The 123389-nt window shown below is 36.1% G+C and overlaps 2 protein-coding genes across 2 annotated transcripts; one reads left to right on the forward strand and one right to left on the reverse strand.

Moving 5' to 3' along the window:
- The first annotated feature begins 772 nt into the window (after positions 1 to 772).
- Positions 773 to 83410, forward strand: LOC138703251 (uncharacterized). Its single transcript, XM_069830979.1, has 4 exons — positions 773 to 1015; positions 50930 to 51488; positions 70622 to 70787; positions 83172 to 83410. Exons 2-4 carry the CDS (start codon positions 50945 to 50947, stop codon positions 83233 to 83235), a joined length of 774 nt encoding a protein of 257 aa, XP_069687080.1. The 5' UTR covers positions 773 to 1015; positions 50930 to 50944; the 3' UTR covers positions 83236 to 83410.
- Positions 83411 to 96645: 13235 nt separating this feature from the next.
- On the reverse strand, positions 96646 to 102860 carry LOC138702776 (uncharacterized). Its single transcript, XM_069830075.1, has 3 exons — positions 102640 to 102860; positions 100497 to 102414; positions 96646 to 96744 (listed from the first exon to the last, which is right to left on the reverse strand). Exons 2-3 carry the CDS (start codon positions 102411 to 102413, stop codon positions 96646 to 96648), a joined length of 2016 nt encoding a protein of 671 aa, XP_069686176.1. The 5' UTR covers position 102414; positions 102640 to 102860.
- Between the last annotated feature and the right edge of the window lie 20529 nt (positions 102861 to 123389).

Below are 123389 nucleotides of genomic sequence, written 5' to 3' on the forward strand. Positions count from 1 at the left end.
GCCAGTAACCTAGTCGATATTAGGCAACAATAAAATTGCAATACAAAATATGTTGGTTCCCATTTGAAATTGTGAATTTGATCTTCATAATAAGATGTAGAACTTACCTCTGATTGAGGTTCTGACTGATAATGTACATCTATTTCTTAAGTCTGCTTAGTGTAATAATGTAGCTAATCGGGGAGTATGCAATGGAGGAGGAAAGGAACTGGCTATTCTACCCCATTATCTCCTGGCATAGTTGCCTCATAAGTGGTACCTTGTTGATATAATTTGAGAGGCTCACACCTGTCTTCGGACAATTGACTAAGCAACAACAACAACAACAACAATATGTCGAACAATATTTACGTAAGGTATACTTTTCATTATGTGCATTAGATGTCCCCTTCGATATAATAATTTCTACTTGTATTGTTTATAGAATCAACAGTTAAAACGTTATCGGAAGAGAAAAAGATAAGTGATCCACCGATATGACAGGTTGTGCTTATTAATAAAACAGAAACATTTCATTTCATCATAAAAAATATGCAATGACGAGCGAGTATATCATTAAGGTATGGTGCCTATGGTGATGCATAACAATGTAAAAAATACCACAGCAATCAGGATATTATTTGTTTCACTTCGTTTCGTCGGGTGTTTTTGTTGTGTAAATAAGGCTTAATGAACAAAGTACCTGATTAAAGCGAAGTGTAGAATTTTGTGGACTTCCGGATGTGAGAAGACGGATAGCTTTTATCGAGTGCGTGCTTAGTAAGCCACATGCATCGCATATGCGATCTCAATACGTAATTAAAGACTTTGTGATGGACGGATGAATAAATGATAAGGCTTTGTCCGAGGGACGACAATTTATTATGCTGGTCACTGTAGTCGGAAGAGAATGGGAACGTAATTTTGGCACAGTAACCAGGTGTAATGTATAACGGTTACACTACCGTACGTCAAACAGTCGTGATCCAATCCTCTTGACATTAACATTACTTGTAATTTGTTGGAGATACCCGCAGTAAGTAGTATTTATACTATATTAATAAGTCTACAATCCTACTTTATCTTTATTCGAAAGAGTAATTCATTGGATTAAGTACATTTAGCATAAAACACTAGATTTAGAGGTTAGTTTTAATTATTATTATAGGCTATATTCAGTTCGGTATATCATAGCTGAAAGAACTGTGGGCCTATCTTCCGTCCACGGGTCTGGATGTTTGTCTGTTGTCTTGTGACTATCCTGTCATGTCTCGGCGATGGGCCTGTGTCATGCTGATTCCATAATCAGGGAGGCCAACATTTGTGAGATGTCTTGTGTACGATCAAATTAATCGTCTTTTCCTGTCGGAGTGGTGTGTAAAGACACGCTCCCATTTAGCGGAATCAAATTCAACAGAATTTCTCTTCACTAGGCTACGCATTTGAATGGAAGATAGCAGAAAGCGGCGCGGCGAGTCGAATCGAATAGAATTCATGAGCTAGAATATATTCCACTGCTGGAAAAGAATATCTTGTTTCGGATCACAGTATAAAGATTATACTGTGTTCGGATATGATCTGTGTTCTCGTGAAGCCTTCGTGAAAAAAATAAATGAACCATATCCATTTTTGGTAGCGTAATTTGTTTATTGAAAGTTATGCTGAACTAGTACGTATATAGAAAATTATAATTCAATAATATGAACGAAGAAAAATTAATATATTTTATTGAGAATTATCCGCTATTGTGTGACAAAACACAAAAGTATTCTCTAATAATCATTTTTGCACGATTGTGTTTTTTGCTGTATTTAACAGAAACTTGTTGCTAGGGAAACCATTCTTCATAACATAAAACTATACTGAAAAATACCCATTATAGTGCACTTATTGTTACTAGTTACCATTACACTGCAGTTTTGCGAATGCTTTGGAATAATATTGCTCTAAATATATTGTAGGCTTATTTTCAATTTTAAAAAATGTTGTACAATACAGGTTTGTGAAGTGAATTACAAAATCTCGGAAATTGAGAAACTCCTTCTGCTCGTTTTTCAAACTTTTCCTCGATTAAAAAAAAAAACTGTTCCCAACCTTTTATCGTAACAGTCTAGTATATACAGTCACGAAGCTTGAGTTGTGAGGGTGCTAGGAACAATAGACTGTGCCGGTACTATTTCGCATTGTCTGTAATGAGGCGATATTAGCGATCCTAATGATTAGCAACTATCTATGGATGCATATTTACTACGTATTGAGCTTCGTGACTATATATACTAGACTGTGGTAATATACTACTGTATTCCGTGATAATGATTGAAGCGAAATAACTAAATAAATGGAAACGTCAGGTAAAAATTAAAATCCAAAGCAGGGCTAAATAACGAAATGTTGCTTCACCTCTCAGGATATAGTCAAATAAAGTGAAAATTATCCATATATCTAGTATTTCCTTTTCTTGCTTTGTATTATTTATTTCTTCTCTTCCCGCCTCTTCACATAACTGTGCTAAAGTCGTTATGCGATCTATTTTAATGTGTACACGCTTCGGTTCGGCTCTATTCCACTAGATGTGAGCGCCGGCCGACGTTTCGGTTCGATTCCATTCGGTTCCACTAAGTGAGAGCAGGCCTTTAAATTGGTACAAAGAAAGAACTTCTTGGCAGCTATGATACAGACCATTTTTAATATTGAAGCTGACTGAGGTATCTCAATGGCTAAGGTGCGTATTTTAACGGTGCGTGAAAGTCACTGTCGAAACATATGTAATCCATAGATGTTTGTCGTTTGTCAGTGTGATGTGCTGGGTTAACTTTGAGGCAGACTAGACGTCTTTATGAGTTTATGACCCCGCATTACGGAAACTTCGCCATGTGTCTTATTTAATATCAGACCTTAAAAAGATAATGGCGGTGATAAAAATAAGAAGACAATAGTCTAAGTAAGCGGTCATCAGCACAGTGCATCCTCGGGCTAGTGTCTGTTACGCGCGGATAAGAGATGCACTGGTGTGCATCCGTGGCTGCTGGCGGGTATGCTTTCTGCCTCTCCCTCCTGCAGTTCGACGATGCATATTACGATACACTCCTTACCCTTTACCCATTTCAGCGAGTGCTGACGACCACTGGTCTAAGTTCTGAGAGGAGTATGTAAGATTCTCAATTCATGCATGCAGTTAAATAAATCCAGTCTATGGAGGTCCGTGGCCTACCAGTCAATTGCTAGAGCATACTGGCCGCAAAAGAGATGATAGCACGATAAGTTCCCCATCCATTGCAGCTGGCTTACGAAACCGGATTTCGCTCTCCAAATTCATCGCGCTGCTGGGTGGGCACCGGTTCCATTCGCTGGCCGAAATTTAATGAGAAAATTTCTTCTCCCAAGAAGACGCGAACAAGTGCTCATTCCGTAATGCTAGGCCAAGACATGACGCCTTACGGCCAGACGAGCTGTAAATGTCGCAGGTTTTCTGCGACAGATGTAGGTGCCGTAATTGTCGCAAAATGGATGGTCAGACGACGCTAAAAATACTGCTTAATTTCTGCGTTAACTGTAGCTACGTGTGGCCACAAGATATGCCATACTAGCGACATTTGTAGCCTAGTTCTTTAGCGATTTGCAGCAGTCAGCAGACGGTTACAAGTTGATTCTGTTATACTGACTATATGTATGTATTATACATACTGAGAAATTCAGTAATTAGAAAAACGGGGTTTCCTTCAAATTTGAGAATGCCTTTCTCCCATTGTACATTTCATCCAATAGAAAACAGAGTTTATTTTCTGACACTGGGTGGCTACACGTGCAGCTACAAATGTCGTTGCGATGTGCGGTGTGTCAGTATGTTTGTCATTTCTTTTACATATTGTAGCCAGGTCATCATTTCTTGTAAACTGGAAGTATTTGACTTCTCTGCCTTTGGTTTTCTTCGCATAATTGTTGCATCCGAGTACGGCACAATCTGGCACTTTGTAGTTTTTAGATCACACGTATAAACTTTTTATATACATTTCTTAATTTTACAATAATGACAATAACAATAATAATAATAATAATAATAATTATTATTATTATTATTATTATTATTATTACTATTATTATTATTTATTATTATTATTTATTATTATTATTATTATTATTATTATTATTATTATTATTATTATTATTATTATTATAGCAAGCAATGATCAGTTTCTCAGATTATTAAATTTCGAGGAGGCCTAAATAAAATGCCAAGGTGTTGAATACCTGGCTGCAAATTCAATTACCAAAAGGGAACTTAGTGCCGATATTTATTTTTCCTTCTAATGCAGTAACAAAAAACAAGAGTAAGGTTACGAAAAGAGTATTTAAAATTAGCTTACTCTCAGTAGACTACCCGCACGTAATAATAATCCTTTATTAAGGAAATTGAATTTTAGAAACAATAAATAATTATAATAATATAATAAAACTTAGGGGCAAGCGTCTGACATGTTGGGCCTATTCGTGACCAAATAATTTTCCTCCTTAAACGAATTAACATTATTGTTTTTTTAGTCGGTTATTTAACGACGCTGTATCAACTACTGGGTTATTTAGCATCGATGAGATTGGTGATAGCGAGATGATTTTTGGCGAGATAAGGCCGAGAATTCGCCATAGATTACCTGACATTCACCTTAACGTTGGGGAAAACCTCGGAAAAAATCCAACCAGGTAATCAGCCCAAGCGGGGATCGAACCCACGCCCGAGCGCAACTTCAGACCGGCAGGCAAGCGCCTTAATCGACTGAGCCACGCCGGTGGCTAACATTATTGTTAGTTACTGGGAATTCCTTATTATGAAATCCATTAAACTTTAAATTTATATTAATATATATATTTCCGCTTTAGTAGATCCCAAAGAAGACTCAGAGAGTCAAAGAATATACAAATCAAAGACTTTCATCTCCTGACAATAAATAAAGAATAAATATCATGCAAAAAAAATTGTAATATAAGTACAAACAACCATGTAAAATGAATGGCCATGCTTTAATTTTTTAGCAATGAGAAAGAAAGAGAAAATCAAATGTCATGTAAAGGACACACAGATTAAGACTTTGAAAGCAGTGAAATAAATCATTTACAATAATTTAGTGTAATGTCAATTTACAAATACGTATGGACACATGCGTAAGTTAATTTTAAATACTATTTTCTTAACCTTACTCCTGTTTTTTATTACTTCACCAGAAGGAAATGTAAATATCGCCAATAAGTTCCCTTCTGTTAATTGAATTTGCAGCCAGGTATACAACACCTTGGCATTTTATTTACGCCTACTGTATTAAAAAATAAAACAAGTGACATTGATGAGTGCAGTGAAATTTGTCTCTCGAATTACTTATAAGATATCGCAATTTGTACCACCCCGCTTATCTTATAGCGTTAGAATATCTTTTGTTTGTCAAAAACTTTATGAGACACTGAGACTGTAACATGTCCTAAGATTCACCTTTCAGGTTTCCCCCTCCCCCGAAATTTAATAATCTAAGAAACGTGATCTATCATATTTAAGAGAACGTAAACTCTGTTTTGTATTGCATAAAATGTACATGGGAGAAAGGCATTCTCAAATTTGAAGGAAAACCCTTTTTCTAATGGTTGAAATTCTCAGTATGTACATATAGTCGTAACAACAGAATCTACTTGTGTTTATGAGGAAGTGAAGTAGAGAGAGAGATTGACTTTTAGATGAGAAATTATTATTATCATGACAGATTTATAACAATACGGTGCCAATAAATATGACATATTTGTTACTAATAATACGGTGCCAATAAATATTGTCTCGCTTTTGTATAATCCGGGCTAAATTTCTCCGTATTTTAACTCTTTTCAAAACATCTTTGTTTAAAAGTACGTACATTTTTCTCCTTTCAATTTAGACCTAAAGAATTCTTCAATAATAAAATGTATACAAAAGCGTTCTAGCAAACCCTTCACAGCGATTTTGTTTGGTAAAAAGACGTACAATTCTTTTGCAGGACAGACCTCATAAATCAGTATTGTTTATAAATATTATTGCGTTATAAATACATTTCCACTTTGAGTTGTATTTGGGACATAAGAATCAAGTTTAATTTGTCGCAACGTCCAATAAGCATTCTGCAAAACCAAGAAAAAAGAGAACTTTTACAATAGATGTGTTTACTTGTCCTGTTTTCAAAATATCGAAAATGAAGTAAAAAAAAAGTGTGTACTCTCAAAGATCATGTTCCTTGGATTATTAAGTTTCGGGGGAAGGGGAAACTGACAGGTGAATCTTAGGGTATGTTACACTCTCAGTGTCACAAAATATATTCTATCGCTATAAGATAAGCGGGGTAGGACAAATTTACGATATCTTATAGCTAATTCGAGAGACAAATTTCATTGCACTCATCAATGTCACTTGTTTTATTTTAGAATACATTAGGCCTAGATAAAAATGCCAAGGTGTTGTTTACCTGGCTGCAAATTCAATTACCAGAAGGGAACTTAGTAGGGATATTTACTTTGCCTTCTGGTGAAGTAACAAAAACAGGAGTAAGGTTTAAAAAAATAATAAATAAATAAATTAATTAATTAAAATTAGCTTACGCATGTATCCATACGCATTTTTAAATTGAATTGCACTAAATTATTGTAATTATGTGCTGTAAAATGAATGACTTTGATTTGATATTTCAGTGTTTTTAAAGTCTTAATCTATGTATCCTTTACATAACATTTGATCTTCGCTTTCTATCTCATTGCTAAAAAAATTAAAGCATGGCCCATTCATTTTACATGATTGTTTGTACTTTCATTAGGCCTACAATTTTTTTTGTTATTTTCATGATATTTATCCTTTATTTATTGTCAGTTAGGGGGTAAAAGTATTTTGCCTTGTATATTCTTTGACTCTCTTTTGGAATCTACTAAAGCGGAAATAAATATATTAATATAAATTTCAATTGTAAAAATATTGATTTCATTGTTAATTCGTTTATTAAGGGGGAAAATTAATTGGTCACGAATAGGCCTAACATGTCAGACGCTTGCCCCTAACTTTTATTTTAGTTTTATTTGATTAGTATTATTATTATTATTATTATTATTATTATTATTATTGTTATTGTTGTTGTAAAATTACGAAATGCATATAAAACGTTTATACAGGTTTTCCTACGTGTGATTTAAAGACTACAAAATTCCATATTATGCTATGTTCGGATGCAACAATTATGCGAAGAAAATCAAAGGCAGAGAAGTCAATTACTTCCAGTTTACAAGAAATGATGACCTGGCTACAATAATGTAAACGAAATGACAATATACTGACACACTCTTCGAACATGGCACCAAAATAACAGCTCTCTCAGCTCTACCGATCAGCTGATCTCGGGCAAAACATTACACAGTATGCTGTACATACATGCAATATATTACAAAAATTACAAATATGACGGTCTATCCTAGAATGTATTAAGATAAAAAAAAATTGGTAGATCTTAATTTTACAAGTGTCTTGTTTTAATGGCTTGTTTTATAGTACAACATGAAATAACTTAAAGATAAGCCTGATATAAATGTGTCATGAAAATATGGGATACTTTTACTGCCGACGTTTTTGTAAGGAAATTGAAGTTAGAACTTACTGAAAAATGTGTTAAGTAAGACTGAAAGTAGTTGACACAAGAAAGGACACTTGTTTTTAAAAAATGTTTATTCATGGCAATTTATTTATGTCACTTGACAGTACTTTGCACATTGTTTGACAATACCCTTCATTTTAATGGAGTGAAAACATGAGTTATGTAACTTTTATTGATTTGAAAACAGTAATAGTGTGAGAAAGCTGTGTCTTACAGAAACATTAAAATTAGCTTTGATTTTGTGATTAACATCTTGACGGCTGTACCGAGCTTTATATTTTAGAAATTCTTCTTAAGTTCGTTAAGTTTATTTATTAGTAAAACAAGAACATAGGCCTACCGTGTCTTTATATAATACTTTAATTTACATATTAATAAAGAATACAATTATGTAATCCCATACAAAAAAAAAAGTCACAAAAATAATCACAAACTGACAGTTATTTATACAAAGAGGTAAGAGGAAAGAATATGGTTTCTCGCTTTTTCGCAAAAAATGAATGTTTGAAAAAATGCAACGAAAAATGTTAATGTTTCAAAGTTTTAAAATTTCATCGGTAATTATACGTAGGTAACAATGAAACATGGATGTCTTGTAAATTATAATTAAATTCTCACAATAGGCCTTATAACTAAATATAAAATTATAATAATACTGTTAAAATGAAAACTTATAAATGAAGTCACGACACAATAATTATGTACCGTATATAAAAATTAGAGGAAAATAATATTTCTACGTTATTTCACATAAATTGGATACATGTACTACAAATTTATCATCTAACATAATTCCTCCTGAACTTCGTACCATTCTAACGTATGTTCTTATGAACAATCGTTTAAATCACTGTTTCAGCACATAAAAAGTGAGTCCATTAAACATATTACGATTTAAAATATACTTATGTAGTATACAGCATAAACAGTTTTAATTGCTGTGCGTGGTGCAATTAAGAATTTTTTCTTTCATCACTTCATTAACAGTTCACAATAATCTGTTTATGTTCAGTGGGACTGTAGTTTCTATATACAACCGGAAGGGGTGGAAGGACAGAATATGAGGGATAAAGAAGGTATAGGAACGGTTCTAAAAAAGACGAACCTGTGTCAGTGGGCTTTATATTGTATTTGTGTAGGCCTACTTATTGTTAAATATACTGTTATACAGAGTGCTCTAAAATTCCCCTTACAAACTTCTAGGACTTGTTAAGGGGACTGAGTAGATAATATTTTGAATTGGAGCTACAGCCGTTTGAAAGCAAGCACTGCCTGAACGTACGTCACGTGTCTCAACAAGTAATAGCTTCGCGATTCGTCCGCCTGCAGCGTTACATGATGAGGGGTGCTTACGTCAGATCATGTGATGTCAATTGACGTTTATCCTATCTCTCGGAGCTAGTTCGAGCCTCATTCACGTGTCTTTCAGTGTTAGAGCAGCATGGTTCAGTACATTTTTGCAGAATACGCCGACATGATCCTTCTGTATGGCGAAGCTCGAGGTAATGGAAGACCTGCTCGTCGCCTTTATCGAGATCGTTATCCACAACGTCCGACTCCATTGCATACCCTTTTCGCCATAATTACGTAACGGCTTCGAGAAAGGGGTACCTTCACCACCAGCAGGAATGACTGTGGTGCTCCAAAGAGACTCCGCACTCCCGAATTGGAAGAGGCCGTACTGCATCAACTTGAAGGGAACCCGTCAACGAGTACACGAGCAATTGCGCGTGTAATGGATGTTGCGCTCAGCAACGTCTGGAATGTTCTGCATGAACAACAACTACATGCATACCACCTCCAAAGGATACATTCACTACTGCCAGCCGATTTTGCTCCACGCGTTCAGTTCTGTACGTGGTTTCTGCACCGCTGCATCAACGAGCCACGGTGCATTCTCTTCACAGATGAATGTACATTTACTAGGGATTGTGTACTCAATTCACGAAACAGCCATGTCTGGGCAGACGATAACCCTCATGCCACGCATGTCCAGGAATTCCAACACCGATTTTCTATCAATGTGTGGGCAGGTATTCTGGATGGTCATGTGATTGGACCGTACATTCTTCCATCCCCGCTAACAGGTCCCATCTACTTGATCTTCCTACAACACGTATTGGGTGTGTTGTTGGATGCTGTGGCATTGAACGTCCGTCAAGACATGTGGTTTCAGCATGACGGCGCACCTCCTCACTTTTCACTCGCTGTTCGGGAACATCTGGACCGACGATTCGAACAAAGATGGATAGGCCGAGTTGGTCCAATTGCATGGCCTCCACGATCACCGGATTTGACTCCATTGGACTTTTTCCTCTGGGGTTTTATGAAGAGTTTGGTTTATGAGACTCTTGTAGAGACAGCAGAAGATCTGGTGGCACGAGTTGTGGTCGCTGCAGGAGAGATTGCAGATACACCAGGTGTGATAGAGCACGTTTACCAAAACATCATTTGTAGGTACAATGCGTGGAACGAAGTTAGTGGTCGCCACACCTAACCGCATTTGTAGTGGATTTGAATGTTAACCATAATTTGAAAAGGACAAAAATAGTTTAAGTTGAACTGTAAACAAAAGTGTTTGTGACAAATGATTCAGTTTCCATTTTGTTTCTTTGGTTATTAATGAGTTGAATTGTAAAACAAGTGTTGTACTAGGTCACGCCTCGTAATAAAATAAATTACTTGTAAAAGTGGTCGCGTTAAAAACATGTTTTCAAACGGCAGTAGCATGGCAACGATACGTTTCCGGACATGGGTTCCAATTCAAAATATTATCTACTCAGTCCCCTTAACAAGTCATAGAAGTTTGTAAGGGGAATTTTAGAGCACCCTGTAGGTTTAATTTGTGAGATAATTAAACATACCGTACCAATTTAATGTATTATGAGTTTGTTTAATTCCATGAAATAAGTTATTATTTTGTTCCTAATGATAGTCTCTATTTAAGTCCGCTGTTCACAAAGGTTGAGTTGCAGCCATGGGTTCTCCCTTATCTCTGCCAGACGCTACACTCAAAAGGTTCCGCAACTACTACATTCCCACAGATTCACAGCGATATTCGGAACATCGTTTTAATATCATGCATATTATTTTCGCAACTTTTCTTTTTGGCACATCTTATAATAATAACACGTACAGTAGCGTGCAAATTAATCCGAACACGACATATTTTTACATTTTGTGTCATTGTTGGCCTCACAGCTGCTCATACCGCTTTAATTGACATCTGTAGCACGTGTAATTCCATTGTTGAAGGTCTGTCATTATTTTTTTATAATATGTGACATTTTGCCTGTCGTTTTGTACTTATAAGCATTTCAGTTGCGTTGAAAACTTAATACTGCAATCCTGTGTACATTCTGTCGTCTTCACAAATGGATACAACTCCACGAAAACGGTCTAAAATTATAACATTAGTAGAGCATTCTTCTATGACACAGAGGCAAATTGCTGCAGAATGTCACATCGGTTTGGCTACTGTTAATTCGATCATAAAACGATACAGGGAGACTGGATCCATCACACTCCAGAAAAAAGGAAACTGTGGCCGGAAAAGGAAGACTTCACCTGCAGATGATCGTTTAATTGTCAGGAAAAGTAAATTAAATCCTAGACTAACTGCTGTCGACTTAACCCGCGAGTTAATGGCTACCACTGGGGCGAATATTCACGTCACAACAGTGTGGCATAGGCTTTTGGAAGCTGGACGAAGGGCTCGTAAGCCTATTAAGAAGCAACTGCTAACCCCTGTTATGTGCAAAAAACGCTTAATGTGGGCAAAATTACATCAACACTGGACAGTGAATGACTGGAAGAATGTACTTTTTCCGATGAGTCTCATTTCGAGGTCCACGGCCACCGTGTTTCTTACGTACGGAAAGGATCTGAAAAATTAACAGCAGCTCATCTCCAACAAGCACCCAAATACCCCCCTAAAGTAATGTTTTGGGGGTAGTTTTACACATGAAGGGCCTGGAGCATTAATACCTATCAAGGGAATGATGAATTCTGACAAATATATTCACTTATTGGAAACCAGAATCGTACCCCAGCTGCAAAAATCATTTCCGGATGGCAGAGGTGTGTTCCAACAAGATCTGGCACCATGCCATACGTCTCGAAAAACTACAGAATTCTTCAACAAGAAGAATATTCAGGTACTCCCCTGGCCAGGCAACTCACCCGACATCAACCCCATTGAGAAATTGTGGTCAATTTGCAAAATAAGAATGCAAAAAATGGATTGTTCTACAAAGGAGAAGATGATTTCTGCCCTCATTGGTGTATGGTTTCGCGATGAAGAAATGAAGAATATTTGTGGGAAATTAGTGGAATCCATGCCAAATCGTCTCAGAGCTGTTATTAGGAACAAGGGAGGCCACATAGATTACTGAGGTATGTCTTAGATCTTTTTTTTTTATCCCGTTTGAGTGTTTTTGCATAAGTAATTACGTTGTTCTGATTAATTTGCACGCTACTGTATCAGTGTGCAAAATTTGAAGATCTTACGCAACCGTTGCCTTGTAAGTTCTCTTTTTCAGTTGCCTTCTACTCGGGTTGTCGACCAGGCACAAAGAATGAGTGACAATATGTTAGTCTAGCGTTATCATATGGTAATATAAACACTGTATTATGTTGTTGTGGATTAAGAACTTGTGCTATAGTCGCGACGGTGTTATTCCCGGCGTGACTCCTGCTCTTTGCTTACATCTTGGGAAGTGAAGGCTCTATAAAGTCTAGGTAGGTAGTATCGTTCGCCATTTTTGTTCTTTCATTGCCGAGCTACCAGATGAGGAATCTATTTGCCACACCGTTAAGCATTATCATGTCGTAGCTCCTATGATAATAAATCAAACGCACTGTATTTGAGCAAATAATTGAGCGGCAAATAACGTCCTCGTGTGCTTTCTGCGAACGCCAACGAAAGAGCCAAAATGGCGGGCGATTATATTAAGTATTTATCGAGCCTTAGGAAATGCATAACGTCATCATCAGCGAATCACAAGACGCTAACGTTTAAATGTAGCCGACCTGCAACGTGATTGGCTGCCGGAAATAAGAGCGACGGGACTATAGATGTACACGAAATTCAATCAGCAATAAGTAAAATACCACAACAATCATTACAGCCACGTTAATCAAACTAACAAAATAACAATAAATTATTACTTTACTTCTTGTTGCACTTTATAATTGTTGCTGAAAAATCAACGTCTAAATCGCGCAGCTACTCACGCCCAACCGGTAGGCCTCTAAAAATTAATGATTTCACATTATATGCCCTAATAAGAAAGAACCAGTCATGTAGTTTGAATTGTCAGAGGAAATTTCCAGTTTTATTAATTAAGGGTAGATGTGAAACAAACTGAAGGACTGATAGCAAAAATCGGACAAGACCAAAATTTTAATTTTTGCGAAAAAAAAAACTGTCTCTCGCGTTTCTCATACAATAAAATAATCTGACAGATTGTATATAGGTATCTCATATGTCTACCAACTTTGGTAAAAAGTTTCACTGTTCTCTTTTATATAATTTCTTGGGGAAAAAAAAAAAAAAAAAAACATTTGGACATATCCACTTTTTACAGAAAATGTTACTGTATAGGTACACACATTAATTGAGAAAAAATATATGAAATCATGTTTCATTCCTATTTTAAAAATGTATCAACATACAAATAAGTACTTTATCATACAAATAAGTACTTTATAAGTGTTTTATTAAATTAAAAACTTAATGGTTGAATGATTTCCTGACCAAGAAAAACAAAATTGTTATGTTTATATTTTTCTCTTTCTAATTTGCGTCGTTCAGTCTTTGAAGTCTTGGCACGTAAGGTAGACCTATATCAAATACCGGAAATAATTATTCTAATAACAACACAATAAACTATGCTAAATCAAAAATATTATTATTATTATTATTATTATTATTATTATTATTATTATTATTATTATTATTACTACTACTTCTACTACTACTACTACTACTACTACTACTACTACTACTACTACTACTACTACTACTACTATAGCTGTTTTCACTCATCACACCTATCGCTATTGTCATCTTCTGCCACCTTAACATTCTCCTCATTCTTATGTCTTGCTTTTTATGGATCTGGTTAATTTTGATGATCATTCTATTTGTAAAACGAAATACGAGTATTTAGCCATAACACCGACAATAACAGCTAATATGGCGATGAAACAAAAGAAGACAACATTAATGCCATCTTCATGATATTTTCTAACAAGAACCGGATAAGTTTGTGACTTTTCCGTCTTTTGCTAGAAAGACGCTGGACTAACCCGTTTTTGCAGAAACGCTACATTTTCAAACGTTATTTCATTTGCACAAATCTAGTTTTTTTAGAAACTTGTTATGTTATATAGATGCCGCTTGAAATGAAGTGAAAAGAACTGTACTATGCTCAAAATTGGAATTTTTGGACTTGACCGGTTTTTGCTGTCAATCCTTCAATTATCGTCAGTTTACAAGCAAAACACATTAAGTCAAAAATATAACTACTAAGAAAAAGACATCTACGTAATGTATGTGTATAAACTTAGAATTGGAAAATAAAATACACATAAAGGGAAACAATTTATTAAAAAATAATATTCTGAGGATTATGTTTTGTCTTTTGCCTTTTTCTCAGAGATAATATTTTTTTACTTAATGTGTTTTGCTTGTAAACCGACGATATTGTTTGTTAATCTGCGTCACCATATGGTAGCGAAAGATTAGAACGGGTACTGTCGTACATCATACTGGCCCAATTATAATTGTGCATAATAAATAGAGAAATATTTTGATTAATGTTTTCCTATTTATGTTTTTTATACAGTAGGGCTATAGAGCTCTGAGTGATTAAGATAGTAGGATATTTTAGTTTGTTATTTAACGACGCTGTATCAACTACTAGGTTATTTAGCGTCGATGAGATTGGTGATAGCGAGATGATAGTTGGCGAGATGAGGCCGAGGATTCGCCATAGATTATCTTGCATTCACATTACGGTTGGGGAAAACCTCGGAAAAAACCCAACCAGATAATCAGCCCAAGCGGGGATCGAACCCGCGCCCGAACGCAACTTCAGACCGGCAGGCAAGTGCTTTAACCGACTGAGCCACGCCGGTGGCTAAGATAGTAGGATTTATTAGTACTAATGACTTTTGCAAAAAAGAAAGAACTAATCATTGAAGTGCATGATGTTTGCTTACTGTGAATGTGGCGATATTGCTCTTCGCTGTCAATGTCTGTAATGTGTGGGTAGGTTACATTATTTGTATTCAAGCCTGTCGTTTCATTGGCATGCCTTCTAAGAACATAATAATACGGTTGCGCGACATAACCTGAATCGTCATTACATCACACGTCAAAGAATCAGTGTCACCAACTCATCAAGATGGTACACAAGGTCCCGGGTTGAATGAATTACGAGAAGTGACGACATGTTTCTTGTTCCGGGACATGGACTCTGCCTTCTGTCAAATTGGGTATCATGTCTTTCACGGAGATAAAAGAGTTGTCTGAGCGTGATGTTGACCATACCACCTCGTTTTAGTGCCGAGTTTACGAAAGCATAGAGCTACACATACGCCTTTATGGAGTGTATGTTTTTATATCTATATAAATTTATTCATACATGATATTTCTCGGCCTGGGTAGGGGTATAGTGCTGGTTTTCTGTGCTCGAGGTTGCGGGTTCGATCCCGAACCAAGTTGATGGCATTTAAGTGTCCTTAAATGCGACATGCTCATGTCAGTAGATTTACTAGCATATAAAAGAACTCTTGCGGGACAAAATTCCGGCACTCCGGCGACGCTGGTATAACCTCAGCAGTTGCGAGCGTCGTTAAATAAACCATAATTTTTTATGATATTATGTACTATGCTTCTAAATAAAAGACAAATTTTCGTACTGTTAAAAATTGTGATGAATCAACCCATATTCAGGGAAGAGAGTTGATGTTTCAATATAGTTTTCCAGAATATGATGAGAAAATTAAAAATATTTATTAACATGAGAACCTTGTGATATTGTTCTGCAAAAGAATCTGATATGTCTGATGATGGTAAATAGGAAATAAAAAATAAAAGTTGTTTAACCACATTCGAATTTCATATGTTCTGTTCGGTCCTCCTGGTTTGATATACTGGTATTGTTTCCTTTAATTTTTGTAAGCCAAGTCTGTCCTAAGTGAAATTTACACTCTGTACAGTGGGAAAATTAATTTTTGCAGCATTGTGAGATGCTATTCATAATGTAACAAAAGCTTTGAAATGATTCATTGCTTTCCACATATTTGGAAACATAATTTTTTCAGGAAGAACCATATGTCGTTATATGTTTGAGTATTAGCATTTGGTACAAAAAACAAGTAACACAGTAATATTGAATGCATTAACACACGAATGAATGATGTACATTCATTAGAAATAGTTGGGAGCATAATCAAAAGTACTGTCAGCCAAAACTATGATGCATTCTTTATTCATGAGAAAAGTTACATTTGTTTTACAAGTTATTGAAACAATATTGGCCCTACTGTTGCCGACCACGTAAGAACTGTTCTCCAATGTGTGTAGCTACATTTTCGGCAGAAGCGTATTATAAGGCTTCTTCGATGAAAGAAGGAACAGGAAGAAGCATTTTACAAAGTTTCCTGTAAATTGTTTGCCTGAACGGATCAACTTCAGGAAAATAATCTCAAAATTAGGGATATATATATTTTTTAATTTAGGCCCTAATCATGTTTAAGGATTTGAATATAAATCACAGTTTCCCGTAAATTGTTTGCCTGAACGGATCAACTTCAGGAAAATAATCCCAAAATTAGGGATATATATTTGTTTTAATTTAGGCCCTAATCATCTTTAAGAATTTGAATTTAAATCACCTGTTGCATTTCTTTTCAATGTTATAAATAAATAAATTATGGTTTATTTAACGACCCTCGCCGGTGTGCCGGAATTTTTGTCCTGCAGGAGTTCTTTTACAATCCAGTAAATCTACTGACATGAGCCTGTCGCATTTAGCCTAAACACACTTAAATGCCATCGACCTCGGCCGGGATCGAACCCGCAACCTCGAGCATAGAAGGCCAGCGCTATACCAACTACGCTACCGAGGGCGATCTTTTCAATGATTTTTTTTAATGTATTAGATGAAATGGTTTGTGGTCATGATACCCTGTTTTATCAACATTAAAATTTTTATATTTCTCATGGCGTGTGTCACTGTAAACTTTCATGTCTGGTACTCTGCTACTTTTGATTATTTTAAAGTCCATGTTTATAAAATCATAACATTTAAAATACGTACACTTATGTAACACTCTAGAAGAACATTTGTTTATAAAAATGTTAATACGTTAAAATACACAATTAGATCCCTGAAAGAGCATTTGTTTAAAATAAATTCGCCAAAATGCTTTGGGCCTATACTGAAGCTAGATTAATTCCCTAACTGCTATACAAAAAAACAAATGCGCTACTATATATTACCACTAAGACTAAACAAAGGCACTCTTCCCCAACGAGGTAGGATATAGTAGAGTACACCGTACAGCGTTGCCAAACCAATTGTTGGATTTTGAAAGTGCCTAAATTAAAAGAAGAAATGTGATGAAATTAAACCTAGTATGTCCTAAGAAAATACAACAAAATGAACTGTAGCGAGAAAAATTTGCATCTCACATTTACGCACCAGCACAATAACCAATACGTGGTGTGAAAGATAAACTCAATTTTTTTTCTTTGCGGTACTGGAATGTCGTGATAATGCATTGCGTAGGCCTATATATGCATAATTGCATTGTTGCCGAGAAAGCATAGGCTGCATTTGTGTTCATGTGGTCTCAGCAGCAAATGGATTTCTATTTGCTTTACTTGGGGTCTATTTAGTTCAATGAGAAGTTCTGTTTCATTCAAACTGTAATTTTATTATAAATAATGACGCATTGAAATATTTTTACTGCATATATTATAGTCAGTTTTTTTTATTTCAAATCCCCTCAGAACCAAATTCTGGCTGCGCCACTGCATAGGCCTACATAATATCATTTATGATTTTGCGTCATGTAACGTTACAAATTTCGTAATTTTTACTCAAATCACATCGTCAATGTGCGATGCTTCTGTTTCCCACAATCTTCAAAGTTATTTATTACTGGAGCTAGCGTTTTTAGAGATCCTCTTCGCATCAACTGTAATAGCATTTTTATAGTTCTTCAGACGCATGTGGATACTCTGTCGTTCAGGAAATCCCAAAGATAATTATCACAGCCACTGGCGGAGCGAGGGGTGTGTTTGGGGTTTAAAACTAAAACCCACAAAAATAAAATGAAACGCTGTTGAAGCTCTGCAACATTATAATTAGAGACGAGAATTTTATGCAAATGCATGTTTTTATAGGAACACAGGACATAGCTCAAACTTAGTACTTAACCATATCATTACTTTCCGGTTCCAAATATGTGGACTTTCCGTGCATATTTGCATGTTTTGGTATTTTTGGGGATGAAAACCTCAGTTTCTCGATTTTTATATCACCTGTTTTAGCTTCAGGAATCAGGATTGAAGAAGGAAAAGAAAAAAAAAATCTAAATAACAGAAAAATGAAATAAAATGTTAAGATTTTCACTATAAGATGTTAGAGTACCTTTCCTTGGACGGAAGTTCATTTTTACAACACTTTACCCACGACTCTCACTAGGCTGCGTGTCATAAATGGATTTGTTTTAATTTTTAGTAGGTTATTTTACGACGCTTTATGAACAGCTTAGGTTATTTAGCGTCTGAATGAGATGAAGGTGATAATGCCGGTGAAATGAGTCCGGGGACCAGCACCGATAGTTACCCAGCATTTGCTCATACTGGGTTGAGGGAAAACCTCAGAAAAACCTCAACCAGGTAACTTCGACAGGAAATCGAACCCGGGCCACCTGGTTTTGCGGCCAGACACGCTAACCGTTACTCCACAGGTGTGGACTGGATTTATTACGTTGGATACTTTGAGAATAGTAGAGAGGAAATTCAGAGGATTCAAGGAAACTGGCGACAAATAATTTAGGTCAAAAGCACCCTCTTTCAAGGAGGTTGTATATTCTCTCCCTTTTCCAGCTGTAGTAGAAATTTAGATTCAAAAATTGGAATCATTCGCTATACTATATTTGTAGTGCGTGAATCTCGTAAGTGGTTAATGACTGTGTTTGTTTATTCTGTTTAATTGTGTTAATGTGGTTCTAATATGCTTCAATTAAAGGTTACAAAAGTGTATACTCCTTGCACAGTGGATTAAAGGATAGGATTTTATTAGATCAGATAGGGATGTCGTATTCTGCGATTGTTTCACTAAAGATGTAAGCACTGCTACTCTGTTTCCGAATATTTTCTATGGCAGTTGTTCTTTGCAAAAAATTACGAAACTTCTTTAAAATAATTAATTAAATTACGATGTCCGTTTTTAAATCGTATCTAGGTAACCGTAAGCTCTATTATAATGTCAGATAAAATGTAATGTCGCATCTACTTCACATTTTGCAAGAATGCAAAGAAGGAAAGAATCTGCAAAAAATTCCATAGATCCCTGAGTTATTCCCGTGGGAGAGTGGGTGTAGCAGCGAAAAACAAACTGGGCAGGGTCATAAATGCTAACCCGGACAACGGATTCTTTTGTTCAGTGAAGGTTATTTGTGGCGAAAGCTTGAATGAAAAATTTGACCTGACACTGTCACAAATAAGTTCATTCAAGTTTGCACCCATAACTTCTAGAGAGGTCATTCTTTGCCTACAAAAACATATTGACTGACAAGTGCAGGAACCTCACAGAGACCAATTTAGGAATGATGTTAGGTTGCAAAAAAAAAAAAAAAAAAAAAAAAAAAAAAAAAAAAAAAAAAAAAAAAAAAAAAGTTAAGTGAAATAAGACATTTGGAACAAAAATGAAAGTGCATATTTTAATGTATTTTTCGCTTGATCGTACATGTTTCATAGTTTAATAGTGCATGGATTCAAGCAAATTTTGGGATTTTATAGTGCATGAGATTCTCGTCTCTAATTATAATTTATAACAGTGACTTACTTTGAGGATGTAAAGGTTTCTCAATTACTGAATCTGGATTCTAAGAGCCCTACATACGCAAATTCTGTTTATTAACATAGTCATTCAGATGGAAACTAGCTTCATCAAAGAACCAAATGTGACTGACTGCTGTAGGATTCTCATTCATGGTTCACACATGGTTCTCATTCATGGTTTGTTACCTCCAGTTACTGCCTGCCTCAAGTGAACTTAGTACGGTAACATTTGAAGGGTTCAGAGCCATAGTGGGCCAAGCGCCATTTATTAAAAACGGAGAAACCAAAGGTTAAAGTTAAGTGAATACCATAGTTAAATGAAGATTGATATGTCATTTAGTTTTAATATATATATATATATATATATATATATATATATATATATATATATTACTTGCTATATGTTTCCATTGAATTATGGTAATAACTTCTTTTTAACCCTTGTTTTCTACGGTTTTAGTAAATGGCGCTTGGTCCACTATGGTTCTGAACCCTTCATTTATAAGTATTTTCATATTATTGTTTGTGATTGTTTTATAAAGAGTTGTTGCGACAGACGTTTGACATATATTTCCCTGGGCTGCGCTTGCTGTACGCGTGCAATATTTTCAGGTGTTTTCATAAATTTCGATCTGTCAATAGCACCACCCTTTACGTTTACCAAAACGGAACCTGCTTCTCCGAATTTCTTCACCAATTTTTCAATTGCCGATCGTCGTGCAACTTCTCTTCACTGAAATTTTACTCTAAACTCCTGTCGCACCAAATTATAGCCAGTGATTATAAAAACTTTTCTCACAAAACACCTTTTTTCGACAGTGTATGCCATTTTCTTTACTAGCAATTGTTGAAGAACGTATCGCTAGGTTCAAGTTACACAAAAAATGTCTATACCCGTGATTTTGCATAACACCAAAATCATTCAGCATAGTAGGCCTATACAAAAATATTTGCATTTTAAAACACCCCGTCTTTTTGTAATGTCCCTATAGATGCAATGATATTTAATTACTTTTCAGAAGTTAAAATGAAATTAGTATTTGTATATTGTAATCACATTTAATATTATTTTCCTATTTAAAAGTGGTATTTTTGTGTATTATGTATAAATAAATAAATAAATAAATAAATAAATAAATAAATAAATAAATAAATAAATAAATAAATAAATGAGTGAATGAATGAATGAGTAAATGAAAGAATGAATGAATGAATGAACGAACGAATGAATGAATGAATGAATATCAGAGAGCGTGTTAAGCGTTTTTGGGAAATATGTAGTTTTCGCCTGAAGTAGAATTTGGACAAATTAAATAGGAAATTTTATATAGGGCTAGACTATTTTTACAATATTAGCTGCATAGGCAATCACAAGAAACAAATGTTAATTCTCAAAGCAACAATTTCATTCGATTTAGATCTTTCTTTTTCAATGGCCAAGTTTACCTCAGTTTACGGTATGGTAAATAATTCATTTCAGAGGAAATAGGGAAGGGATAAGCCTTCCGATATAACTTATCCTACCCTATAAGGTCTTCCTTAAAAAATCTCGCCCTCCTCCGAAGCAAAAAACTGAAATGACGCTCCTGATTTAGAAGAAATCACGGTATGCTCAAAATATTTTTTTCGATATCAATTATGCTGATAAAGAGTATTTCCAGGACTTCTCGAAACCGATTTTTGCAGCATCATAGCTAGTTATTTAACAACGTTGTATCAACTACGAGATTATTTAGCGTCGATGATATTGATGATAGCGAAATGGTAGGTATTTGAGATGAGGCCGAGAATTCACCATAGACACCATAGATTACCTGACATTCGTCTTACTATTGGGGAAAACCTCGGATAAAAACGGGAATCGAATCCATGCCCAAGCGCAATTCTGGATCGGCAGGCAAGCGCCTTAGCCGACTGAGCTACGTCGGTGGCCTGCAGTGTTACAATAGAGTACTTTCATACTTTGTAGAGGACATAAAAGAAAATAATGATAATAATAATAATAATAATAATGTAGATCGTCTATAATTCGAACTAATTAATGTTCAGTCCCGTTCGGAGTTTCGCTCGGATTTGCGAACATAGAGCAAAAACAACAAAAAAAGTAATTTTAACTATATATTGTATTAACTTTAAATATTTCAATAGGTCTACTACATACTGTACTACAAACAACACTAGACAAATTTTAAAAAAAGCATTTGCTCTCTCTCTCTTTTTTTAATTTTTTACTGAGCTTCGTTTCTTTGCAGCCAAGTCTCTAACTTGTAGACAGGTAAGCTATGTTACCGTACACTCAGACAGATTATCCAGCCAATTTGTAGCTGTCTCTAGGCGACCAGAGTCGAGAAGGCCGAGAGTGAACCATGCCTGCACATTTTCAAACGCACGTAAAAAAATTGAGGATTCGGATTCAGATTGTCGATGGTTCAGATTATTGGCGTTCCGATTATGACGCCGTACTGTAATAATAATAATAATAATAATAATAATAATAATAATAATAATAATAATAAATAAAAATAAAAATGAGAGCGTGTTATGCGTATTTGGTTACTTCTAAATCTCGTCTCTTAAAATAATTAAATTATGCATAGCAGTCATAGCTTCCAGTAAAGCACTGGTTTATTCCCAATATTCTTCCGAATTCTTTTGCTGGTCAACAGGCATTGGCTCGAATGTTAAAGCGTATTCTCTTTCAAGTGCGTGAAGTAATGTGACCCTCAGAATTAACGGTTGTTTCTGAAGTCTGTTCCAATATAGTAGCCTATCATCAACTCGATCAGTGCATTCTTATAAAAGCAGTTGACTCTTGAATTTTTTTATACGAGGTTCTACGTAAGTCGGTTAGTTCTGCAATAAAACTTTAATTAATTAACTCGATAACATGTTCCAGCACCTTCGAATTCTAAAAATCTGGGTAACATTACATATCGCCTGGAAAATTCTCCTAGAACACATCTCCGTTGTTTTTCGCAGATAACGAATATATCTTATGGTTTTGTGCGAAGTATGGCAAGTTATTAAAATTAATACTACGCAAAATTACCAAGTTGCAAGAACTACGATCTAGTAATCCTGTACTGAGGCGTTCATTTTGTGAGTATGCTTTAAGCAGAGGGCAACAAATGGAGAAATTGACTTTAGTATCTCTGTTTTTGTAGCATCTCAATGTGTATGTTGAAGCTCCAACGAAATTGACTTTTTTCCAAATTGTATTTGCAGGGCCGGGTTTAGGTAACCTATAGTACCGCCCCTACGCAGTGCTAAAATTTGCCGCCCCTCAACTCCCACAAACAATTTATAAGCAGCTATTATATAGGACATGTTTAGTTTAAATTAGTTTTAAATGAAATGTTACAATTCAGAAAACAATAAATTACTGGAATCAAAATACTTGTGAATTATCAAGATTTCCTTCGCACTTTCTTCACAGGGAAAGGATTGATGATGTCATCAAAGTCGATCTGACGAAGCACATCAGACTCGATGCAAAGAATAGACAAATACGTTGGGAATAGACATAGTATTCAGCCACAGTCTAGTATATAGTATAGAGACCTGCAAAACCGCGCACACAACCGCTTTAGATTCGACTGGTCGGAGCTCAACCTGCTGCGATGAACATCGGGCCGAATAACTCGGTTGTCGAGCGATTACGCCTCATGTATTGCAGAGTAGACAGAACATCAGGCGCATTTACATGAAAATGACGTTTTTCGAGTACACAACCGGAGTAACAAGGAAATTTACGTTGTCTTATTGAAAAAAAAAATTTTTTGCAAGTATTCTTGCAGTTCAGTCGACACTATAACACATACTATATTTTCTTCATTATTCTGTACTTGCAGTTACTTTATAAGTATCGTTTATATTTTAAACTTTTAGAGTTTTACTAATGAAAGTTGCTTATAGATATGTTAAACAATGTTATAGTTTTTCACAGAACAAGACGTGCACAAGCCATGCATATTTTTCTTACCAATAAACGCTATATAGCTGGCGTTTTTCTATACCAGTGTTAAACAGTATACGTCATAACTTCATCATTTGATTACGTCGTAACTCTTTCTCGTCACATATTGACTGAATCTTGTTCGATTTGTATAACCCAAAGATCGATATTACATAAGTTCATGTAAGATCGCGAATTATTTAGAACACAAATCTCACACAGAAAGAAATGGTAAGGAGGAAGAAAATACAATCTCCAAATAACACCAGGTACATTTCATCATACAATAACTCTTTAACATTTTCTCAGTAGGCTATACAAACAGAGTAATAATATTGAAGGATATTTATTTTGTTTAATTACAAAAATATGTTTGCTTAAAATAGGAATACAAATAATATGACACTTTAATATATTTATTTTTGTATTTCGAACTTGCAGTAATTTGACTAGTAACAAATAAATGAACAATGGACACAGTGACATCGAAGGAAATAGACGTAATGTATAATGTAAAATATCATAATGTAAACATATTCAAAAATATAATTACAATTCATTATAAAACAAAATAGGAAATAAGTACATAAGTCCATTATGACGTTTGTACTTTAAACTAAAAAAAATGTATAGGCCTACCTCTAAAACAATAGTTGCATGCTTTTTAATTATTCTAATCAGTTGCAATATTATTTATTAAGAAATCAATTTAAAAAGATAAACAGTAATGTTATTTTCAACAATACGATTACTTTGGCTCCCAATGGTTGTTGTTCTGTACAAAATAAGTATAATTTACACATTTCTAAACTACGAATAACAAAAGAATAGCAAGGTTTAGAAACAAATCATTCTGTATAGAAAAGATCTACTTCAGTGAAAACAAAGAACTATTTTATTACACACGTGCTAATATCAACTATTTGATGTTCACAATTATTATTAGGGCCTATTATCATAGACTACATGATCAGAGTTGACTTCTTGTGTTTATGTATTAATAAATCTCTTTTACTAGTCTAAAGTTACGCTCGGTGGAAACACTTATTCATGGAATGGCCAATATTCGTTTCACAAGTGTTGCTATACTATAGTCGTCCACAAGCATTTGTGGTTGCCAAGGTCACACACTTTCCCTTCTTCTTACTGCAAACTTACTCACCCTCCTACCACCCTAATGGGCTGGGGACCGGTTCTACTGTAAAAATCTGAACTTCCTACACTGCAAAGACAAAACCGAAATTCAGTATCCTGTCTAAGCTTGTGCTGTGCTGTTCTGTGTTATGTGTATAGCTGAGAATTGTCTAAACTTAAGCTCTGTTATTCTATTTTATATATGTAGATACTTTTTCAAGCATTCAATAACTTGTGGCCGAGTGATTAGTCTCTCTGCCTTGCACCGTGGCGACCCGAGTTCGATCCCCGTCTGGATGGTGAACAAAGTGGGCGCGAGGGTTTTTTTATCGGAGTTCTCCCATTTCCCCTCATCATTGTCATTCCACCAATGTTCCATTATCACAGTCACTCTGCGAGATCCTAAGCCAGGTGTCCAGAACAAATAAAAAGAAGTCTGAAGTTGTATAACTTGTGTTTAATAAATACTATTATTATTCGAGTATGCTTCACAGTCTAAATAAGCGTAGCCAGACTAAATAGATCATTTTTTGTTTACAAATATTTTTAATATCTTTCTAGCAGTGAGTCATCAGCTATTTCTTCCAATAAAACTCAGAGTTATGGCAAAATCTTTTGTTGTTAGTTTAAACATTTTAAGAAATGTTTGTATTGACGCGATTGAGTCCCTACAAAATGATCCATGCCCACCTTTCCGTTCTCCTAACCATCTCATGATTCATTTTCCGTTTCATAGTCTCGTCCATCATCTAATTTTCCTCTTGATCGTCCCTTCAATCAGTTTACTAGGCCTATTATTAATCTCGTCAATCTTTTTTTTCCTTCCCTTCATTTCACTTACAGTTGTTTCTTCAGTAATTTTTTTTCTGATCAAATTAATTCAGTTCTGATTGTCCTTTCAGCTACGTCCCTATTAAAATGTTCTCAGCTATCTGTTATTTCACGCCGTCTCGTCAGTCGTTCTACCCTAATAGTTCCGGATTTTATTTTCCTTCCCATTGTCTTAAATCTTTTTTTTTCATCTCTTGTCACTTTCGCCCCAATCATTTAATCACTCCTGATCGTCTTATCAGTTACTTTCTCCTGATTATCTCGTGTTACTACAACACTATTTCATAAGCCTTCTTTCACAATTGACGAGACGCTCACTAGTAAATTATAAACGACCTATAGGCCTAAAAGGAACTGAGACGATCAAGAATGAATGGACGAGATGAACACAAGGAGACTGACGAGATTATTTTTTGCAGTGTAACTTGCAAAGGGAAAAGTTCGTGAGGAGGGTGGGTAAGCGACCGAAACTACGTACGACCTTGAACACTTCAGAAGTCTGTGTTCCACTATAAAAGCCAGGTTATGAACCAACTAAACAGGAAGTAGTTGGCAGGGCGAGAGGATAGTGCGGGTTAGAGGGGTAGCCTGTGCAGCGATGACACTTGAGTATGACGGGGCGGAGGGGGGAAGGAGAACAGAGCTTTTCATTGGACCTCACGTGAAAATGTCGTCTGCTAACGAAAATCTGGCAACGGAATCACGAAGACAGTGTAGCCAAACTTCCCGTTCCTTTGGAGTACCACGTGCATTACGAGTCGCATTTCGTACCAGCGTCATTAGCTCGTGCTTTCTTAAAAGCAGTAATTTTAATGACTAATATTGTTGATAGTGTTATCGAGAACTATATATAGTAGTTATTTTAAACATATCGGTGACAAACGCTGAACATGCTTTGAATCTCGCGCCACTATGTGGCAATAGAGCTCAGAAAGCGAGGAACAGAACGTTGCTTCCGGTTTAGTCGGTTCATAACCTGGCTTTTAGTATAGAGAGGCTAGAGTTGTTTGGTGATCTTTCCATCAATTTAGTATGTAGAAAATGAAATGAGCATAATGTATAATGTGAGATATAAGTAAATAAATCCAAAATAGAATTACAATTAATCACAAAACATAAAATTAAATAATTATTAACTCTAAATGCGTTCCTCCAAAACAGTAGCTATTCATATACAGGGTAGAAGTGAAATAACCCTGCAGAGTGTACGGGGCGATAAGGTTCACTTAAATGAATGGAAAACCTATATTAAGCTTACGTTTAATTCTCTAGTCATAGTAAACATACTAAAAGCATTGGTTGTAGTAGGTTTCAGAAGATATAAAGTTATTTTTGTTTTAGTTTTACTATTGATCGAGTTTACTGTTTTTTAAGTGTGTCATTATTGTAATATTATAATTCAGTTTTCTAGTGTAAGCAAAAATTACAACCTTGGTAATTTCTGGATACCGACATTTTTTCTGCAATTTACGCTTTACAACGTCTGTAGTTTCACGCTGCATGCTGTTTGTTCCTCTTGATGATCCGCAGCTATAATGTCTGGATGGTTCACTGTGATCTTAATTTTATACGCCAGAGCCGTCCACCCACAGAGAGATCGGACCAACTCGAATACACGTTAAACCGAATACTCAGGCAGTACGCAAGCAGCTGTACTTCGCATACTGCCTATAAAGCCAGGCGTTCAGTAGCGCTCTGCAAGTTTGTTCGGCTTTCAACCGGTTTTGCAGGACTCTAATATAGTAACTGTGACTCAGCCTCTCCTGCCGTGTTGTCGAATGAAGATAATTTTTAAGTCTCTTGGGCATTGATAATGATCTCTCTGCCGAACAATTTGCTATAGGTGCACACAGAAATATACTCGTACGTAACACAATACCAGTATTAGGAGAAACATCCAAGAGCCCTTTCTTATGGAGTGTTTTGTATAGACACAGCAATGACATTTTTTTAAATCTAAATTGATCCCGCTCATATAGCATCGAAGTGAAGACATTCATTTTCGAATTCATCCTCTATGTCAGTCTATTCGTCCGAGTAAGTCGCGCTTAGAGTTTGCTCCCACTCGAAAATTTGTTTTGTGCCTAATTCACAGAGTTTAGTAAGAAAATCAAACTTAGCAAATATTCCTTCATACGCATTACATCTATGTTTCAGTTCTTGACACAGCCTGTCAATAAAAACATTGTCAATAAGGACAGGCAAACAGTCATGGTATTAGTTGCCATAGTTACCCCTAGCAGAAGACTTAGACCTAGGGTACCTCACCTCTGAAGATGTCTGCCGCAGTAGTAGACGAAACGTCTGGGAATAGCTACACCAGTAGACCACGGCATCTTAGCCAGGAAGCTCCATATCAATTAGACACCGGCCGTGAAAGCCTACATGCTAAGAGTTTGATAACTTTGTCACTGTCAGGCCATCCTTTGATTTGAAGTTGAATGAGTTACCATAACTCAGAGCAATTCTTGGGAAAGGAGGGTAGGAACGTTTTAATAAGAAAAAGTTACGATAAAAACAGAATCTGGCACGTTTTTATTTGTGTAAAGTGTTGACAGCCATCACCAGGCTTCGGCCTAGGGACACAGAGTAACCAGTATGAGGTTTAGAGTACACGGAGTATAAATGACGTCATGACCCGTGTGGGGTGACTGCAACAGCACAGGTGAGTCCGTAATGTGCATTACCGTTGTGTGTATTGCTGCTTGGCTGCGGGACGTGTAACAGGCTTCGGCGTAGGGACACCTGATTGAAGGTTACAACTCACGTTAATACGAGTACTTTAATGGTAGATATTTATTGCCTACACTAGGAATGTACTGTATATACTGCATCTGTACAGGGTGAAATATATTTTGTGTCGTATACTGTGACGGACTATTTATATGTTGAGACATAATGTAACGGCGCGCTTCATCTCCCACTCCACTCGACCAACACAACACTATAGACAGTGCGTTCTGAACTTCATGCGTTTCTGTGCCCAGGACCGAAGCCTGGTCATCACTAATCACTAGAGTCCTGCGTTTTGTTACTTTGAGTACAAGTCAGATGCACATGGATCATACTAGTTTCGCTTGCAAAGGAGAGCTCTGACTCGTCTCCCCGCTCCATTTCGTGTGTTTACACGTGCTTATTCGTATAGGATAGTAGAGGCAGTGAACAATGAGAATGCTACTCACGTGCAAAATACAGTATACTGGCATGTGTATTTAGTAACAAACAAAATATTTATTTAAAGCCATCTTATGGCCAACAGAAGATTATTCTCACAATAAGTAAAACGCATCTAGATTCTAGATAGACCTAATTTTTTGTTTCACAATATGTTTTTCACCCAAAAAGCAAAAGCCAATGCTCATTATCTTTCGCTTATTTACAGAGTTTTGAATATTTAAATTACACTTTTTTAAATAAATAAATATATTTTATCAAAGCTAAATGAGTTTGGAAGTAAGTAATATGATAATTTATTGAAAGAATTGAAATTTGAATATTCACAATTAAAAATGAGTTTCTATTGAAATATATAATATATTTCGGCTCTGTTGTTTCGACTTCTGTTGTAACTGGACACAGCCTACGTATGTATAAATAAATAAATAAATGGTGAAAATTATAATAATACAATAAATCACAATAAAAACAAAATTATTTACACTGACTACTTGATTTACGAGTCTCTATGCATTACAAGTAGTGACTAAACTTGTTAAGTGTTTCAAAAGAAAAAATTCTCCTTCTTTCTGATAAAATACGTTTTGTTCTTGCCTAATGAAGTGCTCGCTACCAAATTTTCTTATTGGAACACGTTCACTGAACAGCAGACCTGAAGTGTGTACGCTGCTCTATACTCCGTACATAACTACTGTACTTACACTGTTGCACTTTGCTCGGAGGCTTTAGGTACCGGTAACCAAACGTAGAACTCTACTCATCACTGACCGTGGAGAATCTCCCTCCACGTCACTAATAAGCACCCACTAAGCAAACTTGTTATTATGTTTGCTTGAACATGTTGCTTCTGTTGTGTAATTTGTATTATTAGCTCAAATTCGGTGTATGAAAATAATATTAAATGTAATTTCAATATTGTTTTTTCGAGCAACACTTAAACGTTAGAGATCGGCAAATCACACAAGACTCACGCCCGTACCCGGTTGCCGTCAGGCTTGGGTTCCGGTGACGCTACAAAGCAAGTTAACTTTTAGCCTGAACCCATTGAGCCCGGGTTTTATACGTTCAGACCAGGCGGGACCCAAGAAAGCCTGCCTGTTTGCTCGTATTATAAGGTAGAGTGACTTGCATTCACGGAAGCCATTCTGCGCTGGTTAAGATGAAACAGTACTAGTTTGAAATCTAAGTTCGTTGGCTATTTAGTCACTTAAAAAAATCTTTATCTTATGGTCCAACACAGCAGATATTTCTTGATTAAAGAAACACAGTTTTACGATTTATTGCGCTACAGAATTCATAAAGTAATAAAACAATATTATACATTTTATATTTCTGCAAAGTGCATCTGACTCAACAAAATAGTAACATTTTGTAACTTGTGACTAGTTGAGAAGGGAAGGTAAGGGAGAAGAGAAGAGAAGAGAAGAGAAGAGAAGAGAAGAGAAGAGAAGAGAAGAGAAGAGAAGAGAAGAGAAGAGAAGAGAAGAGAAGAGAAGAGAAGAGAAGAGAAGAGGGGCCGGGAGGAGAGGAGAGGAGAGGAGAGGAGAGGAGAGGAGAGGAGAGGAGAGGAGAGGAGAGGAGAGGAGAGGAGAGGAGAGGAGAGGAGAGGAGAGAATATTTCATTTTAACTTTTTCCTTATCAACAATTAAAAACCTCATGAATACCTGTAAAATGTATAAAAGTTTTTCGTTCTTCAGAATATTGATTTGCTATTTAACTTCTGAGGGACAGATTTCTTTTTATTTATGAAGCTGAAAGTTTGAATGGTTTGCATTAAATTTATATTACTATGATGAAAAGGAAAGTACAAGTAATTTATAATAACTGTTAGCATTTAATGGATATTATGTTGACGAGAAAGAGAAGAGAAGAGAAGAGAAGAGAAGAGAAGAGAAGAGAAGAGAAGAGAAGAGAAGAGAAGAGAAGAGAAGAGAAGAGAAGAGAAGAGAAGAGAAGAGAAGAGGAGAGGAGAGGAGAGGAGAGGAGAGAAGAGAAGAGAAGAGAAGAGAAGAGAAGAGAAGAGAAGAGAAGAGAAGAGAAGAGAAGAGAAGAGAAGAGAAGAGAAGAGAAGAGAAGAGAAGAGAAATATGTTGAAAAGATATTGGTAACAATTATTATGAATATCAACAACTATTATAGACAAATATTTCATTTTAACTTTTTCCTTATCAACAATTAAAAGCCTCATGAATACCTGTAAACTGTATAAAAGTTTTTCGTTCTTCAGAATATTGATTTGCTATTTAAATTCTGAGGGACAGATTTCTTTTTATTTATGAAACTGAAAGTTTGAATGGTTTGCATTAAATTTATATTACTAGGATGAAAAGGAAAGTGTAAGTAATTTATAATAACTGTTGGCATTTAATGGATATTATGTTGACGAGAAATAGTTTTCTTTGTCTTTATTAACGGTACGTTTCAGAAGACAACAAATTAAGTTTTCAGTAGTTTATATCTATAGGCTTCATGGAAGCTGCGTGTGTCTACTGTGCAAGAAATCCTGTGAAAGATACCATATCCTATGGTGCACCGAAAGAGCGAAATCATTGATTTCATACAGTGAAGACAGCGCCCGTAGGGAAAAGCCCTAAAACTCTTTCTCTTTGCACGAATGTGCGCTTTCTCTTCTTTATTATATCTATAGGCTTCTTGTCAGGTTTGAATGACTTGGTTCATATTTATCATGCATCTGAAAGCAGCAGTCTGGCGCCGGTCGGCGGAACCCAACAGGCCTTTCGGGTCACTCTTAGGACTGTTTGGGAGTCACGTGCAACCACACTGACTGCCTGCTTGAGAGGGAAGGTTGCAGGCGGGCGAACGATACGAAGCGTAAGCCCGCTCACGGACGTAAACAGTCATGGGCAAGCCTGATCGACAGTTTGCCGGCCTCTATTAAACGTATATTTTTTTAGACATATTGCAGTTAATATCAATTAGACCATATCTTATAATATTTTGTTACGCTTTCACTTGTACTTATGCCATATTGAAACCGCGTAGCCTATGTATCTCTGGTCTTTCAAACGGCCCAGGTTCAATCAATGAAATTTTTGGTGGATAAAGTATTATTTTTCTCGTGGTATTCCCATTACCCTCTTTTACCCCACCAATACTCTCCACTTTTTCCTTATTTCATCTCTCATTGGTAGTAGTCAAAATAGGCTGAGGTGAAGTCTTGGGGGTAGTAGTTTAAGGATCTCGGATCCTGTCATAAGATTTGATGGCTTTTGGGCTCTGGCACTGGGGTTTATTAGGTAGGCCTACTCGTCTAAGAGTAAGACCTGGCTCAAGGCAGGATGAGTCCATCTGTTTCACGAGTATCACCCAGGCCATCTGTCAGTATACGCGGAGGTAGAACGATTTTCTTGAGAGGGGAGTACAGTTGGATGATCAAATAAGCTAATTCACAAATACGTACTCCTATCATGAGCATACGAATGCGCCCACATGCCTAAGAAAATAAAATACATACATATACAATGAAAAAATAAACGTTCATTATATCCTCTAAAAGCCATTCCATGCCTTGCTGAGTACAGCAAAATGTGAATTATATCAAATAAGAATAGTCTATTTTTGTTAACAAGATCTATTTTGTCCATTTTGCCATTTGTTATCACTTGTATGGCGACTAGTTGTAGATTGAATGTCATCACCTCATCACCCATAATCAGGGATATAGTGGAGGTGGAGCGGAGCTCCGGCACTGATTTGGAATTTTAAAATCTGTTTTGACATCACAATACTTTCCCAGCTAACGATATCTTAGTTAATGTCAGGATATTTTCTCTGCTTCCTTTAGAATATCGGAACAAGTTCGGAAGTAGAGGGTCGCGAGACCACTAGGATCGTAGACGGGGTGTGTGGTGAGAAATGGGGGAAGAATCGGTGACAGGATAATCACTAAACTAAACTTTAGTGCGCCTGCGCGAAATGATCACATCCTGAATTCATTTTCGTTTCGTATCGTATTTCGTTAGTTTTCGCGTCTTTGTACGATACAGGAGATTGTCTATAGTGTTACTTACCGAAATGTGTTGTGTTTGTTTCTCGGTTATTTTACTAAGTGAATATTAACCAGTTAATTTACTGTCTATAGCGTGACTAAAAGACTTCTTGAAACTGTTGTTTTTATCTATTGTCCTTCAGTCAATATGAAACAAAATAAACTTAGACAAAAAACATTAACTTCTTTCTTTTCTCGAGCCATTGCTGTTACTAGTGCAGTTACAAAAGCTTCCTCTCCTGATATTGTTGATATCTCAAGCTCATCGCTTCTATTTGATGAACCTAGTAATTCAACCAGAGACACTGTTATAAAAGATACAGTTCTAGTATGACTGCGAAGAATATTCAACGTCATAATGTTCAAAATAGTTAAAACCAAAAGTCAGCCTGCAAAGTGAGTGGCCGAATGTATGGAATGAAGAAAATATGTGGCCAAGAAAAAAAAAAGAAGAAGAAGCTTACCCGTGGATTGATTGTAAGCAATGTAAGCTAGGCTGTAAAGTGTGCCATGAAGTAACTACATTAGGTGCATTAAAAAAAGAGCGTATTTCTGTATCTAAAGAATGGCGCTCATATCAGTAAATTACTACGGATCGAACAGGTCAGATTAGATCAGCTTAAGTCACTACGAAAAAAAATCGTTGAACACAAGAAGTCCAATGCTCATAATACAGCACAAAAAATTATTAATACGTCTGAAAATCAATCAGTTAAAAACGTTGGCGAATAAACGAGTATAGCCCACCGTGAAGCAACAAAAGCGATTTATATCAGCTTATTATATTGCGCAGAATGATCACTCTAAAGCCGCGTTTCCACTATTGCAATTGCGCAGGAATAATGAGAGGCAAACAACAGTTTCCACTTAAAACGTCGTTTCCACTTTTGCAACTGTGCAGGAATAACGAGAGGCAAACAACAGTTGCCAGTTAGGCAGATATGCGCAAGGCGAGATGCAGGAATAAACTGTGTGCGCCCAATCCTTGGACAAGTATGAGCGAGTCTCCCGCCCTGGGACCGGGAGACATTGGTAACTGTCTGCTTCTTCACCAGCTGATTTCAGGTCTTCCGTAGGAGCTGCTGTTTTCATTCCAAACATTTGTATAGGTTCGGTGCATTCGACTAGTTTGTCAAGTATTTTTTCATAGGCTATCTGTATGTGAGAGTGCGATGAACTGGTCTAATGGGAAAAGCGTAGAGTTTACTGAAGAATACAGAAATTATCCTGGTTTTGACGAGCCTCAGAACCGAATTATAAGGACCGTCAGAAAAGGGGGGGGGGATGCCCATCAATTTTTAGCTGAAATGTATGAGCTGGGATTTACAAAAGCATTCAACTATAAAATTACAAGTTTCAAATGCCACTTCCATAGGCTTCACGCAGGAGCGAAGAAAACCGAATTAATTAATTTATACATCTTGATCACAAAACTTTTAACACTATATCACTTGGAATATAAAATATATATGCCTCCACGTGTCAAATAACTAACTTACGTTGTTGAACTAGTTTCAGCCTGTGAATTATACTCAGAACTAGGTGGTCTTTGCGCTTTCTGATTGCGTTTCCTGTGGGGTTGTGTTTGTGTAGTGTAATGTGGAGTCAAAAAGTGTGTGTGTTCTGAAATTGAGTTATGTGTTGAGAATTTGATGCGGGTGTGCTTTTGTGTGTCTGTATATTTCGTATTGTTCTACTGTGTGTCTGGTTTTTCGATTGGAGATGTAGTATTTCCATGTCTGTGTTTGTTGCTGTAGGTGTGGTTGGCGTTTGTCATGTATTCAGCGTGTGGAAGTGTTTTGTTATTTTATTATGGCTGTGATGTGTTCTTTGTAACGTGTTTGAAATGATCTGCCTGTCTGTCTGTATACACCTGTCTGATTGTTAATTTATTTACTTATTTAGGTATTTATTTATTTAGTATTCACTTAAATATTTATTTATTTATTTATTTATTCAAGTATTTATTTTTTAATATAATATATATATATATTCCCTTATGTATTTATTAGATCACTTATTTATTTATTTATTCATTTATTTAATCACTTAATTATTCACTTATTTACTTACTCATGTATTTATTCACTTATTCATTAGCTTGTCTACTTAGTCATTTATTTATTTATTTATTTATTTATTTATTTATTTATTTATTTATTTATTCAAGTATTTATTTTTTCATATAATATATATACATATATATATATTCCCTTATGTATTTATTAGATCACTTATTTATTTATTCATTTATTTAATCACTTAATTATTCACTTATTTACTTACTCATGAATTTATTCATTAGCTTGTCTACTTAGTCATTTATTTATTTATTTATTTATTTATTTATTTATTTATTCAATCAGTTATTCACTCGATTACTTATTCACTCACTTATTCATTCACTTACATATTCACTCACTTATTCATTCATTCATTCATTCATTAGTTCATTCATTCATTAATTCATGCATTCATTCATTCATTCATTCATTCATTCATTTATTCATTTTTAATTTCACTTGAAGCAAGTACAGAGTTAGGTGTGGAAGTAAATCTCGAAAAGACAATGTATAAAAATTATGTCTCGTTATGTCCACTATTGCAACTGCGCAGGAATAATGAGAGGCAAACACCAGTTGCCAGTTAAAACTGCAGATTCTCTTGCGCACATCTTGTTTCTATCTGCGCACATATTCATTTTGGATAAGTAAATACCACAAAGGAGGGCATGAAACTAGAATCATGATTGAGAAAGTGAGTCAATATTGAATCATATTCTCGCACAGGTACTGTCGTCCGTTTGCCTATGTCGCATCACGGTTTCCCCCACCCGCTTCTGCTCGCCCCTCTGTAAAGGCTAGTGGCTGGGCTGTCTTAGCTCTTTTCTGAAAACAATAATTTCTGTTATAAATTTGACGTCTACGTAATATTATACAACTGTTTAAAATAACTTAAATAAAATGGCCTCGTTAATTAATTAACTGTCACGTGATTTCCCTCCTCTCTACGACCCTGCGACAAAACCATTTGGACGGACAGTAAATAATATGTCTGAGTAATTTTATCTTTTCTGATCGGGCAGAAGTGAAGATTGAATTTACAGTATGTAAGATACTCTTTTATAGAGTAGATACAGAATTATTTCAACATGAGTTACTAGTACGAAGGACGAAACTGCTAATTGAAATTAGGTACAATAGTCTATAGTGCGATAATATGTAAAAAAGATAACTGAAGCCTGTATCGAAATGAACGGCCACCATTTTCAGAATTGTGTTTAAATATCGATATTATGATTATTTTTCAATTAACTTCGTTCTCTATATTGTACGCTAATGTGCTTTAGACAGTGTAATGTACACTGCATAATGAATACGTACGCATGGATAGCTCAGTTCGTGTGTGAAAACACTTATTGTTAATACAGTACTGTATTTTGATTAAGAAAAACCTAATGAAAAGTATCAAACTCAAAATCGCGATATTTCCTACTTTACGTAAATGAATGAACTACTTTTCTTCCCTCCTATACCTAGTAAAGTCATTTCTTTGTATTTTACGCCTGTATAATCGAACTTCAGCAGTGGAAGGGGGTACCAAACGGTGTTTCCGGTTCTCAATCGTTAATCCAATGGTATAGAGCCAGGTTAATATTAGAAATGTTAGTAAAAATAAAATGATGTCCCTGTATATATTAGACTATAGCATTTCATTCTTTGTCTTACTATTTTTTTGCATCCAAACCTTCCCTCTTTCTCAAAGGTTAAAACACATAAAGAGCTCCGGCACTGTGAAGTTTGGGACTACAACCCTACCCATAATAATAGCAGATATACCAACACTTGCACTACTATATTATCCGCAGAATTACCAGGTTCTCTATTATTACTGTATTACGTTTACTTCCACTTTGTTCTATACTTAAAAAAAAAAAAAAAGAAAGAAACGGATATCTCGCAAACTCAGTATCACGTGAAGTAAATTGAATGAACCCTCTCTTGAAAATGTTCCAGGCTTGTCCCAAATCTTGTTATCCATACACTAAAAAGTTAAATAGAATAATAGATTCCTATATTTAGAAACATAAAGTTAACTTAAACGTTGATTTCTATATTAATTTACGAATGAACCTGTTATAAGTGCTATAGCTCCTCAAAATTATACTTTATTCATATCTAATGCTAGAGCAGGGCTGGGCACTGGGAAAGAATTTAGACTCTAAACGGGGATGCTTAATAGTCATCCGTTATGGCATCAACGCTGCGCTGTGTTCCGTGGGGAAGAAAGGGGTTGAAGAGAAGTCATATGGCTCCCCGTGAGAGAGTAGAATTCGCTCTTGGTGTCCAGCCCTGTGCTAGAGAGAGACAGTAGCCTATATCACGTTGACCTGGAGGCATTTTCACCCCCATATCCCTCGTATCTCCGCCTATGCCTGTCAGACTGTAACAATCATCGTATATAGGGCGAACAATGGACCAAGGTAAGCAAGTGCATGGATCCATCCTGAGTCCAGTCCTCGAAAAACCAGCCGTACGCGGATATCATCAATAGAACGGAATATCGGTAGGGGGCACTTTGGTCCAGCACTGCGACCTTTCACGTTCTAATGCGTTAACCCTCAATCTAGGCTCATTCGCAAACCCACACCGGCTGACTACACTAAGATTCGCTGCATACCCAGGTTTCGAACAGGCAACCCCCTCGTCCCTAGGCCATCCCCCTCTGTGCGTCGTCAGCCGGTGTCCGAGGAATGCTATGGAATGATGGCGGACTGAGAAATGTTGGCGAAATGATGTAGATGCCTAATATGGGGAAGCGGAAAAACCCCGAGAAAAACTCCAACTCCGACCGTGTCCGCCACAAGTGTCACTATGGATTTTTCAATAAAAATCCCAGATCTTGCCGGGACTCAAACCCGGGACGTCTGCATGACAGGCTGGAGGTCTGGAGGTGATACCAGCAACATTACCATTTTTATGATGAGTAATATTTTATTGACTCAGAACATTCATACTGTTTGTCTGATTCAAGAGAAATAATGGATAAATATTGTCTGCAGGTGGCCGTCTAATTTTCTTTAGTTTATGGACGCTTTTCACTAAGAGACGACTCTGGTTATTGTCATGCTACATACGCAACTGATTACGTGTCCATAATGAAAGTGCTACATAATTATTCTTCTACAGGGTGTCTCAAAAACAGACCGACAAATTAATTGTGATAGTAATAATAATAATAATAATAATAATGATTTATTTTAGCTGGCAGAGTTAAGGCCGTAAGGCCTTCTCTTCCACTCAACCAGCAAAAAGTGTATATACATATGCATGAACTTACAAAGAATCCAACAATTTGATTTAGATGAGAGTTACATGTATACAAAAGTTATTTACAAATTAAACAACAAAATACTATGAACTATTAATTAAACACTGAAATAAACTGTGTAGCAGAATTAAACTAAAATACATAGAATGTTAATATATTTCAAATAATATTAGATAATAGAAAGAGATTATTACGAGACAATTAAAATACAGCACAATCAGGATGATGTCTAAAGAAAAAAGTAACAATGTAGTCAGTGATAGTTTAAATCAGCATGATTGGAGTGAAATGCTAATAAGGTTATATTTTAAGCTGTTCTTAAAGGTGTTTATTGTCTTGCAGCCCCTAATACTATGTGACAAGGAATTCCATTGACGCGAGGTGGATATTATAAAAGATTATGAATAACAAGATGTTCTATGAAGAGGTATACTTAGCGTGCCACAGATAAGTGATCTGGTATTTACGTCGTGGTTAGAGTATAGATAAGAGAAACGAGACGAAAGGTAATTTGGTGTTGAAGTGTGCAGAATTCGAAAGAGTAAAGACAAAGAGTGTAAAGTTCTACGTTCTTTAAGTCGGAGCCACGAGAGACTTGCGAAGGACGGTGATATGTGATCATACCGTCGGATGTTGCACACGTATCTGACGCACATATTCTGAGCTCGCTGTAACTTGACTGACAATTCAGAACTTAGGTCACTTAACAAAACGTCACAATAATCGAAGTGCGGCATTACTAGGGTTTGCACTAGGGTAAGTTTTAGTTGCTGGGGCAAGAAGTTTCTCAAGCGACTCAAACAGTGAATGGAGGAACAGATTTTTTTTATCGTTTCTTTAACTTGAAAATTCCAACTTAGATTATTATCAAAAAAGAAGCCGAGATTTTTTACGACAGATGAATAAGGGATTAGCGTGTTGTTAAGGGTAACAACTGAAAGATTACTGTTATTAAGGGAGTTAACTAAACGCTTATGTCCAATAATTATGGCTTGAGTCTTACTTGGATTAAGTGCGAGTCCGAAATTGGCCGCCCAAGTGGAGACAGTGGCTAGGTCACAATTTAACTTGTCAATCGATTCATTGATCGTATTGGGTCTGGAATGTATGTAAAGTTGTAGGTCGTCGGCATAGAGGTGATATCGGCAATACTGTAAGTTCTTTGATACGTCATTAATGTAGATAGAGAAAAGTAGTGGTCCTAATACGGAGCCCTGCGGCACTCCCGCCTTTGTGCATCTCCATTGGGAGAATTGATTATCAAGTGAAACACACTGTTGGCGGTCACGTAGGTAGGAGTCCATCCAGCTCAAGGTATTGTCTGACAGGTGCAAAGCCTTCATCTTTGCAAGAAGCAAGTCGATATCAACAGAACCAAAGGCATTGGTGAAATCGAGAAGAGTTAGTGCCGTTACTTCACCCCTATCCATAGCTTCACGGATGTCCTCAGTCACTTTAAGTAGGGCTGTAGAAGTGCTGTGTCCATGTCTAAAACCCGATTGATAGTCATCAAGGAGTTTGTGTTCGTCGAGATAGTTCATAAGTTGTCCATGTACAATATGTTCTAATGCTTTTGAAAGAGTGGGAAGAATTGATATCGGTCTGTATTGGTTTACTGTAGAAGGTGTGTTAGATTTAGGTAAAGGTTTCACTAATGCCATTTTCCAGAGTGAGGGGTAGGACCCAGTCATAATAGATGCATTGAATATATGTGTGACGGTCGGCAGGATCACATCTATTATTTTATACAGGAGAGTGATATTTATATTGTCTATACCTTGGGCTTTAGATTTCATACGTCGCAGCGTCTTCATTACGTCAGTCGGGTTAATGTATTTAAAGAAGAATTTATCCCACACAGGTTGGGGGTAAGATCTGAGAAATTCAAGAGTCTCTTGCTTATGTAATGGTTCAGGTGGAGCAGTGACAAAATGTTCATTTAGACTATTGAGTGACAAGTTGATATTATCTACCCGAGGCTTTGCTTTTGTTAGACCCAGGTTATTAAGGTTACGCCACAATTCTTTCGCACTGACCGAAGGTAGAATAAGGGAATGTGCATGGCGTAATTTAGCATTTCTTACTGCTTGATTACATTTACTTCTTAAAACTTTGTAAGTATTAAAATCTAATTTGTCCTTGCTCCGTCTGTATTTACGATAAGCAGTGTCTCTGTCTGTCATGAGTAATTTTATGGCATCGCACATCCAAGGCGCAGGGTGTCTACCAACTCGTCTGGTTTTCAAGGGTGCGTGTTTATCGTATAACTGAATTACTAGGTCGTTAAATTTTTCGATTTTGTCGTCAATGTCTGGTAAATTCCACACTTCAGTCCAAGGCAGGCTAAGTGCGTCATTGATTAATTCCTCATGCTCAATATGCTTTAAGTCCCGGTATGATGTGATGCGAGGTTTATATTTTGGACAATACAAGGAATATTCTAAAAAGATTATGTCGTGTGCTGAGATACCCGGCGCTGGTAGTTGTCCATTCGTTAATACTAGCTGAGGATTAGTCGTGGCAATAATGTCAAGAAGTGTCTCCGATTCCTGGGTGTGGTGGGTAGCTGCGGAAGGAAGGATGGATATATTGTAAGACTCAAACATGTTCTTAAGTTGAACTGTAGCGTAATTACTTGAATTTAATAAGTTTGTATTGAAATCGCCTAAAATAACAGTATGGTCATAGTGAGGCACAAGATTAAGCAAAGGTGTTTCAAGGTCACTTAAGAATCCTGATTTAGGGGGTTTGTATACAACTCCAAGGAGGCACTTTTTGTTGCTTGCACCGACTTCGATGAATAGATATTCAGGATGTTCTAAGACTTCATTAGAAGACTGGTAGACAATTTTAAACGGTAAGTCCGATCGCACATACATCGCAACACCACCTCCGCGTTTACCGATTCGGTCATTTCTACAGAGGGTGTAATTATCTAAACTTACAAGAGAAGATGATAGGGAAGGCTTCAACCACGTTTCAGAGATAAGAATAGCGTGAAGAGACAAAGGAGAGAAAATAGATTGAACTTCATTGAAATGACAGAGAAGGCTTTGAGAATTTATGTGGGCTACTTTTAAAGTGTTAGGATGCGAGCTGAAAGACGATTTTAACAGGGCACTGGTCGAAGGAGCAGGTAGTGGGTTAGGGGTGGCTGGGGTGGGTGGGGGTGAGGCTGTGGAAGGGAATTCAGAAAAGTGAAAGTCGTTTGTGTGAGGGGCTGCAGACAGCAAGTCATTCACCTCGATGCAGTGGATACTGACAACTTACAGAAACTAAATTAGTATAAACTAATAGTAATGCAATAATAACAGAGATTAATAATAATATTGATATGATAACAGTAATAGTGAATATTGCAAGCCTACCACTAAAAATTTTGAAGTAGTCACAGAGTAAAGAAATATGTCAGTGAAAACTCCACAGTCCTATTTAAAATATTTTCCAAGTTATATTTTTGGGAATTTGTTAAAGCCCAGTTCCAATAATGAACGTCATACAGTGTCTGAAAGGTCGAAAGAAGGTAAAGTGTATCAAGCGAATAGGGATTACATAGAATGGACACTGAGCGAATTTTCCTGTTCTGAATTTATGTGCGCGTACGCTCCGTCATCGTTTAGTTCCACTTTCAAGAGCTAGAGCTTAATGTAATCGAGCACACGCTAGAGTTCCTGATAATAATTGGATATGAGAATAAGAGACATGAGTCTCGCTTCAACCAGACAAAGTACGGTCGAGGTTACGGGAGCGTTTATCAAGTGAGGTTGTGTACGCGGAGTGTGAGTATACTATAGACTAGTGTTGCATTACACCGGAGTATTTTCGTGCAGTGTTTACATTCTACGAATACTTTCGCGTATTTTTAGGTTTTTTTTCTTCTTCGTAGAAAAGAAAAGTGACAACAGGAAAACAAAACATGTCTACAATTCGACGTCTAAATACAATTAAAGTACAATTTGACGGTAGTGCTACTCGTCCTATGGCAATGGATGTACATCTTTGAATACAACAAACTCTCAACTTAAACACAGAACAGGTAGAAATGTTGCAATTAAATACACAAGAAAAATCATTATATATAAAAGTGATATCGCCCACAATATACGAAAAACTGATACACAAACATGAAGGTACAACGGTTTTCAAATATAATAATGGTGAACAAACACAAGTGAAAATAAGCAAGGCAGATGTTCCTTCTGTAACTGTCCGAGCGTTTAACCTGCCCCCGGAGGTGCCGAGTTCATTAGTTCAAACATCGTTAAACACGTATGGTGTAGTTCATTCAGTGCGACAAGAACAGTGGAGCACAGCTTATCCTTTCCCAGTTAACAATGGCGTTTGTGCGGTAAAAATGGAAATCAAGAAGCATATTCCAGGATCGATAGCCATTGCTGGATATAACGTACACATCACGTATGTAGGACAACCAATTTTATGCTATGTGTGCCATGAGCCCAATCATAAAAAAGAAGACTGCTCTCAGAGGAAAACTACATTTAATGTTAATGTTAAACCACGACAACTGTTATTAAGTGACATTGTTTCGGGAACAGTCGTACAGCAACGCGAGGAGCAAACGACGGAACATCCCACGGAACGTGACGCACCTGTAGAAGAGGAAACTGACACCGCATCAGAGACTGAGACAACAAAAACAGTGACTACCGAAGATGAACAAAATATCATGGACACCACAGAGTATACAGCAAATGATGCAGCCGATCTTGCACAGGATAGGGAACAGCTTGCAGTTATCGCCGATGACGTGGAAATAACGAATATTTCATATGGAATAAAAACACCTCTGCATCTTGGGGAATCCACATTCGATCTCGAAGAAAACAAAATAGGGCAACCTACCGAAACATCATCTAAGAAACTTAAACCTATGGCGCAAAATGAGTTTACACGGGACCCACGTCTGAGAAGTCGCGAAGATGGGCGGCGTCTGGCAGCAGTGCCAGCGAAAAGAATACATCAACCACGTATCCTATACTTGTTTTTTTGAAAGATGGGACATGACAGCTAAGCGGCCGAGCTTGGAACTGCAGTGTCATGTTGCCAATGTGGACTACCACTCCAGCTGATGGAAGCTAGCAATTGTCGTGAAGATGGCTGACCTTAAAAGATTAATTGACAATTGACGCGAAGGTAAGAAAACAATATAAAAATCGACAGAGAATCAAAGACGAAACGTACAAATGCTCACATTATGTCCATAACAAATGTCGCCAAGAGAGCTATATACCACTCGCCACGCGGGAACTGTAAGTTTGGCAACTCAATCGTTGTTACCATAGCAACAGGCCTACCACGCTATGTGACATTCAGTTGTTTTTCCGATCGCAACGCTCCTGTCATGTCCCATTTTTCAAAAAAACAATTATAGCAATAAGGTCAAGAACAGTCCACGACCTCACCCCTACGCAATCTACGGTCGCACCAAAGATGGCAGTAAGAAGGACGGTCCTGATGGAAAATCTCTTCCGAAGGAGGATAAAAACAATAGGGCTGGAGAATCTTTTACCGACGGTTAGCCATAAATAATTTTGGGACGTAGAATATGCAGACGGGGATATCCATATCTTACTGCAAGTCAGTACTTGCACTACTTTATTTAATTCAATATATGGTGCTACTACGAAATTATGCAACATTAAACATAAATTGTTTACAAAGTAAACATAAACAGTCGTTACTCAATGCATTCATAAGACAAAATAGCAGTTATTTATCGTTGTGGACTTACGGTTGATGCCATCGAAAAACATCCAAGCGGACGAGTGATAGGTCTATCCATGAAGGTTAATAACATTCAGATACTAAATGTATATCTCCCTTCTGGAACCAATCATCGCCAACAGTGAGAAAGTTTTTTTAAGTAAGGAACTCCCTTTTTTCCTTCTTCACAGATATGACTGTCTATTGAAAGGCGGGGACTGGAACTGCGTGCTTCACGCGAAAGATTAAACTGGGCAGTATAATCCATCTCCGGTCTTAGCCAATCTAATACAAGACTTACATTTAGTAGATACGTGGGAGCTTCTCCATGGTAATAGAGTCGAATATACTTTTCGCCGACAAAATGGAGCATCGCGATTAGATCGTTCCTATATCACTCGAACACACAGTAAATATATTTACCGTATACAAGTTTTTCCCACTCCATTTTCTGACCATGACCGTGTCCTCCTCTCACTTCAGACTGATATTACTCTTCCCATATATGGTAAGGGCTCTTGGAAACTGAACAACACTTTACTACACATTCCTGAAATTAGTGAACAATTTTCTCAACATTTTGGAAAATTAATAAGCAGAGCCAACAAGTCCAAACTCAACATCCTGCAAAAGTGGGTAAGCATTATAAAACCTGGAATAAAACTTATTTTCAACAAGCAGGTATCATTCGAGCCGAAGCAAATAGAGAAACACTGAATTTTTATTATCAGCTGTTAAATGAATTGTATGTTGCACAACAGGCGGACGGTGTAAAGATAGTGCGAGAACGTCAACAGTAAGCGAAGATGAAAGATGTGCCCTATACCATCTTGTAAAGGAAAAACGCAACTCTAGGACTAAATATATATCCCACCTCCAAACAACGGAAGGAACACAATTAACATCTAACTCAGATTGTATTAAATAGATTGAAACTTTCTTCAGAGTCCTTTATTCTGCATCACCCACATCTGCAACGAAAACAGACACTTTACTTAAGCACGTGAATAGACACTTGAATCTGCAGCAGCAACACGATCTTCAGTTACCAATTACAGAAGAAGAAATTCTTATGGCAATAGAAACTGCACCCAAGAATTCTGCACCTGGACCTGATGGACTTACATATCAACTGTACAAAATACAGTGGAATTTAATTAAAGACACATTAGTGGACTTGTTCAATTACATTTTTGATAGAGGGATTGTAGTCGAGGGGTTCAGTGATGGGATTGTAATACTTCTTCCGAAGGTTATAAATCCACGTACAGTGTCGGAATATCGTCCAATTACATTCTTGAACACAGATTATAAGTTATTTATGAAGATACTAGCGTGCAGAGTGAAAACAACTTTTCGGGATATTATTGAAATAGACCAAACTTGCAGTGTACCGGATAAATCAATAATTCACAACCTTGCCACCATTCGTGATTCAATTTTATATTATGAAGAATCCCCGGATGAAAAAGCAGCACTGTTATCAATAGATTTTAATAAGGCCTTTGATAGAATGAACCATCTCTATCTACAATGAGTTATGAAACACTTCTGTATACCAGAAACATTTGTTAATGCTATAAGTAGCTTGTATGATAGTGCATACTCCAAAATTCAAGTGAACGGTTTCTTTAAGAAACGTATCCCAATTGCATCATCGCTACGACAAGGATGCCCTCTGTCAATGTGCCTGTTCTCTATTGGTATAGAACCACTTATTCGAATGTCACATAACATCTTACAATCTGGACGAGCGACGTGCAACATGTTCACGATCCGGGCCTATGCAGACGATGTTGTAATCCTCCTCCGAGATGAAGACGAGTGTACAAAAGTACCACAGATTTTACAAACGTATAGTATGGCATCCTGTGCACAAATAAACGTACAAAAGTCATCATTAGTACCATTAGGCAATTGGCCTGTTACACACACTGTAAATCATATCCCTATAAAAAGAAAAGCAAAGATTTTAGGATTGATAGTATGTGCATCCTTCAAAGAAATGGTTGACATCAATTGGTCCATTACGTCTGCAAGAACTAGAGCAACAATGTTTCAGCATATACATAGAAACCTCAATCTCCTTGAGAGGATATGGCACATAAACGTATTTTGCCTGTCCAAATACTCCACAGTGCTAGACAGAGGAATCAGCTTCTATGTCTGGAAAGCATATTTTTACAAGCTTCCGAAAACACAGTTACATCTACCAATAACGAAAGGAGGTTTACAGCTGACGGCAACAAAAGAGAAAAGTCAGGCCCTTTTGACACGGAATATTCTTCGCGCGAAACACGATGAAAGCGATCCCATGGACAACAAATTCCGGCAAAACCACATTCCACTACTTTGCAGTAAAACTACCACCTTACCGCACTCGCTGAAAATGATTTGGGAAATAATAGAGTCATATCCACCAACAACAGTCACGAATGAAAAGAATCAAAACACGAAGATTATCTACACTTACCTCATGAAGAAAGCCGTGCAAACTCCAGGTATCGTGGAAAAGTTGCCAAACCAAAGATGGGGAAATATATGGCGCAATTTACATATGGCGAACATCCCTACTGCACGGAAGACAACAGTATATTGCTATCTCAACCATATTATACCAACTGAAGAAAAGAGACATCGCCATAATTTAACAGACTCCCCTGCATGCAAAAAGTGTGGGTGGTTAGACACACTGAAACATCGTGTCACAAATTGTGGTGCTGCGAAAACCATATGGGAAGGAGCAAAAGCTTTACTAGTAAAAGTATGGCCAGATTCGCAACTACATGATTGGTTCCAAACATTATTGGTATTAGACCCACCAACAAAACAAATTTGTAACTGTATGGCTTGCTTCAGGATTCCTGCACTATCAGTTGACAAAGTCCTTGCACAAAATGGAAGAATTCTTACATACAGTATGTTGAAAGAAGAGGCAGCCAAGTTGGAAACGAAGGACGACAAGTCATCCCAAATTTTAAAAGAACTCAAACTATTACAACTGAATAGCTCACTCAATTTAGTTTAACTCAGGAATCACAAACATGTTCCCCTTGTTGCATTGTTCTCTAACCATAGCATGCTCGCTCATTGGTAATATTAAACCAACACTGAACATTATTTAGTGTACATTTTACTTCAAATTATATTTAGTATTTAAATGTATGTAAATATGTTGTTATTAGTGAAATAAGGGGAATTTTGAGGTAACAGATTAACTTAATTTCAGTTATTCTCAGTTTAAAAAATGATGTAAGTTTATTATTTATTCATTCAACATCACGTTTTCTCGTAATGTAGCTATAATGATGAGCCAGGAATTACTGTATGATTTTTATGTAATTCTAATTTTACAGTTATTCGCATAGAACTTTAATTCTGTAAACTATTGAAACTATATGGTATATTTTGACTCTGAAGATGAATTAGATTGAAAAGTCCAAGCCATGAAGTTAACTGAGGTTATTGACAATAAGTTTCGAAATAAGTATACTTTCGGATTGCGTTGATCATCTAGGATAGCAATGTAGTTTTCTCTTGCAACAGAGTTTAAGAATGTAAAAAATAATTCTGAACTTGTAGGAACTAAGTTTCACATAATGTGTTGCTTATTGTTTTATATAAAAAAAAAGACACAGGATCTAAACATCGCCTACCTTGTTGCATAATTCAGTACGGTAACGGCTTTGCTCCCAATAAATTCAAGTTAACAGCTTTTTCATATTTCTCAGTGATAAACTAGTTGTAATAATAATTTTCATGTTTTATATATAATAAATTATATTAGAATTATATATATTAAATTATATATAAAATTCGTTAAATATTTGTATGCAATATATAGGCCAGTGATGACCAAACTGGATATCGTGATTACATCGTGTAATCAAAGACATCATACTGGTAAGGGGAGTTTCCTGTAAATTGCGCTCTGTCTCGCTCACGTACTGAAGGTAAGCAGTGTCGGTACCATGTCTCTCTACAAACCCTCTGTCTCTAGCAGGAACAGAAGGTTTCGTACAGAATGGAAAGAGGAATTTATTCTCTGTTCTGTCGGTGTAATATGTTGCTTAGCTCAACGGTTCAATTAGTAGTAGTATATAGATGCGACATTACGCTGAATACACAGGCATAACAGATATTATTATTACTTACTTGCAAATTGCTTTTAAGGAACCCGCAGGTTCATTGCTGCCCTCACATAAGCCTGCCATCGGTTCCTATCCTGTGCAAGATGAACACTCTCTATCATCACATCCCATCTCCCTCAAATCTATTTTAATATTATCCTCCCATCTACGTCTCGGCCTCCCCAAAGGTCTTTTTCCCTCCGGTCTCCCAAATAACACTCTATATGCATTTCTGGATTCGCCCATACGTACTACATGCCCTGCTCATCTCAAACGTCTGGATTTAATGTTCCTAATTATGTCAGGTGAAAAATACAATGCGTGTAGTTTTGTATTGTGTAACTTTCTCCATTCTCCTGTAACGTCATCCCTCTTAGCCCCAAATATTTTCCTAAGAACCTTATTCTCACACACCCTTAATCTCTGTTCCTCTCTCAACCGAGAGTTCCAATGAAAGTTGTTAATTAATTTTGAAAAACTGCGCTTTCTCGATTAAATATCCAGAACAGAATTCAGGAGATTTCTGATTGTGTTAATGAGGAATATTAAAAAACAAAAGCAAGAAAATTTATATATACAGTATATATTTTATTGGCTCTTGATGACAATAGTGACGTTACTGATACAGCAAAGCTTGGGATTTTTATTAGTGAGTTGATGAAGAACTCAATGTTAGTGCATGAACCACCGCTGGTTGTAGTTTTCATGCCATGTACCTCTCCCCCGTCTCTTTACTGCATAGACTGTCTCTCGCGTGTAATCACTGCCGTTCGAGTTTTGATTACCGGTGATAGAGGCGTATGATTTTACTTCTCATAGGAGTGTTGTTTTTCCATTGTCAGTGGCATCAAATCATTACATACTCGTACTGTAATTGTTGATGGGATCAACGTCTCAACTCTCATTATAAAGGAACTCTAGAGTCTAGACATTACAGATAATGACGGATTTATTATTTCATCGGTCCAGTTTATTTTGAGTACATAATGTACCTAGATGTATTAATTGTATGTGTTATATTTCCGCTGTGTCGACTGCTAGCTGGTGTGATGGCAGTGCCAACTCTAGGCAGAAAGCAGAATCTCACGCTCAAGCTGGTTTGAAGGTAACTGAAAACAATCCTGCTACATCAAAGATACCGACGCGAAGTGTCCATACTTATAATTACCTATACGCTGGTGTACCTATGTGTTATTTGTAGGAAAAACATTCGCGATGTTTTGTTTCTTTACCTTCAAACAATTTCCACTTTTTAATAGGTAAAATAATTATGCCTCAAGAATAATTAGGCAGTGAATGGAGAGCTGTCCTCTGATTCCGCGGCAAGAAGTTAACAGTTCGATGCCAGGTATAATTCAGGAGACGAGATCTGATATGTGAGTTCCGAGAGAAGGGGAAGGTTAGGCGATCAGGAAAAGAGTTTCGCGTGTGAGGGGTGATGATCGTTAATATTACACGAATCTACAAAAACGGAAGTTCAGCTCAGACTAAAACCTTACCTTTCCCCTCCATACCCACTAAGTTACTCAGCGCATTTCGAATTGGCGGATGATGGTCAAAAATGACCTGCATTTGTCACGTGTGCTTACCCCCAATCCTGGACCATTCTCCTCAATTAAAGTCAGCTGGGACAGACGGGATTACCAGTGCTTCAGTTCACAGTTCAGTTCAGCGACCCCTGCATTTTATGTAGCCTACGTTTGTACGTGACTTTGATCCGCCAGTTCGAAATGCGCTGAGTATAGTGATATAGACATGGTGCATGTTAGGGTCACAGGACAGATCTTGTCTCGTGCGCACCTAGTGTATTATTGTATGTGGAATCTATTGTATTGTAGACGAAATATTGAAAAATTGCTTAATGAATGACAGTATTATACGGATTATAAATTCAGCAGATGGACTTTTGGAGAAGATAGTAAACAAATGAAATTTGATTTTTGTTTAAAGGAGGCAAATGCACACTCTTAGCCGCACTGACGGGTAAAGAGTTTGCAGTGATTAAGTTATGAAACAAACATTTGAATTCACGTCAAAACAATTCATTTTATATGAGAAGAGTATTGAGGCAGACATAGAAATTTTCAGGGTTTTTAATACACTTACAACTGAGTCTTCTTACACTATTCTAGAGCACAATGCCCACAACGGAAATACCTATGAGATTTAGTAATAAATTTCACTACAACTGTAGAAACGATAAATAATAGACAATGATTCCAAAAAAGGGCCCAAGAACAATAGTCGCATACAAATGCTCCAAATCCTTCGTAACTTGAACATAACTCGTGCACTCTTACCCGCTCATTCTGTGCAGTGTGCATACTCTTAGCAGACAGCAAGTCAGTTTAAGGATGTGTTACTAAGGAGCAGCACAATACGGTCACAGGACATTAGTTCATGCCACTTCATTGCTACAAATAGGACTTTTTTTAATGTCAACATGTTCCTTCTGACTGACTTATAACTCTGTAGAAAGCTCAAGTTTTCTTTTGAAAAAATTACATGTGATTTCAAAGAAAACACCTTTCTAAATAGAGATTCTTTTGCGCCTTGACCAACGTATGTCTCAACCTTGTTAATAACCCATATTCAACGGAGTAATGCAAGCAAATTTTGCAGTAGGCATTCTAACTATGAAAAATTCACGAGAACACTTTTACTCGACCGCGCAACTTACCCTCTGTTATCTTAGTATACTTATGATGTACACCAATACACTGCCTAATCACAAATCATGTTTTTTTTTAATATTTTAACAACTACGGTATTTGAGTTAGAAGATTGAGATTTTAGTTTTATATTTGTTTGAATTGAAGAACATTCCAGAAAATGTTTATTTTTAAGCACTCTGTAGCATAGCTCTGTAGTGTGCATTAATAACAGTGAACTTTATGACATATAAATGTATTATTTTAATATTACAGCAAGCGGTGAGCAGAATGTCACGAAGAGTGCCATCTTTAATAAAGAAGTGCGAAGTAATATTTTGGACAGCTTTTCTTTTGTGTAATTTTTCACATTCATCGTCTGCAGAGAAATATCTCCGCACTAAACGTGATACATACCTGGATGCCTATACCGATTCACATGGATCTCCACCAGAATTCCAGAACGTTTATCACGAACCTCCAAAAGTTGTGTACACACACTTTCCACATCATGAGCCTCCTATTCCTCACTTTTACGATTCTTCCTCTGATCCGTCTGGTTCCTCTGGACCTTCTGGACCCTCTGCTCCCTCAACATATGGCACTCCTTTGCCACCTGTGTACGGTGCACCCTATTCTGCACCTGATTCTGGATTAAAAGGTCTACCTTTGGCTCTTAATTTTGCGACATTGTGCAAAATCCTTCTCAAGATACTCATTTTTAAGATGATTGTCAAGTTCATTGCTGTAATCTGTGTCCTGCTCTTCCTACCCAAGCTGGATTCTGGAAGTTCATCTTCAGAAGGTGATGGAAAACTTCTCTTCTCAAACAGAGGTGAGCGAATATCAAAATAGGGTTTGAATTTTTAATTTTCTTCGGAATAGGTATTATATGTCTTTCTCGTGTTAAATATTTGAATTTTCATTTTCATTTTAATACAGGGAGATCCAACGAAAGATGGAGTCTGCCGTCAGCCGTCCGGTTTTGTTACTGCTAGTCCTATTATAATAGAGAAAGTGTTACAAATATTAAATAGGGGTACAACTATGAAATAGTGTGATATACGATCTGAGACGTGTTGTATTCTAGCGGAAGCCTTCGAAATTACTACACACCGATACTCTTTTTCGCGGGAATGTGTTAGTTTTCACGTAGAAGCTGAAATGTTGACACGTTTATCATTTCTGCATTTTCGACGAAAATGACAATTTCTTGAATATACATTGTTATTCTTCAATGTTAGAAATATTAATGATATTATTATCCTTAAAGAGAAATAATCTACGTTTATAGCAATGTATTTTATTTGATTTCCTTTTTAAATTATTATATGTTTTGAGGTTATGACTTACAAAATCAGTGTGTCACAAATATGAAATACTAGTATTATTATTTTATATGTATACCCTGATGTTCTGTTTCGTTAGGAGGAGGGAAAACTTCACCTTCAACAAGAGTACAAAATAGTGGAATGAAAAGACAATGAAAGAAGCCATAAAACAAGTTCGAAAAAAATACGTGAGAGATGATTCATCTGGATTCAGTAATATGGTTGGGAAAACACCTAATGAAGATGCTGAATGCTTGTTCTGTACTTTTCTTAGTAGAGGTCTCTGACTTTGCAATTTTGTTAATCTTGTAACTTGTTAATAGTATTCCATAGTTGTACCACCATTTTTATGGAGAAAATATGTTAGATTTTGAGGATTTTTTTTTTCAAATATTTCATATTGTCTTACGAACTTCTAAGTCCGTGTACTATTCACAGGGACATTCAGCAATAAACAGGGCGATGCTTTACGTTCAGTATTAAAACATGTAGGTTCCAAAACGGAAAAACAAACTGGTCTTCCATATTTGTAACACTTACTCTAGGCTATATGAAATATTCTATAAATGAAATAATTGATAATAAATTAAAGTAATGAATAATAAAGGAAATAAATAAATAAATTAATTAATTAATTAATTAAACATGACATTAGGCCCCTTACGAAATTTAAATGTATTGCCCAAAATGAGTACCATCTGTGTCCAAAGATTTCTTGGAACTCAATTTCAAGCACACTGGAATGTCATTAGACATTTTGTCTGTAAGTTATTTTTATTTACAGTACAACAGTATTTTTTATTACCCACAGATCCCATAGACCTCCGCTTATGAAGAAGTTTATAAGCGTAGCTACATTGTGAAGGAACTCGTGTTTCCGGACACTCTCGTCTAAAGCGTTACTTCAATTTATTGTAACCTTTCTTTCTGACTAAATCTTCTACATTAGAAATTCTTTGAACTGCAATCAATTCCTTTATATGCCGAACACTAAAAATCACAAATAATGTCACAAGTGAATACAACACGCGTACATCCCGACTCCATCCAACTAGGCTGTGGACTTCTGTTGAGATTCCCCGTCATAGCTTTCCACAACATTTGTGACCTTGCTTACGCGGTTGGCAACTCCACTGCTCGTTGCATCTCACGGTATCATGAGATACATTTATAAAAATGTATCTACACGGTTCAACTTTTCTTTCAACTTTAAGCATTCAAGCAATGCATGCAAGAGTGAACGAAACGCATTCAATTGTGCATGCTTTTTTTTTACTATAAAATGAGAGCGCATGAAGCAATTGAAAGTTAGGTCTACCCATAGCCAGAGGGTATCTTGTGCGTATTTCGTTCAACAGTAGCATGTAGCGAACAGCTGATTGTTTTAGGTGGCCGTGAAAAAACTGAAAATTGTTTGGTGATGGTGGACTTTTTAAGCTGAAAATGGCTGCAAGTACGATTAGCTTTGTTGAAGATTATTGCAAATACTAGTTCCTATGGAGTGCTCAACCATAAATTTGCGAATCAAGTAGGCCTAAGTATTGGATTGACATTTGTGTAGACACAAAATCTGCATGCATCTTAATTGAACGTTCACTTTCAACTCGATTCTTTGAATATTCTCCCCAGATTGGATGCGTAAATGCATGGAAAATTTAACCGTGTAGATACACCTTAAGAGTGAAACTTTCAATATTGACATAAGAGTCTGCCTGGTTTGGCGCAGTTGGTATAGCTCTGACTTTCTATGCCCGACGTTGCGGGTTCGATCCCGGGCTAGGTCGATGGTATTGAAGTGTGCTTAAATGCGACAGGCTATTGTCAGTAGATTTACGGCCACGTAAAAGAACTCCTGCGGGACAAAATTCCGGCACACCGGCGACGCTGATATAATCTCGGCAGTTGCGAGCGTCGTTATATAAAACATAACGTAACATTTGACACAAGAAATACCTTCAAGATTTCCTTTATTTGTTTTCCTGCAATTGAAACCTTATATTAAAATATTGTTCATAAAACAACTCTTTTAAGTAGGGAAAGGGAAAGCAATTTTGCGAAGTGAGCAATTTCATGTACGGTACCGGTAGTCTATTATTTCAGTTTCATGCATGTAACTGCACAATATATGTTATCAAATTTTGTATAAAATAATGAAGCCAATATTAATTTTCTTTTGTGAAAGTAGTTCAGTGTGTTTTCATTTCGTCTTTCTTTGTTGTAAGTTTAGACTACTTGCTGAAAGTAGTGAAGATAGTATGCTACATTCAATTCTAAATTTTGTTTCTAAAGTTTGAGCATTAACTAGTTGTGTGTGTGTGTGTGTGTGTGTGTGTGTGTGTGTGTGTGTGTGTGTGTGTGTGTGTGTGTGTGTGTGTGTGTGTGTGTGTGTGTGTGTGTAGGGTAGATTAATTTTCTGCAATAAATACGATTGGGAAATTCTTCGCACAAGGTAGGTAGGCGTAGTATTATTTTTTTGATCAGCGTGTTCAGTGGTTATTCGGCGTCGCAATTCAAAGTGTATCGGAAATGGCCGGCAGATTTAATATGGAGTAGGCCTACTCTGTCAGGGAGAGGGTTTTCACATGCCGTAAATAAAAAACTCGGAACATACTTATAGTGTCATAATTATATTTCATTAACAGAATTACACAAAAATATTGTATAAATAGGTCTAATTAAAAATTTAACATAGATCCAAATTATAAAAAATTCTTCGGATTCTTGAGAAACGAGAGGAAATAAAAACAGAAGAAAATAAATAATAGTAGAGTAAGGAAATTTGTAAAAAAAAAAAAAAGAACCAAAACCAAAAAGGATATTTAAAATACTATTTCAGAAGACTGGATTCTGAAAGTCTATGTGCTATAGTTGTGTGTAGTATGTGGGGAAATGAAAAGGAATTGTAGTGTGTGTAAGTTTAAAAAAATTGTAAGAATTATAATAAGTGGGATTCTACTGTAAATGTAGTAGCTACTCTTCAATATAATATAGAAGCTCATAGTATCATTAAGCCATTTTGTGTAAACATTACTCTTTATGTCCTTACTCGTCCTTAATAAATATACAGTGTGATCCGTTTGGGTATGGATAATATTAATTTATTATTATAAAGCTATTTTGATAATAGGAAAAATCTCTTGCCAGTTATATTATGATTAAAAGATGGGAGTTTCCATACATGACATCAACAGTGCATAATCTGAAAGGGCAATTGAAAATCGTAGATGATTAAAATGGCTACTACAAATCAACAACGGGCACAATGTGTTCTTTAGTATGCTAAATTTGAGATGTTAAAAGAGTTCAAAGGGAATTTCGACGTGAGTATGGTGTGCGTAATGTACCTAAATACGATTCCATAATGTTGTGGTATCGAACATTTGTAGAAACAGGTTCAGTATTAAAAAAACATGCAGGAGGTCGCAGGCGAAACCCAGTACGAGAAGCAGCTATCTCTAGGCTTGGTCCCCAAACTGACTTCTTTCATGTAGGGTTTTGTTAAAGACATTGTCTACTCACAGAAACCCAGGAACATTGATGATCTGAGAGTAAAAGTTATTTAATCTTTTCAATAAATCACTCCTCTTATGTTACAACGGACATGGGCTGAATTTCATCACCGTTATGAGTTGTGCAGGGTGCGTAATGGAGGTCATGTTGAGCTCTGAGGAATCTCCCATCTTTCAGTGTTGTATACACAAAGTTTCAACAAATAAAGTTCAGTAGTAAATGTTTTACGGTGTTTTTATTTTATCGATACCCAAACGGATCACTCTGTATAGCATGATATTTTTTTACTATTTATGAGAAGTAATATGACGTGTCCGCTCACAGTTCGGAATAAGTAAATGATTCTTTATTATTATTATTATTATTATTATTATTATTATTATTATTATTAGTGTTATTTTTGTTATTATTATTGTTACTGTTATTATTCTTATTATTATTGTTATTGTTGTTATAGTTATTAATTTTATTATTATTATTATTATTATTATTATTATTATTACTACTACTACTACTACTACTACTATTATTACTACTACTACTACTACTACTACTACTACAAAAACTATTTCAGAGCAAAGAATTTATTACATTTCATTTCTACATTCCTAATATATTGTAACAGAATATCCATACACAAACAGACAAAATGTCAGTACAATACACATACAATAATAAGGCCTATATTAATATAATATTGTAATTTATTCTTCAATGCGCAATATCTATTAACTCTCTTATAACGGTAATAAAATATGGCATAACGAGAACATGAATGTCACATAAGGACATAAGGACTTTAAGGAAAATGTTGTAGATTCTCATTTTAGTGTCATTGACACGAAAAACTGGCCCGCCTCATGTCACTAAGACGTGCACAGTAATGTTTGGATGCTCTTCCTAGATCACTATCGGAAGCTTTTACTACCCTCAAGATTTCGCTCTAGCCCAGCCTATTTTTAAACATTGCAGATAATAGATTAAATGAGGGAAATGTTGTTGATGGAATAATAGAGGGTAATGGGAATATCCTGAGAAAAACGTCTGCATTTACATTGAGCGTTACACGGTATAAACCAGGCTTGCAAAACTGGGCGACAATTGTGGCGTTACGTCTCTCACCGGAATACGTCACTCACCCCTTCCTTCCACCCCCGCGTCATTGACTTGGTAGTCAGTGTCTGTCTTAAGTTATGTGATTGCGTACGGGCCACAGATACGTCATTCAACGCCGGCGGACTGTGGACGACGAACCAACGCTTTCCCCATGCTTTCCATCCCTCTCTCTCCAGTTCTGTATCCCTGGTATAAAGTCTCTCTTATACACAGTAAGTCTGGATTCCTATAGTACTGACTGTATGTATGATTTCAATCATTCACAAACACAAACATACCTCGCCTTATCTTTGCTCCTTCTTCTTCTTCTTCTTCTTCTTCTTCTCTTTTTCTCCTTGTTCTTCTTCCTTATCAAGGATTGGTTAAATCCCGTTCCGAAGCCAAAGAGAATCATAATAAACTGTCTCCATCTTTTTCTCAGCCGTCCTATATCATGTCTGCCTGAAAGTTTATAAAAATAAGCTTGCAGCGGTAACCTATTAGGGGACTTCTTTACATACGAAAACTCTGCGGAGATGGAAGCTATGGGAAAATGTAGTAAAGCGTCGTGCAGTTGTTAGTTATGTCTCTATAGAAAATCTTTCGATTTAGAGAGGGTAACCAAATATGAATTTCTTATAGTATTTATTTGTTCTGAATTAAGCCAGTTTTTATTAGTACTTCAGAAATATATATTTCATTATGTTCCTATGCCTAATTATGTCGCCTTACGGCGATCGCGGTTCCGAGTTTAAATTTCGGCGATGTCGGAGTTGTATTTATGGTGAACAAAGCCAAGATTGTGAGGGATTTTCTCGAGATTCTTCCGTTTTTCCTCCGTCATTCCACTAATATTCTCTACAGTTCCCATTCCTTTTCCGTTTTGAAAAAATGGCATCTTCTGTGTTTGTGTGACGTCAAAGCTCCTTCCGCCGCAATAGGCCTATATATTTTCCTCGTTTATTCAGGGATTGGTAGATGCCAGTGGTGGTGAGTTCTAGACAATTCATAGTTGTGTATAACTGGTACTGAAGCCCCCACAGGTTCCTGCTTGCCTGACGGGAATATGACTCGTACATATATAGATCTATGATGAACGGTGGATCGTCACCGGAGATATGATATGAGGATTAGAAGGCTGGAAAAAATGCGTAGTATGGCGGATGGTGGGGCCGGCTTAGCCTCGCAGCACAATTGACATGCAACTCATTGCATCACGAGTGCACAAAAACTTCTTTAGGCTGCAGTGAATAGGGAAGCTCCACGTCTCGCTCATTAAGCACATCTATTTCCCTATACATTTAGGCTCGGCTATTAGGGATCCTAGATTTTAAATTCCAAATAGCGGGACACTTTAAACAAAAATAACTAAGATAATTAGACCTATTTAAGCTTTAAATGGCATTTCCAGCTGTACTATTGCTGGAAGGCAAGGATGCCGCCTCTTCTGGGTCCTGCGAACTATAGCTATTTTGTAAATCCGTTTATCTGAGTCAGTAGTTTGCAGACCCAAGTATCCGAATCAAAATCTTACGATTTTTCGAAAAAAAGTAAAAAAATCTCCACACTGGTGAAACTAGCGCTGAGGTAGTTCCGATGATTTCGAAAGTGAAAATCTTTGAATTTATAAGCTATTTTTTGTGGAGATGCAGTTGATCGTATATGCAAGGTATAACAAAAGCCTAAACTAACCAAGATGCAAGGTGTAGGTTAATAAACAGAGTACGAAGGGAACTACTTCAGCGCTAGTTTAGTCCCCATACTATAATTACAACTTTCAGCGTGACAATGTCCATCCAATTTTTTTTTTTTTTTTTTTTTTTTTTTTGCCAGAACCATTTCACTGTCATTCATATATTTGTTGGGGAAATACGAATTGATTTGTTCTGCTTGTCTCTCCCGCAGAATCTGCTTCTTTGTATTTATTGGTTTTAACATGTTTTTGAATATCATTTCTATCACCATGGCCGATTGAAACAAGTAAACTTGTAAATAATATAAAACACTTTATCTATGTCATTTTCAACGAAGGAAATTCGCGTTTTAAAACACTCGAAAACCTACTGTAGACCTACATATTTATGTTATAATATACCAGTGGCGGTTCCTCGGGGGAGAGAAGGGAGGAACATCCTCCTCACATTTTCTTCTTTTGAAAGTAAATACCAAATAAAATATGTGCCTTGAAATTCGAGGAAGATTCGATAATTTTTAAGTTCACAGCTATAAGAAAAACTCGGTTGATCGAGTTTTAAACGACGCGCGCTCATGTGCTATAGAAAACTGTGAGAAAGATGCGAGATTGTCTGTGTGGAGGAAAGGCACTCCATTCCTCCTCTACTGCAATTGTCTGTGTGGAGGAAAGGCACTCCATTCCTCCTCTATTGCAGTTAACACACAGACAACAGAGCACTAGCGGCCAGAGAAAGAAGCAGAGTTTTAAAGTAAGTAAATGAACGGAGAGGGAGGAGATCCTCCTCTGAATCAGCGCATGGGCGGGAAATAGAAACCGACTGGTTGTGCAGCAAGCTCGCTACCGCTGCCATCTAACGATGCTGCATTCAACCGGACTAGCTATAACACATCTAGGAGGAGACACAACAAAAACAGTTTTAACGCAACGTTATGAAAGACACCATATAAACTTTTTTTAAATTATAAATCAAAAATATTATTCATTGCACTTTATATAGGCTACTATTCATGGTTTGAATCTTTCGTGGATATTTGAAAGTTAAAGTCGGGTTTATGTAAAACAAAGAGGAAGTAGTTCTACGTAGTTGGCCCCTGAAATTCACTTCTAGTCATTGTTTACTAGACAGGGCAACAGCCAAGTTGTCAGTTTTGTACAAATATATTTGAAACAGAAAGTAGGTACTGCAAACTACATTATTTTTAACATAAACAATTAATCGGCCACCGGCAGCTTTGAACAATAATGGTAGTATGACTTTACAAGAACTGACATTGTTCAAAAGCCGATTCCCGGTTACCTGATTGAGGTTTTTTCCGGGGTTTTCCCTCAACCCAATATGAGCAAATGCTCGGTAACTTTCGGTGCTGGACCCCGGACTCACTTCACCGGCATTATCACCTTCATCACATTCAGACGCTAAATAACCTTAGATGTTGATAAAGCGTCGTAAAATAACCTACTGATTGACTCAAAAGCATGTGATACTGAACTTGTAAAATGTAGCATCAAGACCACGTGGGTAGGTGCAGTGTTCTCGCTTTCCTAACAGATTATTTCCCATTCCGATTTCCGTAAAAAGTTCCGGTTACATGTTAGTAGCTAGTCTCTTCCAATACGTGTGATGCTGTAGTGTGCTCGAAAAATGCTACGAGGTTGTAATTGTTAATTTGCGCAATTATTCAACAATGAATGGAAGTGAAACCATAATATATTTTGGACAATTTAGGAAACTCAGTTTACAAGAACAGATTATTGCTATACAGAAGGGAAGGCCAACCCCAACACTACCTGGTCTTACATGTATGCATGTAGGCTAATTTGTAGCATGTTTTATTCAAGAAGGTGTCATTTCGTGCTGATAACTTCTTTCCTCCTCTTAAGAATAATGCAGGAGCCGCCACTGTAATATACGTACCTTAAGTCTAGTCGAAAACACACACATTCGCTGGCATGTCACTGTTACTAAACAAAGAATCCAACAGCATGTACTGACTTGCCTTCCTTGAGCCAGCTTTGTCAACTCGATTCTTAAAAAGCCGCTATGAAACAGTGCAGAAACTGCTAAATTGCTATATTTGCAATGTAAAGAGAAATTATTTTCCCGCTGTGAGTGCTGGAAACCACGCTAAATTCCTATATTATCAATATAAATTTCGTAAATTTTACCCGTTAAACTAACACACTAATGGCCGGTTTCACCAACCTTCGTTATCATTATAACGTCTCGTTAAATAATTTAATGACACGTTAGTCAGTTTTTGTGTTTCACCAAGTATCATTATTGCTAACGCATCTTTAAATTCATCGTTAATTTATTAGGACCTATTCGTCGCGTTAAAACAGTAACGATGCGTTAAGAAGTCAACAACATGGCGGACGTAATTATTCGATGATGAAGTTCTTTATTTAGAACTTCAACATAACGACGAACTTATATGTTGTAATAACACTCGGAATAATCATTTTGAAGATTTAAGTGATAAAGAATTCCACGAAAGCTACACATTAAGGAAATAAGTAGTAAGAATGATTCTAGAAGAAACTGAATACCGGTATACTGTTTAGGTTAGAATACGACAGATAGAAATCACCCACTTAACGCCTCTTCAACAGATTCTTCTCGTTTTAAAATAATGTTGCGGGAAGTTTTGAAATAGTAATTGATGATATGAACGGGGTATCAAAAGCTGTATTGTCTAGATATGTGAATAAATTATCAGACGTATTACCAACATTACAATAGTCATTATTTCTATAGGCCTAATAAGCTTATAGCTAAATTTTATGTTGTCATAGATAACATAGATTGTGTACATGTTCCAATCGTATATCCTAGCAGTAATATAGCCAAAAGATTCTGCAATAGAAGATCCTATTTTTCCTTCAATATTCAAACAATTTCATAGGCTTATGTAACGCTCCGCATAGAAAAAGTGTGGTTAAACTAGCGCTGAGGTAGTTTCCTTCGTACTCTGCTTATACACCTTGCACATACGAATCTGTGACAGGTTATGTTTGATTAGTTTAATTTTTTGTTATGCCTTGCATATACGATCAACTGATTACCACAAAAAAAAATCCCTTATAAGTTCAACGATTTTCACTTTTACCTCAGAACTACCTCAGCGCTAGTTTATTGAAATTGTAATAGGTTAGAATACGACAGATAGGAATCACCCACTTAACGCCTCTCCAACAGATTCTTCTCGGTTTAAGATAATGTTACGGTCTACACGGATAGCACGACATTCCAAAGGAGGATGCCTTTTAAATGAAAAGGGTGCAAAGAGATTTTCTTTTAGGAGACAATGGATACCCCTTAAAATCCAATTTAATGACATCTCTCCTGAATCCTGTCACACAAGCATGGCAAAATTGTTACAGGGTACTAATAAATCTGCATGAAATACAGTGGAAAAGTAGTATGCAATTTATGGAAGAGGCGATTTCCCGTCCTAAATTTAGGCCTAATATAACTGCTTAGAATGCTTTGTATATAATAAATTGTGGCATCAATTTTTAAGCTGTCGACCTTGTAGTCCGCTAAATTTTCTCAGATTTCCTTTAGAAGCTACAATTTAACTGCTCTACATTCCTATTATTTACATTTGGAAGCAGCTGTCTTTTTTTTTTAATTGCTGTATGACAACATACTGTATTTAGGAAGATGTTCTTAAAATTACTGCCTCTTACCCGTTTGCCTATGATTGTTTCTTCATGCCAAACAAAGTCAGCCATGATCATATGTAACCAATGAAATTCGCGATTTCGAAGCCATGGTTGTATGAAAAACAAAACATGCAAGATACAAGTACAAAATCCCCTCGTTAGTAAACGCCTGTTAATTTTAAAGATACGAGGCTTGGTGAAATAGTCAACTTTTAAAGATTCCGTTAAAATTAAACGATCCATTTGTTGACAAGTCGTTTGTGCTGATTTAAAGAAGCTTAGTAAAACCGGCCATTATCATATAGGGTAAACATTGGTAATTTCGTGGCAGTGGTTATTTCGTGATACTTTTTCTTTGCTCTTTCGTGAAACAACCAATGGTGTTACGAGATTCAAATTTCCGCCAAGGGATTGCATATGTTGTCCGGTTTCCAGAAACATACAGCTATGCTTTGTGTGACTATTGTATTAGCTGCTTCAGTGAGCTTTTATGTTTGGAGAGAGCAAGTTAGAGTCGATTTCTCAGGCGTATAAATTTTGTGGATGTTTGTAATTACATTACAGGCTTATCACTAAAGATAAGCATATGCTATTTGGTACAATGATTTATTATATCTTAATGCAATTTTAGAAAATGTTTTTGTAATTTTAGATACAGCTGTAGTCGCATATAGGCTTTAGCTTTACTGTTAGAAATCTTAGTTGTTTGAGGCGAAATTTTGTTGAGCATTAAGCGTTACATTTTGTACTATTTTAAAAATTGTATTACAATACGAATGTTAGAAATCTGAAGATAAGATGTGATAACAAAAAAGAAAAGGGAGACGCAATGGGTTCAGTGTAGCTGCTGTTTGATTTGTTATAATGCTAAGTGCCAATGATAAGTGCTAGATGACCTACTTGCAAGAATTGTGACAGAAGATGAAACATGGCTCCATCATTTTGGACCAGAGACAGAGGCAGACAATGGAGTGGCATCGTACAAATTCACCAAAGAAATAGAAATTCAAAAGTGCAACTTCGGCAGGAAAAGTTATGGCTACTGTGTTTTCGATTCAGAAGGACTCTTGCTTGTGGACATCATGCCACAAGGAACCACCATTAATTCTGACGCGTATGTGGCAACTCTCAAGAAACTTCAAGCTCGACTGAATCATGTTCGACGACATCGGGAGAAGCAGGATGTTCTGCTATTGCACGACAACGCACAGCCATAATATGTCAATCACAAGACCACAGACCAGATCAGAAAATTCGGATAGACAACACTGAAACATCCCCCTTACAGTCCTGAACTGGCACCATGCGATTACCATCTCTTTGGTAAACTGATGGATCCCTTCGCGGAACGAGGTTAGATGACTCCCTTGTGTACGCTGCTAAAGAGTGGCTCAGACGTGTTGGTCCAGACTTTTACCGTGCTGGTCTACAGGCCCTCGTTCCTAGGTTACATAAGGCAGTTGAAAGGGACGGAGATTATGTGGAAAGGTGACATTTTGTTCCTAAAGGATGTATCTACATTCTGTGAAAATAGCAAAGCTGTAAGATAAAAATATAATTTTTAAACAAATGTTATGCATTACTTTTGGAGTTACCCTAGCAGTATAGGCTATAGTAAAGTCCGTAATAAAAGTGTTCAATCTTTCAGGGCAAAGAAGATCCCTTTTCAATTTCAATTTTTATTTTGATTTCACTTTATTATGTGTTGATATGTATTTCTATGTTTTCTTGCTATGAATATTAGACGGAATTACTATGTTTGAAGTTTTGTAACAATAATTGTGAATTTCATTTGACTTTAATGAATTTTTCCACAATTCTTCTACCTCTCACGAAATTATCAATGTAATATCACGAAATTACCAAGGTTATCACGAAATAACCAACCTTTTAGCTTAAGTTGTAAAAGTGGTTTTTGGCACTTGTTCAAGAACGTGTCCAGTCTTTTATGTCTCCAGATTTGTACAGCAAATTATCGTCTTTTAGGTGAAAAAATCGGAATATGGATATATTTACACATTTGCATTTTAAATTAATTTTCATGAAATTATCACGAAATTACCAGTGTTTACCCTACTGCTTAACAATTAAAATTTGATTCGCGAAGTGCAGGTGGCTGGTGAAGTGTCAGTCACGTGATCACGAGGCAGACTTATTGTTATGAATAAGTAGGACATTTATTTAAATGTATTGTGTTTTCTACAGCTATGTACTGTACATTACAAATATAAATATAATATTAAAATATTATATACACATACCTATTTCCATTGTTGTATGTTTTTACATAATTTATTACCTTCCCTGCCCACTCCCTGTTCATGGACTCACATCGTTAAACAGATGCGACAGAATATAACAATAACAATAACAACAACAACAACAATAATAATAATAATAATAATAATAATAATAATAATAATAATGATAATGAACTGGGTTTCAAGTCAGCTCATGAAATCATTAATCAAAACAAGATATGATTTATTATTTCATTTATTTATTTACTTATTTATTTATTTATTTATTTATTTATTTATTTATTTATTTATTTATTTATTTATTTATTTATTTATTTATTTATTAAAAGACCCTTGAGCAGCGCTCATAATTAGGGCAGTATATGTAATTTATAGCGACTACACAATTTGAGCATATTACATAGGTATACAAAAATCTATAAACTACTGTAATGTCATAAACAATTTAATTGCTACTAATTTACCATGCATAAACAATATAACATTAAATAAAACATTTAACTAAATAAATTATCATCTGTATCAATTATTTTGATTATATTGCTTCCAGCAATACTTAACAAGTTGTTCGTTAAATTTATCATTTTTGTTAATCAGTCTCATGCAATTTGGTAATAAATTATATTTTTTTATGCTACATAAAAATTATTTAATTCCAAATTTTGTTGTATTTGGTATTTTCAACCTCAAATTATTGTCTGTTGCTCTTGTTTCATATCGATGAATTTCTGCATTCATTTTGAATTTACAATTGAATCCTCTAGATTCAAAATCCTCTAGAGACCGTTTTGTTCACAATTGATTTATGCTCACATATTGTTTGCTAATAATTAATACGAATTATTTATATAGTTTGAATTCAAAAAGTCACTAAATTTAAAGCAAAGGGTTTGTTAAAAAGTCACTGTTAGGTTGAAAATTCCCTCTATTTGCCACCAGTTACTGTTAAAATTCTTCAATTTGTGAAAGTGGTTATAGGGAATTTTGAATCTATGGGATTCAATTATAGTGTATTTTTCTCTTTAGTAGGCTACTTCAAACATAAAAAGAAACATGGATTTTTATATTATATTTTTAAATTATTTAACACTCTCGCAACTGCCAAGGTTATATCAGCGTCGCCGGTGTGACGAATTTTGTCCCGCAGGAGTTCTTTTACATGCCAGTAAATCTGCTGACAATAGCCTGTCGCGTTTAAGCATACTTAAATGCCATCGACCTGGGTCGGGATCGAACCCGTAACCTCGAGCACAGAAGGCCAGCGCTACACCGACATGCTATCCAGGCCGACTATATTATATTTCAATGGCAGAATTTTTGTAATATTATGCACTTCAGTTGATGTTGTTAAATATGGTAGCTCATATAATTAAATATGGTAGCTCATATAACAATTTGATTCTTCTTCTTTGAATGACTTCCCATTTTTTTACAGTTTCTTTTTTACATGTTTCCCATATGCAATCCATATAAATGTGAATTGTGAATGTATTAGTGCGTAATATATACTTTTTATTTGATTAATTCAAAAAATACACTTCAGTCTATGCATGACACTCAATATTGATGTGATTTTCTGAACTATACTATTTATGTGATCTTGCCATAACAATAATTTATCTATAATTAACCCTAGATATTTGCACTTATCTACATATTCAATATTATAATATTATTTAACTCCTCTTTATCCTGTTTCTTATTAAATAGTATAAACTTAGTTTTACTTACATTTATTGTTAATCTGTTATTGGTTAGTCAATTTATTAATAATTCAATATCATATTGCATTGCATTTAATACATCTGTTTTTGTTTTTTCTGCACAAAACATTGCCATATCATTTGTAAAAATACTATTCCTTCCATAAATTAAATATTTTCAATGTTATTAATGTATACTAAAAACAGAATTGGCCCCAATACTGAGCCCTGAGATACACCATATGTAAAGTGCAGTACTTCACTTTTTTTCTCTCCAATCTGTACATATTGATATCTGTTGCTTAAATAGCTATTAAAGCATTTCAGTGCTATTCCAGTTATTCCTACTTGTTCTAATTTATATAATAGTATTTTGTGATTAACTGTGTCAAATGCTTTTTGTAAATCAATATATAAAGCTGCGCCTATATTACCTTCATTATATCTTCTTGCATTGGACCAATAGAATCGATAATTGTATACAAAGTGCTTGATTTTAAAAGAAACCCATATTGATTTTTATTAAAATAGGCCTAATTTGAACTCTCCAAATAATTTAACAATCGTTTCTTAATAATAATTTCCATTACTGTGCCTAAAATGGGAGTTTTTGTCAATGGTCTATAATTTGTTGCACTATTATGACTGTCTCCTTTAAATAATGGTTCAACTTTACTGATTTTCATTTGTTCAGGTATTTCTCCATTAGAGATTGAATCATTGTATGCTATGTAATACGAAATATTTTTGGAACAAGAATTTAGACTATTGAAAAGTAACATCAAAAAGCAGTACAAATATAGGTCTCGCGAGACATCTAGGAGGAACAGGGAACAAAGGTTTAAATTGGGACTTCTGGGATCCCTACCAATTATGTATATCAATTTTGATCAAAACTATGCATGCATAAAGAAGATATTAAGGAAAATAAAAACATGAAGATTCGCTTTATATGGATTATTTTCTTATATACAAATTCTTAAATTTAATGAGACGGAAAATACAAAAGTTGAAGCTGAAAATTGCCACGTAGAAAGCACTGTGCTCGTATCTAATAAAATGTAAAAGAATAAGTTTAAGTGCGTTTCACGCTTCACATCAAGTGAACGTTGCTTAAAGGAACTATATCACATCAGTGTTAAATTTGATTTAATTGATTGACATTGTGTGTACAGAAACCGTCATGTCATCGTCACTGTTGTTCCAAGATAACAATTTGACGAGGCTAACCTAATTTCGAGATGCCTGAAAAATACGAATCATTTTTTCAGTTTTCATTCGCCTAAGGAAGGACATGTAGGATGACATCACAATTGAACTTTTTAAATTCATATGTGATGTTCTGTTTCATTTAAATTTTGAAACAACTGAATTTGAATATCAGTGTTTCAATTCGAGTTATGAAAGTAATGCTGCACTTTTAAGTGATATAAGTTTACTTGTTACAAAAATAAATATAACTATTATTAGGTACTCTACACATTCAGTTATCTGCCAATATATTTCCAACTTTCTTCCTAATCATATTTTCAGTTATATCTTTTATCATGTTACTGTTTTGAAGAACTATTTCAGTTAATTTATCGTCGATTATATATTTCTTCAGAACATTAAACAAACAACTGACTTCCGCCTAGACCTTGTGGGATTACGTGTAAATTTGCAGCCATTTCCCTGGTAAAACCGTCATGTCACATCGAAACATTCTTCTCAAAAATACAGTAGTGGGCCGTCATTGATTTTGACGTTCTGTGATGTAGCCTCGTAGTATGAATATAGCAATTGAGAACATTATAGAATAATAAATATATGTTCATAAAGTTCGAAAAAATATTTCTTAACTTTTCGGTTGCTAGTTTGGCGAAATTCAGAATTAATAGATATCTTGCTGGTTTCCTATCGTCAAAATTATTCCGATAAATTTTGAGTTCCTCAAGAGATATTTTAAAGCATTTCAGCCAATTTTTTTTATCGTGGATTTCATGATGATGATGATGCCAGTTCCGTCTTCGCAGTGTTTCAGGTCCATCGTTTCATTGGATGCCCGACATCTCTCCTACCTACAGGTTTATATGTATATACTAGGGCCGGGATTCTTTCTTTACTCATTCGGTTTAAAATGGGTTCTACAGTTTTCTTTATATTCTTATATTTTTAATATTAAAAGTGTGATTCGCAAGAAGCGATTAGAGTCGTGCGATTCATCCACACGACTCATGTCGCAGCGGCTGTAACGACTACGCGGCTATAATCACATAGATTTGGCTCGACTGATATCACTAGTCCCTGTTAATGGGCGGCAGGGTTGTACATTTCTCGTAACAGTTGTTTTCTACATGAACATGTAAATTACGCTTAAAGTAGGCTATGTAGAAAAAAAATTGCATAAAACTATAAAATAAAAGCATTAATAGAAAACATGCTTTTCTGTAGTTATTTTTATTATATGTGAGAGGAAATATAAAGGCTTTAAAAACAAACTTCCCTTTCGGAATTTTTATATGACCTTAGCCTTTATTGGAACATTACAAACAGCCACATCCACATCATAATTTTGTAAGTATTGCAACTCGCGTGCGATCCGTCTTATTCTATGTTTTAATCCTAACCTTCAAATTCACAAATAAAAAGTGCTTTCTTTTTTAAATATGGTCGACAAATAAAATCAAAACGACAACATAAGGAGTTGTCAGAAGTGGCTTTGAAGTTACTTAATATCCCAGAATCTTCAGCTCAAATTGAACATATTTTCTCTAAAATTCTTGATTCTTAAACTGCCTATTGAAGGATGCATTGGAAGGAATGGTGAACGGGAGAAGAGTTCGGAGTAGAAGAAGATATCAGATGCTAGACGACATTAAGATACATGGATCATATGCGGAGACATAGAGGAAGGCAGAAAATAGGAAAGATTGGGGAATGCTGGGTTTGCAGTGAAATAACTGCCCTTGGACAGAACACTATGGATGAATGTCCGTAATATCACAAGAAACTGGCTGAGCTTTGAACATTCCAAGAAACGGCTTCAAATATAGGCCTATTACATCAAGTTACAAGACCATACCAATGATGAACACTAGTGTAATTAAGAATGTGTCGAAGTGACAATTTATAAACATTTAAAATATATAACAACAGCTCCTACAAAGTGTTAACCAGTGATATTTTCAGTATTGAAAGTAAAATAAACTACATTTAAAAATAAGTATGGGTAGTTAAAAGTTCTGTTAAGTCAGCAGGTGAAAGAATAGCTAAACAGAATGTCAAAGAAAAAGCATTCAATATTTTGAGAGGTGATAGTGTTCATCAAGACAAGAAAACAAAAACAAAATCTAATAAACATGGGTCATAAAATTAATATCTTCCGATATACTATATAAGTACTTGTTCGTCAACGCCATAGGAGGTGTTCAATTTCAAAGCTCTTGTTTTGTACAAAATTTAATTTTAGGAACCATCTTTATTTCACTTATTTTCTTGTTTTGACGAATACTAACACTTCTCAGAATACTGAATGCTTTTATAAAAATAGAAATAAGAAATCACATTGAGCATCTCCTATGTTGTCAATTAACAAGTAGGTAGGCCTACTTCTGTCTCGAAAGATATTGATTTTAGAATCCGTGTTTATTATACTTTTTCTCTTTTTTTATTATTACTACCACCTGTCAGAATATCGACTGTTTTTTAATCGAAATCACTGAGCATATCCTATGTTGTTGTACAAATACTAATATCTCGGAAGATATTAATTGTATAACCCATGTTTATTGTTTTTTCTTTTGATGAATACAATCACCTCTGAGAATATGGTATTTTTTTTTTTTACTGGAAATCACATTGAGGAACCTTCTCTGCAATGTTGAAGAATAAGTACTGATATATCGGTAGATGTTAATTTTAGGACTCAAGTTTATTAGATGTTGTTTTCTTGTTCTAACCCCTTTAAAAACATTGAATGTTCTTTTAACGCCCTGTATACATTTTTTATCTGTTAATTATGTTAATAAGTGCCTGTATAAAGTCTTTAGGAAACAATGATTTCGTGCTGAAACATATAAGAAAAGTTTAAAATGTAATGTAATTAAATTAGTTGGTTTTTTATTAGTAAACGAAAAAATTAGTTTCTTACGTTCACGTATATAACTTGTTAACCTTTACAGAGAAATTAACAGTAATTCCAAGATAGATATAACAGCAAATCTTACAACGAAGAGTGCTGTGCCACTAATTCAATTAAGAAATGTCTTCTATACTTGAAAATGCCACTGTTGTTTACTGATGTCATGCAAATAGCCACTCGAAGCGATGCGATTCATGCGACGATGCAACTATACTGGTCATGAAGACAGTCGGCTATAATCGTGCGTCTAGAGACTTGCAGCGAATAATCGCTCAGCCGCGCGTCTCCAGACGCCAGAGTCGCTTCTTGCTAATCACACCTTAATATTTTATAGGATAAAATAACAGGTAAAACTTGTTTGCTAGCGTTCAGTGACGTCAATGTTAGCTATGTTTTAGCAATTAAAATTATATTGTTTCATTTCCATTATTTTCATCGAAGTCAGAGAATCCCTGGCATTAGGTAACCGTCCTATTCTTCAGTTCAATCTCTGAAAGCCAATCATGAAAATCTTTCAAATGATTTTTAAACTTATTTTCGATACACTGACATAATTAAATGTGTTAATAATATGTTACAGATATCCAGAGTGTTCCAGACGACCAACTCAACAGTCTAACCCACAATGTCCTTCAAAGCATTGACAAGAACTCAACACTAAACAATTTTGAACAATGTCGAAAAAATAAAGGCTGCAGATTGAGATACGTCGCAGAATATGTAGACAGTCACAACACATTCTCACGGTGAGAATTGATTTTAATCCATCCTATTACTTATAGTATTGTTAGTAAGCAGTAAGTTTTAAGTGCACTTTTATGAAGTTCTGATAGCAACACTTTTCCACATGTGATAATTGCTATTCATTAGGCCTACTTGAGTGAGTAATTTAACGTAGCACGCCTTCTAAATTCGCAATTCATCTAACACGCAATTTTCAGTTGTCGTTTCGTCAACTGTCCGAAGACAGGTTTGAACTTCATAAGTGACACCAATAAGGTATCACTCGTGAGGCAACTAAGCCAGGAGGTAAGGGGATGATGATGATGATTAGAATTGGAAGTTTGTTCACCCCAATACACCCCAGCCTGAAAGGTTTTTTGTGCTTTTCCTAATTACTGATTCAGAAGTCAGATTCTACAACTTTAATTAGATGTATTATTCGCTTCATCAAATCAGAGTTCACATTTTGTTGTGGGGCGGCTTCAGAGATTACATACCTTTTCCGCTCTAAGCTCTCACAATCCATTAGTAGATGTCTTGCTGTTTCATCAGTTTTTATACATAAACGATAGGTTGGGTTTCCCGTGAACCTTCCTATTGTTTGAAGGTGTTTTCTGAAAGCACCATGCCCAGTTAGGAAGCAGATAGCTCTTCTCAATGATTGTTTATTCAACCTTAATAGAGTATCAGTAAGAATTTTACTAGGCTTTCTTATTATTAGCCTGTAGAGTTTAGTTCTGGTTTTATAAGATTCATTTGAAACCCACTTTTGTACAGCGGATTTGGCTTATATTGCACTTATTCCAAAGATGGGTTCTGGCCCTATGAATGAGATCTGAGCCCCTTTCTTGGCCAGAGTTTCACCTATCTCATTGTCGTTTATGCCTTTATGACCAGGCACCCAATACAGTTCAACTGTATTGCGGGACGAGAGTGATTGTAATTCTTGGTAACATTCCCATACTAATTTTGAATTGAATTGATGGGAACTGAGTGCTTTAAGTGTAGCTTGGCTGTCAGAGTGGATGAAAACTTGTTTATTCTCATACCCTCTTTCATAGCACAGGCTTGCACATACTTGAATAGCAAACACTTCTGCTTGAAAGACAGTGGCGAATCGGCCCAGACTGATGCTGCTGCCAGTCCAAAAGGGCTATAGCTCTTTTGTGCGTGTCTTAGTCGATTCCTCAAAGATGCCTGCTCCTGAGTTTCTTTTTAACCGGAAGCCGTCAGTATAGAATGGTGAAAGTGTAGATAATAGGGCAAGGTGGCCAGTCCCTTTCCTCCTCCATTGTATACATCGCTGAATGAATCAATAATTAATTATGCTAAAAGCTGTGTTAGGACATGTCCTCATATATAGAGAATTTGGTTTGTGAAGTTTTGAAAGCGTACAATTACTGATATTAAAGTTTTTACCATATTTCTCAGTTTTCAATTAAATAAGATTCAGTACCTAGTCGAAAATGTTTTCAAATATATTATTCAATGTCGTGTTCAAATACGAAATATTGTTTTTATTGATCACGTAAGGAGTATGAAATGTGGCCTCTTGCAATTTAACGACTACGAAAATACAAAGTATTTACTAATAATTCGTATAGTGTAAAAACTCACTATAGGCCTAAGTGTTATAGCAGAACTGAGTTATATGCCAATTCGAACATTGAATTAAGAGTATTCATGATTGCCATGAAAACTACCTTCATATCTTAATTTATTTATGAACCTGAACTTGTAAGTTAGTCCTGGATTACTAACAGAAATTTTAACTAAAAGTGAATTATTAAAACATAACATTAATAGATGTGGTTTTCATTTTCATTCGTAAAAAGATATCACTATCAGTGTTTGAGAGACGCGGATTCTAAAGATAACAATTTGACACGTATTGTATTACAAATTATTTTATTCCAATTTTTTTTAAGTAGCATATGCATAAGTTACACACTAGCCACACACACAAACATATGTGAGTTGTTTCCCTTTTGAACTGGACCGTCGATATATATATATATACACTCGAGAGGAAATTAAATGCAGAATAAATATGGAAAATACCTGCTATTATTCAATTCAGGAGCTTTTGTCGTTCAGTCTTTTAAAAAGACCGGTTGTGAAACTTGGACTCTCACTTTGAGAGAGGAACAGAGGATAAGGGCATTTGAGAATAAGGTGCTTAGGAGAATATGTGGAACTGAGAGGGCTAAAGTTATAGGAGAATGAAGAAAGTCACACAACACACAACTGCACGCATTGTATTCTTCACCTAACATAATTAGGAACATTAAATCCAGACATTTGAGAAGGGCAGGGCATGCAGACGTGTGGGTGAATTCAGAAATGTATGTAGAGTGTTAGTTGTAAGATCTGAGGTAAAAATAGTTTTGGGGAGTCCGAGACGTAGATGGGATTATAATATTAAAATGGATTTGATGGAGGTGGAATATGATGCAAGGAACTGGATTAATCTTGCTCAGGATAGGGACCTATGGCGGGCTTATGGGGGGGCGGCAGTGAACCTCGAGTTCTCTGAATGCCATTTGTAAGGAAGTAAGTAAGTAAATATATATAAATTGACGCATATTGTTGCCTAGGCCTATGTGGTTGACCTATACTCAGGGGCGGCTCGTCCATAATAGGTGCGGAACTGCAGCACTCCCTGCTTTGACAGGAAAATAAAAATAATATTTATTTTAGTTTGTAGAATTGTTACAGCTTTTATTGGTAAATTGCTTTATATTTCACCTGGCCGGGAATATGTACTATTATCTTATGCATTACCTTTTTGCGCGTCGACTGCATTGGAATTGACACTGCATTCAAAGTCGTCCTGGGATCTGCAGGGTGGGACAGCTGATAGAGAGTGTGTCTTGCATGGTCAGGGGGTAGAGAGGTGAAGGGAAGCAGAGGGAAACTGCCGCTATTTAAAACCCATATTTCGCTGCAGTGGCTTGCAGAGCCAGGCCACAAGGGAAGATTTCTTTCCTCCCCTCCCACACCACTGCTACGTTAAATGGATTCTATATTCCCTTGAAACTTAATGACAAAATTGTTATTTTCTCTTCACATACTTACTGTTGTAGAATCTTATCGAGTTAATATAACGAAATTAATATTCTCTTTTGCCTTATTATTCCGTATATACCCAGCCCCCAGCAGAACCTAATATTTGCCTTAACTCAAAATGATTGCACGAGTAGAATCCTTTCAATATAGCACGTAAAATACGAAAGAGACTTCTTTTCCACTTTTAGAACATTGTTGACCATCAGTATATCTGAGTGTTGCTTTGGTGTGACGTCTTAGTACCGTAACTTAACCAGTGCAAATTTGGAAGCATGAGTGTGTGTGAATTACAGAATATTAATTTTATATTTCTCAACTTTCCCTTGCGGAGAAGATTTATGTAATGAAGTGAAATTAAATGGTCGTCCGTTACTCGACTTAAATCTTATTCAAGCTTCATCCAGCGGAAATAGTGCATATATATGTAAGGAAGTATAACAATGAAATTGACGCTAAGCATTTGTGGTTATGTGGATGTGAACAAACAAAATTCTGTATTTTGTTTTCCTTGCCTCCTCTTCGGTGGTGATACTGCATAGACTAGGAGTGGTGTGACAGATTTAGGACATTTGCTCCTAAAAATTAAAAATCACGAATCTTCGCTGTCTCACCTGAAAAATGTTGTTTCATTGGCAATGTTAGGCAAAACTAATATTGCTGCGCAACTAAGTGAAGCGAACAGAACAAACATTCTCAAACATAATCAAGAAATGAGAAAAAATCGTGAAATTATTAAAAAATATTGATTTTGTGGCCAATATGAACATGACATGATGAAAAAACGATTCGAAGAACCCTGGTGTATTTCGTGGGTTGCTGCAGTTCGTGAGTAATCTAAACGAGCTTCTCAAAAATCATTTGGAACGTGCCACTATTTAAAGGTAGTTCTAAAACAATTCAGAATTAACTGGATTTTTGCATGTTGAGTGTCTGCCGATCTGAATTTCAGACTGAAATCGATGGTATTAGTTTTTTTTTTTTTAGCGATTATGGCAAATGATGCTACAGACATCTCCCAACTAAGTCAGGAAGTTTTGATTTTTCGATATGTAGTGCATTTATTTTTGTCCTATACTTATTAGTAATGATATCAAGAAGTGAAATTTGTATGCATCAAAATCTACTGCAGCTCCCCCAATCCACAAATTCACGAGCCGCCACTGCCTATACTAATGTGGTAATTCTTTACAATAGGTGACAAATAGGTCTATGTCATTAAACCTTAATTAAGCCTTGCAAGAAATATAGGAAAAGAATTGAGGAGATACAGAAATAGATTTAGGAATTAGATAATAGGTAAAGCTGTGTCCTTTACACTCCATGAAGGCACATGTTTTCATAACTTTGGCACTAGAATGAGGTGTTATGTTCGGGATCACCACCTTTTTCCTCAGTAAAGATACGATTCTCAGTTTAATAGGAGAGTGAGTGGAGGATGAATTCATTGTATTACATGCTACACATTGAAAAATTAAGGTATGTATAACACAATACAGAGTTTATGTTAAGATTGACAATCTTGCTGGATTTATAATATTCCCTTCTGGTAGATGGCACCATCAGTTCATGTGTCATAATATCGTCCCATTTTCCATTTTGCTGCACTATATGCATGACTTTATTACTTTCGATATCGAAAAAGCGGCTTTTGATATATGTATGTGCTTTTGCATGCCTGTGAGTTCTTTGTGCAGTCTTCCTCATCAACTATTGGAGAATATCCACCACGACCACCACCACCACCATAATTGGCACAGACTATAGTAGGGCTAGAAGGCACATGTCCCACATGGATTGAACTGTGTGGTGCATGGCCGCATATATTATCAGTCAAATTATTATTATTATTATTATTATTATTATTATTATTATTATTATTATTATTATTATTATCACCATCATAATCATCATCACCACAACTATTAACCATCACCATCAATATAAAATACTAAAATGTGTCATCATCACGTCTGTAACCTAATATGTGAAGTTTTTTTTTAATCACCGTCGTTGCAATGCAGTATTTTCCAGTCGTATTAAAAGTGAAAGAACTGTTTATTAATATATGATGTATTTTTTGTCAATAAGAAAAGTAGACCTAAATGCGAACCGAACACCGCGAATCCATGAAAGGTAATGATGGAAAATATTTTCCACAACGGAATTAGGTGTTAATATGAAACATTTTAGTTTATGGTATTTACTCTACTTACATATTTTTGTAATGCACACATATCTATAAATGTACTATATCCAGTGCTACTATAAAATGCAAAGTTGGCATGCTACAAACCCCGCGTTTTCGAGGTCTCTCATTACAAAATAAAGAATTAACCAAACAAACAAATTAAAATTTTGGGGGGAAAAAAATAATGTTTCTAAGCTGTCTGGTGAAAATGGCATCTCAGCGTATTCTCACAATCTGCCATTATCGTTGTTTATATGTCAAGAGGATAGCATGCTGAATTGTCTTTATTCATACATAAACATTGTTGTATCGTCTTCCTTTGTCATTTGGAAAATTAAAGCCATTTTTATAAAGTTCACATGTTTATGTCGAAAAGACGTCGACTAGCTTCTTCTAACATTTGTTACTGAGATACAGTGCTAACGTTCAAGCTGTTTTGTGGTCTGTCAGTAATGTTTCTGCTCTCTCTCTCTCTCTCTCTCTCTCTCTCTCTCTCTCTCTCAAAGGAATCTCATTGAAAGATGAATAGCTTATTTGTATTCCTTGATCAGTTACGGTCGTTTACTCCTGGCCTGAAAAGATTATAAAGAGGTAATCAAATCTTATGAAATCATATCCAGGAGATCTGGAAGAAAGTTTCGGTAAAGAATTTGTGCTCTATTGAAAAGTGATTTTGCTCTAACATTGATGCCAAACAAGACCTTGTAGAGTTAGGTTCATATTCATATTCATGTATGTAAAATTGTACTGTTTGATAGCTGACAATTCTTTGGAGTTTCGTTTTCCAAATACAAAAAAATGATTTGCGCACCTATTTGTCACTCAGGTTACAAACTGCAGTGAAGAACGCTCATTTTCAAAACTGGAAAATATTTAAAAAGGAACCAAGGAGCGTTATGGGTCAAAACAGATTGAACAATCTAACTGTAACGAGAATTGAACGTGAACTTCTGCGTAAAATACACATTTACAGTAGCATAAAAAATATTCGTATCCTAAATCTTCAAAATTGGACTTTTATGTTTTGGTTTTATTATTTTTTATATCTGGCATTGATACTTATAGCCCATGTAGGAACAGAGTTATATTTTTATGTCGACTACTTAATTTTTCATGCATGATTCCCTTACAATAATGCGACTATCTATTACGTAATATATTTGAGTGTGAACCAGAAAACATTGCTTTCCTTCACTACTTTATTCATTACACGCAAGTAAGCCTTACCGGTATATATTATTTTTGTCTAAACCATGACAGACTAGATAAGGTGACCCGTATTAGCGGAGATAGTCTCTTTTTTTGAGTCTCTGTCCTAGATTTTTTTGGAGATAAATCAGTGCTCAAAAATGTCTCTTTTTTGCAACAATGACTAATGAGGATAGGATTTTCGCAACAATATTTCTTATAGGCCTATACTCCTCTGTACCAGTGTGATGAATACTTTAAATAATACTGACAACTGACAAGTCTGACAACTGCGCAGTTTATATTATTGGTATCTGTACCTGCAACAGTGTGGGTCAGGCTTGAGGAAGTACTCGGTAGAAATAGCCGACTATAGTTGCTCTGCACTATGGAAAAACGATGCCAGCCAACTAATCACTAACTTGTTTTGTTTTATGAATGCCGCCAACAATATTAAAACCTACAAATGTATATGCTTCCTTCTAACTCTAAATGAATTCATTGCAGTTGTAGCTTTGATAAAAGATGGTCTAGTGCAGTGGTCGTCAGCACTCGCTGAAATGGATAAAGAGTAAGCAGTGTACCGCAATATGCACCGTCACGATTTGCGGGAGAAAGAATACCCACCGGCAGCCACGGATACACGCTGGTGCTGTAAGAGACCTGCGGGTAAAGGTACGGTCACACGTCGCTCCTTTTTGCAAGGCTGCAGTACAAAAAACTGCGCAACTCTCGTACTGTGATGTGTGAACAACGGTGCAACCCCAAAAAATAATAAATAAATTAATGATAAGAGTAAAAAAGAAAAGTAGCGGCTGCCGAACCTGCTGCCCGCTACTTTTCCATGCTGCGCGCAGCTTGAAAAAGTAGCGACGTGTGAACAGGGTTCTCAGTGTTGCAGCCACAGCATTTTTGATACGGGTTTTCTTGAAACTTTTGCAGCAGTTGCTTTCAAGTTTGCCACCCAAATGTGTCATTGATACTTTAACTCTTTGGATATATTTTAATGTTAGATGTGATGGAAATAAATAATTTGTAACAGTTACTAAATGTACAACACCGTCAGAGTATATTTGCTGATGACATAATTCATTTTTTTAATTTTTCCGTAGCGTAGTTTCAAACAGAGGGTTGTCAACATTGATTACGTGAATATGCTGTTGGTTATTATTTAAGTATATAGGAGTTTTTAATAGATTTATGGTAAAAATAATGCTAATTTCTGAATACTAGTTAGGATAGAAAAGCAAATAATAGGTAAGTAAGCTATCGCATGAGTTTCATTATCCGAAACTCTAATGTGAACATAACCACAAAATGAATATTTAAAGTCAACACGGAGATGGAAATCTGCAGCTGGACTACGGCTGCAAAAGTAGCGCCTTGTGTGTGAACAGACTCACAATCTCCAATTGCAGCGCTCGGGTTGCGCAACACGAAAAGTAGCGTGCAGCGCGCTACTTTTGGCTTACGTGTGAACGGCGGCGGTGGTGTGAACAAGACACGCAACTTTTGCAGCTGCATTACAAAAGTTGAGAAGCAAAAGTAGCGACGTGTGACCGTACCTTAGAGACGCTAGCCCGAGAGTGCACTATGCTGATGACCGCTGATCTAGTGTTCTGAACTTATGAAACACAGTGTATTTTTTTAACTGTGAGTAATAATACGTATGGAAATAATATGTCACCACCGAAAAGAAAGTGTGTTTTTAATAGTGATCTACAGAAAGAATATCCGTACATTAAAAAAAAATCAATATTTTCCCTTCACCAAAGTGAATCTTATGCAAGCAATGGATGAACGCCACCTGAACAACTACATATCTTAATTAATATTTGAGGAGCAAAATTCGCTCCGGCGTTGGGGATCGAACCCGGGTCCTTGGTTCTACGTACCAAGCGCTCTGACCACTGAGCTACGCCGAATCCAATCCACAGCACCGGACTGAACCCTCCTCCAATGTTTCCCTTTGTGGCCTGGTTCGATCCCCGGCGCCGGAGCGAATTTTTTCCCTCAAATATGAATTGTCAATATTACAGATATTTTTCTGTAGGACAAATTAATAAATCTATAATAAACTGCATATCTGTCAAACAGGAAGACTCTAAGACCTCAAAGTATTGGAGAGCAGGACTGCTAATGACTTCAGTGTTAGATACAGCACATTAAACAACAACAACATAAAAAAAAAACAATTTCTGACTCGGATGTTCGATGCAATAAGTGTTTATCCACTTTCAGCATAAACCAATTGGATATAACACAACATGTAAACATTAAACAGTGAAAAAACATAAAAGAATGATCAGTGCAAGTGCATCTAACATTCTTTTGACAATATTTTAAGTTAAAGTTTTGATGATAAAGACATGAAATTAGCAGCTGTTGAAGGAGCGTTCGATTATCATATTGTCCAGCACAACCAAACTTTCAGATCGAAGGACTGTACTTCTAAACTTATTCAATGTACTTTTGAACCAACATTTACATGTGCCGAGGCAATTGTACTAAACGTTTTAACCCCATTTCCCATTTCTGAACTAGAATCTGATTTACAGAAAGCAAATTTTATTTCAATAATGACGGATGCATCGAATCACAAGAAGAGACACCGGCGTAGCTCTGTCGGCTAAGGCGCTTGCCTACCGATTCGGAGTTGCGTGTTCGATTCCCACTTGGGCTGATTATCTGGTTGGGTTTTTTCCGAGGTTTTCTCCAACCGTAAGGCAAATGTCAGGCAACCTATGGCGAATCCTCGGCCTTATCTCGCCAAATACCATATCGCGATCAATAATCCCATCGACGCTAAATAACCTCGTAGTTGATACATCGTCGTTAAATAACCAAGTAAGAAAAGTCATAAGAATGTAAAAATATTTTTGCATGATCGTGTTTTTGTTGTATTTCCTGCTATTGTTGTTAGGCCTTGAAAGTTAGAATTCCGTCACAGAAACTTCATGTTGCTAGGGAAACCATTCTTCATAATATAAAACTATACTGAAACAGACCCATTACAGTGCACTTATTGTTACTTAGTACCATTACTTTTCAAACTTTTCCTCGATTTTGTAAAAATCATTTTCCAACTTTGTATCGTAATATAAGTAACTATAATCCTGCTGAGGGGATTCAAGTTAAAATGCTGATCTTAAATTTTTGCCTGGAAAAACTTCAGAAACTATAGCCACATTTTTAGTGACTGGAAAATGCTAACTTAAAAGAAAAACAATCGCTCTTTGTGCAGATAATACGAACAGCAATTTTGGAGATGTATTTAGAAAGGAAGGCAATAACGTCTTCACAAAACTGAAAGGAAATTTAGGGCATAACACGTTTGGGTGTTCTGCTCATATTATTCATAATACTATTCAAATGGCTGCTTATGTCTTTCCTATTGATATTGAAGGTTTTGTTTTTCTAAAATATATTAATTGTATGTGTGTACTATTAGGGTTGAAACCTTACATCATTTTATGAAGTTTTATACCAGGAGTACAAACAAGTTTTAGGGTGCAGCAAAACAAGATAGCTTGCCTTACTTCCTGCGATCGAATGCCGTCTGACTATGTTTGTTTCTCTGATCACATTTCGAATCTCAAAATAAATGCCCATTTATCATCAAGTCATTCTTTGAAAATCCTTTATCAGAAGAATGGCTGTACTTCCTTCACAACCAAACATCGATTTTCATCCTGCAGCTGAAAGAGTAGAGGGTCAAACAATTACAAATTTCGTGGTCATTTCTGTTTTAAATTACAGTATTTAGAATCTATTAGTTTCCAAAGTTGAAGATTGCTTCGTAACATCTGCTGTCAGATTAATTCATGGAAAATTGAAAAAAGAGAGTTTGTCATCAGAGATTACAAAATTTAAACACTATATCCATAATTTTATCAAACTGCAGCTGAATATTTGAATAAATGGTTTGTGCCCCTTGTGAGTTTACGCGACTTCAGTTGAGTAACACTTAAGGAAGGAATACCCTAGTGGACGGATATACAAAAAACTCAAGATTTCATTCGCGAAATGGCCCCTTCAGCTATCATTTAATGACACTGGTCTGAATGATGAGTATGTAATTACATTACATATTAAAGAATATAATATAACACCGAAACTATTGAAAAAAAAAAGAGAGTTGGAAAGAACATTCAACAAGCGACTGTTAGATATAAATTACATATTTTAATGTGAACAATGTGCCTTTTTCCAATTTTCTTCAAATATTGGAATTTCGTCTTCGTTTACTTGGAACTAACGTCTCTACTGAACGAGTGTTTTCCTACATGAATGGTTTATGAACAAGTTACAAGAACGCTCTTTCCATACAAACTATGAAAGCTATGTTAATTAATAAGGTGAACTTCAAGCACTTCTAAGTGTCATTTTCTACAAAATGCTTTGTGATAAAAATAACTTACTAAAGAAGAGCCACTCATTGGCAAAACATCAATGAACGCTGCTTTAATTCAAGAGAACTCTTTGGTTGGAGTGAATTTAATATTAAGTTACATAGCTTTTGTTAATTTATTATTAGTTTTGAAACCTGCTGTAAGTATTTATGACTGAACAAATTTTGTAAAATATCCACATTTTGCCGACCTCTTTTGTCACTTTTTTCGTCGAGGAAAATATTAAAATGTTCCGTTTTGTTGTTTAATAATATCTTAGGCTAGAACCGCCTCTAAATGTATCGATGTTTAATTGGCTGAATATCAAATGAAAATATTCAATTACTTTATTTTTCAAGTAAATGCTACATTTTAATAGCTATGTGCATTTTTATAAATTTGGGGTCCCTTCATAATATTATGATACAGGTCTCGCACTAGCTTAATCCAGCACTGACTAGCATGAAAATTATACCGAATTATTATTAATTTCTTCTGATACTGACAACAATGATTCAACTCTCTGTGTTATCGCAGTCAAACTTTCCTGTTCAAATTCAAAACTAGCTATTATTAATTTAGTAGCATGCATTCACTGTTTTCAAGTCGTGTATTATTGTCGAAATAGACTACTCTAACTGTAAGTTTGTAATTCAACTACAATATTTAAAATTATGAATGATTCATGTGCTTGTTTGATCGAAATGGATAGGTTTGTGACGAGAATTAAAAATGAAGTTGATAATGCAGTGTTCTCAAATCGTACTGTCACACTTGGGAGTATTTTATTTAGCTCTTAATTATGTACAATATTTGTATAATAATGTAGTGATGTTGATAATTAAAGTGATGTAAATATTGTGGTCTTGAGATTTCTGAATTAACAGTTAGGCTACCCTTTTGCCATGTGAACATATTTAACAGTGTTGTATTGTTTAGGCTTACATCACTTTATTCTTCCGCTGGACATAGTATAAGTTAGCAACAATTAGCCTACCCATTTTCAAAGTTAATATGATTATCTCCCCCAATGCCATCAGGGTTGTCTCGACATTTTCTGGTCTTCTCTCTTGGCAGTGGCTTATGTGTAAATCACTTAGCCACTTCTGAGATTGGGGTGCCTGAGTGGAGTTACGTAGGATGATCATGATTATATAGCGCCACGAGAGGTCTTAAATTTAGACTTAACCTAAATTCCAGACCATGGACGAATACACTTTAATCCCTTTAAGGAAAAATCTTTTTGATCTGACTAATCGAAACCGTGACCTTATGAACTATGGCCACAAACTCTGACCACTAGATCATGAGGCTTAACGTTAACTATAATTATCAATTCATGAATTATAAAACATTATTACACCTTTGTATGTTCTTGCAACAATACAAAATGAACAATAATTCACTGCAAGTAAATGCATTAACCAGAAACTATTATTTTTTACCATTTGTTTCTCATTTTATTATTAATTTCATTTAATTTTCTTAATAATGTATAGGTCTAATATTTCTATGAATAGACTATATTACATGTTACAGTACTAAATGTTTTCATTTCTTTCTTATTTTAGACTGCTGATCGCTTTTCTGGAAGATCTGAGAATAAGACAAGATGAGAACAAAAGAAGGAATTAATATTAATGTATTTATCATTATCTGAAAATAAAACATACCTCTGTAACATAATAAAGATCACAGCCTATTAGTTTTATTTATTTATTTATTTATTTATTTTTATCACAAAGGAATTATGTAGTGTAAATAATTCATCAATTTAATATATTGAATAAAACATGATTCTGCCAAACAATTTTATTATGTTTTAAATAGTAGAGAACTTACAGCATACTTACTACTCCCTCTGTTCCAAAATATGATATAGAAATATGTAATTAATTCTGTTCGAATACATTTGTTAAAGTTCTCAGTAAAATAATGTAACTTGAATACATCTTGCAGATTTATTTGTATTCTAAATTAACATAAGAAGAGCATAAAAATTAGGTACATTCTATTCCCTGTGATGTCAAAATAATAAAAAAAAAACAAACATTGTTTTGAAAGAGGCAAATTAACCTAAGAACTGTAATAAATTATAACCCGTTTTTGTACAACTGTTGAACCTTAGATGTTCTATTCAAAATTGGCCAAGTTGGTGTAACATTTTCTGCAACAGGAACACCACAGAAGGTGCCCATTTGTTTTCTGTTCATAATGAACTATTTAAATATTATACAGTATATAGTTTGAGGCACTACAGAACATTACAAACATTCACAACTGTGCTGTCTATAGAGGATTCCACTTTAACCACTTCCCTGATTAACCCGAGTTAACTCGGTTTGCTAACTTGTGTCAAAATTTATTAACCCGAGTTAACTCGTTTGAGTCCCATTTTCGCTGCTAAGGATTATATCACAGTCTAATATATCTATTAGACTGTGATTATATCCCGAATATATACGTTTCCATCATATCATTAACCTTTTCCTCACTAAATGGCTACAGAAGTTAGTGATATTGCTATATCTGGTGGTGTTTTTGTACTTCTTCCTTGCGAGTGGAATTCTATGCTGATATAGCATTCACACAGTAGTGAGTAGATGCTAGTTAGTTTTGGCGGTTTTTGTTTGTGTTTAGTGTTTTTTGTGCTTTTTGTGTAAAGGTGGATCAAGTTAGTGATTCCGAAACTTTTGATCAGGAATATGTTCCTGTAGAAGATTAGGAAATGAAATATCGGTATCAGAAGACGAAGTTATAGACCAACAAACAAATTCAGATCAGTTGATGTCGCGTCTTTTCAACAGTAGTTTGAATAGAAGACATCTGGCACCATTTCTTCTGCACCTCCGAGGTCCCCATTCCCTGAAATTTTAACATTGTTTCTGATAACGATAATTCTCAATTTTTTAAATTATTCTTTGATAATGACCTCATCAACATTATATTCGAGGAGACGATTCGGCATGCTAATAAGTGTTCACAGAATGCTGAAAATAATTCGTGGCGGCCTACTACAGACTCTGAAATACGTGTACTTTTGGGCATAGTGATACTGCAGAAAATTATTCACAAACCTGAAGAACAGATGTACTGGTACAAATATTCAATGACTGCTACACCATTCTTCCCAAAACGCTCTCATATAGGAGATTTGTCGAATTGAAAAATTCCTGCACTTCACCAACAATGAGGACTACGACCCGGAAACCCACCCAAGTCTGAAATTGAATGAAGTCTGGCCTATTTTTCGGAATCTTGAAGACAAATACAGTACACTGCCGACAGAGATGTCACCAACGAAGAGAGCCTGTTGATTTATAAGGGGCGACTAGGGTGGGTACAGTATATATATCACTAAAACGAGCCAGGTTTGGGATAAAGACATATATGCTCTGTGAATCTAAGAGCGGGTACGTTTAGTTCAGTATAATTTACACTGGAAAAGGAACCATTCTTGATAACGACTACAAGGATATTCAAATGTCTAGCCACGTAGTCATGACACTCATAAAGTCTTTACTTGGCCAGGACTATTGTCTTACAACTGACAATTTTACATATCACCCCAGTTATCCAACATGTATTTCACACACTACAGACACTTACGGGGCTGTGAGAATGAGTAGGAAAGAGATGTCACCAGGACTGAAGAGAACAAAGCTGAAGAAGGGTGAAACTGCAGCCTTCCCTTCCAGAGGGACAAGAACATTACCCTCAGGCTGAAGGATAATAAAGATGTGGTTCTTCTTAGCACAATACACAGCGCTGAGATGGTCGTCATCAAGGATGATTTGAAGCCGAAAATGGTGGTCGACTATAACAACTCAATGGGAGGAGTCGAGAAGGTAGACCAGCACTTGGCAGCTTATCCTGTCCCGCGAAATAGTGGAAGGCGATATTATAAAAAGATCTTCTTTCATCTTCTCGAGTTGGCCCTGAGGAATTCCTACGTTTTGTATACGATATCTGAAGGCAGGAAGACACCCTTGGACTATCGAATTGTGGTAATTCGTAAGATTTTCGAAAAATACACACCGAATGTCCTATCACTCAAGGCAGGATGGCCAGGAAAATCGCCCAACCCACTTCGGTTTACAGGTAGACATTCTCCAGAAGTTATTCCACGAACTCTGAAGAATAACAACCAACCAGACAATGTTTCATGTGTAGTATTGTGAGAGACACAAAATACAATCAAATTCGACACAAGAGCAGATACTACTGTCCGGAATGCAATGTGCTACTGTGCCTAATACCCTGCTTTCGAGTCTATCACACGACAAGCAACATTTAACGCCTTGATAACAGCACTGATATTGTACCTCATAAATTAATCCATAAAAAAACATAAGTTGGTAAATAGTTCAGGAGAAAATCGAAGTGGGACAACTACCAGAGCTGGAATCAAGGTGCACGAGATAACTCGGGATTATAATTCAGGTATGAATGTATGTCTATTTCATAGTGATTTTTAGGTATGTAGTAAAATTAGTGATGTACAGTGATTCTGCAATATTAAATTACCTCTATACGAAAATAAAAAATATGACACTTTTTTTCACAAAATTGGTAAAATATATAGTAAGGGAAGAGGTTAAGAAAATAGCATTGAACATATGGAGGCTGTTCCAGCAACTATTTATACGTATTTTTCTTGAGAACTAGATCGATTTCATGTGCTAAAATTGTGTTACACCTCTAAAATTACCATATATTTAATTTACGAATAAAGGGGTTACAGCTAAATTGATGGAATAGTCTTCCGCTCTCTTGCCAAAGATCTCTGGTGAAAACATAACAGATAAGTAGGGGTGGTACAGGTAAGGCTAAGATTTCACACTGTTAAAACACGCTTATGTGAAGAAGTACATAAGATTTGACTGTCAACAAACAACAAAGGCATTAGGTATACATCTTAGGTTCTTGTTTGATTATAATATGAAGTTAATAATGGAAAAATTGTGCTGTACATAATAATGTAATAATACAGGCTAGTGGAGTTCCACCGATCCTATTGTCTTATGGTTGCACGAAACTCACGTCGTAACATAGCAGGTGTTATCAGCAGGCATGCCTCTCTTACTCGCTGTCCATTAACATCAGGAATCCTGGTTTTGTAAACTTCGCTCTTGATAAAACTCAATGCGAAAAAATCGAGGGCTGTCAGGTTGGGAGAGTGAGGAGCCCACATGCGATTCGAACCTCTTCCGATCCACCGGCCAGGAAAGATATTATTCGGGTACGCTTACACAGTGATTGCAAAGTGGGGTGGTGCCCCATCTTATTGGAAAACCACTGTCGAGTAGACCATCCTGCTGCAACTGAAGCTCCAGGAACTGTTAGCATATCCAGGTAGCTTCCTCTGGTTATTGTCTGTTCGGCAAACATGAAAGGGCCGAAAATTCTGTCTTTCATGAGTTCAAGTCACACATTTATTTTAGAAAAGTTCCTTTGCCACTCACTGAATTCATTGGGTTCCTCATCTGCCCATATCTGGCAATTGTTCGGTTGACGACGCTGCATAGATGAAATGTCGGTTCGTCACTGAACAGGACATGATCCATTAGGTCCTACTCACTGCAGCTTGACGCAGATCACAACACATGGCTTGGCGTGCCGCATAGACCTCATCCTCCAGCCTGTGAAGCACCAGGAGATGGTAAGCCTTTTTCTTAAGAGTGTAACGCAGCACTTTTCACATTGTGGACTTTGGAATGTTCAGCTCCTGACTCAGCCTGCAAGTGGATGTCTTTGGACTTCTCTATCCCTTATCCTCTGACCACAGGTCGTCCACGGCGGTGCTCATCGCCTACAGATCCTGTACACCTGAATCTGTTCACGATCTGCTGAACAGCAAGTCTCGTAGATCCTTCTTTGTGATACTGTACTTTCTCTGAAATACCCTCTGAAATTCAGCATAGTTTTTGCCACCTAACAGCATTCCACCATTTTGACTCATTCAGCAATGGCAAACATTTGGACGTGTCTTCTCTGTACCTACAACAAAAATGATCCAAACTTTTGCTTTTTGTGAAATGTATAGGAACTTTATGGGCATTCTGTATTATAGCATGAGGTGTGTAAGTTAGATATGAAGGTTAATAAGCGTTATGATTTACAAAAATATTGTGATTCTGAAAGACACATCGAAAACCTGAAATTGTTTAAGGATTCGATTTCGGATCAGTCCATTTTTTTATTATGACTTGTGTCTGTTGCTGATACATGCCAATATTCCGTTCCATAAACTTAGGAATCCACATTGTAAACACTTGATTGAAAACTATATTACTTGTAGAAAATTTTCGAATAAAAAAACATGCGTAGGCATACACAGTTCTTCCCTTCGTGTTATAATATACTCGTAACTTTAAATTCTATACGACCAGCTGTTGCTAACAATAAAAGAGTCAAACTGAAACTGAAGAGTGTTCTTGAAAAAAAAAAAAAAAAAAAAAGTCCAGCATATTCTAAATTCTTTGAAGTGCAGTATGAATTAAATAGTGAACATGCACAAGATGAAACACAACATTATAATAAAACTATTTGAAATTCGCACAAATTACATCGTGTGATTTTGAAAGAAGATTTTCTTGTTTGAGTGACAATCGAAAAAGATTTATATTTGACAGTTTCTGAGTTGTAGATTGCAACAAAATTAATGACACTTGAAGTACACCATTCATTTTTTTTTATTTAAAATTCATCACCATTTTCTACAAAGAAGGGCATTAGGTAAGTCGCTTTCGTAAATGTGTGTTGTATTTGTTTTAGTCACCTGACTATACTGTACTGAGCAATGTTTTAGTTCAAGCACAGCAGTGCTCTGTACACGCGACGTAGTTAACTTATTACCTTCGGTGTCCGAACTTCTATCCCTAGTACTATTCAATAATTCAGTCATTTATAAGAAATAAGTTGAAATCAAGAGATTGTTTTCAATTGCGCAGTAATAAGTTCATCAGTTGTCTGATAAAGATTCTCCTTTCTCTGCATTATTTGCACTTTCTCTTTTAACATGATTGTAGAAGATCACAGCGTGAGAAAGTGAAACTTGCAATGCGCTCACCTTGTCGTGAACTCAGTTTCTTTAAGCTGAAGCGGAAATATGTGTTTGTCAGAATGTTGAAGTCAGATTACCTGTTTCGAGTTTATGCTCACTTCCAAAGCAAAGACTTCGCAGCGTTTATATGTCAAGAAGACTGATAAGAAGCTCTGTTCTCAAGATTTCCAAACTGAACGGCTCCTGGCAGTTTACCTTACTCCGGATCGAATCAAACATATTACCAGCGTTCGTCATTACGAAACGGAATGACGTCATTGCAAGTATTAACTATGCAAGCAGCGAGGTGTCAGTAGGTACTGTAGCGGTGGGGATGCAATTGCAGTTATGAAAATAAGTAAATTTCATCACAGATGTAATTCATCTGACTACAATCTACAAAGTTTACCCAGTTCACTCACTGCCCAGATCATAGTGTATAAGATTGGGCAATTAGTACGCAACAAAGAGCAAAAAACCTCGTAAAATAGCATTACAGGAGATACACGAACGGTAGCAGTCACTTGTTTTCCTGTGTGTTTTTGTTTGTATCGGCTTCATTATTCCATCTTCTGATCCCGGGTCTTAAAATTAGTGTCTCACACTCGTACTACGATTTGTAGCTTTAATAACAGTGAATGATGCATTTAAGGTTAGCGTTCACTACATCGTATCGCACGGATCGGAAAAAGACTATCTTTGCTGTAATTGTTATGTAACCGCGTTCACTACACTGTATCGGACGCATCGCCTCTCGGCAAATCCGTCCACGTTTCTCGGATGGGCAACTTTTCCGATGCGTGCGATCATGGCCTTCTTTAATAAATCTATTTTAATTGGTCAACTGTTACTATTATGTTGTGCAATGTTCACTGTCGCGCCAAAATGGCAGACGGAAAACTTATTTCGCATGTAGAAAATTGCGAATAATTATATAATTTGAGGCGTTCCCGCTACAGTAATCAAGTCGTTTCTTGCAAATATATTATGTAACCAATATTTCTTTCGTTTCTTCCTCTTCAATTAAGACGCATGGAGCAATTATAAATTTTTATTCGCTAACAGACGTAATTAATAGATCTAACCTCAACTCCTCTCTTTTCAATAATGTCAATATCGTACGACGCCATGTTTTAAACAGCTGATAGGGGAATCCGATGAGGCGATGAGGTGGAGCCGTTACAGTGAACGCACTGCACTTAAAATTTCCGTTGCATGCGATTCTTACGAGGTGTGCGATACGATGTAGTGAACGCTTACCTTTAGTGATCCTACGAAATGAGTTTATCTAAAAACAGCGGGCTTATCATTCTCATGAAGAGTGGGAGCATGATTACTTCTTTGTTATGATAAAAGACAAAATATGCTGTTGCATTATTTGTAACGCTTCAGTAGCAATGTCTAAGAAATGGAATTTAGAATGGCACTTCAACAGACTCCACAGCAAATAGGCCTACCAATTTGGTCTTTCCACCCAATACTTAAGTTAGAAAACGCAAGTTGAGTGAACTTAAATCCAAGTTATCGACCCAACAGAACCTCTTCGTAAAGCCAGTTTTACGATCGAAAGCAGCAACTATTGCATCATTCAAACTTCTTGCCAAGAAATGTAAACCGTTTAGTGATGGTGAAATTATTAAGGATAGGTTTATAGAAGTATCATATGTACTTTTTGAAAGTTTTAAAAACAATAATGAGATTAGGGCTGCTTTTCAAGACTTACAGTTATCACGAAATACTGTGATGCGGCGAGTTGAAAAATGAATGAAAATGTGAACCAACAATTGTGAGCAGACATGGATATTAATGATACCGCTCAAATTATTTTTTTTATACTAATGGTTTTTTTTTACTGATTTTATCTCAAAAGAAGAAATGCTTGGTATGATTCCTCTGAAAGAGAAAACCACAGGTCTGGATATATTCAACTATAGAGAGGTCACAACGCCTTCTAATTGAAGACAATTGAACATTAGTCCGCTATGTTTTGCTTAGACAAAACAAAGGGGCGTGGCTCGGATGTTGATGTAGGTGTTTCCTTTATTCTCTTTAGCCTCTTCTTAATTAGATTTCAAAGAAGTATCTACCAACCTCGGGCATAAACTTGAGCATTGCTTTAAAAGATTTGACATTATTATCTGCCAGTTTTGTTAGGATTTTGGCTGGTTTTGATGTTGGAATTATTCCAAACTCGGTGGATTTTCTCGATACCATTGTTAAATATTTCACATTAACATCATTATACTCCCTGTCACTATGGCATTCCTTCCATTTTAAAAATGTGAATGACTGAGAGAATTTAAGGGCTGCTACTTTTATAATTGAACAATTTAAAGCATGCTTGAATGGCATGACGATTGCTTCATTTGTGACAATACCAGAAGTTGCTTCTTCCGTACCAATGGCAATAAGAATGGAGTTAGGCTCCTCTGGCTCTTCATAATTACTGCAGCTGTTCCTAAAAATCATAACAGAATTACTGCAATACATTTTCTAAAAAATAATAAAACAATCTGATCTTATAAATATTATAAAATGAGGTACTGTATGTATCATAACTTCAGAGTACAGAGCTAAACCTGGTTCAAACGGTGCTAGTTTCTGTGATGGATTCCAAGGTGGTTGCGCTGATGGGTGCCCAGCGTGCTCACTTGCTGGCTCCCGTGTTGCCTACGGTGATGGTAGTTGTTCACACGGAGCTGGGTCTTTTCACAGTTCAAATTGGAAAATCATCTGCTGTTTCATCTGTTGCCAACACTCATGGTCAAAAAGAAACTAAACAGTCAAAAGCCACACAGAGGAAAATATGATCTTCCTAGAAACTACAGGAATGTACATGGTATATACTGTAGGCCACAAGAAGACCCAGCAGATATCACAGGGAAGCTGGTGTATGCAATGTCAAACATGCAACAAGACAAGCCTGCAATAATCGCAGGAGACTTAAATTGCAGAATCGACAAGCCAAACCAAAAATGCAGAGAAGTTCTGAATTGTTTAGCAGAAGAAGGGTTTGTGTTAGAGCAATTCCACGAAAATGTTATACTGAGGTGAATTTCTTGAAATTGATGTAGGACTATTTTTGTTGAAGAAATATGTTTCTTTATACTTTAAATCGCCTTATTTCGTAAGATAATGTTTAAAATACTCTTTCTTTTAGACTATAACTTGCTGCAGATCTTGTCATATTCCAAACATTAAAAAAAACACGTATAGATACTTATGTTTCGTGTCACAATTTGGACACGTAAATTTGTTTTGTATACTATATTTTGGTCTTTTCTTGAAGTAAATATGTAACTAGTTGAAGTATCCTAAGATCCTAAATAACTTAAAATCATAATAATTATTTGTACTGTAAGTTGCAGTCAGTCCATCACAAGAAACATACAAAAACTCTTCCACACAGCACAATAATTGACAGATTAAAATTTCCTTTGGTATTCTGCATTATTACTACATGACCAATAAAAAAGTATTAGAACATTTTCTTCTACAGTGATTTCGTTTTCCGCAACGGCATTGTGAGTGACTGACATGTCGCGCTCTCAGCTGTTATGTTGTTCATTCTCACAGTGTGCTTAGTTACTTGGAAGGCCTTGGTGAAGTTATACGTGAACTGGTGATAAGTGTGCAGTAATTATACCTTAAAAAAGCAAAATGATATTCAGCCAGCTCATTGGAGCAATAAGCAGGTCTCAATATTTACTGCTGTTGCCTGGTTTAAACAGGAAGGTGACAGGGAAGTTCAGAAGAAATCCTCTGCATTAGTGTCAGATTATGTAGCGCATGACAAATATGCAGTGGATGTTTGTCTACGGAAATTTTGGCGATTCTTCCGAACACTGAGGTGGTAAAAATATTTTCAGATGGAGATCCGAGTCATTTTAAACAGAATGGAAATTCTTTCAGTCACATCATGGCAAAGGGGCCGTGGATGTGATTGGAGGCCAAGTAAAAAGGATGCCATGAATGCCTGCGAAATCGAGGAAGAAGGTACAAAGCGCTACAGAATTTTGTAACATTGTGAGCAATAAAAACATCTAAATTATTGTTAAGGCGGTAGCACAGATTGAGATAGACGAAGGAAAAAAGTATCTCGAGAAACGATTTGAACATCTTGCACCTATTTCGGCATCTCATGGAGTTCATTACGTGAAAGTGTTAGATCCCTATGTTATAGAATATGTACAACTGTCTTGTGAACAATCAGTGCGAAAAGTCCACAGGTTCCGTGTGTGAAAAGAAACTAAGTTTGCTCATATAACAAGTGACATATTGACAGCGTTCCTGCAGTACATACTTGTTAGACTAAATAAGTGAGTCAACGAGTGCCGTGAAGTGCTTCTACGTGTTTAATTCCAATGGTTCAAATTCAATCTAAAAGTAGAACTCAACATTCTAATCTATTATAATGAACATAATATATAACAGCCATAGGCATGGTAAATATAAACTGTGATCTGCGTCACCTTATCGTAATCGATAAGGAGGTCAGTGCCAGATGATTAGGAACGCGCTGGAATAACGTAACATACTGTCTTACGCTGGAAAGTTGATGCTATATAGAGTGACAAGCGCTGTCAAGGTTGCTGTGACACTCTTATAGTCCTGAAATTAAACACCAATGCATATGGCTTGTATATACAGTATTTAATCACAGAGAAAGAACTATATATGTTACTAAGTAACCTATGTAATACTTGTATGTGCATTAATTTGTGTAATTTAAGATGCATGGTTAAGAAAACTAATTTTTGTATTCTGGAAAACATATTATTCATTTAAATTAATCGTTATGCTAATTTACTACTTATCAAGTTTCATATTATTTTGAACTATTTACGGTTCTGTGAGTGCAACTTCATTTTAAAATTCAGAGATGTCAGTCAGTTACAGAATGAGGTCAGTCAGTTACACATCACTTTTTCGGCCATAACTCCATTACTAATCGTGGTTTGGAGGTCGTTTTCAACTTAAACTGAAGGTTACAATTTCCTTTCCGAACTATATTCTGCAAAATTGTATCAGGAATGACAATTCAGAGAAATCTCTGCAGAACCATGTTCACCCGAAGAGAGAGTTGACATTTATGTCAGTCTGTTACACACACTTTGGACGTAAATAAATAGTATACTTTTCCTATTAAAGACGTTTATTTTTATATGTATCTTAAGTGTACACTTCCCTCTATAAAATCTGCGGTGACACAGTCTAATTTCAACCCATTATACAATTTAGGCAGACATTTTGCTGTCAAAGTGTACTGTAAATGTCAGTCAGTTACATGTGGAATTGCTCGTTAAGAAACAAACCAGAAATGAAAATCTACCTCGCCATAAACGGTTCCAGCGCAATTGACTTCGTATTATACAGGGGATACAATATCAAACACGGATGACAAACAGGAGAATGGAAGTCCGGAACAACACCCCTCAGAAAACACGTACCAGTCGTCACAGAAATGCACTTCATCAAAACAAATCAAGGCAAACACCAAAAGGAAAAACCTAAGAGAACAAGGAAACTCAACATTGAGTTACTATCAGAGGAAGAGATCACAATCAAAACCGCACACCAGTACATAACAGAGGAAGATCTAAACACAGCAGTAGATATACTAACAAATTTAATAGAGAAAGCAACAATGCCAGCAAAAAACAAGCAGGGAAAGCCATGGTTCGACCGAGAATGCTACCAGAAGAGACAGCAAGTGCTATCACTGCTACACCAACTAAGAGAACAACAGACGGAGGAGCTCCTACAAAGATACGCATCCTATCGCAAGGAATACAAAAACCTCATAAGGCACAGAAAAGAAAAACATGTAGAAATGGAAGGAAGAAAAATGGCGGAAAATGCAAGATCGGATCCTTTCCTCGCACTAAAACAAAGGAAAACGAAGTCACCAAACACAATTCACATAGGGAAATGGGAAGAGCACTTTGAATCAATCTTAAACAGAAACGGACAAAATGCAACTGTAACAAGAGCCAGGAATACACCTAGTCAAGACTTCACCCCCATCTCAGAAGAAGAAGTGACAAATACTATAATAAGTCTCAGAAAAAACAAGGCACCCGGTCCGGATAGCATATATAATGAGCAACTACAAAGCTCGAACGCGATACTCAACAGCACCTGGACAAAGCTCTTCAACAAGTGTATGGATACTGGAAATATCCCCGACCAATGGAGATTGTCAAGAATGCGAATTATGTGCAAAGGAAAAGAACCCATAGACAACGCAGACTCATACAGGGGCATCGCACTTGAAAATAACATCTTCAAAGTTCTCACAAAGATCCTAACAGACAGAATATACTCGAAAGTTGACAACCAAATACCAGAATGCCAATTTGGCTTCCGGAAAGGGAGGTCCACACTACAAGCCATTGAAAATCTAATGAGAGATATAGCAGATGCCCAGAAGCCCCCGAAAGGAAAATTTTACGCCGTCTTTATAGACTATAAGAAAGCTTTTGACCTCATCGACAGGGGAATCCTGGTCAAAAAACTAGAGCAAATGTTGGGAGAAAATGATCACATCACAATACTTATCAGAAGCATCCTGGCACAAAATAAAATCACAATAAACGACACAGTGGCAACATTCAAAGAAATAACAGACAAATGGGGTGCTGCAGGGAGACCCCTAATCCCTCCCCTTTTCAATATTGCCACATAAGATATTTTAGATGCACTAAAAGACACACCCATCACCCTCTACATGTATGCCGATGACATGATACTGGGGTCAAAGGACCCCCACAAACTTCAGAAAGCTTTAAACAAACTTTCAAACTGGGCAGGTATAAACAACCTAGAAATAAATGAAAACAAATCTGTGCAAATGATTTTCAGAAAAGGAGGCAAAATAGCAGAAAAAGAACACATCATGCTCGACAGAAAGAAGTTACAGATTGTGAACCACTTCAAATATCTAGGAATGACTCTTCAAACCACCGGCACATCCTTCCATATGCACACAAGAGAAAGAGCAATTGCCGCGACAAAAGCAGTATATGACATCACACAACTACAGAGCTTATCCCTGGAAACTACAATGGCCTTATTCACAGCAAAAATCCTACCAATCCTGACTTATGGAATAGCAATAACCTGGACGCACCTCTCCAAAAAGGCCCTAGAAATCATAGAAGCAACAAAGACGAGATTCCTAAAGAAAACTCTAGGCCTATCTATACACACACCATTGCGCCTAGTATACGAGCTTGCAAGGGAAACCTTTCTCATTGAGGATCTACGCTCGCAACTACTACTGCCATCAACAGAAAAATCAGAAGAAGTTCTACACGATCGACGGAGAAAGAGAGACGAGATCTGGGAAGACTTTTATTCCACAGATGCCATGGTCGATCGCAGCTGGACAAGACCAAATCAGGAATTACGCAGCGCCCTAACAAGACTGTCGGTACATGGTTTCCACCACAAGCTGTGTATCAAACAAGGATACCACGAGCCAGCGGACAATTGTGTGTGCAACAAGCTGGAGTCCCCCAAGGCAGTGTCCCACTCTGTATAACATCTATGTGGCAGATATTCCCCTCCCTAATACCCCGCTAGTAGGACTGGCACAATATGCAGACGACGTCGCATATTGGGCAACACATCCCCGACTCCCCTCCGCTAGGAAGTTACTAAACGCAACCCTCAGGCAGTATCTAAATTGGACCAATACGTGGCGGATCACAGTCAACACAGACAAAACACAGATATGCGTCTTCCGCCCAAAACTCCGGACTCGGGTCCTCCAGAACAACCCAATCACAATAGCCAACACTCAACTTCCACTCCAGCGGAATCTCACATATCTAGGAATACCCCTCACCTCCAAGATCTTCTGGACCGAAGTAGCTAAAGAAACCTGGAGGAAATATAACGCAGCCACCAGAGCAATAAGCTACCTAAGTGGCATCAATCGACCCGGCTGTATAACCGAAACACTCCTCCACCTATACAAAGCATTGGTTAGATCCCTATGCATACATCCCTCCATTTTCCTCACACAAGCCCCTCCAACGACCCAATCGAAATTTGAAGCCCGCGAAATAAGAATTCTCCGCCAAATCTTCCACCTGCACAGACGCACCAGAAACAACACAGTTTACACTACGACAAAAACAAAGCCACTCTTCACACACCTAAACAACATAAACAGGAAATACACACATTCGGCAGTAAACCGCGTATATACACAACACATCTTCGCAAATCCACCGAACACAAACAACAGAACAACACTGGAGAAACTCCTCTACAACTACCACCAGCCCCAACCACCAAACTAGAACACACAAAAAAACCGCATACACGTGTTGGAAATTTGAATACTATCTGAGACGACACACGACAGCAACAGAGAGGCAGATCAATAAAATAACACTACACCATGAAAGTCTCCATATGCATTCAGACGCTTCTGCCACCGAAAGGGAAACTAAAAAAAAAGTATGTATGTGTGTATGTATGTATGTATGTATGTATGTATGTATGTATGTATGTATGTATGTATGTATGTATGTATGTATGTATGTATGTATGTATGTATGTATGTACAGTGTTCTCCCAAGAGCAGGTCTTTAACTGAAATCCAGCATCTTCCATTCTTCCCAATTTCTTGCTTTCCTATTAATCTCCCTAATAATACCTTAATGCTGTCTATCAACTGATATCTTTTACCCCGAACTCTTGTCCCGTTCACCATTCCTTAAGCATCGCAAATTAACAAATTAGGCATACACCAAAATAATTAAAAGAAAAATAAAATAAAAAATAAAATATAATAAATAAATAAAACAATCACCGCACTCACACACCTACTGGCACTTACGTCAGAAATAGTGTCATATACAGTATGTAAATATATATTTATTATTATTTATGTACAATGGCTGAAGAGGGCATCCTGCGAGTATAAGACCCTAAAACGGCCTCTGGCTCAAAGCCAGTAAAGTCAATAAACATCATCATCATCAACCTGTGCGGGAAACAATGTGAACGATACCACTTCTCGATTTGCACTAAAAGAACACGATCCCTGACAGAGTATAGTAAGGGAACAGTAGATAACCACCATATCAATGCACATTAGTGCGCTTTCATTTATTCAAAATTTATTTAAAAAGAAACTAAACCGTGAGTGGAAAACAACTAAAGTCCCACATTAACAGTAGTAAATGCCGTAATAAAGTAATTAAGCCATAAGTGCAAAGCAGCTGAAGTCCGATAATTGTTGTTTCTTAGAAACTAAAGAATATAGAAAAAAAATAGGTTTAGTTGGAAAACAACGAACATGGCGACCTATGAAACGTCTTTGACAGAAACACGCACCGTCTGAACCGGGCATTACATTAAATTATTGAATAATTCTTACCTTTTAGTATTCTTATGTGTCTTATTGATCCACATTCATGATCTTGGTGAATTCAAATTCATTCATATTGGAATGATTACTGCTGTTAATTACATTTGGGCTGTAATTGGAAATGTAACATTCTTTTTCATCCATGACTGCTTGTTATAATCTCCCCACTGAATATAAACTTTAATACTAAGTTGCAGAGATGTATTTAGAAACATAGAACCTTCAACTTTAAACCCTCTAATATTTTACTATTGCAGGGCTCTATGTATGCATAGAACTTTGCAACTCAAAGAGAACAACAAATTTCATTTACAACTTATTATCATCGGTTGTTATGATTATTCCATTGGCTGTCGCCATCTAATTATGATATTAGGAGGTAGATACCACTGCATAGAATCTTGCAACACTAAAAACTCAATTTCTGAATTTTCCTGACATAGAACCTTGGAATATTGAGCCAGTAATATGTAGGCCTATGTTATGTCATATGGAAATTATAGGTTGTTATTTATATTCCTATATTCGCAATTATACATTATAATTAAGCATAATGTCATGTATGATACGCCGCACATTCAATTTGTCTGTATTTTAATACTACAATCGAGTACGTACTGAATTATTGTATTTATCTACTTCCTAAGAGACGAAGTAACACAAACGTACGTACACTAATTTCATAGGAGTGGTATGGTAAATTTTCTATCTACAATTAAGAAAGGTAGATGTGCTAAATTAAAATCACAATATAAATTATTTTTTATTAAACCTCAAAATAGTTTCCATTCTAAACTTGAAATGTTGATGCGAATAGATTATGTTAACATGTAAAATTCTCTTCACATTAGAATAACACAGTTTTGTAATTATTTCTGCAACAAATTATGCAATAAGAAGTAAACGGAAGTTATGGACACATTACACTAAATAAAACTTAGCAATGATACGCAGTAAAGTTATAATATAATATTTCACTGAGCTCCATACATAGAAATAGAAAACCCGAACACTGCCCTGCTAAGCAAAAGTGCCGTATCTGCAGGAAATTTGAAAAAAATGGGGTTTTCGCAATTTATAGGGTTTTGTACTGTCAGAAATTCATTGGACTAAGTAAAAATGCGGTATCTGCAATAACAAATGAAATATAAGCTTATCTGCACAAAATCGCTAGATAAACTAAGCAAGGCTGCAGTATGTCTCTCATGCTACGCAAAAGTGCGGTATGTGAGTTGCAGATACTGCATTGTTGCTTAGTACAAAGCATATACCGTGGTCTTTCTTAGCACTGTCACACTCTTTTTATCCACATGCCACTTTCTGCTTCAGTCTGCATCTGTCAGTGTTATATGAAACAGCAGTCTGTGTTAAAAACAATTATAATTATATCTACTTCTTCTAGATCTATACAATTAGTGAAATTATCTTTGAAAAAATGTTCTTCATCCAACATGATAGAAAATGAAAATTTTGCTTTAAGTATTGCAAGTCAAGTTACGAATTCTAGCTTATCATGAGACATTCGCTCCAGTGGGAAAGAAATCTAAATTGAAACCTTTTGCATTTGTTTGGAATGAAGCTATTACAGGAAGAAATAAGAAAGGCATTATAGGTACGTTTTATATATTCCTGAAAGACACAGAGATATCAAAATATAGTAATTTAAGTGGATAATTGTTCAAGCCAGAACAAGAACTGGTGTCTGTATTGTTTCTTGGTCTTCGTGGTGAATTCGAAGGAAACAGCTGCCCAAGAAATCAACCTTTTCTATTTTAAACCAGCACACATATTTATTCTGCTGACAGATTCAACACCAAGTTGAAATGTCTCTCAAAAAGCAGAAAAGAACATACGACTTTGTCGATTTTGTAGACGCTTGTCAGGATGAAAATAATGGAACAATTGAAGTAATAAATCTGGAACACAAACTTCCACAAAGGAAAAATTACACTGCCCATCAGAAAAAAACTGCAAAACAACTACCTTACCTCAAGGATATCATTCATGTGAAATCAGTGAGAAGTAACTATGTATTGAAGTAAGGGAGCCTGGGGAGGTTTGACCCATTATTTTTATTTTATTTTTATTTCCAAAAATAAATTTCCTTAGAGGTGATGAAAACATACCATTAGATAGACTAAGATCTCAGACATATATGGTAAATTACAGAACAGCCTATTCTTAATGTATTAAATTTCATATATGTTTTTTAATTATACTACTTTCTGGGTCAAACCTCCCCGCATAAGGGAGGTTTGGCCCACATGTTGGGAGGTTTGACCCAAGCCTACAAAACAGTACAAGTCTGCAATATTTAAATAAATTAGGAACATGAATACAAAGAACACTATTTCTAACAAAAGTACCAAACACAAATATTATAAAAATATAGAAAATAGTAAAAGTTCCACTGAGAAATAGCACTGTTTTCACTTAACGCACATTTAAATTAATAAATCTCACTGAGAACCTAAGTTTTGAAGACATTCTTTCAGTTCCATCTTGAAAAACTGGTTTTGGAAGAATTTTCATATCTTCAAATGGCACATAACTAGTGTCTTCAACATCAGGATACACGAAGCAGTCTGACCCGAATCGGTAGCGCCGCATGAATTTCACTTTACACTCATATTCTCTGATCTGTATAACTTTTCCAACATAATGGCATGCTGTCGACTTGGTGCAGAACTTAACCAAGACGAAATCACCACTTTTAGCAGACATCACTCCCCAATCTTCATTATTCACCTCCTCGCAGTCGTCATCATCAGTTATATTTTCAGAAGCCTCGTCCTCATCAGCCGTAGGAGTAAAATGAGATTCTCTTCTCTTTTTCCTCTCCTTTTCAATTGATACAGAGTCCTCACAGTCATTAGGAAATATTTTCCTAATAGTTTTGGAAGGAAGGGTAGCCTGATTTCTCTTCCTATTGACGCGTTCTTCGTACTCTTTCTCAATAGCTGCTTTGACAGGTGTGTCTGTCAACACACGACTAACAACCCTTTTGCGGCCATTTTTACTTTTCTTTGGACCAGCTTTCGGGAAAGGTCTTACTTGTTCTGGTGAAATTCCACTACAACTTCGCTGGGTAATCAGTGTTGGATGGGGTTCTTTGCTTATGGCTGCTGCATCTTCACTGGCAGGACTTGGTCGATAAGTTACATATGAGCTCATAAAATCAGTAGAATTGAAAATAGTGGAATCAAATGGCCAGATCCCAGTGCATTTAAAGCCACTGATTATATTGGCAGGAGTGAAAGAAACAGGAAATGCATTTCCAACAAATTTTGGGATCTGGTAGATAGTTGCAGTCTCTCCTGGATGAGTGGTCATGAAGTCATCAATAGCTTGATTGTAAACAGTTTTGAAGGGCCCAAATACAGTTCTATCAAGTGGTTGAGTTTTATGGCTTGTGTGGGGTGGCAATGTTATTAGTGTGATACCATTGTCCTTAGCGATCTGAAGTGTCTGTGGTGTTACGTGAGATTCATGGTTGTCTAAGATGACAAGCACAGGACGTTCTTTAGAGCACTTTGTGTGTTTGATAAAGTGTTCCCAGTAATGAACAAAGGTCTCTCCAGCCATCCACCCACTTGGACTAACACCAGCACAAGAACCCACAGGAGCACCATCAATCATTTTATCATTTAATCTCTGTCTTGGATAGACAAAGAATGGTGGAACAGCATTTCCTGTTGCACTTACTGCACAGCAAAGTGTAACAAGTGTCCCCCTCTCAGCGGATGTCATTTTTGAGACCTGTTTTTCCCCTTTTGGTGCAATTACCTTGCCAGGTTTCTGTACATTTGTTACCCCAGTTTCATCCAGATTGTAAATTGATTCTGGGCCAAATTTATTGGTGTGATACACAGAACGAAGATTCTGGAAGAACTCGCCTACACTTGTTGGGTTAAAGGCTGTCCCTCTCCCTAGACTTTTTCCCTGGGGATTCCGCAGTGACAGTCTTGGGTGACGATGCATGAATCCTCTCTCCCAATCATAACTGGCTTGATTGTTTTTCTTCCAATTATCACCGATTGGTTTACCTCTAGCGACTGCATATTCATAAGCAAATCTTCGCAACTCTTTAGGAGTAAGACCATAATTCAACCTAGCTGCTGTTAGAAGGTACTTTTCTAAATCATTTTCCTCTTCTGAACTAAAAATCTGAGAGCTGTTGTGGTCTGCCTTGAAAGCTGTTTCATTTCCTTCCTTTACTTTAGAAACATACCTCCCTAAAGTCTTCCTATCAACTTCATATTCAACTGCAGCTGCTCGAATGCTCACATTATCATCGAGGACACACTTTACAGCAGCTTTCATTACTCCTGGATCTACTTTCTTCCTTGGATTTTCAGTAGGTTTCCACTTGAAAGGCATCCTATTAAGAAATAAAAAAAATGTTATGAAATCACACACCATAACATGGGTCACACCTCCCTGCAATTTTGGGTCAAACCTCCCTCATGGGACTTTTTGTATATACTAAAATATTTATATACTTAATAATAAAGAAAACTACACAATAAATATATGAAATTGAACCTAAAAGGATGTAGAATCAAATGTAACTATCACTATTACCATTAAGATTGCAATTACTTACTTGGATTCTTATAAACAAGAGCATCAAACCAACATCAGCAAGCAACAAATCAAACAGGAAGTAGAATCTCAGCTGTTCTTGGTTTCACTGCCTTGATGAGCATAAATATTACCTCTGACATTAAAAGCAAAGAGAACCATGACAAATAGCAGAGATAAAAATGGCGGGATTTCAAATTATAGAGATGGGTCAAACCTCCCCTATGGTCAAACCTCCCCAGTCTCCCTTACAAAACAACATATAATGAAACTGAAAGTTACAAAACTTCAGATTTCCAGCAAAACAAAGCACAGAAAAGACATGGCATGCAATTCCCTGAACATCTGGATAAGCCCTGTGGATTTGATCTTAAGAAAAGAGATAGAATTGAGAACACCTTGGAAGAAGGCATTCCAGAAAACAGACAATTTCTGGCGAGATTTACTAATACAGTAAATATTTTGTGCATATTTATGTTTAAAGATTGATTAGTATTAATGATATTACATTGTTAATACTATAATTTTGTTCATGACTTACATAAATTGTGATTTCTTTTTTGTCTCTCATAATGTTACGTTGTGAAATAATTAGAATGGATTTATCACATGTATTTAATTTTTGTTACTAATGGATTTCTGCATTTGCTGTTGCATATTATTCATGTAGCATTATTAATTAAAATAGAGAATCGTCAACTTCAGAACTTCAACATAAACGACGCCTAGAATCATAAGGGCCTAAAGCACACTATGGTGAATTTGTATATTTTAACATATATGCATGTTCTGATATATTTTAATAGATATTGTGGGATGTATAAGAGTGTACCATTAACAAATCATAACCTCACATATTAGAAATCTGAATAATAATTTGAATATCATAAATTAATGTGAATTTTTCTCAGAACTTCGATTCCGTACTTTGGGCCCTTATGATTCTGGATGCCTATTCTTTAATTTCTTCATTTTATGCAGATACCGCTCTTTCCCTTAGTAAGGCGGCAACATGCGGCATTTTGTAGTTAAGGCAGATATTTATATATTAAGTCATACTGTGGTAAAGAGCGGTATCTGCAGTTTCTATTAAATGGCTGAATTAATATAATTTTTGTTTGTTTCATTAATTTTGTAATGTGATATATAGCTGGAAACTACATAAATTATGTAATCATACGTAAAAATCGAAAAGGGCTGTACAGAAAACTTTAAACTAATTTTTCTCGATACTTTGCTTTTTGTAGCCTTAGCAGGGCAGAACATACATTAGTCCCTATTTACACTTGCTATTTGTCGCGCAACATCAAGCGCTCTCTGTCGGCTATATGTAGCATCACCGTTTACACGTGGCAGATTTTTCGTCCACAAGTCGACGCAAGTTGTTGCGCTTTCTGTCGGCTAAATGTAGTATCACCGTTCACTCTTGGCAGATTTCTCGTCTGCTACTCGAGGCTAGTTGTTGAGCTCGAGCAACGTGTGAATGATGTGGTGTGCCTTTTAAATGAACAGAATGGATTTTAACAATAAAAAGTAGCTGTTTTAGCTTCTGCAGCTTCAAGTGTTTTGTTAGCTTGCACTAATGAGAAGCAAAAAAAAAAAAAAAAGAGAGAGAGAGACTGGGAAAGGAGATGGAGGTCCAGAAGGCAGGAGAAAGGGTTATTCCATGTTCTCAGTAAAGATTTCAAACTGGAACAAAATTGTCCAATAGATATTTATTATATTAAAATGAATTGAAAGTTTAATTTTTTTCGGAGAAACTGCACTTAGTGTCCCGCAAGAAATTTTTGGAAGTCCAATGATGGGACACTGCGCATGCGCAGGACACAGACAAGTAAAGGTGCTACCTCACCATAGATAAAGCTAGTGCACTAACGTAACATGTACTTAAACCATTTTAGCACGTACATTTCACAATAGCTGAGACAACATAACAAATGGCGGCAGTTATATTGCATCGTTTAGGGCCGTTTTCTCCAAAGTTAGTTAAACTTGGGATAAATTAAACCCGTTCAACTTTACTATTCAGTTTAAACATGCTTCCATTTTCTCCATAAATATCTGGCAGCCCACCCGTTTAAACTAATGTTGGCACTAGATGCTCATGGCTTCTCATGTGTTGGCTACACTGAACAATAACTTGGTTACTGATGGCGCGTCAACATGTCAGCCACAGATCAAGATGTCAGCTGTTTACAGAGAATTAACGCTGTAATCAAATCAATGCGAATAAAGAAGAAATGCATCTACTAGTTTCACAAATAAATAAATCATTTATATCCATGTGAAGTGTTGTCTATCATTTAATCAGTAGTTTTCTTGAATTTATTGGAAAGCATTCTCGATTCCACTTTTCTCTGATAGGCAAGATCGTGCAATAACTTGTGTCTTGTGTTAATGTGTATTATCTGATGGCATATGTGGATCCATTTTAATATAAAAATTAATTTCCCAGGGCCTAAATATTCAAAATAGGTGTCATCCTCTTGTATTATTTTTATTTCAGTAAACGGTTGGTTGCACTGTATGATTGGGTCATCGTTAGTGATGGGCGAAGTTGTTCTTTTCCCGGAACAGTTCCGACTGTTCCGGTTCCGAAAAAATACTATGTTCCAAATAACAGTTCCGAAATAACAGTCACCAGTGGTGATGAGTCGGAGTCGTTGAGTCGTTCAAACGAACGGTACAGTACCCTCCCTCTTTACCATGCTGCTCACACTGGAGCACTCATAGGCATGACATAGTACATATTCTTATCTATAGATGGCACTGCAATGCACATTCGAATCGATTTTGGAAAATTGCTGTGCATGCGGACAGAACTCAAAAGCTTAATGTTAGTAATTAAACAGCTGTTGACTACAAGGACAGAATACAACACTTTGTTTTCGTACATAAAGTTATAAAGACATAGTAGCCAACTAAAAAAAATAACATAACATTTAAAACATATGGTATGTAATTTCTCTTCTCTCTATTACATAATAAAAAAAACAAATCATTAATTTTTATTTTTACTTTTCTTAATGCAGTTATAATAATGATAATAATAATAATAATAATAATAATAATAATAATAATAAATATTACAATTTCATAAATAAAAAAGATATATATTGGCAGTACTGAAACCTGGAAACCCCGCAGTGGGTTAGTAAAATGTTGGAATCGCATCTTTACCAAAGTGTAATTTAAACTTCGCGTTAAACCTCGCTCTCCAAATCAGTACTTATATGGGTAGTTTCCAACAAATAATGCTACAACATTTTTGTCGTTCTTTGATAACAGAGAAGATAGCACAAAAACTTGTGCTTGTCAGACTTAACCTCAACAAACGACTAAACCACTCATTACCATTTACGACTTTAACCTTTGTATAGAATCAGCTGATTAATGAATTAATAATAGTATGCGTACTTTATGACTTTGTAGAATGTTTATAAAACAGAATTAGTCAACTAATGGTGAAATAAGCCATAAAGTGGGAATGAATATTACAGATTATTAAATACTTACTATAACATTACAGATGATTGGCCAGTCTTACAAATGTTGATATTAAAGTTCGCGCCACCGCAAGGATTTCAATTTCCATGCGCCCCCCTCCAACCACGTGAGAGTTTCAAGTACCAACTTCATCCAACGAAGTTCCAAGTATAACATAAAGAACAACGAGAACAGTGTAACTGCAGCTGTCGGTTCATCGGAACAAGCTCCGACGTTCCGACTGTTATCTCGGAGTCGGAACATACCTTGTGCAACGCGGTACTGCGAGCCCGCAACAGCTGGGCAAGTGAGCAGCTCGGAGTCGGAACACTGTTATTTCGGAACAGGAGGTCCCGACCTACTGTTCATTTTTGCAACAGTTCCGAGAGAGTCGGAACATACCCTGTGCAACGCGGTACTGCGAGCCCGCAACAGCTGGGCAAGTGAGCAGCTCGGAGTCGGAACACTGTTATTTCGGAACAGGAGGTTCCGACCTACTGTTCATTTTCGCAACAGTTCCGAGACCGGAACAGTTCCAAAATAACTGTTGTGTTATTTTTTACCCATCTCTAGTCATCGTCCATTATGAATTTTTATCAGATTATCATAAGCTGATTAATGTACACTGTAAGGTCCTGTGTTCAGAAATGTAGAATTCAGGGGAAAAAAAAGTAATAATTTTAGTCCAGTAGAAATTTATTTACTGCTCTCTTTAGTTAGTACAAAGAAAGATATATTAGAATGTAAGAAAACCGATAGTACATCTTTAAAAGACAGAAAAAGCTTGGCAAGAGCTAGCAGAAAGTTTCAATGAAATTAGTGGAACTGTAGTACGGTAAGAGATTGGAAGATATTAAAGGGGAAGTATGAAAACCTCAAAAAGACCAGTAAAAGGAGATTTTCCGAAGATAAAAAATACGCATAGGTGCAGGTGGAGACCCAAATCAACCGAACTTAATAATAACTTATATTAAAATAAAAGAGATTATTGGCACAATACAACTTGAGGGACTCAGATTGTACTGGCCAGTCATCACTACTCGCATCTGTGGAGCACCCATCTGCAAACATTGGAAAAGCACAATTTCCTCCTCAAATCCAATCTATTCAAAATTCCAATGTAATTCCCTTTTCATCTGTGAATCTATACAAGTCTGTAGCTTCTGAATCCCAAGCATTTGTCGCAGATGACGATTAAAATCCCACTGATCAGGTAACTGGAGATATACCAATATTATAGTATTTCAGGATAATATACCAATTAATGAAGTAGAAGCCATTTCATGTAGCAGTCAATTCAGTATTAGGGACCTAAGGAAACCTACATCCACCCCACTCCTAGTAAAGAAGAAAAGACCATCACAAGACAGTTCATTGGCAGGAAATAAACTTATGGCATTATGGCAAGAAAAACAAGTTATGCAGTTACAAAAACAAGCAATAGAGGATCAAATTTAATTCCAAAGGATGGAGCATGAATTTAAAGTACCAGTAACATATATTATGAAAGAAGAACATACAGTGAAGATGAAACTCACAGAACTTTATATAAAAAATAAAGAGTTTGATCTTGAGATGAAAAGAAGAATTCTTGAACTTGATGTTAGGAATAGGGAATTGGACCTTAAAACAAACAGCTAACTGAAATCACAAGATTTTGATGTAGTTATGGTGTTTATTTTGTTCAAGTCTATATGTTCTTTTTTATTTAAATTAAAAAATTTAATCTAACGTATTAAATCACTTTAGGTACCGGTAACTTATATATTTAAAGCAGTGGCGTGCGCAACCTATTGCATTAGGGTAGGCTCTTCATGTTTGCATGCTACATAGGTATACAACTTACAATATCTCGAACATATTGATAATTTGATATAATTTTAGTGAGTTCTGACATCAAACCAGAGCAGCAGCCAGAAGGAGGGTAAGAAAACAGAAACTTCCGGAAACTAATGATAAAATAAATTGGTAATTAAATAAATCATACCTTATTTACTTAAAGGTGAACTCCATTCTGCGTTCCTTTTTAGAAAACTCCTCAATGACATCGCTGTGGAATGTAGGGGATTTTCAGATTTCTTTCAGCTTTTTCTTCTCAATGGACATCAAGGCTAAACTGCTTAATCTTTCTTGCCCTTGAGTTGATCTTTGAAGTGATTTAATCCGCTTAAGGGCAGAAAATGACCTCTCAGCAGATGCAGATGTGCTTGGTATGGTCAAAACCAGTAGGGTCAATTTGTACAATTCGACAAATTCTGTGTGGAGTTGTTTTGATTTTAAATGTGTCACCAGTTCATGAGGGTATTTTCCACGAAACTCTTCCATTGAATATAGGACTGTCAATTCATTTTTTAGACGAACTATATCAAACACTGCACTGTGCTTTACATTCAGCGCATCCAGGGCGGAATTAGGAAAATTTAATTTATAAGACTGAAATTTGTTTGGATCAAGCAATGAAATAAATTCCAACTGAGGGAGATTTCCAAACCTATCTGTAATATGGTTTGTCACATTGTCTATTTTTTCAAAAAATATTCTCCTGTATTTTATGACATCATTTTCCAGGCATTTTCTTTTTCGCGGCACTTCTTCACATTCGACTTCATTACAAACATCACTCCATACTGCATCAAATCTGTATCTCTCATGTAGAACAATACGTTTTGTTTCATTAACCTTTTCTACACAATACAGAATATCCAAATGCTTCGTTTGAAGAATGTTGTACAGAATGTCAATGTATGCATAGATCTTTGATGACACATTTAGAAGAAATTTGGTCTCAAACTCTGAAAGGAAAGACAAATATCCACGCGCAAGAGCAACAGTTTCACTTTCCCAGTCTGATGAGTTGTTGAGTATATTTTTAAAAAAGTCCACCAGCAATTTACGGTTCTCCTTTACAATATTGACTATTCTGGAAGAGAAATTTCATCTTGTGGGTGCATTTCTTGGAATTATTCTGTTGGAATATTCAGTAAGAGCATGCGCGTGTTTTGTAGACTTGGAGAAGAAGCTACTTAGTCCATTCAATGTCTGAAAAAAAGATCTGGCACTCCTTAATACTCATAGCTGACTGAGATAAGACTAGATTTAGGACATGACTGAAACAATGAACAAATAGAGCTCTAGGATAAATGTCTTGAACTGTGGTTTTAAGTCCATTTATTTCTCCAGCCATCTCTGCCGTACCGTCATATGTTTGACCAACTAATTTGTCTCTAATATCATAAGATCCCACTATGTCCATTACATGATTAAATAAACCATTACAGGATCTATCTGCACTCACATCAACGAAGGAAATAAACGTTTTTTGAACCTGTGCTGTCTGGTCATGGACATACCTGAGAGTGGTGGATAGTTGTGATTTGTTGCTTACATCGGATGTTTCATCTAAAATAACTGCAACATGCTGGGCCATGGAAATGTCATTCTTAATAGATTCCATCAACACGCCACTGATAGCAGCTATCAGGTCATTTTGAATTTTGTTGATGTGCCCTTAAATGTTGTAGACGACTCTACATGTTCTCGAAGAGTAGTGTCGTAGCTGCTCAACAAATGTAAACATTCTATATAGTTGCCTTTGTTAAGTGAATCTTCACTTTCGCCATGCCCTCTGAACGGCAGTACTTGCATGGCTAAGAAGCACGTTGTGTCGATTAGGCTTTTCATTATTTCTCTGTTCTTCTTCACCATTTCATTGTGACGCGTCACATCCGATTTCAATTGTTGATCAAGTTGGGTGTCAATACGAACACTTCCAAAACAAGAAAGCTGAACAACCGAACGCAAATGACATTGCGATCGTTCGTGTCTGACAATGGCATTGCTGAGATTATTTAAATTAATATAACCCTCTTTGTTCCACACACTTTGTTCGTTACAAATTAACGGTTAGCACGTCTAGCCGCGAAACCAGGTGGCCCGGGTTCGATTCCCGGTCGGGGAAAGTTACCTGGTTGAGGTTTTTTCCGGGGTTTTCCCTCAACCCAATATGAGCAAATGCTGGGTAACTTTCGGTGTTGGACCCCGGACTCATTTCACCGGCATTATCACCTTCATCTCATTCAGACGCTAAATAACCTAAGCTGTTGATAAAGCGTCGTAAAATAACCTACTAAAAAAATCGTTACAAATTAATAAGCATGGCCAGCAAAATAATGACTGCATCCTGTTAGCTAATTAGTTTTCACATATTGGTTCACATTGAAATAACGTAAATATTCTCTACTCTTTTCTTTATGTAAAAACTTAAAGTTCGGAAGCGCCGGCACTGGTCTTCCCCCCACAGTTACAATTTCAACTTTTTCGTTCAATGATCTACAACCGAAAGTCCTTTTAAAAATCTGTTCAATTATACAGTGATCTTCTGCCATATTACAACAATATCGCACTAGTTTTACCTCACTTTGTTTAAATAAACTCTATAACACACTCACTTTACCAATAGAAGTTCAAATAAACACTATAATACAGTAATTTCATCACCAAAAGCGCTTTCATTAGCGCCTACCAGCCTAATGTACTACGGCAATGGGCAAGACACGTAAATCAGGGCGCATGCGCCAGCTGTTCTAATGTACTGATTATGAAGGGAAACATTACGCTCACTGCAGGGCCAGGGAGGCTCAGCAAGCCGAGCTGCCCAACTCTCCAGTGACGAAAGATGACGCGAGAGCGAGCACACAGCGGACAATAATTGAAATGCGACGTACAGTACCAACCAAAAGGAAATGAAAATAGGATGCCAAGCCAAAATTTGCTGAAATTAGTTAAGGACTCTGCAGACTTTCTTAAATTAACAGTATTTCTTTTAAATACAAATTTAATAAATTTCTTCCTGTCTGTCTGGGTAGGCGCAGCAGACCTAGCCTACCCAGAATGCACGCCACTGATTTAAAGGCAGTATTGCTAACTTCAGTTTTGTAGTGGTTTTTAGTGGTCCTAATATGTTATGATGTCATTTTGATATTTTCATAAAGTCATTCGGTTTATATCATTCACTGTATTAATAATTCCATAATCAACATATCACATCAGGTCATCATGCTACTTCAAACAGAAGACATTTAAATTTATGTAGCTTCTTAAGTAACTGAATAACAAGTTAATCAGTAGGTAATTTAACTTAATTCCAATTCAAAACCAAATTTATTGCATGTTATCACCTATCACATAATTTATATATGGCTTATTTATAATATAGTAATAATACATAAGAAAAAAAACAGTAGGCCTAGGCCTAATTATAACATGACATCAAAATGTTCATAAATCAATTGTTAGTTTCATTTCTAATTATTTTAATAGACATGAACATAATATGAAATATACAGTATATTCCCTCCAGCTAATTTCTTATATGTTAGAAAATAAACACACTGCATATTTCATGTAATTAGTTACGTTCTGTCATTGAAATCCGGCATTGATATAATTTTGATACAAATGCAGATATATTTCAACTTGTAACATCACTGCGTAATTGAAATAAAGTGGAATTTTTACATAAATTGTGACTATACTATAATGTGTTAAAATGTTTGTGTATCAGTAGTAATATTTTATACAACACAGTTACAGTTAAGTCAGGTCATCATTAGATTCTATATTATGGAGGTTGTGTTGCATCTAAAGTTACACTACACAAGATAATAAGTCAGGTTTAAAAAAATAACAATTTCAGGTTAATAATTATGGTGTAAGTTACTGGTACTGCTTAATTATCAGTGAAGTAAAGCTATAATATATACTTTTGAAAATATCCAAGTTTAACATGAATAATAAACAATGTTACATGCACTGCAGTGAATGAAACTTATTTTATGTTAATTTAATCTCTTCCTTCACTGGTTCACCAACAAATCATGGAATTACTGATGGATAAGATGGTTTCGCCTGACATTATTTTCTGCTACATTTGGGTGATTGTTAGCTGCTTGAGGGAAGTTATGCACAGCGTTAATGGCATCCAACTGGTCATCAGTAACAGGAGGTGTATTTTCATTCTCATTGCAAGCTATATTGTGTAAAATAGCTGTTGCCGCAATTACACTTTGAATTCTGTCCAATTTTAGTCTGATTCCAGTAGCTAAAACAGGAAATCTTCTTTTCTATACCCCATAGCTCCTCTCTACTGGACTTCTAGTCTTTATGATGGCCTCCTGAAAAAGTTGTTCCTCTGACGTGTGTGTAATTGTCAGTGGTGTAATGAGATAATTTTGTACAGCATATCCACTATCTCCAACTAGAATGGCTGCACCAAATTCTTCATCTTCAAATCGCCTATTAATTATTGACGAATTAAAAATATGTGAGTCATGAGATGAGCCTGGCCACCTAGCCACAATGTCTCGAATCAAAAGGAAGAATCAGACACAGTTTGCACATTAATTGAAAAAAAAAATCCTTGCGATTTCTGAAGATTTCTGCATCTCCTCCACCTGATGATTGTATTTTGTAATTGAAAAAAAAATCCTTGCGATTTCTGAAGATTTCTGCATCTCCTCCACCTGATGATTGTATTTTGACATGTGCTCAGTCAATTGCACTTATATAGTTAGGAAAACGCGAAATCGTATAAAATCCGTGCTTAACCCTTGCCGTTCCTTTAAGTGTTGTTGGCATGTTGATATAACGCTGTGACAAATGTCCTATAGCTGTAGAAACTTTTGCAATACTGAAAGAACAGAGAGTGGAATTAGAGTACAGAGAGTGGACTGAGAGAAGATAGTGAACTGAGAGGAATGACAGTGGACTGAGAGGAGCCTGGGAGGATAGATAGAGCATTGTGGGATAGGGAGTAAGCTAAGAGAACAGAGGGAACAGAGACTGAACTGAGTGACAAGAAGGTGGAGAGCGAGGATAGTGAGTAGACTTAGAGACCAGAGAGTGGACTGAGAGGACAGAGAGTAGACGGAGGAGACAGAGAGGAAAGGAAGTGGACTGAGAGGACAGAAAGTGGACAGAGATTACAGAGAGTGAACTGAGAGTACAGAGAGTAGACTCAGGGGCAGAGAATGGAATGAAGGGACAGAGTGGACGGAGACGACAGGGAGAGGACTCAGACAACAATGTGTAGCCTGAGAGGATAGGGAATGAACAAGAGGAGTGGGAATGAGCTAAGAAAAGAGAGAGTGAACTGAGAGAAAAGAGAGTGGACACAGAGAATGTTGAATATATTGAGAGAAGAGCGAGTGGACTGAGAGGACAGAGAAGGGGCAGAGATTACAGAGAGTGAATTGAGAGTACATTGTGTGGATTGAAAGAATGGAAAATGATACAAAGAAAACTGAGAGGATGGAGTGGGCTGAGGAGAAAAAGAGTGAACTGAGAAGACGCAGATTGGACCGAGAGGAGAGAGAGAGAGGACTGAGGTAGTAGAAAAGGGAAAGGAAACAGAGTGGACCGATATCAAAGAGAGAGTACCGATACTGAAATTACAGTGAGTGAGCACAGAGAGGACTCGGAGGAAAGAATTCTGACTCGCAGTTTCCCCAGTTCACTCTCAGTCTTCTCTCTATCCTCTGTCCTCTCAGTTCACTCTCTTTACACTCAATCCACTCTCAGTTTTTCACCCCACTCTGTTCTCGCAGTCCACTCTCTGTCACCTCAGTCTACTCTCTGTCCCTTCCCTGTTCTCTCAGGTCACTCTCTGTTCACTCTATGTCCTATCAGTCCACTCTCTGCCTTCTTAGTCCATTCTCTGTCCTCTCAGTCCACTCTCTGTCGTCTGAGTCCACACTCTGTGCTCTCAGTACACTCTCTGGTCTCTCAGTCAACTCTATCCTCTCTGTCCACTCTATCTTCTCTCAGTTCATTCTCTGGTCCCTCTCTTTTCTTTTAGTGCTATCGCTATCCCCACAGTGCTCCATCTATCCTCTCAGTCTACTCTCTTTCCTCTCAGACCACTTTCTGTTCTCTCAGTCCACTGCCTGTCCTTTCATTCCACTCTCTGTAGGCCTACTCACAGTCCACTTTCTGTACCCTCAGTCCACTCTCTGTATTTTAGTCCACTCTCTGTACACTCAGTTCACTCTGTCATTTTTGTGCCTTCTCTGTCCTCTGCCTTCCCTCCGTCCACTCTGTCTCGTCTCAAAGTTCAGTTCATAAAGGAAAGAGAAGAGTGAGAATAAAACAATGACTGAGAAGACAGTGACGACTGAAATTTAACGGAAAGGGTTCAATATGTAAAGTTTTTTTTAGATTTAGATTTTCCAGCAAATCCTTCATACCCACATTAATGAATTTTAATTTTAAGAGGCTCGAACTAAGGAGATAACATGCTCACTAGGTTCAAACTACAGTCCGATATCAAACGCAGGGGATTCATTATGTATACAAGTTTAGATTTTTCCTGCAATTCTTTATTCATACAATAAGCAATTATACATTTTCAGGACTCGAACTCAGGAAGTAATTCCGTCATTTGGTTAACCCCTTTACTCCCACTGTTCCAAAATGGGAACATGCATTATTTATGGCGTAAATGATTTGAGAGGACCAATAATCATCTTATTTTGTTTCTTATGTGTCAATAAGTAGGAATATATAAGAAACACCATTTTTAATAAAAAGTAATTTGGGCATAAATGGGTTAATATCAATTCTGAAATATTTATATTCCAATCATTGAAAGTGTCTTGGGATCAAATGGGTTAAAACTACAGACTGTAATGTGGCGGAAGATTTGCATTGTGTATACAAGTTTTTAGTTTTTCCTGAAATGTTTTATTCCTTTAATAAAAAGTTATAAGTTTTCGGGGCTTAAACCCAGGAATTAATGCCGTCACTGGGTCCAAACTACAGACTGTAATTTGGCGGATGTCGAGCAGTGTGTATACAAGTTTTTAGATTTTTCCTGGAAATTTTTATGCCTCTAATAAACAATCATAGCCTACACTTTCGGTATTCGAACTCAGGAAATATTGCCTCACTTTGTCCAAACAAGAGACTGTAATTTGGCGGAAGATGTGCATTGTCTATACAAGTTTTTAGATTTTTCCTGCAATTTTTTATGTCTCTAATAAAGAATTCTAAATTTTCGGAGCTCAAACCCAGGATATAATGCCGTCACTGAATCCAAACTACAGACTGTAATTTCGCGGAAGTGGAGCATAGAGTGTACATGTTTTTGGACTTTTCCTGTAATTTTTAATACCTATAATGATGAATTATATATTTTCGGGGCTCGAATTCGGCCTTAATTGGTTCCTATGTTGGCGGTTCCATAGATGAACCGTTCCTACCTACTACAAATATAATCTTTGTAATAAGACAGCAGTATTTTACACTCTTTGCGCGTCTTGTACTCTCTGCTCGACCTGCATTAGGTTTTTATCGAGAGGAAGATTGGCATAAGTAACAATTTTCGTTACAGTGGAGGCAGGTGAGTTAAGGTTGGTAGCGCAAAAAGCGCTAGAAATATGTTGGCACTCCTTCAGATGTTATAGCATAGGGGGACAAATACTGCAGTAGAGCCCTTTTTTTCTTGCATATTGACTTCTGATGTTCTTTATTTTTGTTTTGATGTCAGAGGGAATAGTATTGGGACGAACAGACTCCAAATTTTTACAAATAAACTCCAGTGCATTTTCCCTCCGAATCCTATTGTGATAGTCCTTATTTCTGATGCCATTAAAGTATGGAAATTCCTCGTAAAGCTTGATTAATTTCATTACTTGGTTTTTGTTCCACTCTGACATGATGCTATAATGCGCGCGGAAAGAGAGAAACAGCTGATTAAAAGTTGTCTGCTACTGCTTTTCCGAACCATGTTCGGGTCCTGTCGTGTCAATTCGGCTGGCCCACCTAGGAAATGTCGCACAGAAATAGAAACAGCTTCTACTCAGCAGATGTCGAAAGGAAAGAAACGAAATCCGTACTGCGCGTACTGAGTAGAAGCTGTTTCTATTTCTGTGCGACATTTCGTAGGTGGGCCAGCCGAATTGACGCGACAGGACCCGAACATGGTTCGGAAAAGCAGTAGCAGACAACTTTTAATCAGCTGTTTCTTTCCGCGCGCTTTGTAGCATCATGTCAGAGTGGAACAAAAACCAAGTAATGAAATTAATCAAGCTTTACGAGGAATTTCCATACTTTAATGACATCAGAAATAAGGACTATCACAATAGGATTCGGAGGGAAAATGCACTGGAGTTTATTTGTAAAAATTTGGAGTCTGTTCGTCCCAATACTATTCCCTCCGACATCAAAACAAAAATAAAGAACATCAGAAGTCAATATGCAAGAAAAAAAAATTAAACTTTCAATTCATTTTAATATAATAAATATCTATTGGACAATTTTGTTCCAGTTTGAAATCTTTACTGAGAACATGGAATAACCCTTTCTCCTGCCTTCTGGACCTCCATCTCATTTCCCAGTCTCTCTTTTTTTTATTTTTTTATTTTTGCTTCTCATTAGTGCAAGCCTAGATCATATATACTAACAGATAACTCCTTTATATAGACTTTCGAGTTAGCAGTTGGAGGCCGGTTTGATGTAGTTCAATAATCGTTAACAGATGGCACAATGACCAACACCATCACGAGACACGAACTCTGAACCGGTCTGGTCGGTCTAAATCGATTATTTCTTGCTTACGAGATTATCTCGTATGTACTGTCGACAACTGATGACCATGCATAAATATTATTGGCCTATATGACCTTGGAAAGTTCGGAACGATGCAGCTAAATATAGTTGTCACGTGGGCGAAGCGAAGAGATAAGATAAAGTACGCCTTTGCATTGAATAGAATACAATACAGTCTCTCGGCGCAAAGCCAATTATACCTATATAGAATATAGAATATGTAGACCATGTTATAAAGTTATCCGTCGGCTAAATTATGAGTCGTTATCTCTTCTGTTTTTATATATTTGTCGTGAATATTATTTATATTATCAACTGAGTGTATAACATAATTTATCCGTTAATTGATATTTTACTAATGATAAATCCAAAGAACAATGGGAAATAAGGGACCAAACACTGAAAAATAAATAAAATAAGAGAATTTGACGTTCATAATTATAATGTTGTCGGAGTTTCGTTGTACTTTACTTTGAATTATTTTAACTTGAACCACAAAAACGTATGAAAATTAATGTTAACATTACCTATTTATTATGATAGTAGTATATTAGAAAATTTGTGCATATAGCCTGATTACAATATATAAGTAATACTATCCTAACCTAAGCGATAGTAGTCTTGTTTATTTCATACATGTTCGTATAATTACACAAAAACAAGAATAATCTTGTTTGCAGCCTGTGATGTCTCATTTACAGTGTTATATAATATATTACGATATTTACTAGGTACTTTAACAATATATAGTTAATAATATTATAAAATATACAGGCCTAATCTATTACCAAGAAATACCCCTTCCCTCACATTTTCAATACTGTTTACCTCAAAAGGCCTTCACACCTTATTAGACACTGGATTAAAATAGTCATGTTGATGTAGGCTTACAACATTACATTTTTTTGTCACTACTCCTGATCCCATTCTAACAGTTTCAGGTTTTGTAATTTGTAACAATACTAACAGTACTGATGGTCATTCTATAGTGACACACATAACATTTTCGAAGTAACTATGATCTTCACAGGATATTTAATTAAATACTTAAGAGTTTATGAAAGAGACATCACTGTCTTTTAACATAAGCATTCCAAAATATATACAGAAAATCTTAATGAAAAGGAATAATTAATCATGTAAAAAATATGAAATATTATATGGTGTGACGAACATTTTCTTGCCACTTAATTTATTATCAAAATGGAAAATGTTCATATTATTGTGCCAAAAGACATAAATAGTTGTTTTCCAAAGAATTAAGACACTTGTGTAGTACATGTAACTGCTGACATACTTTAATGAAAAAAAAACAGTGCCATTAACAAATAAAATATTACGAATTATATTGTGACACACGAACATTTCTGCCAAGTTGATTACTATTTTTTTCAGATGCATATCGAGATTTATACACAGTGCCTACAGTTCTTATTATACAAAGCAACACTTGATTACACTAAAATACACATTCAGATTTAAAATGTCCTTGGTTATTTACAACCATATGTGGTGATATCTCCTGTGTAATATCATGTGATGAATACACCACTTTTCCTCCCAATTGTAGTACTTTCCTTTCTTGAACATCACGGAAATTTTAAATTCGCCACCACAAGCTTTTGTAACTTCCTCTGCTTATCTGACGTCTTTTTTTTAAATTGATTATTTAACGATGTTGTATCAACTACTAGGTTATCTAGCCTCGATGGGATTGGTGATAGTGAAATGATATTTGGCGAGATGAGGTTGAGGATTTGCCATAAATTACATGACATTCGCCTTACAATTGGGGAAAACCTCAGAAAAAACCTCAACCAGGTAACTTGCCCCAATCAGGATTTGAACCCGGGCCCACTCATTTCACGGTCAGATGTGCCTACCATTACTCCACAGCAGTGGACCGAACATGGGTTATGTACATTAATTCTTTTGACTTTCGGTTAGCTTTCTTAAGAATACGCATAAAGAAATGTAAGTTAGTGCTTTCCAGGCTATCCTTGTAATATTAGTGACTTATTTCAACCAGTTTGTTACTAAAATATATACAGTACCTAAGTGTTTACTTGTGACACTGGTGATCCATTTAATTGGTATATGAGACGAATTTAATTTTGCGTTTTACAGAAGGATACATATTGATTTACTTTTGCTCACATTGATTTTAATTTTATTTGTTGTAGTCCAGTTTTCAATAACGTCAAGCTAGTTTTGCAAGGCGGTGATATGAGATTTATCACTAATTTTTTCTATATATTATACAGCCATCCACGAATAACCTTGCCTGAGAAGTGGCATTTCTATTCAAATCCTGCAATAATTTTCAGTAAATATTTTGCACCGAGAAGCTATTATACATTTAATTTTACTTCTGAGACCAGTGAAATATATGCCAATTTTATTAGAAAGGTGCATGTATAATTATCCAATAGTATGATGTTATCTGCAACAAAAACTAAAGGGCATGAAAGAAAAGAAGAAAACATTAATGCTGTGGTTCTTAGAGTTCCATTAGAGTTACACGTTCATTGTCCACTGAAAGTTGTATTTCTCTATTGAAGTGTAAAAGAGAAACTCTCATAAATTATGTCAGAAACAAAGAAAGGCACCACCCAAATATGTAGGATAATTAATTTAATAATGTTATTACCGGGACTTGAAAAAAGCAATCATATGTAATGGGTGGGGAAAAAATACTTTTTAATCGCGCTTCTAAAGTTCGACAATGCTGACTATTCAGAGTTTTGCCTGACAGGTGAGCTACCATAAATTCCTTGAAGTCCTAGTTATTACTGAAGCCAAATGTGTGTCTATTGTCAAGAGTCCATTTTATTTATACTTGTTAAGACATCATTCATAGACTAGTTACCGCTTTCAGTTTTGATACTACATACATTGAAATTAATCTATTATTCGTCCTATTTATACATTTATATTGAATGATTCGGTCTATCTTCATAACACATCTCATCAACAATACTCGATAAAAAGAGTTGAATTAGCTTCCATGCTGCGTTGTATTTATTTTGTAATGTTCCTATAGCAGATATATTAAATAGGAATTTCTTAAAACAGATTTATATTCACTCCTATGCCTTTATATACAATACCAGTACATATATTGTATTTCTTAAGATTTGGTTACTTTATAAACAGTATGTTAGTGCAAGAAATCTTTTTTTCATATTTAATAATTCTGGCATGTGTCAATAAATATGCATGAGATCTCTGTCTCTCTGAATTACTCTTTACTAACTGGAAACATATTCCAAATTTATATTTTAAAAAAGTATTAAAATATCCTCACAATTTAGAGCATAACAATTCCCGAAAATAATCATCCTACATTAAATTATTAAGATAAAAATGATTCAATCTATCGCTTGTAACAATACCTTTATGGTCCTAATAAATTAAGAAATAATTCAGGTACATCCAACAGATTTATTTTAAAATGGCCTGCAGTTATTATTTTGAATTTTATTGTACCTTACAAATTTGAGTTAAGGTACAATAAAATTTAATCAAGCTTCAAACAAAGTAATTCCATCTTTCCAACAGGAGGACAATAAATACTTAAAGTAATGCTAAACTCGAAAAACTTATTGATGCAACTTAATTTCATATTCTATACCACTGGCACCAAAAAAAAGTGTCCTATTCTTCATACTGATTCAAGATGAATAGTTTCTTAGTGTTTGTCCATTCCATTTTTTTTATTGTGCTTCCCATTTCTATTTCTCTCATTTTAGTACGTACTTCACATGTAGTATATGTTTTACTTCAATACATATAATGACCATGAAGATATTTGGATATGTCTTACAAAGTTCTTGCTGAAGACCATTGTGGTAACATTCTGCCGCATCTGTAGTTTGTACATTTCGAAATTTTCGTGCTTCAGCCCAGAATTCAGGCGGGGGTAGGGGAGGTTGATGTGCCAATGTAGTTTCCCAGAATATAATAATATTCAAAACATTCTCTAATAGGAGGGGCCTCTGATATTAGCTCTGCAAAAAATCTGATACCGGTACTTCTGTTGCTGGTAAATAAGAAAGAACTAAATATAAAAATTTTTAACCACTTTCGAATTTCAGGTGCTTTGTGTCTCAGCTGCTGGTTTGATATACTGTTTGATTCCTTTAATTTTCCAGAGCAAAACTGTTCTAAGCGAAATTTACACTCTGTAATTTTAACACTGGGAATATTTATTTTGGCAGCATTGTGTGATGCAATTTCATAATATAACAAGAGCTTTGAAATGATTAACTGCTAACTACTTATCTTGGTGAAAGTAGCACTGAAGTGGTTCCTGTGATTTCTGAAGTGAAAACCGTTCAATTTATAAGGAAGTTTTTTGTGGAGATGCAGCTGATTGTATATGCAAGCCTAGATCATATATTGTAAAAGTGCCTAAACTAACTGACCCCAGTGCTGTCATGGAGGCCACACGAGGCCATATATCGTATGGAACCTACAATTTTTTTTAATTAATCGTATGGGGAAATGAAAATTTTGTCTGTAAGGAGCCATACGGCATATGGGTGCCTAAGTTTTGTATGTGGAGATCTATACAGATCTTAGATCATCTCTTGCTGTTCCTACTGTATCTACCGGTATTTTGTTTGATGTTCATAAACAAAAATTATCCACCTCTTCAGCACTGGAATCCAGAATTATATAAAATAATGGTTGAAAAACAAGAAGTGCTGCAAATATACACTCCAAGATTCATTGAGACAAGTGTGCATCAATGGTGGTGCTACATGGTGTATTCTTTAAATCAAACATGTACAATTAAATTGTAAAGCAAAGCAATTTTACTTCTTCTTTAATATTAAAAAAATAATAATTAAATGACAATTGGAGAGATAGAAAGAGGAGAGTGAAATATATTTCAAGGGAGAAAACAAGGGGTGGGGTGCATGGCCAAGAAAAAAATTACCATGACAGCACTGACCAAACCTAACCTGTTACTGGCTCATGTATGCAAGGTGAAGAAGCTGAGTATGAAGGAAACTACCTCAGCGCTAGTTTAACTCTTATAGATGAACTATATATATACCGTATATAAAGAACTTCAAGTGTCAATATTGTCTCAAAGGTTTCTGTGTAACAAACTTCATTTAGAAATGTCCATCTGCGATTATGTTAACTGCAGAAGAAGGAAGAAATATTGTCTTAATATGAAGTTACTCAAATTTCCAATTAAGGACAAGGAAAGGCTACAAAAATTATTTTTGATTTCATCCTTAAAAATTGAACGATTTTCACTTCAGAAATCACCGTAACTACCTCAGCACTAGTTTAAGTAATTTAAGGACCAGTATAAATGAAATTTGATTAAAGTGAGAAAGAAATTCGTAAGGGAGGCGGTCAGGAGGGATTGAGGTTGTCTACTAATTCGTTACAAACAACTATTATAGACTATTTCATTTGACTAACGATGATTTGTAGAGAGCAAAATACCTACAGTAGGGTAAAGATTCTAAATCAGTATGTTTATGAGAACGGATAATAAAGTGTCAGGAAAATAACAGAATTACCGTATATTGCAATTAACTCTGCATTGGCAGAGAAACCGCTCAGGGTATCGTAAATCTGCTGAAAATTAGAAAATTGTGTAAAAAAATGCATTCAGAGCGAATTTTCCAGCCTGATAATATCTCGCCCACGTTATGGACATAATTCAATACCGTAAGACTGATATGAAACGAATACTAGAACAATTTGTTAACCAACGACGATGTTCAGTAGTTATTTAACAACATACAGAGCAAATAAAAACACAAACGCATATTGTAGCAATAGTTCAGATGAAAAGAAAATTATTAGTACGACCGCTTATTCGTAAAAAGAACATTGCCAGCTGTGTAGCCTACATGAAGCAATATATCAGGCCTACGTTAAGAACACGTTGAATTTAATGTGGACGAGAAACGTACAGTTATTATTTATCTGCTTCCATATCGCATCATATAATACACCTGTAAAATGAAAACATGTAGGCCTAGCAAAGAGGAAACATCTTTGGGGGGAGGGAGTTGTAATTCTTCCCCTTTCGGATAAATTTCAGAAAAGGGATACCTGCTTTTCCTTCATATTCAAAAATTGTAATCTTGTGCACACAAAATAAATTAGTGCCTTTTCGTGAGCATCATGATGTGCATTCAACAAACGCAGACAAATCTACTCTTTTTAGTATTTTGTGATAATTGTTGCTAGTGAGGTATTGTATACTGAAAATTAAAAACAATTAGATATCGTACATCAAATGACGACAGATTATATATTGAACGCATACAACATTATATCAGCCATGTACCAAAATGTCATCTATGTGTGTTTATGAATTTGGGTAAAACAAGCTTCTGTATGCTACAATTTAGCAACACATCAAAGTAACATAACCTCACATTACAATAAGAAAGAAATTTGGAGGTGGCATGACGTAAAAAAGTCATCCCACAGTCGTATTATGCTTAATTTACAATGACGCGACGCGACACACATCGCAGTATCGCGTCGCGGACTGGTGTTCACAATTCCGCGACTTGAATCGCTGGTTCGTGTTGATTAGGAAATTTAAAATGAAACGATGCCTGCCTTCTCGGTTTTTGGAGTAGAAGAAATTAACATATCATAACTATTTGCGGATGACATCTTCGCAATTTGATGATG

This window comes from Periplaneta americana, chromosome 7 (assembly GCF_040183065.1).
Source record: "Periplaneta americana isolate PAMFEO1 chromosome 7, P.americana_PAMFEO1_priV1, whole genome shotgun sequence".
In the NCBI taxonomy this organism is placed as follows: domain Eukaryota; kingdom Metazoa; phylum Arthropoda; class Insecta; order Blattodea; family Blattidae; genus Periplaneta; species Periplaneta americana.

Coding starts and splice junctions, on each gene's coding strand:
- LOC138702776 (XM_069830075.1), bottom strand. CDS start 102,413: ATGCCTTTCAAGTGGAAACCTACTGAAAATCCAAGGAAGAAAGTAGAT. Junction 96,745..100,496: donor CTTCAAAACTTAGGTTCTCA/GTGAGATTTATT, acceptor GCGTCTGTGCAG/GTGGAAGATTTGGCGGAGAA.
- LOC138703251 (XM_069830979.1), top strand. CDS start 50,945: ATGTCACGAAGAGTGCCATCTTTAATAAAGAAGTGCGAAGTAATATTT. Junction 51,489..70,621: donor ACTTCTCTTCTCAAACAGAG/GTGAGCGAATAT, acceptor AATATGTTACAG/ATATCCAGAGTGTTCCAGAC. Junction 70,788..83,171: donor AGTCACAACACATTCTCACG/GTGAGAATTGAT, acceptor TTCTTATTTTAG/ACTGCTGATCGCTTTTCTGG.